A 123,558-nucleotide genomic window follows, 5' to 3' on the forward strand; every position below is an offset into this window, starting at 1 on the left:
GGAGTCAGGAGTGTTTAGTGAAAACTGGGCTGAACCCGCTTGGCTAAGGGCTGGGCTCCTGGCCAGAGGACAAGGACACCCTGGGGCCCCTGTGAGTGAGGAGTGACCCAGGGGCAGCTGCAGAGGGGGAGGTGGAGGAGGGAGGCAGGAGACGAAGGGCTCACATGTAGGATTTATAACGGTACAGGTGGATAGTGGGTGTCGAGAGTGACTGTGAGATACTGACAGCCGAGTCTGATTGAGCTGGGCCGTTGTCGTCCCTCCTGAGCTTTTCGTTATCAACTCCAGGAACGAATCCGATTTGATCAGGAGTTTTGCAGTGCTCTTTTCAAGGGTCTTCAGTGTTATTTCGGGCTGGCACGGCAGTTAGCGCTGCTGGTTTGCAGTCCTTGGCTTCGAATCGGGCCCGTGTGCAGTCTGCATGTCAAAGAGGCGACTGACTGAACACCGCTGGAGTGGGGGGGAGGGTGCAGTCAGGCGGCTGCCCCCTCCGGTGTGCGTCTTTTGACGAAAGAGAAAGGGAAAACCCAGCAGGGCGGGGGAGGTGCTTTAGGGAACAGGGATGAGGTCTTGCAGCCTGGGGTGCTACAGCCAGGGACAATGACATCATCTAAGATCTCCCCCCAGGATCCCCACAGATAAAGCTTCCCCTGCGAAGAGGGCAGTCTGAGCCGTCTGGAGGGGAGATTAAGCATCTTTCTGGGTGGATGAGGAGTTAGGGGCAGACAGTCCAAAGCCAGAGGCAGCTGCTTCTATGCCTGACCACAGATCAAAGGCAGGAGAGACAAGAAGGGGGTGTGTGTCTGTATCTGCCCCGTCTCTCGGTACACCGACTGTACAACCCAGCAGCTCTCCCAGCTGCCTCCACCCCCTACACCGGCTCTCCCAGCTGCCTCCACCAGTTCGACTGCCCTGCTGCCGATCAATTCAACAGCGTGAACAGCCGCTCACTGGCGGGATGAGCCAGTCTGCCCACAAACCAGTCCCACCTGCTGGTGCCCAAGGCCCAGCTGCAGCAGGGGCTGCCCACACCTGGGCCTGCGGACCCCAGCTTTTGGTTTAAATCAAACTGAAGTTGGAGACCCGACCTCGCCCACACCACAGTGAATGGAAGAGGCACCTGCAGCACTCAGAAACTGAAAGCGATTCCCCTCCTTTAATTGGCCTAATTGGAATTGGACCTACTGCCGATTAGGTCAATTTAAGGGTTCAATTCAGCTGGAATGTAATGTGTGGGGCTTCAGAAGTAGGGTTGGGAACCCCTGGGGTGTACTGTTGTGTTGGGGCCTGCTCTGTCCTGTGCTTCGTGGTATGCCCAGGCTCTGTTTTAATAAAGCCACGCTCTGTCCACAAGTCTCCAGCTGCTTGCGGCTGTTATGACTGCTGTCTTTGTCCAGCGTCACAATCGTCAGTGAGTGTCCCTCCCCCTCTGAGTGTTGCTGCTGTCCCACTGGCGCCCCCTACAGGATGACTCCCAGCACCACCAGCGTAGCATCTACAACACCACCAACACTGTCATGCAGGAACACATCGGAGACCAGCTTTCTGCTCGTTTTTCATACTTTTATTGTCTTTTTCATCAAAGCATTTATTAAACAGCGTTTCTGAGGGATACAAGAGGACCCGCTAGTTTTGAAATCCTCACCAGCTGAAAGCTCAAGTTCCAAGAAACCGTCACTCACCCCGTTAGGGAAAGAAGAAAAACAAACGAAAATTAAATGAAGAGAGAAAGAGGACGTTCACTTTTTCACCTCTTCGGACTCTTTACTTCAGTCTGTCTAATGTTACACACCCATCAAAAACAAATGCTTGCGCTTAACACTGGGGACAAAGAGCAAAGGTTAAGGGTCACGAGGCGCACGAGGGGGAGCAGGACAGGCTGTTTCCAGAATTCACACCGTTTCGCTTGATTCCACGGATGCTAAGCTCGACCGAGGGGGCTGGAGGCATTAAGCGCAGGGATTCCAGCACCTCGTACCGGGGAGAAATGTATCTGTATTCGGTTCAATTTGTTTCCTTCATTCTGGCGAGAAAGAAGAGTGGAATCACACAGTGACGGGGAACGGCTCCTGGGTTCTCCGATCAGCCCCAGGACGGGGCTGTTACAGGCTGGGGCGACGGCCCTGGTCCAATCGGAATTGCCTGCCCCCCGGTGCTGTCAGGACCCGGGTCTCCAGGTGCCAAAGCTCTGACTGAGCCCAGTCTGTGCGTGTGTGTGCGTGTGTGTGCCTGTCTGTCTGTGTGTGCAAGAGTGTGCGTGTGTGTAAGAGTGTGTGTGCCTGTGTGCGTGTTAGAGTGTGCGCGACCCCTGACCCCCCCCCAGGGCCCCCCTTCACGTGAGGATGGTGTCGTCGATCTCCTCGTTGGCGTCCGGCTGGCCGGCGATCTTCCTCAGGGACCGGCGGCAGCACTCGTTAAGCAGCTCGTTGCTGGCGGAGTCCAGGATGGCCGAGACGTTCTGGGGGCAGGAGAGGGGAGGTCAGGTCAGGTCAGGTCGGGCCGAGCCGGGCCGGGCCGGGTCAGGGGCGGGGAGGGTCGTACCTGCAGCAGCCCGTCGCCCTGCCGCAGCCTCAGCAGGCTGACGATGGTGTGCTCGCTCTGCGCCCGCACGCCCGTGTTCTTGTCCTTGGTGTTGTCCAGCAGCGCCTTCAGCAGCGGCTTGACCATGGGGGGCTCCAGCGCGGGGCTGGCGGGGTCCCGGCACACCCACCACAGCACGCGCTCGGCCGCCAGCCGGACCTCGCTGGACGAGTTCTGCAGGCACTGCCCGCGCCGGGAGAGAGAGAGAGAGAGAGACGGTCAACTCACCCGGACCACCGACAGGCCCCTTCGGGGAAACAAAAAGCCCCCCCGACCACCAGCCGGACCCCGAGCGTCTGTCACCTTGACGAAGTGCGTGGTGATCCTGGGAGACACGCTGGCGCCCCCCTCGGTGTCCACCTGGTGCTTCATCAGGAAGCCCATGGCTCTGATCCCGCTGGTCGCTATGGGAATCTGTCGGGGCGGGGGGAGGAAGAGGAGAGCAGGGAGAAAGATCAGCCCCCCGGGTCACTCAGCCTGGCCCTGGTGTCCAGGACTGGGAACCACATCATCCTGAAACCTGGTCCACAGGTTCCCCCTTCTCTCAACGACAGGCCTGTTTCCTCCTAATCCTCCCTGTCCCTTTGTGGGTTTCGACCTCACTCCTCTCTTCACCTCTCTCGACTCCGCCTCCCCCTGCTCCCGTTCTCCTCCTGTGCTGGATAATCTCTGCTGACTCCCCTGTCTCTCTCTCCCACCCGAAGATGGCTCCACAGCCTAAACGTTTCCTTTCTTCTCTTTCCAGCTGGGAATCACCGTCTACTCGTTCCTCTGCGGCCACCCCGCTTAGCTGACCCCGGGCAGAAAAGACCGTCAAGGCAGGTTGTGCCCCGTGCGCCCCTCTCTCACCCGGTCCGCGGTGGCGTTGGCCATGATGGTGTCCAGCGCCGCCGACCGGTACTCCTCGCCGCACAGACGGGCCGCGTCGGCCTTCACCGCCACCGAGAGCGCCATGCTGCGCCCGTGACGCACCATCCAGTCCACCCCGGACACGTCCGCTGCAGGGGCGAGGGGCAGGGTTAGAGCGCCCTCTACAGCAGGGCTGCCAGGGCTGCAGGCGGGAGCAGGCCCCCAGCTGCAGCTCGAACGAGACCAGGGTATTGACCGACTTTTAAATGTTTTCTCTTGTGACCTCTGGTTCGAGCTTTGTTGTTCATTCTGGAGAAATCCATTCGGTCAGGCTCTGTGAGAATTTCGAATAGTTGTGTTCCAGAATAGAAAGGTTCAGTTCCTCCAGCCTGTCAGTGTGGGACACTCCCTTCAGACTGAAGAGACTCAGTTCCTCCAGCCTGTCAGTGTGGGACACTCCCTTCAGACTGAAGAGACTCAGTTCCTCCAGCCTGTCAGTGTGGGACACTCCCTTCAGACTGAAGAGACTCAGTTCCTCCAGCCTGTCAGTGTGGGACACTCCCTTCAGACTGAAGAGACTCAGTTCCTCCAGCCTGTCAGTGTGGGACACTCCCTTCAGACTGAAGAGACTCAGTTCCTCCAGCCTGTCAGTGTGGGACACTCCCTTCAGACTGAAGAGACTCAGTTCCTCCAGCCTGTCAGTGTGGGACACTCCCTTCAGACTGAAGAGACTCAGTTCCTCCAGCCTGTCAGTGGGACACACCCTTCAGACTGAAGAGACTCAGTTCCCCCAGCCTGTCAGTGTGGGTCACTGTGGGACATGGGGGGTCAGGCTGGGATGGTGAAGCTGGGTGTCGGGAGTGCTGGCTCACCCAGGAGGTGCTGCTGGAGGACCGTCCTCAGCTCCTCGTCAGACAGGAAGGCACACAGCTCTCCCACGCAGCCTGCCGAGGACATGCGCGTCGCATCCTGCACAGCAGACACACGCAGGCGCCAACGTCAATCTGTAGCCCTCACGCCCCCATCTTTCTCCCTGTCCCCCCTCCCAGCCCCCCCGGAAAAACCTACAAAATCAAGACTTAAAGACGGGTGAAACCTGGGAGTGAAGCAGACTTTAATGAATTAATTAGCGAGTGCTGATTCAGGAACAGTGTCTCCCTCCACCCCCCGCCACCGCCGCTGCGCTCTCACCTCGTCGTGTCCCAACATGCTGAGCAGCGTGGTGGTGATGTTCTTCCTGATCGTGGGGTCCACCTTCCCGCCCGCGCCCTGGATCACAAACCTCAGGGCCTGGAGCATGGTCTCCCTGAGGAGGGAGGAGACGCAGGGTCACACCGAGCCGGAATCTGAGCCTCTGCCCCGCCCGCTGCCCTTCGGCGACCCTCACCTGACCCCGGAGTCGTCTGCGTTGCGGATGGCCGAGAGCTGCTCGCTGAAGAGGGGGTCCACCTTGCTGTGGATGGTGACCAGGCGGCCCAGCGCCTCGGCGGCCCGCAGGCGCACGGCGCGACTCGAGTCCTGCAGGGCCTTCAGGAAGGTGGTCTGGAGCTGGGGCAGGAAGGGCTTCAGGGCGATCCCCACCTGGGGGAGCGCGGGGGAGAGAGCGTGAGGCGGGAGGCCGAGGCCGCCAAGAGGGAGCCCCCCCCCCAAGACGGCGGGCCTGCGCAGGGCCTGACCTTGGCCAGCAGCAGGGTCAGCGTCTCCAGCAGGGCCGTCTTGACGTTCCAGCTGAAGCGGTCTCCCAGGATGCGGATGAGCGGGCCGGTGATGTTGACCACGGAGGGGCGCAGCGCGTCGGCCGAGGTCAGGCGGATCACGAGGCCCAGGGCCCGCGCCGCCTCCTCCTTCTGCTCGGGGGCGCCGTTGAGCACGCCCTCCCGCAGCACGGGCAGGATGCACGTCACGCCCTGCGCGCCACACGGGAGCAGAGGACACGCGTGAGAGCGGCACGAACCCCCCACGCGCTGCACATACCCCACCCCAGAAACGCACAAGGCCCCTCACCTTTTTGGGCAGGCAGAAGCCGGGCAGGTGTTGACCTTTGACCTCGCCGGAGACCAGCCGCAGGTCACGGTGCAGGTCGTCGATCAGGGCGAGCTGGCTGGCCGCGTCCAGCTTCTGCAGACAGGGGGGCAGGCGAGAGTCAGGTCTGGGCGACACGGAGACGTCCCCCTGCCCCCCCACCCCCTCAATCCCGCTCCCCCCCCGCTCACCTTGGTGATGGCGTTGATGGTGTCCCAGCTCTGGGTCAGGACCTCGGGGTTGTCGTCGCTGAGCAGCCGCAGCAGGCCGGACAGCAGGGCGCGGGTGTGCGCGGCGTGCTCGTGGCGCGTGCGGGAGAAGTACCCGTTGAGGATGGTGACCGAGGCCTGGCGCAGGCCCGGATCGCCGCCGCGGCTGGCCTCCAGCAGCTCCTCCACCACGATGCGCTGGCCGGCCTCGTCCTCCACGGACAGCAGCACCGTCAGGCAGCTGGTCAGCTCCTGGGGGAGGGTGGGCGCAGCGTTAAAACACCCCGCGTCGGTGCTCAGCGCCGGGTCCGGCCTGGACCTGGGGCGGCTGTCGGGCTCACCTGCTGGCCCTCGTCGCTGGCCAGTTTGTCCCTCAGTGATGACATCAGGGCAGGCAGGATGACGCCCAGGTGGCGCGTGAGGGCATCGCCGGCCACGGCGGACAGGAACGCCAGGACCCGCGTGTTCACAGGGGGCGCTGTGAGCTGGGGGGGGGGGGAGAGAGGAGATGTAGGGGTGTTGCTCTGAGCAGATCCCCAGGGAACGAGGAAGACCAGACCTGTCTGCGTCCCAGTGGGACGGGGTCTCACCTTCGGCACCAGGTAAGGCAGCACCGAGCGACTCTTCACAGCCATCACCTGCTTCAGGCCGTCCAGCGCGAACTCTGCGGTCTCCTCGTCCTCCTGCGAACACGCACAGGCACACGGGAGCTGGTGAGCACCCGCCGGCAGGGAGAGCCTGCGGAGGCCGGGACGTCGGCGGGGCCGGGGGCCGGGGTCTCACCAGCTGGTGCAGCAGGTCAGGCAGGATGTCGTCCAGCGCCTGGTGCCCGATGGTGGCGTGCAGCTGCTCGAAGGTCTGCGCCGCGGCCTCCCGCACCTCCTCCAGCGGGTCGCACAGCGCTCGCCGCACCGTGGGCACCAGCGACTCCGAGAACACCAGCACCTGCGCACACACACAGACCGCCATCACGCCGTCTGCTGCAGGACACACACGGGGCAGGGCCCTGACGCCACACTGGACACTGGACACACACAGGGCAGGGCCCTGATGCCACACTGGACACTGGACACACACAGGGCAGGGCCCTGACGCTACACTGGACACTGGACACACACACAGGGCAGGGCCCTGACGCCACACTGGACACTGGACACACACACAGGGCAGGGCCCTGACGCCACACTGGACACTGGACACACACACAGGGCAGGGCCCTGACGCCACACTGGACACACACACAGGGCAGGGCAGGGCCCTGACGCCACACTGGACACACACACAGGGCAGGGCAGGGCCCTGACGCCACACTGGACACACACACAGGGCAGGGCAGGGCCCTGACGCCACACTGGACACACACACAGGGCAGGGCAGGGCCCTGACGCCACACTGGACACACACACAGGGCAGGGCCCTGACGCCACACTGGACACACACACAGGGCAGGGCCCTGACGCCACACTGGACACAGGACACACACAGGGCAGGGCCCTGACGCCACACTGGACACACACACAGGGCAGGGCAGGGCCCTGACGCCACACTGGACACACACACGCAGGGCAGGGCCCTGACGCCACACTGGACACACGCAGGGCAGGGGTAGTGACTGGCTCTGCTTTTGCAGGTCCGAGCCCCAGTCTTGTCACTAGGTGACTGTGCCCGGGATCTCCCCAGGGGGACTCTGGGGGTCACTCAGCCGCACCCCTGCGGCCTCATGCTGCTGGAAACGCCGCTAGTGGGGGGGTGGGTGGGGGTGGGCTGGAAGGCACGTGGGGTCTCCAGGCTGACTCACGGCGGAGGACGGGGATCAGGCAGGGAAGGGGTAACAACGGCCACCCGCCGAGCAAGGGTCTGGGGTCCGCTCACCGCGTCCTTGCTGGTGGACTTCATGATCTCGCTCAGCCCGATGCACACGCCCTGCCGCTCGTCGCTCTTGTCCGAGCGCAGCCCCTCCTCCAGGATCGGGATGATCTCCGGCAGGATCTTCTCCCCCAGCTTCCGCACCAGGTCGCCCAGCGTCCGCGCCGCGATCTGGGGGAGGGCAGGGCCGGAGGTCCACATCGGTCAAGAGCCGAGACAACGAAAGGGGGACGGAGGGCATGCATGTCACATCGGCGGAGGAAGATGGGGAACCGGAGAGAAATGGGGACGGGAAGAGGGGCGACAGAGGCACAGGGGTCAGAGGTCAGGGGTCAGGGGTCAGTACCGTCCTCTTGTCGGCGCAGGTGCTGGCCAGGAAGCCCAGCAGCAGGGTGAAGAGGGTGGGCAGGATCTCGCGCAGCGTGCGCGGCGTGTTGGACACCACGATCTTCCACACGTGCAGAGAGGCCTGGCGCACCACCAGCTGCGTGTCCGAGCGCCCCATGTACAGACCCGCCAGCACACGGTTCCGCCGCTCCGTGCCCAGCGCGCTGATGATCGCCTGCCGGGGACAGGGAGGAACAAACACGCTCTGATGCCCGCCGAGAAACGGGGGCACGGCGGGGTCATCCCGGCACCGGTATCCTCATATCGGGCACCTTGTTGGACTGCGCGGTGCCGAAGTTGTCGTCCTCGGAGGCGGTTTCCGTGGTCATCTTCCCCGTCACCCCCGAGATGTGGAACAGCAGGTCGCCGAGCAGCTGCACCGAGCTGAACCTGCGACCGAGGGAGAGGGCATGGCGTCACGGCCGTGTCGGGTCGCGGGCGCGAGGCCGGCGGGGCCCCGGGACGGCGCGGGGCGCGGGCGCTACCTGATCCTCCACATGTCGTCGAACAGGCCCTGCTCCAGCTCGGGCAGCAGCAGGGCGATCGCCGTCTCCGCGTACTGGCTGATGATCCGCTGCCCCGCGCGCAGCGCCGTGTCGCGCACGTACTCGTTCTCGTCCGCCAGGGCCTGGGGCAGGAAGAGCGGCAGCCGTTAACGGAGAGGAAGAGGAGGAGGAGGAGGAGGAGGGAGCGGCAGGAGGGGACGGTACCTTCAGGATGCAGGGGATGATGGGTCCCACGTACGGTGTGAATTTCTCGCCGAAGGTGAGCGGCAGGTAGATGAACATCATGATGTAGCCGTCCCGCACGTGCGACGCGATGTCCACCTTACTGGCCGTCTGGACAACGTCCGGCATCAGCTTGTCCAGCTTCTCCACTCCCAGGCCGGCCATCACCTCCGCCAGGCCTGAGAGGACAGAGCGGTCAACACAGGGGCCCGGGGTGGCGGGGAGGGACAAGGAGGAGTGAGTGCGGAGAATGGGCAGGGTGGTCACCTTGGGCAGCGCCGGAGCGGTCAACAGAGCTCTGCTCGGACGCCAGCGTCTCCATCAGCCAGGGCAGCAGGTCCTCAAAACAGGATTCGCCCATGCCCTTCACCATGGCACCCAGGGCCTTGGCAGACACAGTCCGCACCTGGGGGGAGACAGCATGACTCTGGGCTATGCTGGACACACACACACAGGGCAGGGCCCTGACGCCACACTGGACACTGGACACACACACAGGGCAGGGCCCTGACACCACACTGGACACTGGACACACACAGGGCAGGGCCCTGACGCCACACTGGACACTGGACACACACAGAGGGCAGGGCCCTGACGCCACACTGGACACTGGACACACACACAGAGGGCAGGGCCCTGACGCCACACTGGACACTGGACACACACACAGAGGGCAGGGCCCTGACGCCACACTGGACACACACACAGGGCAGGGCCCTGACGCCACACTGGACACTGGACACACACACAGAGGGCAGGGCCCTGACGCCACACTGGACACTGGACACACACACAGAGGGCAGGGCCCTGACGCCACACTGGACACTGGACACACACACAGAGGGCAGGGCCCTGACGCCACACTGGACACTGGACACACACACAGGGCACAGCCCTGACGCCACACTGGACACTGGACACACACAGAGGGCAGGGCCCTGACGCCACACTGGACACTGGACACACACACACAGAGGGCAGGGCCCTGACACCACACTGGACACTGGACACACACACAGAGGGCAGGGCCCTGACACCACACTGGACACTGGACACACACACAGAGGGCAGGGCCCTGACACCACACTGGACACTGGACACACACACAGGGCAGGGCCCTGACACTAGACAGAACACACAATACTGAAATACACGCAAACACAGGAGCAGCTCGGCACCATCCCGCACACTGACCTCAGGCACAGGGTCGAGCAGCGAGGCCTTGAGCCCTGGAATGACGCTGGGCAGATAGGGAGAGAGATCCTGCAAGACAGTACAGAGGAGCACAGTCAGACTACCCCGGCGCTGCTTTCCGATCCACACCGGGGTCCCCTGGGTGCTGTAGGCTGGTGGGCAGAGGCCGACACCAGGAGGATACTGGCTCAGAAGATCCCCAGAAGAGTTCTGTGTTTAAAACACCGCGCGGCGCCGGGCTCCAAAACCCAGCACCTCGGCCCGACAGATTCCAGGCCCACTGGGGTTGCCCGCAGCGGCCCGGGCCCCCAGCTCCCAGCAGGCCACCCACCTTCTGGTCGGTGAGGGAGTACATGTTGCCGATGATCTGCGCCGCCATCTTGCGCGTGTCGGTGGAGCGGTCCTGGAAGGCGCGCTGCACGATGGGCATGATGAGCGCCAGCGAGGGCGCGTCGATGAAGTGCACGAACTTGGTGTCCAGCAGCGTCTGCAGGCACACGTGCGTCTTGCGCGAGGGGTCAGTCAGGGCGTCCAGCAGGATGGGCGTGATCGCTGGGGGAGGCAGAAAAAAAACCGGCCAGAAGCCTCTCGTGAACCGGGGAGCCGAGACATCGGGCGCGTCAAATCACAAACGGATCGCACGCCTCGCCCTCTCGGCCCACCCATGGCTGCTCAGCGACTTCCATTCCGTCATCAGCCAGGCTGAGGGAGCTGAATCCCTCTAGGCTCGCTGGTCAAGAGAACAGGAGACTCCTTTTACACAAAGGGTGGGGGGAGTGGGGAACAGGCTGCCCAGCCATGTTGCTGGATCCAATAACCTGATTTCTTTCTACAAATGGCTGCATGAGATCCTCAAAGTAATGCACTACTAACTACTGAAGGGGCCAGATGGCCTCTTGTTCTTACTGTTTTCATTTATAAACCCTAAGATCACTTAATTACTTAATGAAAGAAGCATTAACGCAGTCGTTTACTGCGTTAGCTACAATGCACTATGGTTTCAGGGGCAGCGCTTGGCTGTGTCGTCACTAGCGGATGAGCTTCTTTAAGGCACAGGGTGGAGTTAGCGAACTGAACCCCGAAAACCCCGGGGCTGAGTAACAGGCGCCCCAGGAATCATGCAGCTGAGACCCCCTGCGGCTCCCGCGCTGGCCAGCGGGCCGTGCGGCCGGCGGCCCCTCACCCAGGATCTCGGGGTTCCGGATGACGGAGCCGATCTGGCGCAGAGCCTGCTGGCCGGCCTTCTGGACCTTGACGTGCGAGTCGGTCAGGACCTCCGTCAGCTTGGGCACGATGCTGGGCAGGCAGGAGGACAGCTGCTTGGGGGCGCAGTAGGCCATGGCGCCCAGCAGCTCCACAGAGCCTGGCGCGGGAGAGGGAGAAGGCGAGTGAAAAAGGTTTTACCCCCCCGTCTCTATGCTCCAGCTGATGTATGCGACTCCCACCCACACAAACACGCACACCGCAAAGCAACGGCCACACACACACACGTGTGCACACACGCACGGACACCCACCTGCCTTGGTCCGCCAGGACTCCTCCTCCAGGGCCACCAGCAGGGAGGGCAGCACCAGCTTCACCCCGTGGGCACTGAGGTTCCTCATCACCGCCTTGGCACAGTCGTCTGCCGCCTGCGAGAGGGGGACACACTCAGGTCAATCTCTCCGCCAGGCCACGTGCACAGAGGGGCACGGGGGGGGGGTTGGGGGGTCACTGACCTCGCGGACGTACTGGTTGCCGTCCCCAAAGCACAGCAGCAGGTGGGGCAGGACGTGGACGACGTAGGGCTCGAACAGCTTCCCCAGCATGTTGCACAGCATCTCAAACGCAAACAGGGAACCTGGGGCAGCAAGAGGCACAGTCACACGCTGCACGATCCGAACAGGGCGAGCCGCAGACAGGGGCGCCGAGCGGCAGGCAGGGCGAGCCGCAGGCAGGGGCGCCGAGCGGCAGGCAGGGCGAGCCGCAGGCAGGGGCGCCGAGCGGCAAGCAGGGCGAGCCGCAGACAGGAGCGCCGAGCGGCAGGCAGGAGCGCCGAGCGGCAGGCAGGCAGGGCGAGCCGCAGACAGGAGCGCAGAGCGGCAGGCAGGGGTGTTGAGCCGCAGGCAGGTTGAGCAAGTGGCAGACAGGAGTGCCGAGCGGCAGGCAGGGCGAGCCGAGCGGCAGGCAGGGCAAGTGGCAGACAGGTGCTCCATTAGACAGGCAGGGCGAGCCGCAGACAGGAGCGCCGAGCGGCAGACAGGTGCTCCACTACGACAGGCAGGGCGAGCCGCAGGCAGGCAGGGCAAGTGGCAGACAGGTGCTCCATTAGACAGGCAGGGCGAGCCACAGACAGGAGCGCCGAGCGGCAGACAGGTGCTCCACTACGACAGGCAGGGGTGTCGAGCCGCAGACAGGAGTACCGAGCGGCAGACAGGTGCTCCACTACGACAGGCAGGGGTGTCGAGCCGCAGACAGGAGTACCGAGCGGCAGACAGGTGCTCCACTACGACAGGCAGGGCAAGTGGCAGACAGGTGCTCCACTACGACAGACAGGGTGAGCCGCAGACAGGAGCGCCGAGCGGCAGACAGGAGCGCCGAGCGGCAGACAGGTGCTCCACTACGACAGGCAGGGCGAGCCAAGCAGCAGGTGAACACACACAGACAGGGGCCCGCACACACAGGCCCGGCGGCGCACACACTGACCCTCTCTGCGGCGGAAGTTCTTCTTGTCCTGGATGGCGTCGGTCAGCGTGGTCATGATGTCCTGCTGCTTGAGCGACAGGATGCCCAGCCCCTTGACCAGCCCGGCCAGGCCGTACGCCGCCCCCTTCCTCTCCGCGTACTTGTCGCTCTCCAGCAGCAGCTGCAGCAGCTTGTGCACCATCCCGCCCGCGTCCTCCTTGATGGCCGGCACCAGCGGGGGCAGGCAGCTGGCCACCGACTCCTGGACCTGCGAGACGGGGGGGGACAGGGAGAGGCATGTCGCTCGAGCCCGGGACAGGGGCACAGGGGGAGGCAGGAGAGCCGAGGAGAAGGCCTACCTGCTGCGAGGGGGTGGACAGCGCGGCGACCAGCTTGGCCACGATGGGCTTGACCTTGGGGTCGCTCTTGTCCAGGTGCTTGGCCAGAGAGCCCATGAGGATGACCACGCTCTGCCGCACGGCGTCGTAGCTGGCGTCCTGCGGCGCGCTCTTCAGGAACTCCTCGAACACGGGCAGCAGGGAGCTGACATTGTCCTGCAGGAGAGCACCGGGCCGTCAGAGAGCGGTCACCCCGCCTCACACCCCCACCTTCCTGGCAGCCCGCACGAAGCAGTGGGACGGGCGAGATCAAGTGAGAGAGGCGGCTCTTGCCAGCAGCCATATCACCCTGCAGCTCACCACCGACAGCCCCCAGAAGCCCAGCAGGGTGAGTCTGGCCAGTACCTGGAGGGGAGACTCCTGGGAAAGCTAAGGGTGCTGCTGGAAGAGGTGTTAGTGCGGCCACCAGGGGGCGCTCACCCTGCGGTCTGTGTGGGTCCTAATGCCCCAGTATAGTGACGGGGACACTGTACTGTAATCAAGGTGCCAACCTTTGGATGAGATGTAAAACCGAGGTCCTGACTCTCTGTGGTCATTAAAAATCCCAGGGCGTTTCTCGAAAAGAGTAGGGGTGTAACCCCGGCGTCCTGGCCAAATTTCCCACTGGCCTTTACCAATCATGGCCTCCTAATAATCCCCATCTCTGAACTGGCTTCATTACTCTGCTCTCCTCCCCACTGAGAGCTGGTGTGTGGGGAGAGGACTGGCGCATCATCCAGGTGGGGCTGCACACTGGTGCTGGTGGAGGGGATCCCCATGACCCATGAAGCGCTCCGAGTGGAGTGTCAGAAAAGCGCTATCGAAGTGTGAGGAATTCTTCTCCTCCACAACCCTTCCCGGTTCTCCCGGTGAGCCGCAGTGGCCAGCGCAGTACCTTGCCGTGCGTGTTGAGGGCGGAGAGCGCGGCGTCCAGCATGCTGCGGCGCACTTCGGGGTGCCGGTCGTTCAGGGCGTCCGGGACGAAGAAGAGGAAAAGAGGGGTGACCTGGGAGCTGTCCAGGTACTGGGAGAGCTTGTTCAGGGCCAGGGCTATGCCACACCTGCCGAGAGAGGGGAAGGGAAGGAGTGTGAGGGACATGGAGTGGAGGGGGGGGGGGGGGGGGGTCTTCTCTCCCGAATTACACCCGGCTGGTCCTCACCTGGCCTCCCACTGGTCAGGCGGAGCCTCAGAGATGACACGGCCCAGGGCGTCTAACACAGGAGGAGGTCTCTGTAGAAGAAAAACACAGATAAAGCTGCCCCTGCTGGTGCATCACTGCGCCATACGGGTGCATCCTGCTGGAAACACACTGCCCCCTGCTGGTGCATCCTGCTGGAAACACACTGCCCCCTGCTGGTGCACCACTTACCCCTTCTGGAAACACACTGCCCCCTGCTGGTGCATCCTGCTGGAAACACACTGCCCCCTGCTGGTGCATCCTGCTGGAAACACACTGCCCCCTGCTGGTGCACCACTTACCCCTTCTGGAAACACACTGCCCCCTGCTGGTGCACCACTAACCCCTGCTGGAAACACACTGCCCGTGCTGGTACATCACAGCCTTCTGTAGATGTATCACTGCATTCCACTGGAAACACACTAACCCGTGCTGGTGCACCACTAACCCCTGCTGGTGCATCCTGCTGGAAACACACTGCCCCCTGCTGGGGCACCACTGCCCCCTGCTGGTGTATAACTGCCTTCTGTAGCTGTACCACTGCATTCCACTGGAAACACACTGCCCCTGCTGGTGTATAACTGCCTTCTGTAGCTGTACCACTGCATTCCACTGGAAACACACTGCCCCTGCTGGTGTATAACTGCCTTCTGTAGATGTACCACTGCATTCCACTGGAAAATACACTAACCCCTGCTGGTGAACCACTAACCCTCCTGGAAACACCCCGGCCCCTGCAGGTATATAACTGTCTTTTGTGGGTGAACCACGTTGCAGGCTCCACTGGAAACACTGCCCCCTGCTGGGGATAATACACTCTACTCAGCAACACTGGTACCTTCAAGAACTAAACACAACTACTACACAACACAAGCTTGGAATCAGGGAAGAGCCTCCAGCCTCTTCCCGCCAGAACCGCGCACGCATACCCCTGACAGCCGGACCGGGTGACCGGCGACCCGCCCCCCCCCCGTGCGCGGCGCGGCAGGCGGCGGACTCACGTAGAGCTTCTCCTGGTACAGGTCGACGAGCCGCGCCATGACCTGCGGCGCCTGCTCGCGGTACTGGCACACCGCGCTGGACAGGGCCTCCGCCCCCGCGGCGCGCACGGCGCCCTCGGCGTGCGTCACGTCCCCGATCAGCAGCGGGCACAGGCCCGGCACCAGCTCCAGGCACAGGGACTGCCACAGCCGGCCGGCGAGCGCCCGGCCCTCCTCCTCCACGTCGAAGCGCGCCACCCACAGCCTCTGCAGCAGCCGCAGCCCGCCGGCCTCCGCGCCGTCGGTGGGCAGGACCAGCTCCAGCTCCAGCAGGCCCTGGGGGGCGAGGGGGGGGGCGGGGGGGTCAGAGTGCGCAGCGGGCGCTGCAGCGGAACCGGAGGGGTGGCGGCGGGTCTCACCCTGAGCGCGGCGTCCCTCACGGCGAAGCAGGGCGACAGCAGCGCCTGCAGCAGCACGTCGATCTCCTCCTGCTCCGCCACCGCGCAGCCACGCCCCCCGCCCGCGCTGGCGCACACCGCCGTCAGGCACCGCGACGCCAGCACCTGCGGGCACACGGCACGCGTCACTCGGGGCGCACACTCACTCCGGGAGAGAGAGAGACTCGGGGCGCACACTCCGGGAGAGAGAGAGACTCGGGGCGCACACTCCAGGAGAGAGAGAGGGAGATGGGGAGACTCGGGGCGCATACTCAGGGAGAGAGAGAGAGAGATGGGGAGACTCGGGGCGCACTCTCAGGGAGAGAGAGAGAGAGATGGGGAGACTCGGGGCGCACACTCAGGGAGAGAGAGAGACTCGGGGCGCACACTCAGGGAGAGAGAGAGAGAGAGATGGGGAGACTCAGGGCGCACACTGAGGGAGAGAGAGAGAGAGAGATGGGGAGACTCTGGGCGCACACTCAGGGGGAGAGAGAGAGAGAGATGGGGAGACTCTGGGCGCACACTCAGGGAGAGAGAGAGAGAGAGATGGGGAGACTCAGGGCGCACACTGAGGGAGAGAGAGAGAGAGAGATGGGGAGACTCTGGGCGCACACTCAGGGGGAGAGAGAGAGAGAGATGGGGAGACTCTGGGCGCACACTCAGGGAGAGAGAGAGAGAGAGATGGGGAGACTCGGGGCGCACACTGAGGGAGAGAGAGAGAGAGAGATGGGGAGACTCGGGGCGCACACTGAGGGAGAGAGAGAGAGAGAGATGGGGAGACTCTGGGCGCACACTCAGGGGGAGAGAGAGAGAGAGATGGGGAGACTCTGGGCGCACACTCAGGGGGAGAGAGAGAGAGAGATGGGGAGACTCGGGGCGCACACTCAGGAGAGAGAGAGAGAGAGAGAGAGAGAGAGAGAGAGAGAGAGATGGGGAGACTCTGGGCGCACACTCAGGGGGAGAGGGAGACGGGGAGACAGCCGTGCGCTGGGGCGCTGGATCCGTACCTGCAGCCGGGGGGCGCCTGTCCCAATCAGCCTGGTGAGGAGCAGCAGCATGCTGACGCGGGGCAGGAGCTCCGGCCCGCTCTGTGCAACGGGGGGACAGGAGAGCAGCTCGTCAACACGCGCCCCGAGAGACAGCGCGGGCCGGGGTGACGGGGAACCGCAGTCCCCATTTCTCAGAGCGGGCAGTAAATATCCACGACAAAATAAACCGACTGACGGTATCGCTGAACTTGACAAACTGAACGAAACACAAAACCGGGAACTTTGTGAAAGTACTGTGAGTGTGAGGTCGTTGCAAACCCCTGGTCTTGAGGCAGGTGAGAGACTTTACCGGGTGGTAGGAGGGAAAACAGTTAGTGACTGGGATGACTGGGGTCCTGGAGAATGGACCTGGCCTTCTTCAGACATCTAGCGGAGTCCAGACATCCTGGACGTCTGGTAGCTCACAGCCGGCAGTGAGCTGTGCTGACTGCACCACCCTCTGCGGGACTTTGCGATCATGGGCGGAGCAGCTCCCACACCAGGCAGTGATGCAGCCAGTCAGGATGCTCTCAATAGCGCACCTGCAGAAGCTGGCCTGGATACGTGACGGCATGCCGAACGCGACGCCAACGAGCCGAATCACAGAACATGGCGCGGCGCAGACCTGGAGATGTCAACTGCTTTGGGATGTCAATTGGGGGTTTTACATATTACCGTGTGCATGTTACTGTCACCGTGGTTTTGAAATGCGCTCATTCGTGCCGATTCTTTCTAACGGTGCGGTGTGGCGTGGCGTGGCTAAGGATCTGCGCCTGTGGCTGGGAGGTTGCCGGTTCAAATCCCGCGGCCGGCAGAGGAATCCCATTCCGTTGGGCCCCTGAGCAAGGCCCTTCACCCCAGCTGCTCCAGGAGTGCTGTAAAATGGCTGACCCTGCGCTCTGACCCCCAGCTTCTCTCCCTGTCTGTGTGTCTCATGGAGAGCGAGCTGGGGTCTGTGAAAAGACGAATTGTATCTGGCCAACAATGTGATGTCAACCCCGCTGTGGCTACCTCGTCCATCAGCAGCTCGGGGGCGGCGCCGGCGGAGCGCAGCTGGGCGTGCTCGTTGATGACCTGCAGCGCCTGCACCAGCAGGGCCTCCGCCTCCTCGCCGTCGTTGGGCGTGTCCGTCAGCACGGCGCGCAGGAACGGGAAGCAGAAGGAGAAGGCCGGGGCGGAGAGCGGCTGGACGCCTGCGCGGCGAGAGCACAAGAACACGGCGTTACAGCGCCGCCACGGCAGCAGGCATATCACTCTGCTGGCAGCCCCACTGGAGCCCAGCAGGGTGAGCCTGGCCAGTACCTGGAGGGGAGACTCCTGGGAAAGCTGAGGCTGCTGCTGGAAGAGGTGTTAGTGGGGCCAGCAGGGGGCGCTCACCCTGCGGTCTGTGTGGGTCCTGATGCCCCAGTATAGTGACGGGGACACTATACTGTAAACGGGCGCTGTCCTTCAGATGAGATGTAAAACCGAGGTCCTGACTCTCTGGGGTCATTAAAAATCCCAGGGTGTTTCTCGAAAAGAGTAGGGGTGTAACCCGAGCAAATTTCCCATTGGCCCTTACCAGTCATGGCCTCCTGCTGGTGTATAACTGCCTTCTGTAGCTGTACCACTGCGTTCCACTGGGAACACACTGCCCCCTGCTGGTGCACCACTGAGAGCTGAGAGCTGGTGTGTGGGGAGAGTTCTGGCGCATCATCCAGGTGGGGATCCCCATTACCTGTCAAGGTGCTGGTGGAGGGGGATCCCCATTACCTGTCAAGCGCTTTGAGTGGAGTGTCCAGAAAAGCGCTATAGAAGTGTAGGGAATTATTACTATCACTGTGCCTGCGCCGGGGGGCGGCGGGCCTCACCGTGCTCGGGCCTGCCCTCGCGGTGCGGCACGGTGTGGGCGTGCAGCAGCTCCACGGCGCGGCGGGTGGCGGCGCCCAGCTCCTCCTGGCCCCACGCCTCGTCCAGCTGGCACGCCGGCTTCAGCAGCCGCAGGGTGACGTGTCCCACCAGCAGGCCTGCCGGCCCAGCGAGAGAGGACGCACGGGTTAGAGACGCTGGGAGAGACACAACGCACACTGGCCGGATATCTGACCGGCAAAGAGACAGCAAACAGCAACAGAGCCTGACGAAGTACAGGCTCACTGACCACAGCCTGGTCACAGACTCTGGACACAGGCAGACCGGGCTGCCCAGAGGACAGGCTCACTGACCACAGCCTGGACACAGAATCTGGACACAGGCAGACCGGGCTGCCCAGAGAGGACAGGCTCAGTGACCACAGCCTGGACACAGAATCTGGACACAGGCAGACCGGGCTGCCCAGAGGACAGGCTCAGTGACCACAGCCTGGACACAGACTCTGGACACAGGCAGACCGGGCTGCCCAGAGGACAGGCTCACTGACCACAGCCTGGACACAGACTCTGGACACAGGCAGACCGGGCTGCCCAGAGGACAGGCTCACTGACCACAGCCTGGACACAGACTCTGGACACAGGCAGACCGGGCTGCCCAGAGAGGACAGGCTCAGTGACCACAGCCTGGACACAGAATCTGGACACAGGCAGACCGGGCTGCCCAGAGAGGACAGGCTCACTGACCACAGCCTGGTCACAGACTCTGGACACAGGCAGACCGGGCTGCCCAGAGAGGACAGGCTCACTGACCACAGCCTGGACACAGACTCTGGACACAGGCAGACCGGGCTGCCCAGAGAGGACAGGCTCAGTGACCACAGCCTGGACACAGAATCTGGACACAGGCAGACCGGGCTGCCCAGAGAGGACAGGCTCAGTGACCACAGCCTGGACACAGAATCTGGACACAGGCAGACCTGGCTGCCCAGAGAGGACAGGCTCAGTGACCACAGCCTGGACACAGAATCTGGACACAGGCAGACCTGGCTGCCCAGAGAGGACAGGCTCAGTGACCACAGCCTGGACACAGAATCTGGACACAGGCAGACCTGGCTGCCCAGAGAGGACAGGCTCAGTGACCACAGCCTGGACACAGAATCTGGATACAGGCAGACCTGGCTGCCCAGAGAGGACAGGCTCAGTGACCACAGCCTGGACACAGAATCTGGACACAGGCAGACCGGGCTGCTCAGAGGACAGGCTCAGTGACCACAGCCTGGACACAGACTCTGGACACAGGCAGACCGGGCTGCCCAGAGGACAGGCTCACTGACCACAGCCTGGACACAGAATCTGGACACAGGCAGACCTGGCTGCCCAGAGAGGACAGGCTCAGTGACCACAGCCTGGACACAGAATCTGGACACAGGCAGACCGGGCTGCCCAGAGAGGACAGGCTCAGTGACCACAGCCTGGACACAGAATCTGGACACAGGCAGACCGGGCTGCCCAGAGGACAGGCTCAGTGACCACAGCCTGGACACAGAATCTGGACACAGGCAGACCGGGCTGCCCAGAGGACAGGCTCAGTGACCACAGCCTGGTCACAGACTCTGGACACAGGCAGACCGGGCTGCCCAGAGGACAGGCTCAGTGACCACAGCCTGGACACAGAATCTGGACACAGGCAGACCGGGCTGCCCAGAGGACAGGCTCAGTGACCACAGCCTGGACACAGAATCTGGACACAGGCAGACCTGGCTGCCCAGAGGACAGGCTCAGTGACCACAGCCTGGACACAGAATCTGGACACAGGCAGACCTGGCTGCCCAGAGAGGACAGGCTCAGTGACCACAGCCTGGACACAGAATCTGGACACAGGCAGACCTGGCTGCCCATAGAGGACAGGCTCACTGACCACAGCCTGGACACAGAATCTGGACACAGGCAGACCTGGCTGCCCAGAGAGGACAGGCTCAGTGACCACAGCCTGGACACAGAATCTGGACACAGGCAGACCTGGCTGCCCAGAGAGGACAGGCTCAGTGACCACAGCCTGGACACAGAATCTGGACACAGGCAGACCTGGCTGCCCAGAGAGGACAGGCTGTGCTCCCACTGCCAGCAGGGAGAAATAGAGACAGAGGTGCACTTCCTACTGCACTGTGACAGATACTCTGGGATTAGAGAAACATTCTTCCCGAAATTCAGAAATCTAATCCCAGAGTTCCCACACCTGCCAGAATCACAGCGGGTCCCAATCCTACTGGGAGAGGGAGGAGGGAACTCAGTTGAACTGGCAGCCCAGTGTGTGATCTCCTGTCACAGCCTGAGGAACAGTAAGCTTGTCTCTCAGTAATGCTCCACATGTCTGAATATCTAATTGTCCTATGACGTGTCTTTATTGTAAATGTCTGCAGAGGGGGGCGGAGTCTTACCCAGGCCGCGCAGCTCGGCCGGCAGCAGGACCTGCCCCAGCTCCAGGAAGGGCCCTCGGAGGTGCGGAGCGGCCAGCGGGGAGGGCAGCAGAGGGAGGACCTGCTGCAGCACGGCGGGCAGCTGCTGACACAGGCCGGGGGGCTTCCTGCTCACCAGCGCCCCCAGCAGGCCAAGCGAGTACTGCAGCTCCCGGTCCAGCTGAGACGCAGAGAGAGACGGGGAGAGGTTGCAAGGATGGACTGTCCAGTGCTGGACAACACGCACCTTTCAAACCCAACCCGCTGCTCCCCCCAGTTAACGGAGGGGGGCGAGGGGGGGAGCCCACCTGCTGCAGCCTGCGGCGGACAGAGGCCTCCTTCTCCAGCTGCGCCGCCACCATCTCCTTCTGCTTGCTGCTGAGCTGCACCTCCTCCTTGATGCCCTTCTTCCTCTTCATCTCCTGCGGACAGACAGGTGGGGGTCAGAGCCGCCATAGCCGCGCGGAGGGACGGGGAGGGACGGGGGGGACGGCCCTCACCTCCTTCAGCTCCAGCTCGATGATCTGCTCCTTGAAGGAGTAGGCCTTGTTCTCCCGCTTCAGGTTGCCTTTCTTGGCGCTGTCCTGCTGGGCACTGCGGAGAGGGCACAGGTTGGGCCAGTCAGCAGCTGGACAGCCAAGGGAACGCACTAACACCACCACCACTGCGGTCAGCAGCTGGACAGCCAAGGGAACGCACCAACACCACCACCACTGTGGCCAGCAGCTGGATAACTGGGGGCACATAGTAATGACCACAACCCTCTGGTCATCAGCTGGACAACCAAGGGAACACAGTAATGACCACAACACTGCAGTCAGTAGCTGGACAGCTGGGGACACACAGTAATGACCACAAGCCTCTGGTCATCAGCTGGACAACCAAGGGAACACAGTAACAGCTACAACACTGCGGTCTGCAACACTCTGGCCAGCAGTTGGACAGCTGGGGGCACACAGTAACGATCACAACCCTCTGGTCATCAGCTGGACAACCAAGGGAACACAGTAACAGCTACAACACTGCAGTCAGCAGCCGGACAGCTTGGGGCACACAGTAATGACCACAACACTGCGGCCAGCAGCTGGACAGCCAAGGAAGTACAGTAATGACCACAACACTGCGGCCAGCAGCCGGACAGCCGGGGGACAGTCAGGACCTCGATGCGGACGCGGCGGTGTACCTCTGGATGATGCTCTTGTCGTACAGCTCCCCCTCGGGCGTCTGCATGATGGCGTACTCCTCCCGCGTCACGTGCAGCAGCGCCGGCGCCTCCAGCCCCGCCAGGATCCGCCCGACCACGCGCGGGAGCAGCTGGCCCGGGGACAGCGCCGCGAGCGAGCCCGCCGCGTTCAGCGCCGCCTGCGGGGACACCGGACCGGACAGCTCACAAACACACCCGGACACCGGACACCGGACACCGGACAGCTCGCTAACACGCCCGGACACCGGACACCGGACACCGGACACCGGACACCGGACACCGGACAGCTCGCAAACACGCCCGGACACCGGACACCGGACCGGGACTGGACGCGGGCAAAGAAATGTGAAAGTGTCCGAGGATCCGATATCCCCATGGAGACTGTCGGCGGACCGAATCCTGACTGGGAAACGGGCTCAGGAAGAGACGTCACAACGAGCCGGCGAAAACCGGACCGCGGATCCGGCCGGAGTGGGAACGGCGGCGGTCAGAGGCGCCGGCGATCCTGACCTGGTCGGAGATGTCCCGATCCAGAATGCGCGGGAGGATCTCGTCCACGTGGCTGTCCACAAACTCGGCGGCGCTGATCTTCATCCGGGACAGGACGGCCGGCCAGAGGTCCCGCTGCGCGGCCTCTGGAGGGGGGCGGGAGAGGAGGGGGCGCGCGTCAGGACGGGGCCAGGCCGCGGGGGGGGGGGGGCCCGGGAGCCGAGCCGAGCCGAGCCGAGCCGAGCCGAGGGGGAGGGGCGGACACTCACCGATGGAGGGGTGGTGCGCCACCACGATGACCTCCGCCGCCAGGTTCTCGGCCTCCGCGGGGTCCGCCTCCAACCCCGGCACGGCTGTGATGACGCACAGCGCCTCCTTCAGGACGCGCGGGGGGGTGTAGGTGCGGCCGAGCTCGGACAGCTCCCCCGCCTCCGTCACCAGGGCCTCCGGGGGCAAAACCTACGGGGAGGAGGAGCAACCTGTGACCTGGTCGACACCGGCCACCCCCACCCCTGTCGCCATCCCCCTCCGATCATGCAGCTGCTGACTGCTCTGCTCTCGGCTGAACCTGCTCTCGCGTTCCAGCATGGGGGTCGAGCAAAACGAAAGATCTGAACGCAGGTGGAACTGCGGTTAAAGCCGAGATTGAGAGATTTCTTTACCCAAAGGGGTGCGGGAGGGTGGAACAAGCTACCCATCCACGTGGTTGGAGCCGATACCCTGGCTTCTCGGAAGCTGGGGCACCAGGATTAGATCCTGGGATGAATTAGCCACTAACTGCCGAACAGGCTTGGTGGGCTGAACAGCCTGTTGTTTCTTAGCTGACTTTCAGACCCTCTCAGCTCTGCCACAGTGCCCCTCGGGGGAGGGCACGCCTACCGGAGCCCCGGTCAGACCTGCAGGCTCACCGCAGGCCACAGGACCCTCCGGCGCTCGGCCTGGTGCCACGACACCAGTGCCCCTCCCTGCCCTCTCCTCTCTCACCTTGTGCGAGCTGAGCACCGCCTTCAGCTCTCCCAGCAGGCCGTGGGCGAGCTGCGCGCCCCCCAGAGAGCCCAGCAGCCTGCGCACGGTCTGCTGCGCCTGCCTGCGCACGCGCCAGCCCCGCGACATCAGCACGGACACCAGGGCACGGTGATACATCCTGCCAGAGAGGGAGGGAGAGGGGTGAGACTGGCACAGAGAGAGAGAGGGAGGGAGAGGGGTGAGACTGGCGCAGAGAGAGAGAGAGAGAGAGGGAGGGAGAGGGGTGAGACTGGTGCAGAGAGAGAGAGGGAGGGAGAGGGAGAGGGGTGAGACTGGCGCAGAGAGAGAGAGAGGGAGAGGGGTGAGACTGGCGCAGAGAGAGAGAGAGGGAGAGGGGTGAGACTGGCGCAGAGAGAGAGGGAGAGGGGTGAGACTGGCGCAGAGAGAGAGAGAGGGGTGAGACTGGCGCAGAGAGAGAGAGGGAGAGGGAGAGGGGTGAGACTGGCGCAGAGAGAGAGAGAGAGAGGGAGGGAGAGGGAGAGGGGTGAGACTGGCGCAGAGAGAGAGAGAGAGGGAGAGGGGTGAGACTGGCGCAGAGAGGGAGAGGGAGGGAGAGGGTGAGACTGGCGCAGGGACAGAACGAAGTGGAGTGATGAGAAAGTTTTGAGGGCAGCAGAGACTGAGGGAGAGAGAGACTCACTGCGCTCTGTGGTCGGTGAGCCGGTGGGGATGATCCAGGAAAAGTCGTTCACACAGCTGGAGCACAGTGCACAGAGCTGTGGGGGGGGGAGAGAGAGAGTCACACACAGCTGGAGCACAGTGCACAGAGCTGGGGGGAGAGAGAGTTACACAGCTGGAGCACAGTGCACAGAGCTGTGGGGGGGGAGAGAGAGAGTCACACGCAGCTGGAGCACAGTGCACAGAGCTGTGGGGGGGGAGAGAGAGAGTCACACACAGCTGGAGCACAGTGCACAGAGCTGGGGGGGAGAGAGAGTCACACAGCTGGAGCACAGTGCACAGAGCTGGGAGGGAGAGAGAGTTACACACAGCTGGAGCACAGTGCACAGAGCTGGGGGGAGAGAGAGAGTCACACAGCTGGAGCACAGTGCACAGAGCTGGGAGGGAGAGAGTCACACAGCTGGAGCACAGTGCACAGAGCTGGGGGGAGAGAGAGTTACACACAGCTGGAGCACAGTGCACAGAGCTGTGGGGGGGAAGAGAGAGTCACACACAGCTGGAGCACAGTGCACAGAGCTGGGGGGGAGAGAGAGTTACACACAGCTGGAGCACAGTGCACAGAGCTGGGGGGAGAGAGAGTCACACAGCTGGAGCACAGTGCACAGAGCTGGGGGGGAGAGAGAGTTACACACAGCTGGAGCACAGTGCACAGAGCTGGGGGGAGAGAGAGTCACACACAGCTGGAGCACAGTGCACAGAGCTGGGAGGGAGAGAGAGTTACACACAGCTGGAGCACAGTGCACAGAGCTGGGGGGAGAGAGAGAGTCACACAGCTGGAGCACAGTGCACAGAGCTGGGAGGGAGAGAGTCACACAGCTGGAGCACAGTGCACAGAGCTGGGGGGAGAGAGAGTTACACACAGCTGGAGCACAGTGCACAGAGCTGGGGGGGGAAGAGAGAGTCACACACAGCTGGAGCACAGTGCACAGAGCTGGGGGGAGAGAGAGTTACACACAGCTGGAGCACAGTGCACAGAGCTGGGAGGGAGAGAGTCACACAGCTGGAGCACAGTGCACAGAGCTGGGGGGAGAGAGAGTTACACACAGCTGGAGCACAGTGCACAGAGCTGTGGGGGGGGGAGAGAGTCACACACAGCTGGAGCACAGTGCACAGAGCTGTTGGGGGGGAGAGAGTTACACACAGCTGGAGCACAGTGCACAGAGCTGGGAGGGAGAGAGTCACACAGCTGGAGCACAGTGCACAGAGCTGGGGGGAGAGAGAGTTACACACAGCTGGAGCACAGTGCACAGAGCTGGGGGGGGGAAGAGAGAGTCACACACAGCTGGAGCACAGTGCACAGAGCTGGGGGGAGAGAGAGTTACACACAGCTGGAGCACAGTGCACAGAGCTGGGAGGGAGAGAGTCACACAGCTGGAGCACAGTGCACAGAGCTGGGGGGAGAGAGAGTCACACAGCTGGAGCACAGTGCACAGAGCTGGGGGGGAGAGAGAGTTACACACAGCTGGAGCACAGTGCAAAGAGCTGGGGGGAGAGAGAGAGTCACACACAGCTGGAGCACAGTGCACAGAGCTGGGGGGAGAGAGAGTCACACAGCTGGAGCACAGTGCACAGAGCTGGGGGGGAGAGAGAGTTACACACAGCTGGAGCACAGTGCACAGAGCTGGGGGGAGAGAGAGAGTTACACACAGCTGGAGCACAGTGCACAGAGCTGGGGGGAGAGAGAGTCACACAGCTGGAGCACAGTGCACAGAGCTGTTGGGGGAGAGAGAGTCACACACAGCTGGAGCACAGTGCACAGAGCTGGGGGGAGAGAGAGAGTCACACACAGCTGGAGCACAGTGCACAGAGCTGTGGGGAGAGAGAGAGTTACACACAGCTGGAGCACAGTGCACAGAGCTGGGGGGGAGAGAGAGTTACACACAGCTGGAGCACAGTGCACAGAGCTGTGGGGGGGGGAGAGAGTCACACACAGCTGGAGCACAGTGCACAGAGCTGTTGGGGGGGAGAGAGTCACACACAGCTGGAGCACAGTGCACAGAGCTGGGGGGAGAGAGAGTTACACACAGCTGGAGCACAGTGCACAGAGCTGGGGGGAGAGAGAGTTACACACAGCTGGAGCACAGTGCACAGAGCTGTGGGGGGGAGAGAGAGTCACACACAGCTGGAGCACAGTGCACAGAGCTGGGGGGAGAGAGAGTCACACAGCTGGAGCACAGTGCACAGAGCTGTTGGGGGGAGAGAGAGAGTCACACACAGCTGGAGCACAGTGCACAGAGCTGGGGGGAGAGAGAGAGTCACACACAGCTGGAGCACAGTGCACAGAGCTGGGGGGAGAGAGAGTCACACACAGCTGGAGCACAGTGCACAGAGCTGTTGGGGGGAGAGAGAGAGTCACACACAGCTGGAGCACAGTGCACAGAGCTGGGGGGGAGAGAGAGTTACACACAGCTGGAGCACAGTGCACAGAGCTGGGGGGAGAGAGAGAGTTACACACAAATGTCTCCACAGGGAAGGGGCTTGAACCCAGGGTCCCCAGAATGAGAGCAGATTTGCATCCGCATCAAGGTGTGTAAAACCCTGTCACACACGGCGAGAGCGCATGGCACAGTCGGGGGCTCACCCTCCTCCGGGGCCTGGGACAGGAACTTCTCCGCCGTGAACAGCTGCGTCTTCTCGTCCAGCACCAGCGGCCAGAACCCCGCCAGCCTCCCCTCTGGACCGCGCCCCGGGCCGACAAGAGAGACAGAGGTCAGATCAGACGGCACCGTCCAGCACCACGGGCGGGCCGCCACGGTCAAGGAACACATCTGCAGTTGTGGCAGTCGGACAGCAGAAAAACGGCGCAGGACGGAGGAGGAGGGGCGTGTCCTCACCCGTCAGCGTGTCCAGCAGGCAGAGGCGGCTCAGCAGGACCGCGGCCGCCACGGCCTCGCAGAGCAGGGCCTGCTGGGTAGGCTGGGCGGCGGCCTTCTCCACCGTCTGGGTCAGCAGGGGCAGCAGCTCCACGGCCTGGGGCAGCGTGTCTCCTGGGCAGACGGACAGGCAACGTATTTTAACGAGTCTTCTCCTCCTGGGAAGACTGTAGCGCCTCTTTATTTTAATGATATATTTTAATGAGTCTTCTCCAGGGAAGACTAGCGCTACTTTATTTTAATTATGTATTTTTAACAAGTCTTTTCTTCCTGGGAAGACTGTAGTGCTTCTTAATTTTAACAATGTATTTTAACGAGTCTCCTCTTCGCTACAGAAACTACAAGAGGCTTGAAATCGGACAGAGGTCCTCGGACCGTACGGACCCCCTGCCCGGCCCACTGACCTTTGAAGGCTCCCAGCATGCCCTGCAGGTAGGCGTGGCGGACGGGCGAGGTGCTGGTCTTCAGGGTGAAGGCCTTCTTCAGCCAGGCCAGCAGCGCCGCCGGCACCTCCACGCTGAGGCGGCCCGCCCACTGCGACAGCACGCCCACCGCATGGACCAGGGTGCCCTCGTGCACTGGGGAGAGGGACGGGGTGTCAGAGATACCCCCGCTCCGGGCTGCGGTGCCCGGGGGACAACGGACCGGCGCGGCGTCTCCTACCTTCCTGCTGCAGGAAGGGGATGAAGAGCTCCACCACTCTGGTGCTGAGGGCCTGGCTGGAGCCGCCCGAGGCGGCGTGGTGACTGAGACTGCCGATGCCTGCAGGGAGAGGGCGGACACGTGCTCAGAGACCCGGGAATCGGCAGACCGGGACCCTCCCCGCCCCCAGAACCCCAACCGGTGTGCCCCGCTCCGCGGCAGCCCAGCGCCGAAGTGGGCGCACACACCCGCGGCGACAGGCACAGGAGCGCGCGCGCAGGGCTGCCCCGCCGGGTCCCGAGAGGGGCGCCAACGCCCCCGGCCACGCAGGGCTGATGGGAAAGAGAGGCGCAGGTTGAACAGGCGGGCTACCTGACAGGACGCTGATCTTCTGCGCCACCACCGTCAGCTTGCCCTCCGACCCTGCAAGAGAACAGCGAGCCATGAGCACGTGCCGATGCGCGACTCCCGGGTCCTCCGGACTGGGGCGCCTCCAGGTTTCACTGCAGCTCAGCTCTTCAATGCGCCTGTTACTGCAGGATTAGGACTGAACAGCCCTGATCTAACCGTACGAGAATTAAAACATGCAGGGGGAGAGCACCCAGCCCAGCCCCAGTTCAGTACAGCGCTGGGACTAACAAGGCGCTCCTCCCATTTCTGCACAGTGCTTTGTGTGAGCGGAAGGGAAGGCTACACCTCCAGCCCTCGGGCCCAGTTTCCTGGGACGCGACCGGCGCCGTCCGCAGCTGTCAGAGTCCCCTGGACTCCGGGGAAGCGTCATCGCGGTGTGAGCTCGCGCGCGGGCACCACCCACCTCCCAAGATGCTGAAGAGCTGGGTCAGCAGGTCCTGCACGGCGGACGGGTCGCTGCACTGATGGGCCAGGTTCCGCAGCGCCACCACCGCCTGCCCCATCAGGGCTGGGTTATTGGCCTTCAGCTGGCCTGCAACACAGCAAGAGTGGGACAGCTCAGCCCCCAGCTCTGCCTCCAGGAGCACAGCAAGAGTGAGATAGCTCAGCTCCACCCTCAGGAGCACAGCAAGAGTGAGACAGCTCCGCCCCACCCTCAGGAGCACAGCAAGAGTGAGACAGCTCCGCCCCACCCTCAGGAGCACAGCAAGAGTGAGACAGCTCTGCCCTGCCCAACAGGAGCACAGCAAGAGTGAGATAGCTCAGCCCTGCCCTCAGGAGCACAGCAAGAGTGAGACAGCTCAGCCCCCAGCTCTGCCTCCAGGAGCACAGCAAGAGTGAGACAGCTCCGCCCCACCCTCAGGAGCACAGCAAGAGTGAGATAGCTCAGCCCCAGCCTCAGGAGCACAGCAAGAGTGAGACAGCTCAGCCCCACCCTCAGGAGCACAGCAAGAGTGAGACAGCTCAGCCCCACCCTCAGGAGCACAGCAAGAGTGAGACAGCTCAGCCCCACCCTCAGGAGCACAGCAAGAGTGAGACAGCTCAGCCCCCAGCCTCAGGAGCACAGCAAGAGTGAGACAGCTCAGCTCCTCTGGCCTGGAGCACAGCAAGAGTGAGACAGCTCAGCTCCTCTGGCCTGGAGCACAGCAAGAGTGAGACAGCTCAGCTCCTCTGGCCTGGAGCACAGGGCACCGAGCACATCCAGCCCTGGCACTCAAACTGGCAGAAGGAGCAGACATTTTACGCAAATGACGCTGTTGGCCTGCTCTGTGAAACAGACAACGAGCGATCGGCTGGTCGGTCGGTGGACTTACTGGCCAGGCCTTTACCGATGTCCATGGCATACTGGCTGAGGTCAAGGGTCACGGAGGACAGCAGGCTGGAAATCGCTGTTCGGAAAGAGAAGATCACCCTGGTCACACAAAGCAGAGACTACCTTATTAAGACTAGCCTACTTCTTGCTAAACAGTAAACTGCACGCTTATCCACATACAGCAGTGGGACTTCAAGACTTATTGATAAGAGAACCTCCTTGCCAAGTAGAGAAAGTCCTCTCGCCCGAGAAATCCCCTCCACCGCCACAGCTGGAGCAGCCCAGACTGCTGGACCCAGAGCCGCGGTACGAAAACGCAGACAGGGTCCGAAGTGTCGGGTCCCGCGTTCACTGCTCTGCTCGGGCCGCTAGCAGCGGGAGTGCGACCCCTCACCCTCGACCCCTGACCCCTGACCCCTCGCCCGCAACTCACTCTCCATGGCGTTCTCCGGGCTGCGCAGGAGGGACTTCTGCAGGGCGGGCAGCAGCAGCTCCTTGAACTCGGCGTGGCTGACGTGGCGAAGCACGGGGGCGCACCTCTCCTGCAGGCCACAGGGCGACAGCACCCTCCGGTTAGCGGCTTCGCCCCGAGCTTTCGGGTTCTGTCACGCCTCCGACCCCCACCCCACCCCTCCTCCTGGCCGACTCCCCAGCGGCGAATCAAACGCCCGACACTGTGCACGACACAACCTGGTCTCATCTCGGTTCTGGCTCACAGCCCGCCCCAGCCCCCCGCTGAAACGGTTCCCAATTCGACCCGCTTCAGGATGCGCTCACCAGGATGTGGTTCTGAGGCTTGGACTTGCTCATCAGGACCGTCTTCACATAAAGGTCCAGCAGGCCGCTCTGGAGAGAGGACAAGACAGGTTAGCAGCAGGACCCAGAATCCATCTCAACTTGCTGCACAGACTTCCTGTGTGCGGGCGTCACTCTGACCTTGTGCTTGTCCACAGTGGCCATGTCTCTCTGGGTGGAGCAGAAGTCCACACACACCCCCAGCAGGCCCAGGGAGCTCTGGTGCTGGTCCAGACTCAGCAAGGTGGACAGGTACTGATCTGCCAGGCCCGGGTTCTGGAGAAAGAATGACCAGGGACGTTGAGAGCACAGACGGACAGTGTGGCCTGCGGCCCGAGCGATGTGGGGAACCCCAGCTCTGCTCCCCTCAGAGGTCCAGGCTGCTGAAGCTGCCTGTTTCAAGACTGTGGATGATAACAGACTACGCGCCACAATGAAATAGGTTTACTAGATAAAGTGTTTACCTTTAGTGTGATACTTGCTCTGCTAAACTACTGTGCCCAGAAACCAAACACCAGATCCCACCCCTCTCACCCCTCGGCCCCCACCCCTCACCAACGGGTCCACCCCTCGGCCCCCACCCCTCGGCCCCCACCCCTCACCAACGGGTCCACCCCTCGGCCCCCACCCCTCACCAGCGGGTCCACCCCTCGGCCCCCACCCCTCACCAACGGGTCCACCCCTCGGCCCCCACCCCTCACCAACGGGTCCACCCCTCACCAACGGGTCCACCCCTCGGCCCCCACCCCTCACCAATGGGTCCACCCCTCGGGCCCCACCCCTCACCAACGGGCCCCGCCCCCTCACCTGTGTCCACAGCAGATGCAGGCTCTTCAGGGCCGACGCGACAGTGTTCCTGCGTGCTCCTCCCAGCACCTCGGACAGCAGCAGACTCTGCACCTCCACCTGGCAAAAACAGAGCCGTCAGCACAGCCCAGCGATGAGCATGACTCCCTGCCTGTGCCGGCTCATGGGCAGAAAACACCAGGCGTTTCAGACAACACTAGTTACTAATCCTCGCCTTAATCCAGCTCTCCCTCAAGAAAGCCCAGGAAACGTGCTCATAAGCGCACAACCTGCTGAGAGCTACTAGGAAAAAGACACTCAGGACAAGGGAACATGGAGAATCGTAGCTTTTATGTGCTGCATTTGTTTCAGGGACATCTTAATTGTCTTGACTAATTGGAAAGATCACTACCCACAATTATCTTCTCCAAACCTAGACGTTTTACAACACATTTTAGCGTCTTAAGTGTAAGTAAAGGCACATTTCCCAGAGTATATAAGGAGACAATACCCACATTCAGTAATTCTCCAGCTCCTCTGACCTCAGTTCTCAGAAAAATGCACTTCTTTCTGCTGTGGTCTTGCAGAACTACTTGATTCTTTCACACGCAGTCCGATTTATCCCTGCGCCTTCTCTACTGCCCAGTAAAACCCGGAACGGCTCAGCGTGCTGCGCATGAGGAGTCTGGCCCATCCGGCTGTGCAGACTCACCAGCTTCTTCCAGGTGGGGCCCTCTCGGCTGTCGGGGGAGGGGAAGACGGCGCGCACCAGCAGGCAGGTCCAGGACAGGGCCAGCGAGGCCGCTGGGGCCGAGCTCTTGCTGCGGGGAGGGGGAGGGGAGAGGGTGTGAGGCCAGGGCTGGGGACGTCACTGATAACCCAGCCCAGTCAGCTACAGTCACGGCCAGCGATCAGCAGGCCTAGCCGGTGAGGGAGCCGCCAGGCCACGGAGCTGGGCAGGGGCCTGCCTGCCTGCCCCACAGCCCAGCCAACACCGGCACCCGCGGGGGCTCACCTGGGCATGCCCGTCTTGCTGATCACGCCGCAGGTCTGCAGGCTGTGCAGGAGGTTGGCTGCCGTGGCGCTGGGCTGAGACTCTGCCAGCCGCCGGATCGCACAGTGCAGAGCCCTGCAGGACGTCGCGTCCCTGCACAGAGGACAGAGGCGGGAGAGAGACAGGGTTAAACTGCAGGAACAGACAGAGGGACAGGGTTATACTGCAGGAGCAGACAGAGGACAGAGGGACAGGGTTATACTGCAGGAGCAGACAGAGGGACAGGGTTATACTGCAGGAGCAGACAGAAGACAGAGGGACAGGGTTATACTGCAGGAGCAGACAGAGGACAGAGGGACAGGATTATACTGCAGGAGCAGACAGAGGGACAGGATTATACTGCAGGAGCAGACAGAGGGACAGGGTTATACTGCAGGAGCAGACAGAGGACAGAGGGACAGGGTTATACTGCAGGAGCAGACAGAGGACAGAGGGACAGGGTTATACTGCAGGAGCAGACAGAGGGACAGGATTATACCGCAGGAGCAGACAGAGGACAGAGGGACAGGATTATACTGCAGGAGCAGACAGAGGACAGAGGGACAGGATTATACTGCAGGAGCAGACAGAGGGACAGGATTATACTGCAGGAGCAGACAGAGGGACAGAGGGGAAAAGACACTATTAAAACTGCAGGAACAGACAGTGGACAAAGAGTCAGAAGGGGAACAGAAAAACAAAGTTTATAAAGAAAGAGGAGGCCATGTGGCTGTCTGGAGAGGGAGAAGGACAGGGCTCAGTCCACAGCGCTGCTGACCTGTAGCGGTGAAGAGTCAGACAGAAGAGTCGGCACAGCCCCTTCACCGCCGACTCCGGGAGCTCTGGGGGGAGAGAGAGGCCGTCACGACCGCCCTGCTGCCACCCACAAGGGGCAGCGGAGAGCACTGCAATTTACTGCCACTGGCGTGCATCACGTATATTATTATTATTATTATTATTATTATTATTATTATTATTATTATTCGTATGAGCTTAACACGCAGAAGTTACACAGTTCTATTGTCACAGTCAGGTGCCTCAGCCAGTCGTGGCTGGCATCACCCAAATCGGTCAAGTTGCCGGGGCACCTGAGGCGAGGGCAGGAGTACAGGATGTGGTCGGCCGTCTGCGCCCTGCCGTCGCCGCATTGGCAAGTTGGGGCCTCAGTGAGACCCCACTTGTGTAGGGTGGCCCGGAAACGGCCATGTCCGGTTCTTAGTCGGCTCAGCTTGACCAAGGCTTGTCTGGGTAGGTCATTTCCAGGGGGTTTGTGAGATACTTTGTCGATAAACTGTTCCAGCCTGTGGTTGTTATTATTCCACACGTCTTGGCACTTTTTGTTAGCCCAATTGGTGCCATTGTCGTTGTCTGCTTCTTTCAGGAGGCGCCTCATTGTGTTGGAAGGTGAGTGCCGGTTTTCTAGTGGGAGGATCGTGGTGTTCCGGTTGCAGATGGCATCGTATATAATGAATATCATGGTTTAACATCAAGCAGACACGGGGAGCAATTTAGCTCAGGAAATCGGCTCATTCGAAAGCTGCTGACGTGCACGCAGTACGGCCTCACCTTTCCCCATCATGCATTGCTCCAGCTCTCCCAGAATCTCTCTCCTCTCTCTCACGCTGGCCGTCGTCACCTTCACTGCAAACTTCTTCAAGGTCTCCGCAACCTGGGCGCCATGGGAGCGAGAGTGTTAACACTGCGCTGCCCCCTAGGGGACAGTCAGCAACCTGGGCGCTGTGCCATCAGAGAGACAGTTAACAGCACAGCACTGCGCTGCCCCCTACAGGACACTCAGCAACCTGGGCGCTGTGCCATCAGAGAGACAGTTAACAGCACAGCACTGCGCTGCCCCCTACAGGACACTCAGCAACCTGGGCGCTGTGCCATCAGAGAGACAGTTAACAGCACAGCACTGCGCTGCCCCCTACAGGACACTCAGCAACCTGGGCACTGTGCCATCAGAGAGAGAGTTAACAGCACAGCACAGCACTGCGCTGCGCTGCGCTGCCCCCTACAGGACACTCAGCAACTTGGACACTGTGCCATCAGAGACAGTTAACAGCACAGGACTGCCCCCCGCAGGCCCCTCCACGCCTGGGCGCCGTGGCGGTCCAGTCAGAGCGGGCGGGCGCCCTGACAGAGAGCACTGCGCACTTCATCGTCTCCGGGCGGTCTGACCGAGGGCGCATGCGAGCGCAGTGCTGTTTTGTCTTGGCGATAAAAAAGCCCATTTGTAAACGACAAAAGGCGAAACTTATAATCGCCGGGGCGCTGGTTTAGGTGCCTGTAGCAGACGTAATGCAAGTCTAAAACCAGTTAACATATTAACATTCTGAAAACAAACGGAGTGGGTCTGCGAGTCTGTCGGTCCGCCCCGTTAACGGAGGAACAGCACAGTCCAGAAACATCCGAATCTGAACACCAGCAGAGCGGAAGGAACCGGGAACCAGACCCTGGACATCTGTGGATCTCGGCCCCTAGCTAAAATCTACTCGTGGCTGTGGATGCCTTCTGCTTAAGTGGATTCATTTAAAAAGTGTTTCTACGGGTTTTAACGAAAGGCGGGGAACACAAAGCCTTCACTTCCGTCCGGCACCAGATAGGCCGGTTCTGCGAGCTCTGCCGAGTCCGTGTCTGTCAGCATTTCTGAAAGTGGGTTCGCACTTTTTTGTCCATTAACGGACTTCAGTGATTCATTACTGATCACGCAGAGGAGAAAGACAATCGATGGTCAATAATATACAGTATATACATAAAACTTCGGCTCTGGAGTTGGCGCATCAGAGTGCAAACTTTGACCAGGAAGGTCTGCCACGGTATTCTTTTCCCTTTGCAGATTTAAAATGTTGGGGGGTAGCGGTTAGTCACTCCCTTGCTATAAGTACCACCGCTTGCGGACCGGTCTCGTCTCTCTCCGTCGCCCTCTCCTCCGATTTAGAGCATCGCTCGTTCCGGCTAGTCTGGCTCTGCGGCGGAACACGACTGCACGACCCGATCCGAACCAAGCGCAGCCGAAACACCGACACTGTAAAAACACATTTTGTACAATTCAAACACACTCAGACCTGCGTGTCCGCCGCCATCTTGCCGGTCTCGATCCAGGAAGGAATTGGCAAGCAACCACTTCCGGGTTATCTCGCTGTAACCCACGTGGAGTTATTAGCCGTGCTCGCTGTTTCTGATGGGATGTGGGTCAACTTGCCTTCTCCCGCTTTGTTACAAATGTAAACCGACCTTATTTTCTTTTGTTTTGACAGTATTTTACTCCTCTATATTATATTTTAAACCTGTTGTTTCATCTTATTCAGGTTTGTCCGCTGTCGGTAAGTGTCAAAACAAAAACAGACCCGAAAGTACAGTACACAAAAAGTTGTATTGCATTATACACATTATAAATATATTGCAAAAATCCCCAGCATATATTGTACAAAAAACAATTGGAAACAGGAAAAAAAACGTATGTAAGAGTTTTATGTTTAGTCCAAAAACAGGTCAGTGTTGCCCCTGCCCAGACACACAGTGGATGAGTTGTACAGTCTTTGGCAGAAGGCAGGAATGACCTCCTGTAGCGCTCCCTGTCGCACCATGGTTGGATCAGCCTATTGCTGAGCGTGCTCTTCATTATCACAAGCATGTCATGGGGGTGGGAGACGTTGTCCATGATGGCCATTCATTTGGACACCATTCTCCTCTCAGCCACTACCTCCAGGGTGTCTAGATCAGACCCAATGACAGGACTGGCTCTTTTGATAAGCTTGTTCAGCCTGTTAGCATCCCCTGCTCTAATCCCAGAGCCCCAGCACACCACTTCGTAGAAAATGGTACTCGCTACAACCGACTGATAGAACATATGGAGCATCTTACTACACACATTGAAGGACCTGAGCCTCCTCAAGAAGTAGAGTTTATGTAGATGGTCTCAGTGTTCTTAGTCCATTCCAGTCTATCGTTGATGTGCACACCCAGGTACCTGTATGAGTCAGCTATCTCCATGCCACTCCATTGGATGCAGACCGGAGTAGGTTGGACCCTCTTCCTCCTGGGCATATGGGCTTATACAACCGACTCTTACCAGTAAAACCGGGCTAGAGACTCCTTTCCAGCTTATGCATTGCTAACAAAGCTGTAAGGCCAAACAGTTGCTCACGTCTGCTGTGAATTTAGATATGCAAATCAGCACAGCAGCTGCGCACCCCTGATTTAGATGGTTCTGCTTGTCGGTGCTGAGAAATGGTGAGGACCTAATAATATTAATTCTCCTAATTCTTCACACCAGGCAAGAGCTTTCTCAGAACACCAAAACCCACTATAACCTGGTTTCCACTCGAGAAACTCTGCTGCACAGGATGGTTCATGCCCTGCAAGCCCTATTGTGAATGTAGGGATTGCAGGACAGTTATCAGGTCTGTGTCACACTACCACAGGGGTTCCCAGCTCAACCCCTTTAACCTAAATTATGTGCCTCAGACCCCCCCTTGAGATTTTAACTAAATCAGACTTTTCAATAAATGAAGATAAATGCTACAGCAACCCTCTTAACAAGCTTCTTTTCACTTTGTAAAATATTACTATTACTACTGTTCTTTTTTTTTTATTACATTCTTATACTATTGAATTTGACATTGACGTGTCCATCACAACCTCGCCCACCCCTAGACTACAAGAACAGGTTCCTATTGATTATCTGCTTCTCCAGAGAAAACACTGTTTTGGATTGAAGTCTCCAGGAACAGTGGCAGAGGGCACACATCAGGATCTTCACACAATGAAGCCAGAAAACAGGCATCTTCTCTCCACAGTGCATCCTGCTGCCCCTCCCCACCTCTTTAACCAGTATTCATTTACCCCAGTGACTCCCAGTGTTCAGGGCAGCCCAACGGCACAGCAGTTAGCACTGTGGGGACCCTGGGATCAGTTCCAGAACTGGGGTGCCATCTGCATGGAGCTTGCATGGTCCCCATGTTCATAGGGGTGTCCCCCCAGTCCACATACTAGTAGGTGACTGGCGCTCACCTACTAGTGGTCCAGCCTCCTGGCCAGGGTGGCTCCAGCATCGCACATGGTGCTTGAGGGCACAGGCTCCAGCTCCCCTGCTACCCTGACTTGGGAGGTTAGGAAATGGATGGACCAACTCCAGGAGTCTCCTGGAGACTTATTGCAGGCACACTTTACTATATTTGGGCCTTTCCCTTAAATTTCTACCCATTTCATTTCAGTTGCAAATTGCCGTGAACCCCACCTCATTCAGAATGGAAACCTCATAGCACCCCCCTGATGAATTAACTCAAGGCGTCCATCCCTCCTGGAGAGGCGGGGTCAGACCACCCTTGAGCCATCAGTTTAGAGCATGCAGGCTGCGATCAAATTAACTTTTTGGTTTAATCAGGAATGGATGAGCATCACTTGCCAACATACATTTCAAACCATTGCTGAGCTACTGAATCAATGATCCAGTAGTGTTAAGACCTATCATGTGGCCTAAACTTTCGACTCGACCTTTGTTTGGTCCATGATTCAACCTGGTTTTTACCACCCGAGAAGCACTGACGCACAGAACAGTTCATGCCCTTTGCAGCCTTTGAATGGTGATGCAGATGCCTACTTGTACCGAATCAGTGTCCTGCTTCAGTTGTCAGAAGTTTAGGAACAGATCACGGGCAGAACTGGTTCAATGCTGGAACCAGGGTTCCCACCCTGTCCCAGAACCGAAACCGCAGGAAGGATCCGAGTGTGTCAATAACACAGGACATGAGACAGCGGTAGAGTCTTTCGTTTTTATTTTGCTGTTCTTGCTGCAACAGCAGGGCCAGGGCGGGGGTCTAGTCGAACAGCCCGAAGCCCATGTCCTCATCGGACTCCTCCGACTCCTCCTTCACCTCCTCCTTGACAGCCGCCGGGGCAGCCGCAGCGCTCTCAGCTGCCACAGGGGCGGCGGTGGCGGCAGCGAAGGCAGAGGGGTCGGCCAGGAACTCCTTCACCTGTGCAGGGAGGGGGGACAGAGAAGAGAGACGGGGTCACACCCAGGAACTTCGCTCCAGCAGAGCTGCGGAGAACCCGCCTCGGTAACCATAACCCCCCAAATCCAGCCTCTGCAGTCCAGTGCTGAAATATGTCCCTACATTCTACATCCTCATTTCACCCAATTCCAGGAAAGACGGGAAGAGCCGGAATGTGGGACGGCAGGATCCAACCTGAGGGGAATCCCATCCTCTCCTGCCTGCCTGACCTCCAAACCCAACTGCCTTGCCCATCCCTAAAGCCTAAGGAAACGCACGATCCTCCGAACCGACACGGACAGAGCCGGAGGATCCGAGTGTCCGAGACCAAGCATCCCTGCCAGCCCTGGAGTGCAGGCGGACAGGGATAGTAGGAAACGAGCTGATGTGCGCAGGGGGAACGACAGCAGGGCACCACGCGGCCGGGCTGTAACAGATCCTGCGGACCACCTTACGTCAACACCCACTTCCCCAGTGTCGCCGACACGGACTACGCGGTACGGCGACTTGTACCGAAGACTTCGCTTCCCCAAGACAGTGCTCGGAAGGGGCAAGCGATGGGCGCAGAACGTACCTTGTCAGCCAAGGGGAAGGAGTAGTCCGTCTCCACGGCGATGGCGAGGACCCTCTTGTAGCCGTTGATGATGGAGTGGGGGATGGATGCCACCGTGGGGTAGCCGATCTGCAGGCACACGCTGGCCACGTTCCTCACGCCCTGCGGAAGAGGCACGCGGTCAGCACCGGCGCCGAGCCACAGCGCCCCCCTGTAGCCCACTGGGCCGGCCGCGCCAGCGAAGAGCCCCCCCCCTCACCTCCAGGAAGCGCTGCTGCAGGGCGTCCTCGGTGATGTCCAGCACCTCGGGGCTGTACACGCTGCCGTTGTCGTACACCTGCTGGATGATCAGCCCGAAGGAGAAGGGCGAGATGTTCAGCATGTTGAGCAGGGTGGCCTCGCTGGCACCCACCTTGTCTCCCGTCTTGATCAGCTGCACGTCGCTCTGGAGGGGAGACAGATCGGAGAGACGCGTCAGCACCTTCGCCGCGCCCTGCTCCCCGGGCTTCAGGAAAGCGCCGAGCCTCCGCCCCGCGCAAGTCATCTCAGGGGTTCTGTCCTCCAACAGATCTGGATCTGGAATTCCTGGATCAAGACCAGCCTGCTCCGGTCCAGCTTCACTGATGCTCTGTCAAGGAAAGCCTTTCCTCGGATTTGTCAGGAGAAATTTATTTTACTCGCTTCTCAGCTCAAAACCCACCTTTTAACCAAGGACTATCTCTGATTCCCCTACATTCTTTCTGCATCAACCTGTATGTTTTCTTTTACCTTTTATTATACTTTACTTTTCACCTTATCACTAGGTACAGCATCCTTGGGCTGGAAAGGTGCTTTATAAATAAAAACACAATTATCACTGTTCATTCAGCATCCCCCCTTCTCCAGTGCCAAAGGCTCCATTCAGGCCTGTTGCACACCTTGCCCATAGCGAACATCACCATGTTCACAAGTGTGCTGAAAACACGCTCACCACCAACCCCTGGGGCTGGAACTTAATCAGGAGGCTGCAGCTTACAGTTAAGAGGACAAGTTACTGTCCATTACAGTTTTCACTGTAGTAAATCCACATGCCTCCCAAGAATGAAGCACTATTGTATACAACACAAGACCATCTCTAAATCCCTGTAATCACAGCAACTGTAAGCTTATGCCTGCACTTTCTGTGGAACACAGCAGGGACTTGAAGCACTGATGACCTCGCATCCATAAAGAGGGGTTTAAAATGCTTCTTGTAGCAACAATAAATCCTTGTTATTCTGACAATGCGCAGACAGCAGGTAGCCTAGGAATTATTAAAATAAACAATTTTTTCAGAAAGGCAAGCATAGAAGGTCATCCAGTTGCTGGATGAGGGGGGCTGTGAGAATTGTAACTTATCTGGCTAAAAAGAGCTCAGCCAGGCACAACCGACAGAGAGAAGAGAAACCCTTTCTTCCTCTCATGCTTTTGTGCCTGGACTTCAGCTGAACTACAGGCCCGGTGTCCTGGAGAGAGAGGGGCTCCCTCACGAGTTCGAGCGGTTATTAGCACTGCAGGGGTACAGGAAGCTGCAGCTCAGAGCCCTGTGAGCCCGCCCTCGTGTCTCACCAGGATCTCAATGGTTCCTCTGGAGATCTTGGTGGTGATGCCCAGGGCCTGGAAGAAGGAGGTTTTCTCGGGTCCCAGTCCGGTGTTCTGGGCCGGAACGGTCACATCGCAGGGGGCGATGGCTCCAGCTCGGGCCGCGGCCGGCACCTGACCGGAGACGCCAAGAACAAGGTTAACGAGCTACCGGCACGCCGAGGGAGGCCGAGCCGGAACGGCGGGCGGCGAGTGTCCGAGACCAAGCGTCCCTGCCGGCCCTGGAGTGCAGGCGGACAGGGATAGTAGGAAACGAGCTGATGTGCGCAGGGGGAACGACAGCAGGGCACCGCGCGGCCGGGCTGTAACAGATCCTGCTCCCGACGCGGGCAGGCCGCGCGACCTTGCGCTCACCTTATTGGCCAGCAGCATGTCCCGGATCTCCGTCAGGTCCTCCTTGGTGAACACGAACCCCACGTTCCCGCGGATGTGCGGCAGCAGCCTGCGGACACACGAGACGTCTCACCGACGTGCTTCCGCTTGTCCCTCACCCGAAACACCCAACCACAGCACTGCCACGCTGGCGCGGCACCAGGGCCAGGCGGAGCTCATCCCGCTGGCGAGCTGGGCCATACGCGGGGAACGTCCCGGGGTTTGGGCCGGTGGGAAGGATCTGGCCAGATGGCAGCTGTTCGATCATTCCTACCATCTCACAAACGCCTCCCCAGCTCCGTTTGGGAGCAGGCAAGGAGCCCAGGTCTGGTTCTCTTTCAAGGGGAGCAGCAGCCCTACTGCTGTATTTCAGGGTCAGAAAGAACCAGCCACTGATGAGAGCATTTCAAACCCCATCACAAAATAGACTCAATCTCCAGGTCTGCACAGCGCCGTGTTCTGCAATTCAGAACAAGGCAACAAAACTTCCAGTGAGGTGTTGCAGCCCTGTGACACTAAACAAGCAGGCTGGTGAATACATCTCTTTTAATCCAATAGAAATATCGAACTCAATTTAGAGATGGTTTGGGCAAAGATGACTTACTCTGCATACAGATCACGTGAGAACATTTCTGCAGTGAAATGTCTGCTGCACTTATTTGCTTTACAGTGACTAGAGAGCAGGAAGGGCCACTTCACATCGCAGTTCTTTTGAACTCTCGCCCGCGGTGAGACCAGGGGCTTTCAACAACATGCCGACTCGCAGTACTTTCCCCAGGTTCATGATATTGTGCTCAAATTCAAAATCTGGATCTTTCTATAATGTCAGTGAATCTGTTACAGAGATAACAACCGGTCTGGGAAATCGGGACTGTGGTTCCCCTTTAAGCCTGATCAGGTGCAGTCCGGTCTCTCACCCTCACACCGGAGACGGGACCGGACCACTCACTTCTCCAGGGAGGGGTTGTTCTCCAGGTGCCCACGGATGGCCTTGCGCATCATGGTGTTCTTGCCCATCAGCACCACGGCCTTCCCCCGCAGGGACAGGCGGATGGTCTGCATCTGCTTGGAGCCCACATTGTCGGCGCCCACGATGAAGCACTTGGGGTAGTCATCCAGCAGTTGCTGCAGGGGACAGGGAGAGCCCAGGGCATCCTGTGTGAGTCCGGACTCTTCCCCCAGGCCAGTACAGCAAGAGCCTAGCCCCCGCTGCGGAGGAGCCCCACCCTGACCCTAACCACCCACCTGGGGCAGGTCTGCAGACCACTACAGGCTTGCCACACACAGTACAGTGGAAAAGCTTACTGCCGTGTGTCCATGGACACTGGAAGTCTTACTCACTGATCTCTTGGGACACAGCACAGCAGACAGCACATTACAAACAACGTGAAGACGTGCATCACGTCTGAGGCAGGCAGGACAAGCCGGAAGAGCTTTCCGACTCAGGGGTGCTGATGCTCAGTCCCAGCAAACTCTAATGCAGCTCAGTGCCCCTCCATCTGGTTCCCAGGATCTGCCAGCTGCCCAGCACCCCAGAGGAAAGCCCTGCGCCTGCAGAGACCCCATTACTGCCCCCCATCAGTGGGGAAAACCACCCTGTGCCACACCAACAGTCAGTCAGCCTGCCCACTCGGTGTGTGGAGGAGCCCAGAGGGTTTGTGGGAGCTGGGCTCCTGTACAGCACTGAACCAGACCAAACCCTAACCCACCCCCCATACCCACAGCCCGGAGAGGAGAGAGGCGACTTACGATGATTTTCATGAAGTAGTTGGACTTCCACGTAGCCCTGTCTTCCCTGGGCATCTTGGCTGTGCTCTCAGGGATTGCCAAACGACTGGTTTAAAGACAAGGTGTCAACTGGACAGGGAGAGAGAGGAGAGCACAGAGCGTCAGACACGGCAGAAACACCAAGCTGCGGCTCAGCTCAATCTGAAAACCACACTTTTACCTTACCACGATATACGACAGTCTGTAATAAATTAATGATATTAATATATATTAATAGCACGCTAAACTAACGCCTCACAGAGGAGCTAAAAAAGGCAAACATCACACAAAATTACCAGACTTTAAATATCTCTATTATGACCACCGTTACAAGTAGGTACTTCAAAAGCCGAGTTATTTTCAGCGGTTTATGACACCGCAGAGAAAAGGACTTTTTCTAAAGTCAGTAACGCTTCTTGGACGCCCGGAGAGCAAGCGGGCCGCTACTGTCGGCATCATCTTGTTACAACAAAAACTAACCGCCTCAGACACGCAGCTCAACCACATGCCCGCTGCGACTGCACACTGAGTGATTACACGCAGATCGCGGCCCGACTGCTCGCTGAAACGAGGCGCCACGGAAGGCGCACATGGCGACCCGAGCCCGAGGCGGCATGACGCCGCACAGGCCGCGTCCGCGCCCGCCGCCTGGACCGAGGGACAGGGGCAGCCCTGCAGCGCAACGAGCGCTCAAGAGCGCACACACCACGAAAAACGATCGATCAAAACCCCTTTTTATCCACGTCGAAGCCGCGCGAACGCGACCGGCCATTACCTCACGCTCAGGACTCCGTGAAAGAAAGAGGAAACTACGTTCAGGAGCAACGGCTTTATACCAGAACCGCCAGCCAATGGAAACCGGGGAAAGAGGAGGTGCAGGCAAGATGATTGGCTGATCGTCACGTCAATCACTCGCAAAGCCTCCGGTACGGGAGACGGCGAAGAAGCGGGGGGAAATGACGTTGCGACCCGACCAGGAAATCGTCATGCCTAATGACCGTGCGATTTTGTAGTCTTTTGTTCGCTATCTTATAAAACAGAAACTCACCGTTGCTGAACTTCATTCAAAACTTGAAAAAGAACAAGGCAAAAATCACCTTGTTGGCTACACAAATGTACATTTATTGTGTTTTATAATTGATTTATAATTATATCTGGCAGTCTATTGTTTTGTTGTGTTCATTTATCTCTTCTGGATATATTTTCTTTTTTGTTATAAATAAAAGTGTGGAAAAATAGTCTTTGCGAGCCTTAAACAAAGGCTTATCAAATTTAGAATAATAATTCCCAACACTTCTATAGCGCTTTTCTGGACACCACCAGTGTGCAGCCCCACCTGGATGATGCGACGGCAGCCATAGTGCGCCAGAGCGCTCACCACACACCAGCTCTCAGTGGGGAGGAGAGCAGAGTGATGAAGCCAGTTCATAGAGGGGGATTATTAGGAGGCCATTGTTATGACCTTAAAAAGACATCTATGGTCCCACCAAAAGTCGCAACACAAAAGAACGCCCGAGAGATCGGACTTCCCCAAGAAAACAAATCAACTTTATGATACCAAAAAACCCAGGGAGGCAGGGGTGCACATCTGTATTCCAACTGGGAGGGGAAAGACCGAAAGAAAAACAAAACCCCGACAAACCGACTAAAAAAACAACTAGATAAGATAGAACTGGAAAAAAAAGGTGGTTGTGCCTAACAATGCGGCCATACAAAAAAAATCCTTCCGCGTCCTACTCACATCTACCCTTTCAAATGTTTCTGCTTCATTTGCTTTATATCTTAATTGGCAGCACCAGGAGAAAACAATTAGGGAACAAAAAACAGCTCTCCAACTGAGGACCATAACAGCCATGACTGCTAAAGGCTAGGGAGAGATTTGGCCAGGACACTAGGGTAACACCCCTACTCTTTTCGAGAAATGCCCTGGGATTTTTAAATGACTAGGACATCAGTTTTACATCTCATCCGATGGACAGCTCTTTTTTTACAGTACAGTGTCCTTGTCACTATACTGGGGCATTAGGACCCACACAGACCGCAGGGTGAGCACCCCCTACTGGCCCCACTAACACCTCTTCCAGCAGCAGCCTTAGTTTTTCCCAGGGGTCTCCCCTCCAGGTACTGACCAGGCTCACACCTGCTGAGCTTCAGTGGGGCTGCCAGCTGCAGCATGAATAAGCTGCTGGCTTTATACGTTTCTTACCATTATCTACTCTGTTTCTTTCTTTTACTGATAAGTTTAAATCATCTTGCTGCTCATCTAAATTTTTTAGATAAGCAGCATACACACATTTTTCATGAATCTGGAGGGAAGTACTTGATTCACTCAGTTAGAGAGCAAGGCAGCTGAACAGGTGAGAACTGAGCAGAAGTGACAGAGGACTCAGCAGAGCTGCAGCCAGTCTGACCACAAGTTAAGTGTTACTCCTACTATCCCCCCCATTTATCCTCGAACCTCTCGTTTAATCCAACTCACTTGTTTCTGGACATAAGCCAGCGTATTGGTTCGGCAACATGACTTGGAAGCTTGTTCCACACTCCCACCACCCTTTGTGTAAAGTGCCTCTTGTTCTTAGCTTTTAAGTGAACTTTACAGTTTCCACCTCTGCCCTCTGGTTTGTTTCCATGTTCATTCTGAGATTCTTCTGTTGGGAACACAGATCAGCCCAGAGGCTAGGGAGTTGACAACACGTACAAGCGAATAAGGAAATATTTTCTGGACGTAGCCAGGAGGTACACCGCTCAGTCTAATGCACTGGCAAAGTGATCATCTCAATGGAGGTGAATCATGGGGATAAACCAGCACAGGAAATACTTTAACCCTCTTCCCCAGCAGTACTGACCTGGTGGCACCCAGGGTTGATGGTGTAGCATGAAGCAAACACACACAACGGCACTGATCTCATTCTTTCATGGCAGTAAGAGCACATGTACACCTGCTGGTTCTGCATCTTCAAGACCAGGGCTTTACAACAGGCTGAAAATCTGCATCATCCTTTCTAGACAGACGCTTGTTAACAGCAGCCTCTCCTGCAGTAAATCCCGGGGGACCGGGAAGCAATTTCCACGGCAGAGTAGATTTGCATTAAAAGAGAAGAAAAAGAGACACCAAAAAGTACCAAAAGGTTTTTATTTTATTGGCATAATATCACATGAAAGTAAATGCTTTAGCCATTTGATTCACAGACAAAAAAAAAAAGATTGTTACATGTCATCTGCAGGGCAGAACAAAATACAACAGAACTAAGACCAAAAAACCTCTAAAGAAAGAAAGTAGTTGCTTCAACAGTTCCCTTTGGTTAACTAGTGACATGACTTGATATGACGGAGATGGGAACACCGATTAGACTGAACAGCCACTGTGGGGGAGAAGGAGAAGCCTACAGGAAGAAAAGGGGGCTCTTACCCCCAGGTACCCCTCACTGTGCCCTCTTTAGGGCAGCAGCGACCAACCACACCCACACGCACAGCGGCAGGACCCAAAGACACTTGATCTCAGCCAATAAGATCACAGGTCAGGGGGCAGGCCCACCCCTGTGACCCAGTGACTTCACAACGGCTAAACCCATGAGCTTGGGCCCAGGCTGGCAGGCAGCCTGACCAGCGAACTGAAGCACTTGGCACATCTGAAAAAAACAAGGCTGTTGAAGGTTTGGCACAGGCACCAAATGTTGAGAAAAGGCAAAATCCAAGTGATCTTTACAGCACATAATATGCCCTTTGGCACAAACGTTTCATCATTTCAATTTCGACCACTTCAGTGGCAAAGACAGTAGAGGCTATTTGGGCAAGCGCAAAAGTGGATTACGATATCAACCGCTTGTTTTAAGAAATAAATGATTTCATACATGCGGAAAGGTAACAGGGCTCAATGCGCCTTCTCTAGTTGTTCTCAAATGTACATTCACAAATCTTGCGTGCTGTGCAAACCTGGCTGACCAAGAGCAATACAAGCACAGACTTGACGCAACCTGTCGATGAGTCCGACTTTTGAAGAGGTGTGGACTTAAGGAGTATAGTCGCTGCACAGCACCCTTCCTCTGAGTGTGCCGTCATCCAGTGTCTCTAAACTACTGTCTGCAACTGCCTCTCGACTCCCAACACACCCCTCCCTCTCACTGGATACATTGCATAAACCTGTTTTCACACATCCCGCTGCTGAAAGAACTAAAACATTCTGACCAAAGGCAAAATAAAATAAAACACCTGATTAAAATGATTTAAGACTCGCCGTAAAAAACAGAAATTAATGGAATCTGACAAACGGGGTTTTTTACGGCACAGAGAATAATTCTGAAGCAAGTCGAAGACGCGAGCCCAAGACGCGCACAGCAGTTCCGCGATTATTCCGTGACCCCAGAGGCGCAAGGACACGCGCGAGGCGTCTCCAAGGCAACCGCCCCTCCCACAGGCCGGGGGTCAGCCTCCAGCTTCGCCGCACGACGGAGGTTTGGACGTGCACAACGGGTCCGAAAGCGCGGCGCTACACAGCCCTGCTGCAGCAACACGGCACGTGCATCCGCCCCAGGCCCTGCTGCGCCGGGGACTGCAGTGTTAGTGTGTGCTCTGCTTTGTGCCTGGTGTTGTGCCACACAAGGCTGCATAATTTAATACAGCAGGGATCCACCGTTTTATCAAAAATGTACAAGATATAAAAGTAATACCACAAAGATTTAAAACACTTCTGTATGAAATCTGTGATTTACAGCAGTTAAGAACACTGTACATATGCCCTAGAGAAAGAGAACAGAGCAAATATAAGTTCAGAGTTTTTACCTAAGATTAAACTTTTAAAAAAATATTCATGTTATTATTGCTGCTGTTAACAAGAGCAGAGTGATAAGCGCTCACAGCCAAGAACTAACCATACAAAGTTAATCCACTTTTATATATACTGTATGATAAAAAAATAAAAATTCACATTCGGGTTTCAACCACACAGTTCTCTGAAGTTTAAACTTTAGCGGAGATTGAAGAGGATAAAAATGACATTAGACCCGCTGTATGAAAAAAGATTAAAAACAACATTTGCATGAGCAGTAGTCTCTGCGCAGCTCTGTTAGTATTGAGAACCAGATTCAGAGCTATTTCCGGTGTGCTTCTGTAGAGACAGAGCTTAATGGGGCTGGGGATAGATGCATCTTTCCTTTGGACAATGTGTATATAAATTTATATAGAATTTGTATCTATTCCCGATATTCTTCTCTGTTTTTCTTAAATATGAAAAAATTTCCATAGGAAAGCTTTACAAAAATATTATCCTGATATATTAATATACCAAGCTGTAAAATGCACCTTTAGTTTTTCCCCCCAAAAGAAGGAAGAACAGAGCCATCTGAAGAAAGTGCAGAGTGATACTGACTTCATACCAACACTGCTGTGGCCTAAATAGCAACAGGAAGTTTCCACCTGGACTGCAAAAATACATCTCATTACAAAACCTGCATCTCCTCAGTGCCAGTGAGACATCACACAGATATTGAATTGTACAATACTGGAGACCCGTGAATAGCTCTGCATCTCAGGAAAAGAGAGTAACGATATCAGTTCAGCGTTTACTGCCATATAAAAGGGACACTGTGGAACTGGCTCGGCGATAGGGCTGCACAGACGGATAGCGGAGGGCACCGCCGTTCGCCAGGGAACACTTTGCCCTCGCCTCTGTGTGCTTCACGCCCGGGCTAAAGAGCCCGACAGCGAAGATCCTACCTTCTGTTTCTCACAGGCAGTCTGGAAGAGCCTTACCAGCAGTTTGATTTCCGACTTCTGCCCTTGAAGGACAGAGCAGCGTCCCAGCGCGGGCAGGAGTACAGGAGGGAGGCAGGGTGTGGAAAACCAGCTGCCCAATAACTTCGAGGGCAGGGTGCATGAATGGTAACGACTGGGGAAATAACTGAACACCCCCCCACGCCCCCCTCAAAGATGGCTTAGAAAGCAGTCGGGTATGACTCGCTAGAAAACCATCGATATATATGTAGATTTAGAAATATATATATATATGTAGATTTTGAACAGCGCAGCCACGCCCACAATGAGACACGTCGGGGCTGAGACTCAGGGGAGCTGAGCCGGGGCGGCAGCTGCGCAGACACAGCCGAGACAGCGCCCTGAGGTGGTCCTTCTCTCTTGAAAGGCGCTATATATATACATACAGTGAGCCGATCGATCTAGTTCTGCACAGCCGCCTGTCAGCAGAGAGCAGTAAAGCTGCAAGCAGCACCCCTGAGTTTTACTGGCGAACACCGCTGGGCTACTCTCCACGGAGCACCTCAGTATTTTTTCTCCCAAGAGAAACGACTCGTGTTTATTATCTGAAGGATAGATGAAAATAAAAAAAACAAAATCAAACCCAAAAATCAGTTTCCCCAAGGCCACGCTCGATAGGTCTCAGCTGGCTGCCCGCAGGGGAATCGCAGCGCCCCCTGCACGCAGGCGCAGCAACACCAGCTGAAGGGAAGAGAGTGGGGCAGAACGGAGGGGTATGGATTTGAACCGGGGGAACAAAAACAAACCCGACCAGACCTGCAGACGCCCCGCCCCGCCCCCTACCAGCCCTTACCCCGCCCCCAACCCCGCCCACTCCCCACCTCCACAATCAACCTACCCCACCCCCTACCTAGCCCTTGCCCCGCCTCCACAATCACCCCGCCCCCACCATGCCCAGCCCCGCCTCCAGGGGGCTCCTAGCTGAAGAGCTTGACGAAGCAGTGCTGGCAGTAGGGCTTGTCGTTCTGCTCCTTGAAGGTGCCCTTGTTGAGCTGCTTCAGGCAGAAGGCGCAGACGAAGTGCTCGGGGTGGAACTTCTTGCCCATGGCGGTGATGCAGCGGCCGGTGATGGGCTTCTGGCAGCCGGAGCAGAGCGAGCCGCGGCGCTCGTGGTAGTGCACCTCGCAGTAGGGCTGCCCGTCGTGCTCGAAGAAGCTGCCGTTCACGAAGGGCGTGAAGCACTCCTGCCGGCGCACGCGGGGGGAGAGCGAGGGAACACAAAAACGGGAGGAGCGTCAGGCGGGAGGGTCGGTTTCTCTGCTTTCAATCTTGAGGCAACAGGGGCCCCCCCAACCCCCCACGACGGCAGGCTGGGCCCCGCGTGTGGCCCGCGGTCGCTGGAGCCCCCCGCAGTGCGCCCTACCGGACCGGCACCGGGCCAGACGCCCCCGCTGGGTCCCCCGGCCGCCACGCCGGCTCACCCTCGCCCCCGACTCACCCGGCAGACGAAGCACTCGGGGTGCCAGAGCGCGTTCAGCGCGGAGATGTAGTTCTCCAGGATGGCGCGGGCGCAGCCGCCACACTTGGGCGCGAACATGTCGAAGTAGTCCTTGCGGCAGTAGGCCTTCCCGTCCTTCTCGTGGAAGCCTGCGGACACGGACACACACGCGCGGGGCGGCGCGCGCGGGATTAATTGCTCATTAAGCTGCAGCGTGCAGCGGCTGATGGGAGCGCTGCCCTGGGCTAGGACAGGCTGCCTGATCGATTCCTCAGCTGAACTGTGAGCTTCAACTTCAACTGTCCGAGTAAGGGGAACGGCAACGCTATTTCTATTATGAGGAGTTAGAAAGAATCGGCACTGATGAGTGCATTTCAAACCGCGATAAAAGAAAGATTCGCACACAGTAACACGTAAAACCTCCATTTACACATCACAAAAGACTGATGAAAACATTTCCAGGGATGCACAGTGCCAAAACTTCCAGTGAGGTGTTGTGGCTCTACTTCACTGTATACCAGCAGCTTTGTGAATACAGCTCTTTGAATCTAATAGCAATATTGCTTTTGATTTCAACACGGTTTTGTTGACAGATACTACTTCCTTAACTCTGCCTGCTGTAATAACCGGTCTGAGAAACTAGATTCTTCTGATCTAATCAAATTACCAAACATACCCAGATGCTTGAAAGCATTCAGGTATACAGGGACAGCTATGCAGTATGTAGCCTTGCATCATGATGCAAGGGTTCCGCAGTTCCTCTTTAACAGCTGCATGACAAGCACTTCGGGATCTGGGGGGGCTGCTGGGGCACGAACGAGCCACACTGATGATGGCAGGCTCCCTTTGCGTCAGATCTGAGCAGCTCGGGTCTCTAATTCTTCGCCGAGCCTCAGAAATGAGACTTGGATTAAAGCAGGCAGGGAGCAGAGACGAGACGAGACTCCAGGGCCATTTCCGAGCTAGAAGAAGGGGGGTAATTACCTTCCGGGCCGAAGAAGGACCCGCACTGCGCACAGAAGAAATGCTCGGGGTGCCACGTCCGGTCCAGGGCCGTCACCACTTTCTGTAAAAGCAACATGAGCCGGGCGAGTCAGCTGCATGGACCGGCCTCCAGCACAGCACGACACCAGCACAGCACTGTCCACCAGTACCAGCACAGCACTGTCCACCAGCACTACACCAGTACCAGCACAGCACTATCCACCAGCACAGCACGACACCAGTACCAGCACAGCATGACACCAGCACGACACCAGTACCAGCACAGCACGACACCAGCACCAGCACTGTCCACCAGAACCAGCACCAGCACTGTCCACCAGAACCAGCACTGTCCACCAGAACCAGCACAGCACTGTCCACCAGAACCAGCATAGCACGACACCAGTACCAGCACAGCACTGTCCACCAGCACGACACCAGCACCAGCACTGTCCACCAGTACCGGCATCACACAGGATTTACAGACAAAAGCCATTCCAAATACTTAACTCAAATAGTTTTCACATAAGCTGTCAGCAGGAAAGTTGACGAGACATTCAGATTCTTCTGATCTAATCAAATTACCAAACATACCCAGATGCTTGAAAGCATTCAGGTATACAGGGACAGCTATGCAGTATGAACCCTTGCATCATGATCCCTTTGGAGCGTAGAACATGGCCTCAGCCTGGTCATGCTTTCTGTTCCCCACCCCTGTGTTCCAGGACCTTTTTCAATTCCTGGAAGGTATTTTAACTGCAATACCAGAATGTGTCTGCAGGGGGCAGCAGACTCCAGCAAGGAGCCTGCCACCCTCTGTGAGCTCGCCTTGGGGGTGGAGGCAGTGGAATGCTGGGATTAGGTCATGTTTTCCAACGTCCTGCACTCACAAATCCCAGAAGAATTAAAACAATAGGGTTGTTTTCTTGTTACATTTTGCCCCCATCCCTTCGACTGTGCCTCTACTTTCTCAGTGATGACGGGAGTCTACATTGTTGTGTAAAGACATCAGAAGGCCCTTCCCCCTGTACGAGACAGCCGAGCTCCATCAGAACCAGCCCTGCTGTGGGGTTAAAGTCCAGCCAGCTTTAGGAGGGTCAGAGCAGGTCAAGCCCTGTGCCTCTGCTGCCTCACAGGGTCCGAGATCGACACGCCCAGCCCACACACCGGGAGAGGGAGGACAGCTGGACCAGCCCTGGGCTGCCCCCCTCTCAGTTTGGAAAGGGAAGTCAAAGAAACCTGCGAGGGTGTTAGAGAGCCCACCCTGTCTTACCCCACCCGCAGCTGCAGTCCGGCTCCTGTCCTTTAGAGAGAGTCTATAGGAGTGTGCGTGGGTGGGTGGAATCAGGCACATAGCCACACAGATAGATACCACACAGTGTGTATGGGTGGGATCAGGGATACCCCCCCAGTGTGTGTGTGGGGGAAAATCAGGGATATACCCCCCCAGTGTGTGTGTGTGTGTGTGTGTGTGTGTGTGTGTGGGGGAAAATCAGGGATATACCCCCCCAGTGTGTGTGTGTGTGGGGTGGGATCAGGGATACCCCCCCAGTGTGTGTGTGTCTGTGTGTGTGTGTGGTGGGGGGAGGGGGGGAATCAGGGATATACCCCCCCAGTGTGTGTGTGTGTGGGGGGGAAATCAGAGATATACCCCCCCAGTGTGTGTGTGTGGGGGGGAATCAGAGATATACCCCCCCAGTGTGTGTGTGTGGGGGGGAATCAGAGATATACCCCCCCAGTGTGTGTGTGTGGGGGGGAATCAGAGATATACCCCCCCAGTGTGTGTGTGTGTGTGGGGGATGATCAGGGCTGTATCCCCACAGGTCCGGCCACACTCACGTCCAGGATGGGCCCGTTGCAGTAGTAGCAGCGGGGGGAGAAGAGGCTGTGGTAGTCCTTCTCGCAGTAGGGCAGCCCGTCGCGCTCGAAGAAGTTGCGCGAGCCGATCTCCTCCTGGCAGTGGGTGCAGACGAAGTGCTCAGGGTGCCAGGTCCTGCCCATGGCCGTCACCACCTGCAGCGCGGACCGGGAGGAGAGGAGAGGAGACGGGGGGGTCACGCAAAACGCCGAAATTTAACGGACGTGGTCAGTCTCAGTTCTTACCATTTTTAAGTGCGTGTGTGAATGGACCGCCGATTTACTGAATGGCCAGCAGCTGGTGCGAGCAAGACTGTTTCACCCAAGCGCGCGAACCCCAGTTCAACAGTATAAACTGAGGACAAACGTCGCACTGTGCTGAAGCGCAGCAGCGCTAATTAGAAATCTTTGCAAATTTACAGGTAAGCAGGCAAAAAGGTAATTTAAGACGTGCAAAACAGATGTACTTTTCACTGGGCAGTGAAACCGCACTGAACAGTATTTCCATCTGGCGTAGGTTTTTGTTCGCACAAATCAGTTCACCTATTCAAAGACGAAATATATTTTTCCCTCTCATTTAATTTTCCTCAGTACTATCAAGCTGGCTTTTGCTGGCAGGCTGGCAGTTCAAGTGTCATCTCATGTGTAAAAGCAGACATTGATTTCAGTTGAAAAGTATGGGAGCAGGTTCTTTCCAGTTTCAAAGGTGAATGTCGCACTATAGTGAAACTCGGCAGGGCTGATTATAACTAACATCACAACATCACTTATACAATATACAATTTCTTGCGTTAGGAATGTGTCTTTTCACAGACCCCAGCTTGCTCTCCATGAGACACACAGACAGGGAGAGAGAAGCTGGGGGTCAGAGTGCAGGGTCAGCCATTTATACGGCGCCCCTGGAGCAGTTAGGTTTAAGGTCCTTGCTCAGGAGCCCGACGGAGCAGGATTCCTCTGCTAGCTGCGGGATACAAACCAGCAACCTCCCAGCCACAGGCACAGATCCTGAGCCACAGAGCCGTCGCTTTGAAAATCTTTGTAAATTTAGGTTTCGGTAATGTGCTGCTCCACTCCAGAAGCGCGGCGCGGGTACCCACAGAGAGACGGAGGTCCGGCCAGAGACGCCCACACGCACCTGCCCGGCGATGGGCTTCTTACAGGCCCCGCAGACGCCCTTGGCAACAGTCTGCACGCCCAGCCGATTGAGGTCCGACTGCAGGCTCCCCAGCATGTTGTCCAGCTTGTTCCCTGGCTTGGGGGCACCGGTGGGCGACACCCCTCCACCCTTTCCCTGGGCCATGATCTGCAAGCAAAGAGGGGGGAGTCAGACAGAGGGCAGGAGGAGCCGAGCCCCGGGGTCCAGAGGGAGCCACTGGCGAGCTCCCCAAACCCCATTACCAGCTTCACGAGTCCACACCCCCCCCGGGTTCAAGTCTTCAACCCTCCGAGCTCATCGCCTAGAAAACCTGCACGCCCCAGGACAGAAGAGAAAAAACAGGGGCTCATCAATCATGACCCCCCCAGTGCAGATTAGTGAGAGCACATGAACCCCCCTCACCCTCCCTGGAGACCCCCACACAACAGCCCACGGCACTATCCCCACCTCCCCCAGCACCCCACCACTTCAAGCTCTGAAAGGACCAATCTATTCAATTGAGGGGGTCACATTGCCCCCCGAGCCAAACCCAACAGGCACAGGGCAAGCAGCATCAGGCAAGGCAGGATAACAACCCCGTTGCAGGGGGCAAATACAAATACAGGGGGCAGGTTAAGAGACACCAAACAACCTGGACAGCACAGCGTACCTGTGGGCAGTGTGGGGAAAGAGAAAAGCAGAGCTCAGCTATTTCACCAGGCTTCACCTGAACAATATTAAACTTAAGAACACTATCCTATTAAACAGTTCGTAGAAACAGAACAATCTCTTAACTGTGCATCACAATAAAAATGAGCAGTGACATGGGGTCTGTATTTCATATCACCTCCCATCTATAGATTTGCAGGTTTCAAACAGAAACCCCACTGCACCCTTCCTGAACCTGCACCGCACCTACCAAAGACAAGGCACCACCTGCAGGGGATGCTAAAAAGATCAAAATCGCTTTCCCCCCCAAAAAGCTGATCACAGGAAATTCTGCTGAAGCCGTTAAACCCTCCTCCTCTACAATAGCTACAATAGTTTCTGGCTTTATGAGGTCTGTACTACATTGATGAACAGGGGGGGAAAAAAGACAACTTTGCTCATTTTCAACATCCAACCGTGCAAATGTAAGAAAATTAAGTTTGCAATGTGTTAAAGTGTCCATCGTTATACTTTAACAATACGGTGTGTGAGATGCACACAGGCCATTCACTTTGTAGTTAGATTAATTTTAATCACTCGCGTACTCACACACTCTAGAGCTAAAGTCAGGCAAGTACATTGTAAATAAAAGTGATCTGAGGAAATTCCGTGGCAACAGCCGTTTTGTGCACAACACCCTCGGCGTGAGCTTCACAAGCAGACTACAAGGAACGCGGGGGTCCGGAGAGCAGCCGCATGCTTAGAAAGAGGGGAGTCCTGCCTTCTCGCTCGCGGGCGGGCTGGGCGGAGGGCGCGAGGCGAGGTGGGGGGCGTGCCGGCCGACAGGAGGCGAGGCGAGGGCCTGGGAACACAAGGTCAAGTCAAGGTCACGCGACCCCGGAGATCACTCAACATGACACAGGCTGACCCGACGGGGAACAGGACTTCCTCGTGGGCCAGTCACTGCCCGACGGGTCCTAGCTGAGCTCCATCTATCCGGAGGAGGACCCTGAACTGGCACTAAACTGGCTCTGAGCCCTCGCAGCTCCGTGCGGGAGCGCGGTACCTAGCGCACAGGGGCCAGGCGCTCCCCAGCGCCGGAAGGCAGTAAGACAGAAACACACAAGCAGACAACGGAGACCGGCAGAGGACGGGGCTCCATGCCTGCATGGGAGGGAAGAGGGGGTCCTCGTCGGTCTGGCACGCTATGGACACCAGGTCTTTGGGTGCAGGGGGGCCGGGGGGCCTGGCGGGCTGGGGGGGGCAGGGAGGGGCGACGGGCATGGAGAAGGGGGGCTCTGCGGGCTGCGGGGGGTACAGGCGGGCGGCGAAGGTGGGCGGCGCTCGCAGGTCCTGGTATTCGTCCAAGGGGGCGTCCCAGCGCAGGGGGAAAGGCGGAGGCGGGGGAGGGGGCGGGGGCAGGGGCAGGGGCAGGGGCGGAGGGGACTGCTTCGCCGGGACAATCTTTCTGGGCTCCTCGGGCCGAGGGGGGGGGCGTTTCGGGGTCGGGGGGGACTGAACGACCTTCCTCTGGGGGGTGGGCGACTCTGGAGGGATTATAATCTGAAGAAGAGAAGACAGGAGAGATCAGAAGACGCAGAGAGAGATGCAGGTAAACCGAAGGCAAGAAGGAGAGAAATCCAGCCGTGTCAATATCACGACATTTTAAATTTAACCGTCAAGATTTCCAAACATCATAAACGCCGATTTCAACATTCATAAATCTTTAATAGCAGAAGTAAAACGGCACTTCCAGGTCACATATTGATCATGAAAATCCTCGGTGGCCTTCTTGTGCAGACGGGAGACCTAATGCTGACGTCTGAGCTGACCGCCATGCGCCCTCTACCTTGTCCACCTCGGGCTCCGCGCCGTCCTCTCGCGAGCGGGCGGGTTTGGACATGACGATCACGCCCTCGGTCAGCCAGTCGTCCTGCCGTGAGCGCCAGCGCTCCTGCCGCCCGATGCCCAGCTTGCCCTGCAGCTCCTCGATGAGCCGGTCCTGGGAGCTGCTCTTGTGGAAGATGACCGGCCCCAGCATGCGGCGCGGTTGCCCCTCGCGATACATGGGGTGCACGTTGGTGGTCTCCTTCGTGCGCTTGATGACCGACTTGATCTGGACGACAGCGGGCCACAGGGCGGGACTCAGGACACGAGCTCAGCGGGCACGCGGACACACGCCACTCCATGCCTCGGGCTCAACCCACGCCAGGGCTCCACGCCATGCACAGCGGGCTTCTGGGAACGCGTTCGGACGGAGCAAAAACGAGAGCCACCGAGAAGCCAATTTCATTTTCTTCGTATAGAAGCCGTTTCGCCTGGAGCTTCACGCTCTGCCTCTGCCGCTAACTGCCATTGTAAGGGCAATGCCGAGACAGTTCCTGCTCCTGGGTGTTTCTCGCTGGCCGAATTTATCCACAGGAGCTGAGACTACAAGTCGATCTCTGGGAAAAAAATGCAGCTGTACGTCAGGATTTTCCAACACTTGCCAGCGTCAAGAAGGTGATCAGGTAACTAGGATCTCTTGTATCGTAGTTACAATGGACTAGGTGGAATCCAGAGAAGATCGGAATATTTCATACCAAGAACTCCTTGGTTCCCACAAGAAGACCGCAGCTCTGGAGAGGCGCCCAGGCCCGGTCACAGGCTACAGCCAGGCCCTCTCCACTCAAACAGGATCGAGAGAATTCTGACTGCTGGAGCGCACAATTGTCGCAATTGCAAGTGTTTTGGACAGACTAGCGTTTGCATCATCCCAGACTGATACTCGCGGCCTGTCAAGTTTGTACTTAATAATGTTAACACTCGCTGAACGTGCTCTAGCAAGTGCTCGGCCCAAAACAACTTTCAGTCGCCTGTCGGGGGTGGGAGAAATTCGCAGGCTGCAGGATTTCTGAATGCGCCCTTCAAGCTTTTCCATGTACAAGTGCAATATGGACATACTGACATGTACATGTAAATAAGTTAAATATACTACCCTCTCCCAGGAAAAGCTGTTGTGCAAAGTCAACCACACACTGCTTTCCCACTGACTGGTCAGCAGCTGGCAACAGAGAGAACGAGCAGCATCCAGCGATGACCGGCGTTCTGCCCCGGCCCCTCGACTGTGTAGGATCGGATATCCTGAGAGCTGGGGTCACGCTGCGCTGTTAGTCACGTCCGAGAGCCGGACAGGCAGTGCATGCTGGGATTCCACCCAAACACGCTCTGTAACGAGAGCGGCGCCTCTCCGGGGTCAGGGTCACGAAAACCGGCTACGTGTTAAGATACTTCGGAGTGGATGCAACAGTCAGGCAACAGCAGCACAGGCAACAGCTCAAACGGGTTAAGATCTCGGCTCCTGGCTGCCACAAGCCATGCGGGGCGCCGCCTGCCTGGCCGGACGCGGAGATCCGTTCCACCGCGGGCGGCTCCAGCGGCGGCAGGTCTAGGGGGCTGCCGGGGGTCCCCACAGCCTCGGGCTCCCCCTGGGGCGGCGTAGTGCATTTCCCTTCCGCACTCCTGGGGCTCCCTCCTGCTGGCGTCTCGGGGTGGGGTGCGGTGTGATCCACTCTTTCCTCTCCTTTTCCCCCCTGTTCCCGGAGGTGCAAAGTGTCCGGGAGCACCTCCCGCCTGTCCACAGCCACGATGCGCTCCTCGACCACCTCCTGCGCCGCCTCCGCCCTGTCCTCCCCTGCCCCCGCCCCCAGCGCGCAGCTCATGTCCCACAGCTTGTCCAGGGCCTCGTCCAGCGAGGGCTCCACCGACGCCGGATCTCCGCCGCCGCCGACCCACGGGCGAGACTCCAGCCTCCCCCCCGGAGACTCCCCCACGACCCGCGGCTCCTTCTTCTTCGCGGGACCTGGGATCGCGGCAGGGGGCGCCGGCGAGACCGAGGTCAGGCGCTGCGCCTCCGTTTCCGAGAGAACCACCAGCGACTGCAGCTGGGAAGCGAGCACGGAGGGCGAGACGTCGACGATCGCCTCCTGGCTGGCACGGCGGGTTTCGGGCGCTGGGAACGGGGACTGCTGGGCAGCCGCCGCCGCCGCCACAGCAGGCGAGCCTGACTGGGAGACGCGGGAGGCCAGCGAGGGTGCCCCAGAATGGGGGGCGCCACCAGCCCCCTCCTCGTCAATGTGCAGGGGCTCCAGGGGACTGGGCGTCCGCAGTGGGGGGGAGTCGCGGGCGGCGGCAGGGGGAGAAGGGGCCACGAACGGCACTCTGGGAGAAGGGGAGGCTGGGACGGGGGCAGGAGCGGAGGGGCTGGCCAGGGTGTCGACCAGCAGGAGGGCGAGATGGTTGTGAAACGCTTCCGAATTGAGGGACCCCAGCGAGCTCGGCTGGGCACGGCAACGACGGGCGAGAGGGAGAAGAGAGTCGCAGAAGGAAAGAAAGAAAAGAAAAAAAAAAACAACACACAAAACGGTTGAGAGAAATCAGAAAGGAAAACAGAGCTCACCCCTCAGGTGTTTACAGAATTGTCCTAAAAAAGGCAAAATGCAGATCTGTCAGCCTTCAGCTTGGTTAAGTTGTGTCAATCAGGAATAGCGATTCAAAACCAAAAAGCCATATTACTGGTCAACACGCCTCTCCGCTGCGCTGCGCTCCTGTCCACAGCCACTGATGTGATGAAATAAAAGATTGCTCAACGCGATGGCACGGAGCCCTGCTGTTACAGAGACTTCACGCAACTTCCACATAGCTAGGCTACCAGTCCTGTCTGCACACTCGAACACGTGCAGAGACGCACTGTGATTTGAGTTAACAGGGTCCTGGAGAGCCCCAACCAGTCACTGCTAAAATCACCCCTCCCTAGCGATTTTCACTGTAATCAATTAACCAGGTCATTCGATGAATGAAATCACTAGGGCTCAACAGGGACTCAAAACTTGAGTACCTGCAAGCATTCAGGCAGCAGAGTTTGGAATTTCACATAACAGAACTGAAGACTCGCTCAAATTCATCGGTAATTTTCAGGTTTTGCGACCACCTGGTTTTGAACAGCTGCAGCCCTACACGGCTCACAGGTGCTCTTAAAGGGGAACTGCAGTCCCAATTTCCGAGATTGGTTATTAAATCTCAGTAAAAAAAATTCATTTACTTTATAGAATTATTTAACAAATGTTGAATTAAGCACAAAATCGTGAACTTTGTGAAAGTACCGCAAGTCTTGTCACGTAACGACAGCAAGAGTTTGCGCAAATTGTGACATGATGCAGCCCTTCCTGCTCAGTAGTCACGGTAATGACTTGTGTATTGTGATGTGCGAGGGAATAAGGACAGGCTGGGCAGCGGTCAACGTGGTCTGCATGCAGAGTTAACAAGTGAGCAGAGTGTCGGCACTACCCTCTCGAAGTCAAGAGCAATATTGTAACTGGATTAAGAGATGTATTCACAAGCCTGCTTGTTTACAGTGTAATAAGGCCACAACACGTCACCGGAAGTTTTGTGGCCTCATTCTGAATTGCTGCGCATGGAAATTGAATCTATTTTGTGATTAATAGGAGGTTTTACAAGATACTGTGCACACTTTACTTTTATTGTTGTCTGAAATACCTTCATCAATGCTGATTCTTTCTAACTACAGAATATAAAATAGCATCGCAGCTCTCCCTATAATTAGGCAAGCGATTAATCCAACGATGTCCTTCCGAGTCCAGCTGGAATGTACGCTCCAGGACTCTGTGGCTCTTCAGGACCAAAACTTTCCCGTGCCCAAGTCCAGAATGATTCATGAACCTGCAGGCGCCCTGAGAGAAACCAGGACTCCCAGGGCGCAGCAACGCGATCAGTTTCTGGTTTGTACAGCTGCCCAAGAACTGATTTAAAACAGGGGTCTCCCTCGCTGGTCCTGGAGAGCCACAACCCAATTAGTCTTACAGTCTCCACCCATTTCCAAAGACTGGCAACACCAGGAAACTACTACAGCTGTGTGCTCAATTAAGAGAAATCTAGTCTTTGAGGGCAGAAGAATACTTCGATTTTTGTGCTAAATCACTTAATCGCTTGACTTAATCAATCTCCTGGACAATCAAAAACAATGGAAACGTTCCCCATCTTTAGAGCCTTGTGATTTAATGGTCGATCAGCGGTCCTCTGCCACCCCTCACTAGGCACGGCAAGAAAACCCCACCACCAGCAGGTGGCGCTCTATCTGCCCTCTCGCCCCTCAGCGAGCCCGCCACTCTTCCGCGGAATCGGAAAGGCACTGAGCCGCTGGCCGGCCCAGCCTGTCCAGGGTTCACCGATACACCTACACGAGCCACGGCCAACACCCTGCCCCTCCAGGAGGCCTCCTGACGATGTGCAGGAAACGCCGGCAAAAGCAGAACTTTGTCTTGAGGAAGGAGCTCAGGTTTTTGCACCATGAGTCACATACCCTCAGAGAAAGCCACGATCAAGGCAACATCCTCCCGCTGCTGTCAGACCTAAAAGCCATGAACAATGTAAAAAAAACCCTGAGCCCATTTGGTCAGCGAGAAGGAAAGGGAAGTGTTGCAACATGACTCCACGGATATTTTCTACGCCCGTTTCCCCACCCCTCCAAGAAAACAAGAATAACGTTGTGGGCAGCACCCCCCCCACCAGCAGAACTGCAAAAACATATCTGGAGGGACACTGGAGGGACACAGGAGCCATTAACAAAGGGTTTGTGGACAACCTTAACGCTGAGGGCCCCTGGTTCTGAGCTAACAGTGATTGCTCTTCTCGTGCAGATGTTGTTCACGGTAGTTCTTACTACAACAGACACCTGTATATGGAGGACAGTCAACAGCAGCTCCCAATGAAATGCCAGAGAACCTGGGTTTCTGATGGTATCGGTGTCCCGATTCCACACAGACGCCAAGGCCCCAGCCTCTACCCAGCAGCACTAGAGGCAGGGAGGGCTGTGAGCGGCCGTGGGGGCCGCGCTCCGTCACCAACAGCACGGGCCGGCGGACGGCTCTGCACCTTGAAGTCGGACAGCGAAGCCATGAGCTCGTCCAGCTCGCGCGTGGCCGAGGACGCGGAGATGCGCGTGGGCGTGTCCCTCTCCTCCTCTACCTCGTGGTGCGCCAGCATGCGGACAGGCCTGCGGGGGGGGGACACAAACGCACACAGTGTCAGGGCAGCGGCTGCTGCAGGGAGCGCACACCCTAAGGGCTCCCCAACAGACACAAATGGTGCCCACAGTGCATGGTTATAGCGCCCCCTGTGGTGTACCGACATCATTGCCCACGACAATGTTGCACCATGTGGTACCCATGAGCCCATTACCTTACAAACCAAATTCCACCACTCCACAGGGCTTTCAAATTCCTCTCCTTCAAACAGGCCCCACCAGCTATGAAAGTGCCTCATGGGTAACTACAGCTCCACTGGAGAGCAAAGTCAGGCAGACTATCCTCTGCCCTTTGAGGACCTGAGGCAGGGAGGCCCTAGAATTCAAGGCTGGAGAGACAGAGTGCTGATAACCCAGCTGGCCAACTAGAATTCCAGCCATCGAGCCAACAACCCGAAGGATAAGTCCATAAAGAGGGGAAGTGAGCTTATCTCTGTTGCTTATCCACCTCAAAAACTAACGTCGCCAATAAGAGATCACTTTATTGGCCGTATACAATTTCTTGCATTAGGAATTTGTCTTTTTACATACCCCAGCTTGCTCTCCATGAGACACACAGACAGGGAGAGAAGCTGGGGGTCAGAGCGCAGGGTCAGTCATTTATACAGCACCCCTGGAGCAGCTGGGGTTAAGGGCCTTGCTCAGGGGCCCAACGTAGTAGGATTCCTCTGCCGGCCGTGGGATTTGAACCGGCAGCCTCCCAGCCACAGGCACAGATCCTTAGCCACAGCACCACTGCTCTGCCCACAGGAGAAGAGCTCACAGCTGTGCATCAGCCAAGAGCCGTCAATCGTCCGGCCATGTGATAAAGAAATCAACTAGTCAGACCCACACAAGCTCCAGCTGGGAAGCCAGCACGCACTCAGAGCGGCCAGGGCACGACAGTGACACCCACACCCTGCAGGACAGAGACACAGGCTCCTTTCTCAGCGATAGGCGGTTGATTGGAAGGGTCTGCGGGGGCGGAGTGTGTGCTTACGTGGGCGTGGGGACAGAACTCTCCAGCTCGTCCAGCAGGCTCTCCACGCTGGGCCGCACGTCCTCGATGCCCCGCCCGCCGGTGCGCTTGGGTTTCTCCTTGCCAGGGGGGGCCGCCTTCTCCCCGGCGGAGCCCCCGTTCTCCTGCACGGCGAAGTGCGAGGTGCCGCACGACGGCGCGGGGGCCGCCGGGTCCTCTGCAGGGAGAGAGGGGGGGACACGTCGCAAGGTGAGCAGGCCTCGTCGGACTGGGACTCCCCACCCATGGGTTGGCTAACCCTAACCCAGCAGGGGGCAACTACGAGTCGCACAGCGCAGGGTTGTGTGCAGTCATTGCTTATGGGCAAGAGTTCAGTCACAAGGTGGTATAATACCAAGTGCAAAGTTCACTCCCTGGGGAATCAAACAGATATACAGGTACATATAACCACCTTGTGCTTCAGTGTTAATAATGAATTTCATTATTGTTTGTTGCTTTTATTTAAAACGTCTTCCATTTGTGGTCATTTACACAGCCGGGTATAAACTGGAGCACTACAGGTGAAGCACTGTCCTGTCTGGGGTTTGAACCCACAACCCTCCAGTCTAGTGTGCAGAGCCCTCACCACTCCTGCACACTGCTGCCAACGGTGTCTACACTCTCTGTGTGAAAACCCCTTCGCTTCACTCAACCTTTACACTTTCAAAATCGCAGAGAACACCTCTGGCAGCGCACACAAATGAGTCAGGCCTTACTGGGATAAAACCATTCATAGAACTCTTAAGGTGGAGTCTGCTTGCCCGGTCTTTACAGAGCTCTCCACCCCCTCCCTGCACTGAAGGACACAGCCCAGCTCCTCTTATTCGCCCACGTGGACTAATCTGGCGCAGCTGCTGATGAGGAAATAACTGTGGGCTTCAGGGCTGCAGCCTTGCACCTTCATTCCAGTCCCACCCTGTCAGCCTGCTGCTGATTAATCCTCTCCGTCTGGGCATGACAGCAGCACATGAGGTAATGACTGCATGAGGTCGCGCAGATCCCTGGCCCAGACAAACAGGAGATGCAGGCATACAAACACGATCCCCCACACCATGGGAGGGGCCTCAACAGAGTACCATTGCTGTCTTGGGGTTCTTGTGCACAGCACACAGATGAGACTCTTACTCTGTGAAATTCAGTCCAGTACACTGACACAGCCCAGTCACAGGGCTCTAGACTCTTGTAGTCCCTGTGGAGTCCAGTACACTGACACAGCCCAGTCACAGGGCTCTAGACTCTTGTAGTGGAGTCCAGTACACTGACACAGCCCAGTCACAGGGCTCTAGACTCTTGTAGTGGAGTCCAGGACACTGACACAGCCCAGTCACGGGGCTCTAGACTCTTGTAGTCCCTGTGGAGTCCAGTACACTGAAACAGCCCAGTCACAGGGCTCTAGACTCTTGTAGGGGAGTCCAGAACACTGACACAGCCCAGTCACAGGGCACTAGACTCTTCTAGTCCCTGTGGAGTCCAGTACACTGACACAGCCCAGTCACAGGGCTCTAGACTCTTCTAGTCCCTGTGGAGTCCAGTACACTGACACAGCCCAGTCACAGGGCTCTAGACTCTTGTAGTGGAGTCCAGTACACTGACACAGCCCAGTCACAGGGCTCTAGACTCTTCTAGTCCCTGTGGAGTCCAGTACACCGACACAGCCCAGTCACAGGGCTCTAGACTCTTCTAGTCCCTGTGGAGTCCAGTACACTGAAACAGCCCAGTCACAGGCCTCTAGACTCTTCTTGACCCTGTGGAGTCCAGTACACTGACACAGCCCAGTCACAGGGCTCTAGACTCTTCTAGTGGAGTCCAGTACATTGACACAGCCCAGTCACAGGGCTCTAGACTCTTGTAGGGGAGTCCAGTACATTGACACAGCCCAGTCACAGGGCTCTAGACTCTTGTAGGGGAGTCCAGTACACTGACACAGCCCAGTCACAGGGCTCTAGACTCTTGTAGGGGAGTCCAGTACACTGACACAGCCCAGTCACAGGGCTCTAGACTCTTCTAGTGGAGTCCAGTACACTGACACAGCCCAGTCACAGGCTCTAGACTCTTCTAGTCCCTGTGGAGTCCAGTACACTGACACAGCCCAGTCACAGGCTCTAGACTCTTCTAGTCCCTGTGGAGTCCAGTACACTGACACAGCCCAGTCACAGGGCTCTAGACTCTTGTAGTGGAGTCCAGTACACTGACACAGCCCAGTCAGAGGGCTCTAGACTCTTCTAGTCCCTGTGGAGTCCAGTACACTGACACAGCCCAGTCACAGGCCTCTAGACTCTTCTTGACCCTGTGGAGTCCAGTACACTGACACAGCCCAGTCACAGGGCTCTAGACTCTTCTAGTGGAGTCCAGTACATTGACACAGCCCAGTCACAGGGCTCTAGACTCTTGTAGGGGAGTCCAGTACACTGACACAGCCCAGTCACAGGGCTCTAGACTCTTGTAGGGGAGTCCAGTACACTGACACAGCCCAGTCACAGGGCTCTAGACTCTTGTAGGGGAGTCCAGTACACTGACACAGCCCAGTCACAGGGCTCTAGACTCTTGTAGGGGAGTCCAGTACATTGACACAGCCCAGTCACAGGGCTCTAGACTCTTGTAGGGGAGTCCAGTACACTGACACAGCCCAGTCACAGGGCTCTAGACTCTTCTTGTCCCTGTGGAGTCCAGTACACTGACACAGCCCAGTCACAGGGCTCTAGACTCTTCTAGTGGTTAGAGACTACTTTTAAAAGGTGCTATATGAATTATTACTATTACTACAAGTGCCAGAGGAGACTAGAACATGTTGATCAGACTGCTGTTCCGAGTGGTTCCCAAGTGAACCTTTCACATGCAGCAGGACCAGGGGGCTCTGGTGGCTCCTTGTGCTTCTGAGTCCACAACTTGCAGCCCCCATCACACACACACACCCCCTCTCCATGTGGCGCTCCCAGCCCCTGTTGCCCAGACAGCGAGGCCACAGACTTCCTTTATCTCGGCCCCGAATGCCTGTCTTATCTCTGACGCGAGGCTGTGACTGCAGCTCCAGCATGTTTCTTCTCCGATAGCCCAGCGTCGGCTCTCTGCAAATTCACCACCTCACCTTCGCAACGTCTCACCCTCACACCCAGACCACGGGCTGCTCATTTAGATCTCCAAGTTAACCGTTACCTCCTCAGCCCCTCAATTACAGCAGAGCGAATTCAGTTCTACAGGAAAGGCAGTCTGGAGCCAGTCCCTAAGACCTGGACTCCCTTTTCTGAGTGTTTTGAAAACAGATCTATCCCCACTTGTTTTACGCATCCACTCCTTTTTTCATCACTTCCATCAAAGGCTTTGACTCTCTTCGTAACTTAAGAAAAACAAGCCAGACTTCTTAAATAAAATCCTCAAGAAGAACAGTCAGCTACCTCTAAACCCTGGTGAACAAGCAAGAGCGAATATCAGCAACCTGTAGAGGAAACACCAGCAGGGCCAGAGAGCCCTACTCACGATTTTCTCAGGCTCTTAATAACCAAGCAAATTCAGGCATGTAGCAGTTTAAATAAAGAGAGGGGGTAAACCATCAAATCCAGGCATGTAGCAGTTTAAATAAAGAGAGATGGTAAACCATCAAATTCAGGGATGTACCAGTTTAAATAAAGAGAGATAGTAAACCATCAAATTCAGGCATGTACCAGTTTAAATAAAGAGAGGTGGTAAACCATCAAATTCAGGCATGTATCTGTTTAAATAAAGAGAGGTGGTAAACCATCAATACCGAGTCAGTCCATATATATCCTCTTTTAAACGAGCTGGTGGTTTGGAAAAGAACTCTGAAATGATCCGTAGGTTATTGTTTTGTTGTGTCAAACAGGTTCCCAGGATGCTTTCTGGTTTTAAAGCGGACTGCTCCTGCCCCTGTGGCTCACACACCGTCTCTGCTGCTGGGATCAAGGATCAAGCTGTTACATTCTTGAGCTCAGTTTTACGGCGTTTCGTGAGGAGCTTGTGGCAAAAGGCCAGGCTCCTCTCCTGCCAGGCAGAGCCCAGGAGGGCCTGCGTGCAGAACCAAGGTCACATGAGCCCAGCTCGCGCCGAGAGCACTATCACAGGACCCTGGGACCGGCCACACACCCACTCAATCACAATCACACCCTCCCGAGCCCAAACCAGGAGACAGAAGCGCCTCGTGTGAGCCAGCATCGCCCCAAGCACTGCGGCAGTCCAGCGGTCCAGAGGAGACGAGGACAGCAGACTGGAATCCATCAGCAGAAGAAGGCTGCACTTATCCGTCTGTCTCCCAGAAGGCAAACGGACACGGAGGGAGCTCCTAACGTCACGTTTGTGTGCGAGTGAGACACAGGAAAGGAAGGGGAGAGAGAGTTCCGGTGTTATCGCACTGAGATTGCGGGGCACAAGATGAGCGAGTCAGATCGCCCTGTGGGGACATCCCCAAAGTCAAATGCCTCTTCTCTGGAAGATGTGTTGGGGGGGGGGGGGGTCTGTCTTCACCCCGTGTGGAGTGTCACTTGAGTGGAGTTTGGAGAAAGTCAATATGAACAGACAGAGTCAAGGGGAAGTCCCCACAGAGACGTGAAGAGGGAGGCGTGTGTATTTAAGAGCGAGAGATTTTCCCAGGCAGCGGGGATTAACCCGAACTCGCAGGTCCCAACACGGCCCCGACCACGTCCTCGTCAGCCGCTGTTGCAATCGCGGGATTGCGTCTGCGGCTCCGGGCTGTCCCGGGACAGCTTCAGAACAGACGGATGACACACAGGCGTTCCTCCGGGCAACCAGGACGGAGGGGTGGAGGTTTCGAAAACCAGTCTAGCCCAGCGTCGGCACAGGAAGAAAAGAGGAATAAGTCCGCGGACAGAGATCCGTGGACTCCTGAGGCACAGGCGTGATGGGGAGACGGACGGAGAGGGTCTGCAGGTCGGGGAAAAGTCACAGACGGCACTTTCCGCCTCCCCCTCCAGGTGGCAAGAGATCCACAAGGTCTGTCAGGGGATCGACCGGAACGCGTAGCAAAAGACGAAGCTGCCAGGCGGCTCCTGGGCCTCATCCTCTCCCCTGCCGCCCTCTGCTGAGCCCGCGGAGCTCCCTCGTCTCTGAAGCTCTCACTGCTGCGGGGGGCGTTTCGCCGCCCCTGGGCTCCCTGGAGGGGCTCCTGATCTCCAGAAGCGACAAAATGAAGTCAAAGGTCTCGTTTACAAACGAGAGAGGTGTGAGAAGAGGGGGAGCCCATCTGCCCCCCCCCCCGACAGCAGTTCACTCCTGGAGCAGGGGCTTTGACGATAAAAGCCACAGACGTGAAGGGGCCACTTCTCACTGCTCCCCCTCTCTGAGTCCTAAACAAGTCAAGCCCTAACCCCCCCGCCCCCCCCACACTGCGTTACCCATGGTGGCGAAGGAGGGCGTGCTGTGCTGCACGGCGTTGAGCTCCAGGAGCAGCCGGTCCAGCTCGGAGAGGTTGCTGCCCAGGGAGGAGCTCATGGCTGCGGCCGAGGAGTCAGTAGTCTTCTGCTTATTGGGGAAACTGCAGGCAGGGAGAGAGGAGAGAGGAGAGAGGAGAGAGGAGGGGAAGAGGGGGGTGAGGAAGTGGAGAGCAGGCACAGGCACTGCCCGGAGTCTCTCAGGACTCAATTACATCCCACATTAGAGCAATTTGGTGTATTACCACAAGCATATTAAACTTTGATTAGGGCCCCATTAGCTGCATCAGTACAGAGCATCGGACCACAACCATGAGCAGGAGAGCGCTTCTGTACTGGTGACACATCTGCAGCTGTCTGGAGATATTTTATCTACTGCAGACCTGTTCTCAGGACAAACCAAGAGAACGGCCATGCATATGACACAGGATACCATATACTCTCTAAACATTTAAACCTGAAGGGGCCTTTTATAATTCAATCTACACAAGGAATGAAGAAATTACAGATTACAGATGCAACTGTGTTTCTTTAAAGGTATACACAATCTTCTGTAAACATTGCCCTTGATTAGATTTAGAAACAGCTCCATCTGCATGGATGGCAAAATCCTCCTGCGCTGACAACAGTTTTCTGTTAAAATCCCACCACGTCTGAGGCAGGCTGACGTCTTTCATGCTCCCAGGTGACCCTCCTTACCTGTAGACGTGGTCTTCCTCGCTGTGGAGAGGCGGGGAACTGGCGCTGTCCCGAGACGCCGGGGGCACACTCTTCACTGTGCTGATGGTCTGTGGGGACACAGGAGAGAGTCAGAGGGGGACGGGGCGCAGTGAGGTCAGGGCTGAGTACAGGGCACAACGCCTTCCTCCAGGCCACTGCAGTGTGCCCCTCACAAGTTCTGGTCCGGCCCCAGCGGGCAGCTCTGAGCTCCTGACCTGCGCAGCCCAGACAAGCCCCAGTCAAACCCTCTGCGCCGAAAGGCCAGGCCCCTCGCCACTGGGAGGCCTGGCGAGTGATGTCACTGCGACGGCGCCCTGTCACACTGCAGGAGGGAACACCACAGACACACGTCCGGATTTGTACACAAAACATTCACACAGAGAAAAATCAACAACCCTGTTCCAACAAAAAACAGAGGAGCTGTCCGGTTTTCCAATGGAACCTCCCCACCTGTGTAACCAACATCAGCATCTGCATCAGGCCCTGCATGAAGGCCGACGCCAAGCAACCAGATAAAGCGTCTGCTGTGCCTCCGAGGGCACGCCCTGGGCATCGGTGGAGCCCCACAGAGCGCAGGGCTCCACAGAGCGCAGGGATGTTTAAATAAAATCGACTGACCTGCGGCGGGGAGTAGCGGGAGGGGGGAGGCGGCGCGGACCAGCCGTCGAGAGGGTCGAGCACGGCCCCGTTGAGCGCCTCGGCCGAGGGCGGGGGGGGCACGGGCGGGGCGACGTCCTGGTAGGTGTGCCCGCCGGTCGGGTAGGAGTAAGGCGTCTCCTCGGGCAGGAACACGGGCCGCTTGGAGATGTGCGAGGTCGTGGACTCGAGGTCGGCGAGCAGAGCGTCTGTCGGGAGAGGAGGAGGAGGAGGAGGAGGAGATGGTGAGTCTCTCCAGAGGCCGGACCGCCCAGCGACAGGACCCCCAGCCACAGAGCCCTCCAGCTGAGCGCTCGCTTAGCCCATCAGACTCAGACAGGCTGACCTGTTCCCAGACCAGATTAGAGCTCCCTACCAAAATCTCAAGATTTGTTTCCTTCCAGGATTAGCGTTGCAGACGTCTGTCTCACACACACACACACACACTTCCACCCCTGGAGATCCCGCACAGGAGCCCAGTCGCAGGCAGAACCAAGCACGGATCAGATTCCCAAGCTCCGAGCACGCACACACACACGCCTTGCAATGACAACAAGCCTCCTATTCTCTTTAATAAGACACCAGCTGGCAGGAAAGCATTTAGCTACAGAGCCCCTAGTTTATGGAATAGTCTGCCAGCCCATATGCGGGATGCCGAGTCAATCTCAGGATTTAAATCCAGACTGAAGACCTATTACTTCAGCCTAGCCTGCCCACACCTGACATCATAGCCTGCTGCAACCATGGCTGCTGGGGCTGCTGTCCATGCCATTGTGTGTCTCTGTGTTGGCCCACCAGGTAGATACATCTGCTCTGACCCAACTATCCTACTCTCCTCCCCACATGTCCGGATGGTGCCCGGGCTGCATCACTGCCATGGATCCAAGAGGGACACAGCGAATACAGCATTCTTTAGGAGGATTTGCTGGTCTACAGAGAACTGTATGGAGTGCTGGCACACAGAAGTATAAGATGAAAGACTTATTACTCCACATTTAGCACTTTTTCAGTATGTTATAATGATAGCATGCCCAAAGGGGTTGGGCAGCTAGTTGAACTTGGACCCCCAGAGGTTTCTTTTCTCCTTACAGAGGGGTTTTTGGTTCTTCTCCTCCGTTGTCTTTTTCCCTTTCTGGAGTGTCCTGTACTGTCACACGGCTCTGGTTAAGTGACTCGGGGCAACCTTGTTGTGAAAGGCGCTATATAAAAATAAATTGAATTCTCTCCCAGGGCAATGAAACTCCCGGTGCTCAAGAGTTTGAGCCACTTCGGGTCTTACAGGCTGCTGGCATTTCTGAATCACCTGCCGATTGTTTTACACAAGCCTGCACGCTTATTTCCCAGACGTGCAAAGGTTTCCTCGCACTCCAGTGACATGCACCAGATCTGCTTCCTGCACCGATCTCGCGCCCTGGGGTGCTGGAGCCCTGGCAGAGACCCAGGGCAGAGGCCCGCCCTCGCTTACACACAGACACACACAAGACACCGCAGAACAGGTCATAGCTTGAGGACAGGAATTCTTACAGGAGGGGCCGACAACCTGCCTCTTCCCCTGTCGCTGCACAGCTCACCAGCGCCGCGCCGCGCCGCGCCCCCCCCCAACCCCCCATTTCCTGCTCAACTCCGTGGTTACCATCTCTGGAACAACACAAACAGACAGCTCTCTGCCAGTCCACAGATTACTGCCCAGAGCCTGCCCACGCCCAGCTCCTTCGGTATTTAACACAGCTCTGCTCTTCTGCGCGAGCGTGCCGACTCCTTTGAGCCCCAGGAACGCAGCACGAGGGCTTTAAAGACGCGTCTGAAACGCCGGAGCCACCCTCCCCTGCCAGCCAGCGCTCGCTCTCGGCTTGCTGCAGGCCCGAGGGCAGCGCGGTCAGGTGTCGCAGCCGGGACCGAGGACAGAGCTGTGCCCAGCGGGTCTGCCCCAGGCCTCCCTCTGCGCTGCCAGGCCGGGTCAGCCCTGGGGACCTAACTTAAGCCCAGCGCAGGGAACCCAAAACCCCACAACAGCTCTCGGAGCAGCCCCACGATAACCAGGCATGCAAGGATGAGATTAGCATCACTCTCATGCACATGACACCGATAGATGTGTAGATGCAGCACACAGGGAAATTCCGCCATCAAAACGATCTGATTGAAAGACAAGCTACACCACAGTGCTACTCTGAACCCGTGCGTGCACGCGCCTAGCAGTGTCTACTAACACGCTACAGCCCAGCAGGGTCGCACGCGTGTGGAACTTCAAGCTCCTTTTCTACGGGCAGCCCTGCTGTGAGCTTCGAATCGACCGTCTGCAGGAGTGGGAGAGAAACAGCAGTGCTCAGCAGCTCGGCCGATTCTCCCCTGTACCACCAACAGCACTCAAACACAGACCCACAGACGGACCTCCCTCTTCACAGCACCAGTATCAAAGGACGAAGAGACCCTCTATCCAGAGGGCTGGCTGGCTGGCTGGCTGTGGCCCTTGAATCCAGCTGCAGGCTCAGTTCTTTCGGATCAGGGAAAACGATTCCCGATTCAACAGCAGGAATTCCGTTACAGATTGTAAAAGGTCCGAGTGCGGCCGCGAGTGTCGAACAAGACGCAATTAAAATGACTGCCAGCCATTTACAATTTAAATAAAGGCTTTAATGAAGACATAAAAAAAAAATGCCGCGTTGAATTTTTGCCCTCCCATTTGAGGGCCTCATCCCCAAAAAACTTGCCGTGCACAGAAGGAAAAAGAAGAGGATGCAAGAGCCCAGTCCCTGCAGAGACCTCAGCCCCCTGTGCCCGGGCGATGCCAGGGGCCACGAGCCAGCCTGCCATCAGGCTGACGAGACTCCGACAGCACAGGGACAACTCATTACACGACACCAGTCCGTCGCCCAGCAACGACCCCGGCCCCAGTACCCCCCCAGTCCAGAAAAGGGCCGCTGCGTGGGACAGCCCCCAGGCACAGCCACGCGAGAGGAACTCGTACCCCACTAACAGCCCCCCGGGCTGCTCAGCGCAAGCCGAGCGCAGCCCCCAGGACAGAGTCGTATTCCGAGGGGACGGGCTGAAAACCAGCCTGTCCGCCGACCGCCTGTCCGAGCCCTGCGCCAGGCGGCACTCCTCACTGCTGCTGCTCTGACACAATATTGAGTTTCAAACTGGGGATAACTGACATTAAATGAAAGCTCTGTGTCTCCACTTTCACATGCATTTGGTTTAAACCTAGTAATATGCGCCGTTTCGGGGATATGAATTGACCCACTTTGTCTATTCAAAAATATTGGACACACATTATTACTATATAGGCAGGCAAGATGCAGATCTTTCTAACTGGGGCATTAAATAAAAGTCTTGAGTCTCTGCTTCCAAGTGCATTTAGTTTTACGCTTGCAGTAAGCACCGTTTCGGAGATATGAATGAAAATATGCCATCCATTTTGTCAAAATTCAAAAATATTGGATGTATTGTATATATTGGCCGACAATATACAGACTTCCAGCCTGCTTTCCGCCCCAGGGACTGGGCTGGGTTCAGGCGCCCCTAAATCTGGAATCCGTCTGCCAGGTGATACCCCAAAACACAGCAAAGCACAGCAGTGGAATAGCCCAGGAGCACAACATCAGAAATCGGGACTGGGGGTTATCCGAGACAAGACGGGAGGCTCGTGGCACAGATTCCTGGGATACTGTCCTGGCCAGCGCCCCGGGACTGTTCCAGGAGGAGACCAAAAGGGATCCTGGGATGCAGGAATGACTGAGCACCTCAATTCGCCTGCGAGTGTCTGTCCCTGCACAGGGAAGCTGCCCGACCGCAGGCAAAGCAGAGCCTGTTTCAGGATGGAAACCACGTCCCCCCTCGTCTTCAAAACGGCCTGGGTTCTGTACCCCCCCCCCGACATTAGGAGCGACTTCTTCCCCACGGAAAACGTCCAGGCGACCTGGAGCATGGGGGCTGTCAGAGCTCGGAGAGGAGTCCTTCTCAGCAGCAGCCCAACAAGGAGGCGCTGGGGACACCGCTGAGAACAAACACCTAGAACTGCGACACAGCTGATGCCATACAAGCACACTGCCTCATACAGGCAGCCCAATGTGGCACTTCAAAATCAAACAGCTTCAACTCGGGGAAACAAGAAATCAAGTTAGGTGCTCGAGTGATTAATTGTGAGCAACTACGACCATGTGAAGGTCCAAACGCTTCTTTCTGCAATTGTGCTGAAGACGCTGAAAGCAAACACAGCGCTGTGAAGCCGTCAGCGAGTGAAAAGTGAGGACTGCACTTGACGCAGCCGTCGGTAAAGCTGCTGGAGATGAAGGGCAGCGATGTGGAGGTCTGGGAGTGCACACACACACACACGTCAAAACAACCTGCTCTCGAAACGAGCAGAAATAAAGCAGCACTTTTAGGTTTTACAAGGCTTCTATTGAAACCAGAGGAAAAAAGCCCCGCTTGGGCATCTCTAGTCACGACTTTTCACCAGGTCTCAACGAGAAACAAGTTTAAAGACAAGACGAGTGCGATACTTTAAAAAACAAGAATTGGTAACCAGAGGCAAAACACCCTGTCAGAAAGCACCCATCATTTTTCAATTTAAATCAACAATTTAAAGACCTTGCTGACCAGCAGCGCGAGGGGGAGAGAGAGAGGAGAGAGGAGCCCAGTTCGGCGTGCCCTGAAGGGGGCTGAGCTCCAGTCCAGGAGCAGTGCTCCTCCGGCCAGCTCCGATACAGAACTGCTCGGTACTTACAGTCCGCCGGGGTCCTGCGATCTGTCACACCGCGCGTCGGCAGGCGTTGTGTGTGTGTGTGCGCGGGCAGCCCAGAGCCGAGCACTGTCAACTCATCCAGATGACTAACGTGTAAAAACCCCAGCTCTCCTGTTACGCCACCAGGGGAGGGGCCCAGGAGTTTAGCAACAGGCAGAATGAGGAGCAGGAGGAGGAGTCCCGCTTCGATTAACCCTCACACTTCTCTCTCCTCCCCTCCTCCTGTCCGCTTCCCCTCGCTCCGCAACCAAAAGACGAGACGCCGGGTTCTGGTGCCGCCCAGCGCCAGTCCGCCCCAGGCCTCTCCCAGAAGCCCCTGCGGCTCAAGGCTGCTTCAGGAGGAAATGAAGACGGACGCCAGACCCCGAGAAGTGTACCTGCCCTGCCTCTGGCTCTTCCCCAGCAGGCGCTCCCTCTAGAAGCCGGGGAGCTTGAGGTTATCCGAGCCCCACGTGCGCGTGGAAAGGAATTCAAAACAAGGCCCGACAGAGCCGCCGCGAGCAGTAGGACAGACCGGGGGCTTGTCAGGGCTTGTCGGAGCACAGAGGACGAGGTCAAGCAAAACCAAGACAAACAAAAAAAGGGGGTGGGAAACAGAAACAATTTGTTTTATCTACACAGTGCTGCCACTGGAACACAACGCTTCACACACTGTCTTCTGAAGACTTTGAGCCTCCCGACAGAAGTCTTGTCCGTCTTCCCACACTGAGCTACAAACTATCCACAAAGAGGAGGTCTCACCTACAAGCGCTGCCGATGCATATCTGCGGCTCTATTTCTGGTGCTCGCCTACAGCGAAGGTGTAATACCGTCTGCGGTAGAACAACAGGAAGTGAGCTCTCCCTGCAGGCCGAGCCCCAGGTCCTCTTTCCCAGGCTCCTCTCTGTGCACACTGCAGCCTGGGCGCTCTCCCCCAGCTCTGCTCCCAGATGCATACACAGCTACACGGCGCCCCCCGTTCATACTGGGACACCCCACACAGCAGGGCGCCCCCCGTTCATACACAGCACACCTCCCTGTTCACACTGGACACCTCCCACAGCACAACCCCCCCTTCGCACTGGACACCCCCAGCGCACCCTCCATTCACACTGGACACCCCCCAGCGAACCCTCCATTCACACTGGACACCCCACAGCGCACCCCCCAGTTCATACTGGACACCCCCAGCGCACCCTCCATTCACACTGGACACCCCACAGCGCACCCCCCTTCACACTGCACCCCCACCCCACAGCGCACCCCCCTTCACACTGCACCCCCTCCCCACAGCGCACCCCCCTTCACACTGCACCCCCTCCCCACAGCGCACCCCCCTTCACACTGCACCCCCACCCCACAGCGCACCCCCCTTCACACTGCACCCCCTCCCCACAGCGCACCCCCCTTCACACTGGACACCCCCAGCGCACCCCCCTTCACACTGGACCCCCTCCCCACAGCACACCCCCCTTCACGCTGGACCCCCTCCCCACAGCACACCCCCTTCACACTGGACCCCCTCCCCACAGCGCACCCCCCTTCACACTGAACCCATTCCTCAACTCTGGGATCATGCTTCCGTTTTGCTTGTACATCACTTGGGTACTTGAACCCTTCCCCAACCTGCTGACTTCACTCGTGCAGAGTGTTTGAAAGCCCCCAGAGACTGCAGATTGTGCGATCGAAAAGGTCCTGGAGGCTCTGTAACACCCCATGTCAAAAAACACCCACAGAATACCTGAAACGAACGTAAACACAAACATTTAAACTCGAGAACTCCAGTTAGGACGTGACACAGACGCCTGGACCCGGAGCTGAAGATGCAGCGCCCAGTGTTTCCACCAGGAAGCTGCCCCACTGTGTACCCACATGGCTCCACTGTGCGAGCAGACTCCTTCCAGGGCAGCGTTGAGCAATCAGACCATCCCTGTAAACACCGCACAAGCAGGCACGCAAATCCTCACGCTCTCCGCCTTGCTCAAGCACTGCAGGGGGGAAGGAACTCTGAAACCTGAAACCATTTCTCTCCGCTGTTCGCAGCTAATACGCAGATTTCTCAGATAGCGCAGGACAGCAGCTTCCGTTCTGCAAAAGCCCCAGCCTCTCGCTGAAGCTGGGCACGTCTGCTGTGACTCCCCACTCAGCACATCAAACAAGGTTTTGGCCTGGCACACGCCAGTACAAACAAGTTAAAGTTTAACAAACTGCAGGGACTGGTCTACAGATCAGCCTGGCGAACTGTTAACTCCCCGATGACTGCCGGTGCAAGTGAACTTGAAGAGACAGTAATGAAACTCCCAGCCTCAGGGGTCGGCCCCTCGGCCCAAGCCCTGCAGCTCACACAGGAAAACCCGGAGAGGATCAGACTGCTGTGCACTGGGAATGCGATTTCCACCCCTGCAGTCGGCCATACAGCAACGTTAGCCAGCTTTGACATTTGTGAAACACTGCAACTAGCGATGTTTGTGCCGTTGGACATCCCCACATTCTCATGGTCCAGCGCACTGCTTAAATAAACCACCAAGACCCTGGTCATGAAACCTGCCATTTCAGTTTCAAAATGAAAATCAAACTTAATCAAAAAGCCTTTTTGAACAGGTCTGTGGTTACCGGTTTTGAGAACTGCATATTTAGCATGTGCAGGGGCTTACTGATCTGACTGACAGCACAAACAGGTCGGTCTTTCCACAGATCATGTTGTTTTTAAAATTATCCAGCCTTGTAACCTCTGTGGCAGAGTCAGTTTTCTTTCGGTAATGCCCTCCTCTGCCTACGGAGAGGGTGTGCCTCCATGCTGCGCTCAGGGCCATGGGCACAGCACCTCCTGCTGGCCAGTGGGGGTATAGTCACACCAAAGCCAAAAAAAACTGACTCTCTGGAGAGGAGCTGGCAGGACTCTTGAACTCATCTCGGGTGACAATTCTATTGACAGTTCGCTCGATTTACCCCGACTGCGACAAACGGCACGCCTGAAAAGTTTCTTGTATTCGACCTTTCCCTCCTGCACCGCAGTGTGTTCAGGCGCCGTGAGCACCATCCTGAAGCTGCAGGTAGCTTGAGGAAGGTGCTCCACTTTCCTCCTACTGATATGTTTCCGGTGGACAGGGACAGGGACAGGGACAGGGACAGGGACAGGGACAGGGACAGGGACAGGGACAGCCATCCCGTCTGCCCAGTGCCCTTGGGATGGGCTTCCCAGAGGTCCTACACTCCTAACCAGGATCGATCAGGGGCAGACAAAGGAGGCGGCATGGCCCTGCAGGACCGGGACTGTCCAGAGTGAGAGCTGCTCGCCCCTCTCGTGAGCAGGACAGCACCCGACCCACCAGACACTCCTCCCTGGCGAAACAGAAGATGGAAATAAGGCTCAGCGACGCAGCTCAGCGCTCTCAGCAGGACAGCAGCCTCTCTCTGCAGGGAAAAGAGCTACTGTCTCTTCTCTCTGCAAACGAAACATTGCTTCTCCCCTGGAGAGAACAGCATTTCATTAGCTGACCTCTGGGACAGTGAGGCCCTATCAGGTGTCCCCCCCCACGCACAGGCCCCCCGGGGGCCGGAGCGCCAGACGGGACTCATTAGGATCCACAAGCCCGGAGCGCCCCAGCATGCTCCCGGAAACGAGGAGCCTTTGAAGAGGAGCCCGGCGTCTCCTAATTAATCCCAGCACCTGAGTGCGCCGGGCTTCGCAAATCGCAAAGAGGGGGAGCGTCCAGGGCCAGCGATCGAGGCCGCCCACCCCCCATCTCGCCTGCAGGGGGCGTGCGTGCGCCGGCTCCCAGCCTGTCCCGCCCACCCCCTACACGGACCGAGCTCGGGCAGAGACCCCCTCACATTAGTCTCCCGCACGTGTGCCGCTGTTGGCCCACAAAGGGATTTTTAACAGCACGTGCAATTAAACCTGCAGGTGCAATTAAAGTCTAATCAGCCACTAAGAAATTAAGTTAAAGAACGATGACTACTCTGCAATTCTCTTAAACCCGAAGCCCTTTGGGTGCAGGAAAAATCTGTTCCCTCAGTTTGTGTACTGCATTGTTTTCAGCAGGTCTAGACTACACTGTTTGCTCAGGAAAGCTCACAAGCCCTGCTTGTGTTCAGATGTTTTGGATATAATGGCAGCTGCTAAGAAAGCAGAGTTAGATGTTCGCTCCCTTCAGCCCTTTGGAAGGGATGAATACGCACTTGTTCAACATAAACACTACGAGCCTGAGGCCAGAGAACTCGGCATGGGAAAGCAGGGGCAGGGATCACACTAAAAAAAAAGACATGAGTAATAAATTAATATTACTGGCATTAAAAAAAAAGTATCAATGGCACTCAAAATAGAGCTAACTTCTCACCTTCTCCGAAAGGTTGTGACCTCTGGCCTAGCCTCGCACTGAAACAGCAGTTGACCACTGATCTTTCACAAGGGTGGCAGTGCTTTGGCCACACAGTGGCGCACTAGTTGGGTGCGATGAAGGCCAGATCTGGGCACACAGCCGGGACAGAAGTGCGACATCACTGGACAAAGTGAATAGCAGTGAATGGAAATGAATCACGATGAGATCGGTGCTGCTCACGCTCTGCAAGCTGATAAAGACACCGGGCGAGAGGATGATGGGATCAGCGCAGGAGACCCCCTCCCCGTGCGCCACGCCAGCGCCGGGAACTGGAGGGCCGGGACAGCGCGTTGGTCCTGCAGCCCAGCACTGCCCGAGCCCCACGTGCCAGCCCCACGTGCGGGTCGCGTCAAGGAAAGGAGGGGCCGGGACAGATATTCCGCAACGTCGCCGACCGTGTTGTCGGGATTTTTACGCGGGCAGCTCTCCGGCAAACAACAAAGGCGCCCACTGTTCCTCTACACGGGACGCTCCGCCTGTGCCTCGGGGCTGCCCCCTTCTGGCCTTCAAGTCCAGCTGCGTTTCTCCCGCGGGGCGGCCAGCGCACAGAAAGGATTTCCTGCTCTACAAACAGACCTCTCTGACTGTCCGCCAAGAGGGAGTGTCCGTGCGCACACAGAACTGGGCCACAGCCCTGCAGAGACGACACTGGGTACCTTCCTCGCCGTTATCTAGCACACAATCACAGAAGCGACCCCCGTTTTAAACACAGTCATCATTATTCCAATTGTGGGAATCGGGGGGGAGGGGTGGGGAAAACAGCTTTGCAATGCGAATATCCCTGCGGGGCAGAAATAAAACTACTGATACTGAGGTGCAAGATCCAGATTTACAGGTCGTTTTTTTAAACGGAGGACATTTTAAAAAAAAACGCTGCACTCTCGCGTGAAGCTCTGCAGGCTGCCCTGAAGGTGGCGGCATTGAGCTGAGGGGGGAAAAGAGACCCGTGACGGAGCAGCAGACAGAGCGAGCACTGGTGTGGCGCTACAGCTGGACTAAAGCTGCTATCAGCAATGCTCAGTCTGTGTGTGTGTTGGGGGGGAGGTTCAGAGCTGCAGGGCCTGGGAGGACAAGGCTCAGATGCCAAGCCGGTGCAGCTCTAACAGCGCAGGGGCTGAGCTGCTGCTGCTCCAACGCGCAGCGCGGGGACCGAGCCCGATGACACTGCCCGGGACTTGAGCAGGCCGGCCCCCTCTATCCTCAGCGACCTCCTGTGTACTTGCAGCTGGTCAGCCTTGCGGGGAGTAAGCCTTGGGTGTTAAATATTAACCAGATCTGCCTTCCGCTCATCAGCGGGCCTACGGTGTGGAAAACCTGAAAAAGGAGCGAGATTCCCTGCACTGGGGTTCGATTCCCAGGCTGAAAACGGTGCACACCGCCCCTTTCCCAAAAAGGCAGTTGAGTTTTTTCAGGAACGCTCTCGAGCTCCGAGGCGGCGGGGTGCGGGCCCCACCTGGGAAGACGGCAGCCTGTGCCGCCGGCACATTCCTGAGCTCTATCTGTGCATCTCGCCCGTCCTCCGCCCCGCCAGCCCGCAACGAAACCCCTCTCCGCTCCCGTCAGGGAAGCTCCCTGGGAATTCCTGGCATGCCGGAGCCTGCCGCCCTCGCAGGCGGAGACAGAAGGATGGGAGGCATGGAGAGAGAGGTGGGGGGTGGGGACCGGGAGGGATGCTGCTCAGCAGGGGGCTCACGAGAGGCGGAGGGACTGCAATGGAAAAAGGGACGGAGAAGCGGAGAAGCGCAGGGGCAGGCCGAAGCCTTCAGCCTGACCTCACAAACGGAGACAGGACACTTCCCAGCTCTCATTCCTACACCCTCAAAGGAAAGAGGGTAACGGCAGATACAGTCCGACAGGTATCCATGTCATCTAGTTAACTGCTCGCTGCCTACTTTTAAAACAATTCCCAGCCATCCCACCTCCCCCTGACGTTTATATAGCCTGCACTGGGCAGAGCCTCGTGCTTCTCTACAGCCGACTATCTGGTGTCAGGTGTTCATCTGCGCTTGAGGAATCCCACAGGATCGCCACTTGAGGTTCTAGCGAAGAATCGATCCATTTACTGGGAGGGCTGCTTGCAGTCATAGACCGGAATTCAGAGCTTTCCTCCTCGCAGATCAGCGCATCCCCAAGAGCGGGGTCAAAGCAAGAGGGGGGCGGCAGGCCGCAGCCCTTCAGAAACATACCCCCCAAAAAAAGACCGGAGTCGACGGGACCAGCCAGCAGCTCGGGAAAAGCCTGTGATCCCGGCATGGGTCTCGCCTCCCACGGAAACACTGCCGGTGTTTCTTCGGACAACTGGCTGACCGACAAACCACCAGCCTGAGCACAGCCCAACAGGCCGGCACCAGGACTCCCTGGCCACCTGACTGACTGACAGGGGATCCACTTGATCACCATCAGCTGCTCAGAAATGGTCACCACTGCCTCCCCCACTGACTCCCCACCTGCAGACGGGCAGCAGCTGTAATTTGGAAAACGTTAAATAATAATAATAATAATAATAATAATAAACTTTATTTTATATAGCGCCTTTAAAGGTGGCTTCTCAAAGCGCTTTACAGGATGACAATAACAATAAATAAGAAGACTACAACAATAAATAAGAAGAATACACAAGATAAAACACAATTATAATTACAACAATACAACAATAACAATAGAGGAGACCGTGGAAGGTGGTACTAAGAGCAGAGGGGTGAAGAATGGAACCAGTTAAGTAAAGGCTTTTCTGAAGAAGGTTTTGAGTCTGGATTGAAGGAGTTTAGAGAAGGTGACTCTCTGATATCCTTGGGCAAAGAGTTCCAGAACTTGGGGGCATAGCAGGAGAAGGCCCTGTCGCCCATAGACTGTAGACGGGCTTGGGGGACAGTAAGGAGGGCAGAATTTGAAGAGCGGAGGTTGCGAGGTGGGGAGTACGGCGATAATAGTTCAGACAGGTGCTGAGGTGCCAAGCCATGCAGAGCCTTATAGGTGAGCAGGAGGATTTTAAAGTCTACGCGGAATTTGACCGGAAGCCACTGCAAGGACTCCAGGATAGGAGTAATGTGAACACTTGCACTAGACCTGGTCAGGATTCTGGCTGCTGAATTTTGGACGTACTGCAGTTTGTTCAGAGCAGATTTAGATACCCCAGCGAGTAGAGCATTGCAGTAATCAATTCGAGAGAATACAAATATGTTGATCAGCTTTTCAGCCACAGTTAATGATAGCATAGGGCGTAGTCTTGCGATATTTCTAAGGTGAAAAAAGATGTTCTGACAGTATGCTGTACATGTGGGTCAAATGTTAAGCCAGAATCGAATATAACCCCAAGGTTTTTCAATTTTGATTGAAGCTGAAGTACAGAGCCATCTACAGATAGGGATACAGGACTGGCTTTACGAACTTGATGGGGGGTGCCAATAAGCATGACTTCAGTCTTGTCACAGTTAAGATGAAGGAAGCTTTGGGTCATCCAAATTTTTATGTCAGAGATGCAATTAGATAGAATAGAGACAGCCACATCAGTGTCAGGTTTGGTATGGATGTATATTTGAGTATCGTCAGCGTAAAAATTAAAGCTGAGGCCATGTGATCTTAAAAGCTGACCAAGTGGGAACATGTAAATGCTGAAGAGCAAGGGGCCCAGTATTGAGCCCTGGGGGACACCAGACTTGACAAGACCAATTTCAGACCTGTACCCATTGACTAGGTAATACTCCTGGGGAACAAAACTCATGTTATTGCTAACAAACTGAACAAGAGCCGACTCAGCTGCGTGAGCTACATTTACACAAGCCCTCTCTGGGCCTCATGGAGGGAGCACGGAGCGAGAGCGCTGACAGAGGAAGAGGAGTCTGCACACAGCAACACCCTCGACACCCGGGGAGGCACCAGCTCTGCGTTTCCCATTGCGAGGCAGGGAGCAGAGGATGTGGAAACACTGTGGTGACCACCAGCCCCCCCCCCGCCGTGTAATCTGGCCTCTCTCCCTCCCCGGCTCTGCGGTACTGCTCAGTGCCCACACTCCCTTCAGAGGAAACCCTCTCCACAGACGCACAGCCTCCTGAGCCCCGGCGGCTCTGTAGGCTCCCACACTGATATTTGAAACCACCCCACTGAGGTTAGAATGCTGTATATCACACACACACACCAGGAGCAGTGGACCTGCAGGGCCACGAAAACGAGGAAGAAAGAAAACGGGCAGAAGCATTTTGGAACCCCTCACAGCAGCGTTTCCTCTCCAGCTCGCTGAAGACTCCCCCCCTCCTCCCCAGGCCAGTAACACTAACCCTGGGACTGGCACGGCAGGGCTGACCAGCCAGCCAGAGTATATTTATCTCAGCCGGCAGGGGAGGGGGGGGAGGTGGGATGAGTGAGGGGCAAGATGACAAGGCTCAGGTTTAAACGCCGCACTAAATATATCCCACCAGCCCTGTATCAGCGATTCCGCTGTACTACAACAACCTTCCCTCCGGGCTGGGGAAGGACACCCTGACCGGCTCACAGCTCTGCTGCAGACCGAGACTGGACAGTCTCCAGGACACCCTGACCGGGTCACAGCTCTGCTGCAGACCGAGACTGGACAGTCCCCAGGACACCCTGACCGGCTCACAGCTCTGCTGCAGACAGACTGGACAGTCCCCAGGACACCCTGACCGGGTCAGAGCTCTGCTGCAGACCGAGACTGGACAGTCCCCAGGACACCCTGACCGGGTCTGAGCTCTGCTGCAGACCGAGACTGGACAGTCCCCAGGACACCCTGACCGGGTCTGAGCTCTGCTGCAGACCGAGACTGGACAGTCCACAGGACACCCTGACCGGGTCACAGCTCTGCTGCAGACCGAGACTGGACAGTCCCCAGACACCCTGACCGGGTCACAGCTCTGCTGCAGACAGACTGGACAGTCCCCAGGACACCCTGACCGGGTCACAGCTCTGCTGCAGACAGACTGGACAGTCCCCAAGACACCCTGACCGGGTCACAGCTCTGCTGCAGACAGACTGGACAGTCCCCAAGACACCCTGACCGGGTCACAGCTCTGCTGCAGACAGACTGGACTGTCCCCAGGACACCCTGACCGGGTCAGAGCTCTGCTGCAGACCGAGGACAAGGCTGGACAGGGATAACCACTGCCAGCCCAGGGGCCGCCGAGGCAGTGCCACTGTCTGCCCCCCTGAGAGAGAGCCTCACGGAAAGGAGAACGCTGGGCGATCTGTGCCTGCCAACGAGCCCGGACAGCGCCAACGAGCGGACGCGAACAGGAGAGGGGCTCCTGTCAGCAGGGTCCCAGCCTGTCCTGCTCACTGGGCACCGGGCCAGACGCACAGCCTCTCCTCCCGGGGGAGTGCACTCGGCCCAGACCCACCTGTGACACAGGTTTAACACACCCCGCCTGCCCGCCGCCCACAGCGCCCAGCCCACCTCACCCCACCCCATAGAGGCTCTGAAGCTCGGGGGGCTTCGAGAACGTACAAAGCTACACCATGCTGTGTTTTCAGACGCGAGATCAAATGCATTTACAAATATTCAGATAGTGAAGACTTAGTTTTGCCACTGCAGCAAGGAGATAGACGCCTGCTGTACACACCAGTTACCACTTACCACCCATCCAGCTCAGTCACACCTCAGCCAGATCAACACTGCCCCCCCCACCCCACCCCAGGCCCGGGGGGTCCCCAGGAGGTGGGCTGGACCATATAAAATTTCTTGCGCAAATCCAGCCCCGTCTTCCACTTGCACAGATTGATAACGGACAATCACCATCATTTCGGAAAGGTTTTTATTGCATACAAAGTTTTACAATTGTGAGAACGTTTCTTTTTTGAGATGTCGTTACCGAAATTAAGTATATTTTGTAAAAAAAATAAATAAATTTCTTGTATTAGGAATTTGTCTTTTCACATACCCCAGCTTGCTCTCCATGAGACACACAGACAGGGAGAGAAGCTAGGGGTCAGAGCGCAGGATCAGCCATTTAGCCCCTGGAGCAGTTGGGGTTAAGGGCCTTGCTCAGGGGCCCAACGGAGTGGGATTCCTTTGCTAACTGCAGGATTTGAACCGGCAACCTCCCAGCCACAGGCACAGATCCTGAGCCACAGAACCACCACTCCACCAACCCTACCAGTGACGCATCTGCCCTGAAGTCCAGAGCCTTTGACAGCTAAAGCTGAGCTCACCGCCCCGGGGGGGTCTCTGGAGGGCAATCGAGCAGCCATGATGTCCTCTTACATCAATATCGGGCCGAGCCAGAGCTGTGGTCCCCGGAGACCATCGAGCGCCTGATAATCTGGCCCGGTGCCCTGCTTATCGGAGAGCAAGCGGCCCCGAGCTCTCACTCTCCCAGGATCGAGAGAGAGCCCGGCGCCAACTTCCGCAGGCAAGGGACTGGACCAGGCGTTCCTCGAAATGCTCCAGTGAAAACCCTCTTTGGAAACAAGTCCTGCAGTTCCCCCCCAAGCTGAAGCCTCAAGCAGGATGCCTCGGTACCAGCACAACCCTGAGCCACTGCAGGGGGAAGCAACAAATTAACTGTACACACATCGTGCACAAATTAAAAGGAAGATACAACACTTGACTCTTTCAGCACTTGGCTTTCTACAGAATTAAAGAATACTTTCCTGCGCTGGCTTTCAGCCCATCAGTCTCTCTCACGTTTCACCAGCCCGGAGGGTGAGACCAGCAGGCCCCTGGAGAGCCCAGGGCAAGCAGCTTCAGAAACAGCCTGAAACAAGACGCCGCCTTTTGCCTGGAACTGTCCTTCTGGGGCCCATGCATCTAGCCAGTGTACGAGCTTCTCGCGAATCAATCCATAGATCTCACCCATACGCTCCGCTCAGAACAGCGCAGAGGCAGGACCAGCCACCCAACTAGCAAACCAGGAAATGGATAACACTCTCACTCTCCTGGATGTGAAACAAAACATCATGAGGCCGGAGCTCATCTTCCCGGCACGCAGGCATGAGGACCGGTCTGGTCCAGGCCCGGCCCGGCCCAGTCCAGCCCAGTGCAGAGATCACACCTCCCTGCCGCCTCCACCACCTCGCATCCCGGGAGTAAATCCCTCCGAGAAAGCCGATACTCCAGATGGGAAGCCACCCTTCGCAGGCTCCCAGGGGTGCTGTCATGACCGAATGACCGTGGACGTCCAGACTCCCAGAGTATCGGGGGCCACGCCAGCACAGATCACATCCTACCCGACGCGTTGCGGAAGAAAACCAAACGACCTCGTTCGGCATTTCCGCAGGGGCGGCGGGGGGCTGTGGGCTGCGTGCACGGGCGACCCCCTCCCGCGAGAGAGGGGCCACGGGCTGGGTCACCCGCCAGCCCGTGGGGCCCCTCCTGCCGAGCGAGAGCCGACTCCTCCCTCCATCAGCCCACACAGACCCCTAGGAACAAGGGCAGGAGGAGCATCGGCTGCTTTTCCGAACGCGCACGTCACGGCAGGAAATTTCTTGGTTTCTCCGAAGGACTCGACTCCGGCCCTAAACACCGCCAAATCCCCGAGCTCCTGCCATCCTGCGGACATGCCGCACGGAGACGGCGACAAACTCGCACCCGACGAGCTTCACTGCCAACAGGGACGCCCATCGACGTTCACCACAAAAGCATCGTGGGAGAGACTCCCTCCCTGTCCCTCGGGGTGGGCTGCAGCTCCCTCCCCCAGGAGGACGAGGAGAGGCTCCGACTGTGGCAGGAGTGGGAATCCTGGGAGTGGACCTCTTGTTTTAGGGAGGAACGCCTGTCTAGTACCAGAGAGCAGCCTGTACTTCACTCTCACTCATGAGCAAGAAGCAGCCGAACATTCGCCCCCCCAGCTCATGACACTTAAACACTATGCTAAAGGATTACAGCAAATTAAATACAAATATTGAATATATTAATCCTGATGTATAAAAAAGTTTTTACTTTACATTTTAAGATGGGGGAGGGGGTTGTATTTGAGCTTCTGCAGAATATTCAGGCTCCAATCACTTGGCTGACTTGCCTGGTTTAGAGGAGTCCACACTTCAGAGGCGGGGTTAGGGTAGGGTCTTTAAACAGAAGAAAGTCCTTCTGGAATGTGCCTGCGTGTGTGCGTCTCTGTGGCTCCCTCTGCGCGTGTGGCCTGCTCTGCGGAGGAAAGCCACCCCCAGCCCCTCACATGACCGCAGGCCGAAGGCTGAACAGAAGGAGGAGAGCCGAGCTCGGCCTCCCCGAGCACGGAACTTCCAGCCGAAGATCTCGCCTGTCCCAGAAACCCCGCACAGCCGTCTGCGGCGGTATCCCGCGATCTCTTGGCGCAGTCCCGAACACCTCATGTTTCAAAGGGGAACTTAATAGAAAATAAGGAACAAGTAACGTTGTCTTTTCTCTCTTCTCTTTTCAGCATGGAATAAACCAATTACTTCAGGTGGGGAGCTGCGTCGGCATGCGTAGGCTGCAAAGGAACAAGTAAGAGGTTTATTCCATGCTTGAAAAAAGAAGAAGAAAGAAAACACAACGTTTCGGCCGTGGAGCCTTCTTCCGGTGTGTGGAAGAAACCTTTGAAACCCATTACTTGTTCCTCTGCAGACTACGCATGCTGACGCAGCTCCCCACCTGAACTATTTCATAGAAAATAATACTTTCGACAGAAGACTGAACTGGCTGCTCCTGTAGCTTATTCAGAAAGCTGCTGGCTTGCACTAGCCCAGATAACGCAACATGTACAAACAGCTGTCTCCTGTCAAACCAACCATGCCGGAGGCTATAAACACAAAGAGCTCCACCTGGCCCTTCTAGTCCACTTGGTTGCTGGTAACTCACTGTTTGTTTTAAGAAGGACAGATAAGATCCAGGGAGATGAAAGAAAAAAAATTCTGCTTCAAAAAGGCAGGGCATGTTTATCTCAGACACTGCCCCATCCCCCCCGGGAAAGTGTCCAGACTAACCTTTAACCCATTCCTGGCAGGTTTCAGCCTACGAACGGGCCGCACTGGATTGCCAAATGGTTTTTTAAAAAACGGCCTTTTACGGCAGCGAAACTCTAAGAGTCTCAGCCCCCCCTGCCCGCCGGCCAGAGGGCAGGAATCGGAGCGGTCAGGCCCTGCGCCAGCGCAGAGGGGACGTTCTCGAGGCGCTGGCGAGGCCCGACTACGACAGGCCGGGGCCAGCAAACTGGGCTCCGCTGAGCGACACCCCACTCTCCAGAGAGTTGAAACACCTGGAGAGAGAGTGACAGCAGCACCACAGCGCATTCATTAATTGCTTACATTTATATAGCGCTTTTCTGGACACTCCACTCAAAGCGCTTTACAGGTAATGGGGATCCCCTCCACCACCACCAGTGTGCAGCCCCACCTGGATGATGCGACGGCAGCCATAGTGCGCCAGAACACATCAGCTCTCAGTGGGGAGGAAAGCAGAGTAATGAAGCCAATTAAAGTCAGCCGAGGGCCATAGGGAGATCTACACCGAGCCCTGAACGCCCACAAGCTCGGAGACGCAGGCCCGAGACTGGCACCATGCGGCGGCCTTGGCGCCTGTGTGTGCAGCAGAGCAGGGGAGCACAGACTCCCCCCCAGACTGCCAGGCTGTACAGAAAGACAGTGCTGTAGCACCCCGAGCAGCTCCACACGGCCAGGGGCCCCCGATCAGAGACCTGGCGGGGCCACATGCTGAGCTGGGCGGTCCCAGAGCAGCCGGGCCCGGTCGCAGTAGGAAGCACTTCAACAGCGCCCACGGCTTCTGGGGTGCCAGCCACCTCAAGGGTCTGTGCTCCCCCGGCTCGTCGGCCCCGGTGTCGCGCAGAAGGGGCGAGCGGCTCGGATACCGAGGGTCCGGGAGGACGCAGGTGCAGCGTGCACCCCCCAGAACACGGGGAAGGGGGGGGGGGCAGGTCTAGAAGAAACAAGAGCCTATGGTTTTAAAACGCACATGAAAACGGTCTCGGGGGTTGCAGTGTGCGTGCGAGAGAGCAGGAGAGAGACCCGAGAGCTCCAGGAAGCCGACTTGCGTCCAACGGCCTCAACAATGGGACTCCAGTGGAATTCCCGCCCAGAACAACCGGGGCGACATTCCAGAGCCGAGGCAGGAAGAGGGCCGCGGAGGGCATCCTGTGTTCTGCCCCAGCGCGCGGTTTCCTGCCTCCAGCAGGCCCACGCCAGCACCAGAACACCTTCCCGCAGAGAGAAACGCTCATATGGACGAGGATCGGCAGATCTGCCCCCCCCCCCCTGATATTCAGTCTATACAGTGCATTCCAGTCCACACAGCGTGCTCTTCCTTAGAGGAAGCTGCAGGATGGAGCGACCTCACTTTCCCCCAGCCCGCTTCCTGATCCCGAATCCCTTTCCTCGGGTGGAGCCGCCCATTCCCGGGAATCAGTGCCAGGGTGTCCCTCTCCCCCCTTCCCCCTCCTGCTGCACAGCCAGCTCCCCCCCAGCAAACACAGGGCCTGCAAGCCGGCTTCTGGGGCTTTTCACGGGAGGCTCAGCGAGACGAAACCGCATCGGCAAGCTTCTCTTTTACTGAAGGAACCACTCGAGTAACATGGCCGCCTCTCTGATGAAGACAGGCCTTGGGAAGCAGCTTGCGGTTTGTTTACTCGCTGGTGTGTCGGACGGGGAGGGAGGGCGGCTCTTTGAAGAGGTCCGCGCCGCCGTCCGCACGAGACGACGGGATTATCCGCCTGGAGAACTGTTTTATATCTCCCCCCCCCCCCCACCGCAGAGGAATGTTCTGACAGTTCCCGAGCCCTGTAACCCAACCCCGGGCTGATCGCGGAGCCGCCGAGCGCAGGCGGGATGAAAGGAGCGATTGTGCGCCGACCCCCCCCGGGGCCATGAGCGGGCCGGGCGGGGGGGAGCTGTGTGAGGCGGCGCTCAGCCCGGGGCTCGGCTCCCCCGCTCTCGCCCAGCCCGGAGGGAGCCGGAGCGTCACTGATCACCGAGCACAGACACACGCCGCCACAGCCACGCAGAACCGACAGAGAGCCCATTCCTGAAGCGCCCCCCCCAGGACGCCCAGCCCCTGGGGACCAGGCAGTCCTGCCCCAGGTACAGAAATAGCCCCATCGCCCAGCCGGGAGCGGAGACTGAGCTTTCCCGCACTCTGACCCCCCCCAGCTCACAAACCGGTTGGATCTCCCCTTGAGTTTCTAGCGCAGCCCTGATCACACCACCTGCTGCCCCCCCCCAATTACCCAAGAGCCTCTAACCTGCCGATTCTTCTCTCTGAGTGACCGTGAACAAAGGAATCACACGGACGCTGCTGAGGAGAGTCCATGAATGCAACGAAGACAGGGCCCACCCTGGGCCCCCCCGCCTAGAAGGCATGACTGAGCAGATCCCCCCCCATGAGCATGCCGAGTCACTGCTTGCTCACGGACTGCTTCCATCCCATCCGGGCGGAGCAGTGGCGCTGTGGCTCAGGATCTGTGCCTGTGGCTGGGAGGTTGCCGGTTCAAATCCCGCGGCTGGCAGAGGAATCCTACTCTGTTGGGCCCCTGAGCAAGGCCCTTAACCCCAGCTGCTCCAGGGGCGCTGTACAATGGCTGACCCTGCACTCTGACCCCCAGCTTCTCTCCCTGGCTGTGTCTCATGGAGAGGAAGCTGGGGTCTGCAAAAAGACAAATTCCTAATACAAGAAATTGTATCTGGCCAATAAAGTGATCTGATCTTGTCTTATCATCCAGGAAACGAGAAAACGTTGTTTTCTTTTAAACGGAAGAAAAAACAGGAAGGAAGGGCCCAAAGAAAACAACAAAAAAAAAACAGCAGCACAGATCACTTCCACCTGTCGCCATCGCTGCGGCCAGCACAGGGCCGCTGCAGGGGGCAGGGGAGAGTGCTCATAGCTACCGGGCTTCAGAAACTGCTCATTCACTGGAACCACAGACTCGGATCTTCACAACAGGGCCCCTCCAGAAGGACACTCCACAGACGATGAGAGAACGAGTCTCCGAGGGCCGCATTCCTGCAGGACTGACAGGTCCCTCCCAGCCGCTCTCGCTTCGAGATCGAGCGGGGCTCGGGCACAGCGGCCCCACCGCGCAGCGGAACGGGGGAGCAGTGAGAAACCGCCTCACCGTCTCCATCGAGGGTGAATTTCCGAGGGGCCGGGAGGATGGTGCCAGCTCACAGTGGGATGCAGCCCGGACACAGGGGTTAACGACTCCTGCTCTCGCAAACGACCGCCCTGGCCTGTTAACGACCGAGCAGTCAGGACGGCTCATCTAGCGATCCACCCATTTTCTAACCACGTCTTCCCAAACAGGGGAGCAGGAGCCTATCCTGGGACATAAAGGCATGAAGGTGCTGTATGATCTTGACGGGACACCAGTCCATCACAGGGCATACAGACACACAAACACACACACAGTCACACCAGCGTCAATTTTCTCAGAAGCCAATCAATCTTTGCATGAACACATGGAGAACATACAAACTCCACACAGACAGCACCTCAGGTCCCAGGTCCTCAAGCCTCGAACCCAGGGCTCCTGTACTACAAGGCAGCAATGCTGACTGCTGTGACACTGCGCAGCCCATTGCCAACTACAGCATAACAACTGGGAGGAGCACCCCCTGCTGGTCCACCACCGCCACTGGGAGCAGGAACCTGGTCCTCTGGGCCTCACCCTCACCTCCCTGGCTGTGCCCTGCTCCCTCCTGACCAGAGCCCTTTAAGCACGGCAAGGCTGCACCCTCGGGTGCCTCTCTGGGGCGGACAGGAAAGGAGCCCGGCAGGACCTCAGAGTCCGAGAGATCCCACTGGACCCCCCTCATGTTCTGGTGCATTAGGATTCAAGATTTCCACATAGAACAAGTGTACTGGAATCCTCACTCTTTCAGCTGGACCCAGTAGCATGGACAATACATTTAGACAATAGACGTTATAATACAGCCAAGACAGGACATAATGCAAACAGTGCAGTACCTTCAAGTGCAGGAGCTAATCTGAGCTGTTTAAGATGCAGACTTCGGGGGAAGAAACTGGTTTTGAATCTGTTGGTCATTGTTCTGATACAGCGACCTTCTGATATACCAGAACCCAGGGGTGGAAACGGATCGTGGCCAGGGTGAACTGCGTCCCGAAGCATAGCTCGGGCCCGGCTGTGGCAGCGGTTGAGATATATTTTCTGCGCGGACCCCACAGCCCTCTGTATGGCTTTTCTGTCCTGTACTGCGGCTCCACACCTTGATACCAGCGGTCAGGACACTTGCAGTCGTATTGCGGTAAAAACTGGTGAGCGCTGTCTTGCTCACCCCCCACTTCCTTTACCGTCTCAGGAAGTGAAGGCGCTGGAGGCTGAGGTGACACTAAACGCGAAAAGAGTTCAGTTTTCATGCAGTTATTTTTAGAGGCCCTGCATCCAGAACGATGACACACAAGCGCGAGAGTGATCGTGACTGTCACCCCACCTGGCGGGGTTATTTTTACAGCGGCCCCACGAGGTCGCCGAGCTCCGCCCCGACGCCCGCGATTTTGCTCTCTCAAATTCCCGCCGCGGGGCGCTCGAGACAGAAGGCCGTCGGGGCCACGGCGTCTCTCTGCCCCGGATCCCACCGCAGAGATGGCACACAGATGAAGACAGGAAGGAAGACACCGCAGAGGCGGGCAGGCGCGCCACAGACACCCCTGCGCCCTGCCGCGGCCTCAGACCTCGGTCAGGAGACCACAGCTGAGGTACGGCCCCGGGCCGAGGAGGCCCCCCCCATACCCTCCGCCGGCCAGCCCTCCAGTGTGGCCCCGCGCCATCAGCAGGGGCCCCACACGGCCCTCGGCTCCCAACCTGAGAACTGGCCTCTGTGGAGCCACATTCACTGCTATGTCAGCGGCTCTTTCTTTTCTCATTTTGGAAATGGACCGACCGCGTTGGGGAGCCTTAGCAGGCACGGTGAAATGCAGGAATGGAGCATACTGCCCTGGGGCCCCCCCAGGCAGGCTCAGGGGACGGCCCCTCAGCGCACCCCAGTGCACCGCTGCCAGTCACTCCTCGTGCCCCTGCGCCGCCTGGCCAATTCTCTCCCCGGCCGCCTCCCTTACACAGCCCACCCCCGCCGCCTCAGCGCTCAGCCCGGTCCGAAATACGCCAGCAGGTTGTCCGGTCGTCGATTCCCACACAGACCCGCCGGGAAAAGAGCTTGACGGCGGCTCTACACAGCGAGTCTGACCGGTGCGACTAACCGTGCACCGGACCAAAAAGAAATCCCCCTCTCTCTCTCTTCGTTTGGGGTCATGACCTTTGCACCATCACCATGACCAGGCCGCGCACAGCAGATGCGGTGAGCAGAGGTGAAAGGTCAGCCACTCCGTTCACCTCCAAGAGAGGAGAAGAGTGCAGAGGCTCACTCGGAACAACATCGCACCACTGCCCCACGTGACAAAAAGTAACAAACCAAATGATTCAGTTTAACAGCTACTAGCAAGGCCCAGAGCTGACAGAAATAACAGCCCAGAGACTAAAATACACCCCCCGGCCCCGAAAGAACAAACGTTCTTCACAGCAGAGTTTTCAAGCACAGACTCTCAGAGCTTCAGCCCTGGAGGAAAACAAGAGGTGGGATCAGTTCACCATTAAACTTCAAACGAGCTCACAATCCTATGGTGAACACGTCTCATCAGCATGAAGAAAGTGAAGACTATGGCTGGTTCTGTTTTCCCTGCACTACAAGGGCCCCTTCAATTGCATTACCGGATCCTAATTAGGAGAATGAGGAATGTTCGCTGCCCTCCGGGTAATCGGAGCTGTGACCGGACTGCAGATTTTAAAACGCTGTACTCAAACTATTAGCCAACTCTTTGTGAGTTGAGTATTAAACTGCAAAACATATTTCAGTTTTCAAATCTACCTATTGTGTCAGAATTGCTCTTAGAGGTGCTACAATTCTGCAGCCTTTGTGAACCTCTATTTAAGCCACGATGGGTCGAATTCGTGAAACCTTTACAGCAGGCTGCCATCTGCACCAAGAAGAGACAAACCCATGCGTCACTTGTGTGGCAAAACAGAGGTTAAAAAAAAAACTGTGCATGTCTTTTCAGAATCCGAGTTCAGTACCCCGAAAGATCGGAAAGTCCCACATTGTCACCTCGTAAGGCAGCAGCAGCGCCGACGCTGGCAGCGCCACCTAGTGTTTGCACAGCCAACGCCAAGTCCGGCCCCCCCTGCCGCCTGGCCGCACGCCGCCGGACCGCGACACGACGGGCACACACCCCCCCGCAGGTCATGTCACCCCTCCGACGCCGAGGCAGCAGCCGCGGAGACGGTCTGGCCACCCCCCCGGCCCACACAGCCTCCTTTTCCCCTCACGGCCCGGTGCCCACACAGCTGGTCACGCACCAGCCAAGAGGGCGAGCGGGAATCCCGACGCACAGCATCCCAATCCACTCCAGGTTTTCGCCAGCTGCAGCCTCCTGATCCATTCTCCTGTGCAAAACCCACACGGACAGCAGACGGCAATTAAACCAATTATAGAGCGCTCAGCACCAATCAGAAAAGGCCGAGATGAACCCCACTGTTACTGACCAACTTTGCTTACAGATGATCCCACCTCGAACACATGGCCCAGGGGTCTTGCGCTCGGTGCCAGATGGCTCACTAAGGAAGCCATGATTGCAAGTAAGAGCACCTCTCTGATACAGATTTTCATTCATTACTTGACAAGTCAAAATTGCTTTGCAACCCAGATGACCCTCTGAAATGTTTTAAAAAAAAACTCCGAAGGATGGAGCCATCAAGGGCTGCTTCACAAGATCAAAGCCCTGAAGAGGAGTTTGTAATTTCCCAGCAGAGAGGACAGCTGAAGGCTGTCTCCCCTGCCACGCAGACTGTCCTGGCCCACACAGGAGCTTCAAAGACCATTTATTTTTGGCGTTCCCAGCACCCTCTCCTCACCAGATCTCTCCTCAAGAGCTCAGGGCAGTAGCTCAGAACCACAGGCTGTTGTAATGGCGGCTCTCACCGCGTCAGTAGCGCGCTGTTCAACGTGACAGTTCGACACGCTCCACCGTGAGAACTTCTGCATCTTTTACACCACGCACGCTAAATTACCATATATGTGCAAGGTCAGAGATCGGATTTAAAAATAACACTAAAAATAAACACTTCCTTTTTCTGCGCACTGAAGAGGCCTGGTTCACCGCAGGCAGAGAGCAGTGCCTGTGTGATGAGATCGGGGACACAGCTGGTGCTCTCCCTGGGGGTCGGGGCTCGGGCACCCAGTGGGTATTTCACAGCCGATGGCTAACTGGTCACCTTCCGGGACAGGGAGGGCACCTCCAGCCAGAGGGATGTGCAGGAGAGAGTTGCACCTCATTTCGTTAGCTCACGGCATCTGCTGCCATGCCACAAAAGGGCACTTCTGTTTTTTGGGCTGTTTTTTTTTTTCGCCAACCCTGCCCACCATGGCAACATCCAAAGGGGGGAGGAGAGAGCTGGGTAATTTTTCACGATCTCTGATGCCGGCTGAGCAGCACTGTAGAAGCCACAGTCACCCTGTCAGTCTTTTGTAAAGGCCTCCCTTTACAAAAAGCACATGGACTCCCAAATCCCTCCAGGAACGCAGGCCCGGGCCAGACCTCGGAACAGACTGAAATAGCCGGATAACCTTGGGGAACAGAGTCCAGGACACTGCCTGCTGCTTCCTCAGCAAGTCCGGACAGAATAGTGCCTCCCTGCTAAAAATAATGAGGCTTCTCCGAAAAACAAACCGGAGCAGAGGACAGCCGCGCCCTTCCAGAGCGGCTCCCCACAGAGTCGAATTTCGGCCGCCGCCTGAACCGACAGCGCGGAGCGCCGCGGAGACGCGGGGCAACGGCAAAGCGAAAGCTATCCCACTTGTCAAACACGACCTTTGGAAGTGTTGGGAAACTGGGATTGGTGGGGGGGGGGGTCACTCTGACACAGCAGGGCGCGGGTTTCGAGTGACGCCGCGGACAGACGGCAACGCCGGAAACGAGAGAAAAGTCACTTCCTGTAGGTGCGATTCCAGCGACCTTCGAGCGCGACACCAGTCACGGTTCCCAGGAAGCACTGGATGAAGCCGCAGGGATATTTAACCACAGGCAACACATGCAGCCAGTCTCCAGCAAGGGTCAAGAGTCCAGGCAGTCAAGGATCACAGATTACCCCACTGAACGGGCAGCTAGAGGAACCCCAGAACCTCAGGGCATACAAAGCGTGCCCGTCTGCTGCCAGGAGCTCAGCCTCTAAACAGGAATCCCTAAGCCCTACGAAACACCCGTGGAGCGGACAGCTAAAACTTCAACAGCCAATGGGAGCGAGGAGAGACTGCGGGCAAAGCCCCCCACCTGCCCTCTCCCAGGAGGGCGAGAGCAGCTCTGCTCGGGGGTCCCGTCTCCTTCGGGCACCATCATGTGCACCAACTCTGCCTGAACGCTTTCTCGCAGCCTGAATTAGACCGACCACGTCACACCGACGCTTTGAAGAGACCTGGCGGTGGAATGCGAGGGAGGCGGCAGTGCGCTCCCACCCAGACAGCTGGCCAGATGTGTCGGAGCACAGGAATTCCCCTCCTCACCCACCCTGCCTTGTTCCACCACCACCAGCTGGGGCTGAGCGCCGCAGAGGAACGCGCTCAAGACTGACCCACGGCGCAAAACAGGGGGCTGGGAGGCGAGGGGAGGGCAACAGAGTCCCGCCAAATTAAAATGAGCAGCCGCAGTGTGTGTGTGTGTGTGTTCCAACGCCACCTCACGAAGCCGCTTGGTGTTGTGCACTGTGCAAGGCCTGTGCCAACGTGCTGGGAGTGTGTACAATTGTGCGCCTGTGCATCTACATCAGGGAAGGGAACTACTCAAGGATATCCCACTTCCTCTGGATCCTGCACTTCTCCGCGCCCCCTGCACAGGAACAGGCCCTGCAGGCCGAGGTCCGTGGGCTCTGCCAGGCTCATGGGCTCCTTCCTGGGGCAGAGTGGGCCCCATTTCCCCCAGCAGTCCCAGAGAGGAGCAGGCCGCCATTTCAAAACCCACCTGCCGCCTGCCAGCGACGCGGCGGAGCAGGAAGGGTCCCGGGACGTGCGGGACGACGCCATGGCCACGGCGGCGCCGGGACCGCCACACAGAACGGGCCGCGGGCCCGGACCCTGCAGCACAACCGGGAGCTGGACAGAACAGACAGGCAGCCCCCAGTCCGGAGCACAACGAGCACGTCCACCTCTTATCGACCGCGGGACCGCCGGACTGACACGTGCTCCACCTTCCAAGGAGCAGGAGGCCTCTATCCTGGTCACCCGGACACTTCCCCGAACTGACCAGCCAGGCACGGACTTCACCCAGAGAGCGCTCATGACCAAAGGATAACAGTCCTACAGCTCTGGAAAGGACCAGGGTACTAAGACAGCACTGTCCAGCCCTGGAGGAACACTGGCTGACAACATGCTGATGTCGCAGAGCAGAGTGAACTGAATACGTCCAGATCGATGGCCGTTGTGTACTGCTTTAATGGGACATATACTTCACCCCATTTGTATGTTAAGCAAAACATAGCTGTAACTATACTTAACTGTACTTCAGGGCATTGCTCTAGAGCAGCTCTTCAATTCAATCATTGATTCCTTCACTCACTCATCTCAGTCTCCGCCGAGCGGCTCCCCCGCTAGGGCGCCCCGCCGAGCCAGAGACACCGAGCGGCTCCCCCGCTAGGGAGCGCCGCCGAGCCAGAGACACCGAGCCGCTCCCCCGCTAGGGAGCGCCGCCGAGCCAGAGACACCGAGCCGCTCCCCCGCTAGGGAGCGCCGCAGAGCCAGAGACACCGAGCCGCTCCCCCGCTAGGGAGCGCCGCAGAGCCAGAGACACCGAGCCGCTCCCCCGCTAGGGCGCCCCGCCGAGCCAGAGACACCGAGCCGCTCCTCCGCTAGGGAGCGCCGCCGAGCCAGAGACACCCGATTAAGAATTGCTATGTACATGTACGGCAATAATAAACTCCTCTACTCCCCCGCTAGGGCGCGCCGCCGAGCCAGAGACAACACAACTGTCAAGCAAGCAAAATGACAGTGTCCTAACTGTGTGAATTAAGTGAATCAAGAGTTACCATCCCCACATGTCCCAGCCCGATCGCTTCGCCCCGCCAGCTCTGGGACCCTTATCACTGACGTCAGGGGTCCGAGCCTCGTCAGCGCCAGCCCCCTCTCCTGCGGGCACACTTCCTGACCACACCACAAACACCCTCTGCCCGCATGTTCAAACCTCACCGTGCAGCAGACTTGTTTTAAATGGCCTTCGATTCATAACCTATTTCTTTCCTTTATTCATTTCGCTGTGCAGTTTTCCTGCTCACTGTAGTTTTTCTACCCTACTGCACTGCACATCCGCCACAGCTAACAGCAATGCCTCAGACTCAACACACATCTGCACTTTTTGCACGATCTAGAAGGCCTTTTCTCTCACTACTACATATTTATTGTCCCATAACATATTTATTAGGTTTGTAATGTACTGTCTACATTGCACAGTAGATCAGCCCAATTAAGAATTGCCATGTACATGTACGGCAATAATAAACTCCTCTACTCTCTGCTCCTATGTATCATTTATGTGAAGGGTCATGAAAATGAAATGGACTGAATGGCGCTATAATAATCATTTGATTGAATGATTGCCGCCGGAGATGTGGATCTCAGCTGCAGTCAATCTCAGCTGACAGATTGAGCTACTCTTGCAGGATCTGGGTTTTGAACCAACGCCCCAGTCTTCCTCTCCGCCAGCAGCCTCCGGCTACAAATACTTCAGCCGTGCCGTAGAGACTTAAAACACGTCTCATCTCCACGGGGGACGGCAAAAAAAGTTTCATTCCGACCGTATTTTCTCACACGGTGTCGTTTGAGAACAGACTGAAGTGTGTACAGCTAGTCTTTGCTGTAACGGCAGGTAGTTCAACAGTTCGTGTCTCAACACGTTGAAAACTTTTTGAAGCAATATCTTGGCTGAAGTACAGCACAGACACACGCACCCTTCTCCGGGGACCTGCGAGAAATGAAATCGGGCCTCGCCAGAGCGATCAAAACCGTTTTTAAGTCTTTCAAGTCGGGACACGCTGTAAAATAAATAAATCAAATCCCCCATGCAGTGAGTCAGCCGTACCCTCGGCTAAATCTGCGCCCAGTCAAATCTCTGTACATCGGGGTTTTTTTACCACGCAGCTCAACAAACTCCGCAAATAATTCAGCTTCTTTTGGGCAGAACCAGTGAGCCGACTGACTCTTGTCCGACCCGGTTCCGAAACTGCAAAAAACACTCCAGCCTCAGAAAGTCGACGAGAGTCTGAAAAAGTAGGAACTCGGACAAAAACACACACACACACCGGCTCCAGCCAGCTGAAGTTTTACCCACCCTGGTTCCCTACAAGAAAAGGAAACCCGGAGCCGGTCGCCTGAACGGAGAGCAGCCCGGCCACTGAGTCCCCGCGGCGGCTGGCGAGACCCGGCCACCCCGCCGGCCCCTCGCCTGTCTGCGGGTCAGCTCGCAGCGCTCTGCCCGCCGGACCCTCCCGGGCTGCCCAGCCACTCGAAACCCAGGCCTGCCCAGCGGCCTGCCGCTGCCTCTCCCCCGCACAAGCCCGGCCAGGAGGGGAGCACGCCAGAGCCGAGCCGAGCCCGGCCGGCCAGCCGCCCAGCGCCGGTCACCCCCCGGATCCCTCCCCGGGCAGCGAGTACGACCGGCCACCGCCGGAGCCCCCCAGCCGCGCCGGCACAAGCGCAGACTCACCGAGGTCGTCCATGGTTCCGAGTCTGGGTTCGGCGCCGTCAGGCGGACGGGTGCTGTGCTGTGCTTTGCTGTTCTGATCCGGGAGGGGGGGGGGAAGAGGCAGACGCCGACGTGAAGCTGTTCCAGCTGATGCCCCGCGTTGCTCGCCTGCGCGGAACCGCAAGAACTTTTCTAAGTCTGGGGAGGGGGAACGCGCTGCGCGGCCCCGCGGATAGCTAGGCAGAGGGGGGGTCGTGGGCGCGCACTCGCACCGGCGCGGCGTGCCCGCGCTGCCCAGGCTCCTGGAGGTGCCGAATTTGGAGAGGCGAGCTTGTAATGGCGAGAGCGCAGCTGCAGACTGGCGGAAAAACTTTACCAGAGACCTCTAGTGGAGGGGAGAGGGAATTCCACGTTTCTAGAAGCAGAGATTCCCTCTCGTATCAATATTCTGGGAATGCCGAGTGCTAATGTAATAACCCCCGTCTGGTCATTACCTTGTCGCGGTAAAGGGGCGTGCGTATCTCAGGCTATGAGCTATACCGCGAAGGGCTACTCAAGACGGGACGCTCATGGCAGAGAGATTAGACTAAATAGGGTCCACTGGAGACGGTATTGGGAATCCACTCCGGTATTTCGCCAAGAAAACCCTATGGCGGCAGAGGTTAAGAGGGATAGATAGCATTACCGTAGTAATGAATATGAATTGGTAAGAGCGCAGAAAAGTTGTTGACAGACAGGCCTGGCACGCTGAAGCATATGAGGTGACGAAGAGTCGAACTGGACTGAACGACTGAACACACACAATGTCATAACAGACGTTTAAGAGCCCCTCAAAGCAGACGCGACAGAGTGAGGAATTTCTTTATCCCACGTTCAATGAAACTACTCGGCAAATGAGTTCAGAGTTCAGCAGTACCGGCTCCTGGGCAAGGGCAGTTAGCGGTCGTGTGACAATGAAGGGGTGTTGAGCAGCTACAGGGGGTGATCGTGGGGAGTGAACGTACAGCCTATGGTATCCTGGGGGGGGGTTCCTGTAGATCTAGGTATGGGTTGACGTCTTTTAGGTAATGTTATCTTCATTCCTAGCGGAATGTTTATATCTACTGTTTGCATATTCTTGCAAGTCTCTCTGTGTGTAAAACATAGCGGCGAGGAGGGAAAACAAAGTCCTGAGAATTCGGGCAGGAAAGTATTATCGAATCGTACAATGATGATGATGATGATGATGATGAAGTCAACGTAGGTTCACTAACACGCCGTGGACAGTCGCCCCTGTCGCGCACAGCGTCCGTTTGTGTTTGCGACGCTATTGCGCTTATGTTTTGGGGTTTCTCAGTTAGGTATTTCTGCCGTTCTCTCTCAGTTCCAAGACACGCACACAAAAAAGCAGACGTTTGTGAAGCCCGTCCGTCCCAGCCTCTGGCCCGTCTTCCACAAGCGAGCATGATTTACCGCCTGCAAATGGATATTTTGCGACCCGGGTGGGGGGATCGTTTTCTTCAGCTGCGCTCCGAAATAGAACCGCAGAAATTAAAACTCCTTCAGCGCTAACGACTCCGTGTCCGGAGGAAGAGGGCAAAGACGAACTCAAGGCGGGGGGAGTTATTTTCTGTGAACTCTCAGGTGCTTCCCCAATTCGCCCCGGAGGCTCCCAAAGGACCTCAATCCGCAAGCGTGTCAGCTCTGCTACCACAGAGCGGTCCCCCCACCCCCCGCCACCGCCGTGTTGAAATCGGACACGAGGATGGCGCTGAAGCAAAACGCCAAGCACAAAACAGAGCACACACAAACACCCATTCAACCCTGAGCACACGGTCAGGCAGAGGCATGATATTAATACCAGAGGAGGGGAAACTGACCCACCACAGTTTCTCTGCTTTCTGACTGGAGCCCGAACCAGGCACACACAGCCCCACGAGGACTGCTCAGTCCCACGCAGCTGGTAAAAACTGGTTCATCCTATCCCAGCCAGCAACAGACGCAAGGCTCATTTTCAGTCACAAAAAGACTTGATTCCGATACGTCCAATCGTTCCTACTTGTATATTCTCCTGATGGCCTTTGTCCCGTTGCTGCTTGGCAAACTGACAGCGACTTCAGCGGCCAAAACTAAAGGAGAATCGCTATAGGTTCCCATTGCAATTCCCGGCATATCCTGCAGGGGATGCGTCTTTACGAGGATCAGAAGGGGAGACTACACCCAGGAACTTCAGGACCATGGGGAGGGGGAATGAGAAACCTTTAGCTGAGCTGGCCTGTTTGGTTTATATATATGTACAAATGCATTTGGCTGAACTACAGAATAGAAGGCACTGATTAGTAGAGGGAAGAGCTGACTTCAAATCAGTGAGCGTGACCTTGTGTTGGAGACAATGTCGCAGGGCAAAAGCAGAGGAGGAGCCGGGCAGGGGTCCAGGCAGTCGGATGCAGTCGGGCTCGTCTGGGACAGCCCCTCTCGCTCGCTCGCTCTCAGCAGGATAACGTTTCCAGAGCTCCATTCTCGGGACGCAGCTCCCCGCAGAAACGCCTCCCCCAATCCCGCTGCGTCTCACCCGGGATCCGGGCACGGGAACCACCAGCTTCGCAACTCAAATGTCCGCCGAGCTGCTGAGCTCTGGTCTTGGACAAATGGCCCAAGGCAAACTGAACTGGGGGCTGGGGAGGGGGCTGTCGAACCGGCCTCCGCCAGCAGCTTTTCAAACCCGCGCCGAGCCCACGGGGAAGGAAGAGGGCTTTGCGCCCCCAGAGAGGTGGGAAAACACACACGTCCGCAGACTACAGCTCGGCAACCTGCACCCGAACTGGGACGTCCAGGACAGTGACCGCTGCCCGCCAATCGCAAGAGAGACCCTCTTCTACCTCACTGGACCCTGGCCCTCCACGACTCCGTTCCCCCGTTTGCTCTGACTCATCCTTAGTCCCGTGTTCCTCGGGAGCAGAGCAGAACAGCACGGAATGGGAGCTTCCGGGCGGGAATGGGAACGTGCGCCGCTGAAGCAGGTGAATCCGAGAGCCGAGTGCACTCTGGGGTCGGGCTGTGGGCCACGGTTTCATACAGCTGCCATTCTGCGCTTCCCCCCCGTTATCCACACCACAGCGCGCCTCTTCCCGGTCACTTCCTGTTTATATCAAGGGCATTATGGGATTCCCCATGGATCACTGCTGCTAACCCCCCTCCCCACCATGGTAGGGGCCTCTTTGGACAGGAGTGAAAATGCAGAAAGACAGTCAAAATGAACGCCACAATCTGCACAGGAGCATTCAACGGATCTAAAGCTATAATAACAGAGCAAGGTTGGCTTCCTTTACATCATTTTCTGATGAGATATGAAGAGATCTTCTATCATCGGGACACAGAGAAAGGTTTAAAGCCTGATTTGTTTAACGTTTCTGGCAAAAGTCTTGGTGTTAAATGGACAAATGTGTCATTAAGATTTCACACTCTAAAAACAGGCACTAATGCATAATACATAAAGGTATTAATACAGCATACGGCTGCAATAAATTAAGACTCCTACCCCCCCCAACCCCCTCCCCAGTCCACTAAGACCGCATGGAGGGTGGCAAATGCCCCGCAGGCCACCTGCCAGAAACGCAACTTATTTCCTGCTCGGGACGAACGTTCGGTTCGAAAGAATCCACAAGGGCCCTGCAGGAGCGCGGGGTTCCCTGCCCAGAGACAGAGGGACAGGGCGCCCTCCCCCCACCGAGCCGCAGGCCGCAGCGGGCTGGGGCGGCTCAGAACTCCTCCGCCCGGAGCTTCCTCTCCTCCTGCTCGGTCAGCGGCTGGCGGGCCAAGAGCTTCTCGTGCAGCCTGTGGTGCTTCCCGATGCCCAGCTTGGGCAGGCCGCGGTTCAGGCCCTCCAGCAGGACGCAGGCCTTGCACAGCCGCTGGCTGGAGATGTACCCGCAGCGGGCGCAGGTGCCCTGCACCGGCATCCTCACGTCCTCCTTCACGGACAGGTTCTCGCCCGAGTGGATGACGTCCACGATGGCGCTGGGCCGCACCGACTCCAGGTCCTTCAGGAAGGCGCGGGCGTGGCCGCGGTAGGCGTTGGGCGAGTACACGCACTCGGTGGAGAAGTAGTCGAGCTTCTTGAAGTAGGCGTAGAGCACGATCTCCTTCTCGTAGGCGTACTTGAGGGGCTTGCAGCGCGGGATGGCGCCCTCGCTGCCCGTCGTGATGGCCGTGCAGCGGCGCAGGCGGGCGATGTCGCCGCGCAGGAAGTTCATCAGGACGGTCTCCGCCACGTCATCCGCGTTGTGTCCTGGAGGGGGGGACAGGGGTCAGGCAGGCAGCTGAAACAGCCCTAGCAAGGCTCCCAGGCAGCAAACAGATCCTCACCATCCCAGATCTCCTCTGCAGCCTGACACCGCACGGCCCAGTTATTTCTGTTAATTGGCCCTACTTATTATTTACAATCTAAATAAACCCTCACCTGACAGCCTCATTTCCTTCTAAGCCTCTGTATTAATTTGCAAGTTTTGACTTCACACCACCTGAGTGTCATCTCCCGCCTCCTCTCCACTCCCGGCTCTTGTCCTCCCCTGCTTTATCAGCTGCTGACTTTCCTCTCTCTCTCACACTTGAAGAAGGCTCCACAGCTGAAACACTGTTTCTTTGCAGCCTACACATGCTGATGCATCTAACTACATGAACTACCTCAATCTAAATCCAGTCTACACAGCGTTTTTCCTCCACATCTACCATGACTCAACTAACCAACTGATCCTTAAACTTGCAGCCGACACACTTTCGTTAGGGATGCACCATCTCCTGACGCCAGTGACTCTCCACACTCTCTCTCGAACCAGCAGACTGACAATGTCCCGAGCCCCAATTCTGCAGGGCTGGTACTCGACCCGAGCGACCTCAGCCCCCACCCCCACCTCTCACACCACATTTTCCTATCTCTGCAGCGCTGGTAAGGCAAAGCTGAAGGTTTTGCCAGCAGCCATATCACCCTGCAACTCAACACCAGCAGCCCACTGAAGCCCAGCAGGGTGAGCCTCGCCAGTACCTGGAGGGGAGACTCCTGGGAAAGCTAAGGCTGCTGCTGGAAGAGGTGTTAGTGGGGCCATTAGGGAGCACTTATCCTGCTGTCTGTGTGGGTCCTAATGCCCCAGTATAGTGACAGGAACACTATACTATAAAAAAGGTGTAGTCTTTTGGATGAGACGTTAAACCGAGGTCCTGACTCTCTGTGGTCATTAAAAATCCCAGGGTGTTTCTCGAAAAGAGTAGGGGTGTTGCCCCGGCATCTTGGCCAAATTTCCCCCTGGCCTTTACCAGTCATGGCCTCCTAATAATCCCCATCTCTGAACTGGCTTCATCACTCTGCTCTCCTCCCCACTGAGGGCTGGAGTGTGGGGAGAGGACTGGCGCATCACCCAGGTGGGGGCTGCACACTGGTGGTGGTGGAGGGGATCCCCATTACCTGTGAGGCACTTTGAGTAGAGTGCCTAGAAAAGCGCTATATGTGTAAGGAATTATCAATTATTATTATTTCTACTACTATTTGCTGACGTGGCTTTTGCATGAAGAGCAAGAGCTTCCAGGCCGCGCTGAAACCTTGAGTTCTTCCATTTCTACTGCCTCCTGGTGACCCTATTCTGCAAATCTGGCGTCAAGGGACAAACCATTGAATTTACCAATCATGGCCTCCTAATAATCCCCCTCTATGAATTGGCTTCATTACTCTGCTCCCCTCCCTACTAATAGCTGGTGTGTGGTGAGCATTCTGGTGCACTATGACTTCCATTGCATCACCCAGGTGGGGCTGCACATTGGTGGTGGTGGAGGGGATTCCCCATTACCTGTAAAGCGCTTTGAGTGGAGTGTCCAGAAAAGCGCTATATAAGTGTAAGAAATTGTTATTATTAAAAACCCAGCCCACCTGTGCAGATCTTGTCCACTCCGAGCATCATGGCTCCCCTGTCGAGGGCCTGCCGGCGGAAGACCCCGCAGAAGGTGCAGTTGTTCTTCAGCCCCACCTGCTTCACGATGGCGTCCATGGTCCAGCCGTACAGCTCCTCGTAGGACACGATCTTGAGGGGCAGGTCGTACTGCTGCTGGTTCCTCTTCACCGTCTCCAGGGAGTCGTCGCGGTAACCGGTGATGCCCTCGTCCACCGACAGCAGGATGAGGTTGAGGCCGTAGCCGTGGCGCTCGTTCAGCACCTTCAGGACGTGCGCCAGGACGGTGGAGTCCTTGCCCCCCGACGCCCCGATGCCGACGGTCTCCCCGGGGCGGAAGAGCCGGGCCGAGGCGATGGTCTGGTGCACCTCCTCCTCGAACGCCCAGAAGAAGCAGGGGCGGCACAGCGAGTGGCCCGTCTTCGGGCGCCTGAGGACCGCCGAGCTCTTCTGGCAGTGGCTGCAGGGAACGGGCATGGTGGAGGCTGGACCAGCTGCAGAGCAAGCGGGCAAAAAAAAACATGAACAAGTAACCCGTCAGTATTTCTTAAGCGACCCTGTTGTTTAATTCACTGAGGCTGCTGATCCTGTGTCACAAATGTCTGCTTAATGAAGCATCCCAGGGTCACTACAGGACCGTCCCATCCTGGTCCTGCAGGGCTCCTGGCTCTTCGCTCCAGCCGGGCTCTTGGTTTCATAGGTGTGTGCAGAAACACGGTCCAACCATCTGCTTGACGTTAGTCTCTCCTGAAACTGAGTCCTCAGCCTGGAGAAATAGCCCATGTGTACTACTTCCAAGAAATGTTGCTCCAGAACTCCTGTCTCAGAGACCACCCCTGTACTGGACTCTCCATTAATAATGAGCTGACAGGTGGGAACAGCATGGTCAGTGCTTTGCCTTTCGTCGAAAAAAACCTCAATAACTATTTCATTTGTAAGAGACTCAGCGTCCTTTAGTTCTGAAGTAACACCTGAATAATAAATAAATGAATTAATAAATACATTCCTTACACTTCTATAGCGCTTTTCCCGACACTCCACTCAAAGTGCTTTACAGATAATGGGGAATCCCCTCCCACCTTATATTCTTCCTAAACACCGATTACAAGCACTCTCTGTAATATATAGACCTAATGATTTAATTCAACACTGTCAGGACTTCTGAAACCCGTCTCCTGGCAAAGGAGTTTTCTACTTCTCAAGATGGGATCAGGTGGAAATGAATTTAAAACGAGCAGTTTCATGAAGAGCTCAATAAGCATAATTAGGGGATCTCGAATCAAAAGCAAACGAGACAGGGATTCTCAAGTACCAACTTTGAAAGTCTGATATCAAGGCTGAAATTATATATTACAATTGCAATTAAAACTGCACAGTTTTAATCGACATTAACTGGTGTATTGTAAATCTTTAAAAAAACAACAGAACTTTTACTTTCAACATATATATATCGAGGATACTTTTATATTACAGCGAACGTAATACATTCTTTTAAGGTTATTATTTAAAAAAACGTTTGTTTTTAACTCTGCGGGATACGCCAAGCTACCAACAATACCTGAGAAGGTGACTTCTTCAAGAAGGATCACGATATGAAAAATCACACACTGAACTTCACAACAAATCCAGCAGCTCTCCCCACATCACAACTCCGAGCCACAGGACGCCGCCATCTTGGAGTAGTACTACTGCCCAAGTCAACTTCCTCTTCCGGAGCAAAAGTCACGTGTAATTACACGGCTATTCATTCGCTAAAACAGGCGCTTTTATCGGAGTGTCTTACAAATTAGAACATTTTTATTAAATAAGGACTAAATAAGAAAAACAAAATGGAAGTCCATCTGAAACAAAATGGGAATATCTCAAACGTCCCGTTACCTCGGGTTCCAAGTTTACACTCAATAAGAGCAATTAGCAACGTGCCATATATAACTAGTCTGAGAGCAACAGACATGAATGTGAGGGTATGTGATACATGCTTAAGTATTACATAAAATTAAAATCCTTATATATAAAACATAGTTGCATACAAAGTAGTTTACATTTTAAGGTGTGTGTGTGTGGGGGGGGGGGTTGTATTTGAGTTGTTGCACAAAAGCGTACTCGGGGTTTAGTCATTCGGTTTACTAGTGGGTTTGGGGAGGGTTCTTCCTCTTTCCCTCCAACGAGTGATATCTGTTTATACACAGCAATGCTCCTGTCGTCCTTATCGCGTTCGTTTTTCATTTACACAGAACACACTTATTGCTTTCCGCATGTCGGGACATCACTGCACGGTCTTGTATGGGCAAGACCTCCCCGTCCTGCAAACGGGAGCGCCTCCAATCACAGCACATCGCTTCTCATGTTGTGTTCAATCACAGCAGAGGGTTTTAACCGCACCCACACACCTTCCCCTACCCCAATTGGGGCGTCTGTATTCAGGAATCGGGGCGGGACAGGAAATGACGCACTGGCACTGGTTGCTTGTGACGTCACTGCACTGTCCTGTATTGACAGGCGGCGAATAAATAAACACTGTATTTATGAAGTCAATGAAGGCTGCCGGTGCATTTCATGTTAAGCGTAATTGATGGTTAAGGTATGTTAAACTTACGATCTTTTACTGTTGGATACTTCTTTAGTCACTTCGTGATTGCTTCTATTATATATATATCCATATATAACAGCACATTTGTTGCATAACTCTACCCCTGACCTTACCGTTCACCTGTGGGCAGCAGATGTCTCTACTCGAAGGTTTGAGAGTGACCGTTAGCAGTTAACGTTAGCAATATCGTAAATGCGTCACCAGCGATACTATTTCTTATATAGTTTAAGCAGGGAGCTGCGCAGTCTGCAAAGGAACAAGTAAAGTTTTACTCCCTGCTGAAAAGAGAAGAAAAGAAAAGTCTTTTTCCTGTTGAAAGGACAAGAGACGGCGTTTCGGCTGTGGAGTCTTCTTCAGGTGTGAGCTACACCTTCTTCAGGGGTGAAGAAGGCTCCACAGCCGAAATGCTGTCTCTTGTCCTTTCAACAGGGATAAGACTCCCAGTTCCTTTGCAGCCTGTGGATGCTGACGCAGCTCCCCACTTGAACTTGTCCGCACTCTGGCTGCCATCGCATCATTCCCTGGAGGGGATCCCCGTTACCTGTAAAGCGCTTTGAGCGAAGTGTCCAGAAAAGTGCTATTTAAGTGTAAGCAATTATTATTCTGAAGTAATCATCTGGTCAGAATGGAGTGGTAGGTGTCTCTGGGACATCCCTGTCGAGCTGTTCCTCCTGCTGCCCCAGCGTGTTTGCTGCTGGGAGGGGTTTTGAAAGGTGCTCTTCACTGGTTTGCGCTGTTCCTGCTTTGTCCTGCAGATGGCGCTCCTGTCCCTGTTGCCCGCGGCGACAGGCGGCGGGGCCGGCCCGCGGTCTCGGCGCTGCTGGAGGCTCTGCTCGTCCGCGGCGGGGGCGGCGGCCAGCCCGGATTTCGTTCCCGCCAGCGGCCCCCTCTCCTCCGCCGAGCTGGAGCGGCTGCAGGACTTCGTGTCCCGCTCCAGGCGGCTCTTCCTGATCACCGGCGCCGGCCTCTCCACGGAGTCCGGCATCCCGGACTACCGCTCGGAGGGCGTCGGGCTGTACGCGCGGACGGGGCGCCGCCCGGTCCAGCACGCCGAGTTCCTGAAGAGCCCCCGGGCCCGGCAGCGGTACTGGGCGCGGAACTTCGTGGGCTGGCCCCAGTTCTCCGGCCGCCAGCCCAACGCGGCACACCTGGCTCTGCGCAGCTGGGAGGCGCTGGGGAGGCTCCACTGGCTGGTGACGCAGAACGTGGATGCCCTGCACTCCAAGGCCGGACAGCGGCGGCTCACGGAGCTGCACGGCTGCTCCCACAGGTACGGCAGAGCAGGAGGGAGAGAGGGGAACCGGCAGGGGGAGCCTGTCCCAGCATGCAATGGGCAAAGGGCAGGGTACACCCTGGACAGGACTCCAGTCCGTCACAGGGCACACACAGACACACACTCACACCAGGGCCAGTTTCCCCAAGGCCAGTTAATCAACCAGCATGTCTTTGGACTGTGGGAGGAAACCCAGGTGAACATGGGGAGACCATGCAGGCTCCATGCAGACAGCACCCCAACAGTGAACCCAGGGCCCCGGCCCCCCGAGGCAGCAGTGCTCACCCCGCAGTCCTGGGGCTAAATAATAACCTTAACCCACCTGGCTGCGCACACCCCATGAAGCAGATTCCTAAACCTGACCCTGCTGCGATGTTACAGATGCGTTTGATCGCTAGTGGCTAGGGACAGAACATCCCTGTTTTCACCGTCCAGATTCGTCCCCGTGTGAAGTGCTGGCCGGAGGTTTCTCGAGCCGACCCGGGGAACGGGAGTCGCTGAGCCCTGGCGTTCCAGCCTCCTCGTTATGCAATTAGAGCCTCGTGGAGGCTGACAGTGGAATTCAGCCTCTCCAGCGCCTCCACAGCTGGGAACGGGTTGTGAGCCTCGTCTCTGGCCCGCAGGGTGGTGTGCCTGGGCTGTGGGCAGCCGTCGCCGCGGGAGGCCCTGCAGGCCCGCCTGCGCGCCCTGAACCCGGGCTGGGCCGCCGAGGCGGGGGGCGTGGCGCCGGACGGCGACGTGCTCCTGACGGACGAGCAGGTGCGGCACTTCCGCGTGGCGCCGTGCGAGGCCTGCGGCGGCGTGCTCAAGCCCGCCGTCACCTTCTTCGGGGACACCGTGGACCGGGCCACCGTGAGCTTCGTCCATCAGAGGCTGGGGGAGGCGGACGCGCTGCTGGTGGCCGGCTCGTCACTGCAGGTAGAGGCGCCGCGGCGCGTGGCTCGGTCCAGCCGGCTAGCTGTGGGCAGAGGGAGCTGGCTGTGCTGCAGTGTTGCAGAGTTGCAGAGCATGAACAGATATAAGAATATAGGAAGCAAAGGAACAAGTAATAATAATAATCATAATTCCTCACACTTCTATAGCTCTTTTCTGGACACTCCACTCAAGCACTTTCCAGGTAATGGGGATCCCCTCCACCAGCACCAGTGTGCAGCCCCACCTGGATGATGCACCAGAACACTCCCCACACACCAGCTCTCAGTGGGGAGGAGAGCAGAGTGATGAAGCCAGTTCAGAGATGGGGATTATTAGGAGGCCATGACTACTCTTTTCAAGAAACGCCCTGGGATTTTTAATGATCACAGAGAGTCAGGACCTCGGTTTTATGTCTCACCAAAGGACAGCGCTCGTTTACAGTCTAGTGTCCCCCGTCACTATACTGGGGCATTAGGACCCACACAGACCGCAGGGTGAGCGCCCCCTGCTGGCCCCACTAACACCTCTTCCAGCAGCAACCTTAGTTTTTCTCAGGAGTCTCCTCTCCAGGTACTGACCAGGCTCACCCTGCTGAGCTTCAGTGGGGCTGCAGGTTGTGAGTTGCAGAGTGATATGGCTGCTGGCGAAGACTGGGTTAGGCGGACGCGCTGCTGGTGGCCGGCTCGTCGCTGCAGGTAGAGTCGCCGCGGCGCGTGGCTCGGTCCAGCCGGCTGCCCGCTGTGGGCAGAGGGAGCTGGCTGTTAATAGGTTTATTCCAAAAAAGGGAGAAAGAAAACGCAACGTTGTTTTCTTTCTCCCTTTTTTTCAGCGTGGAATAAACCCATTACTTGTTCCTTTGCAGCCTAGGCATGCTGACGCATCTCCCCACCTGAACTAAGAATATAGGAAGTCTACATACATTTCTCCAATATGTTGACCCTTCCTTTAAAATGTGGTCAGTATGTCTGGTGCACGCTTCGCACTCCCTTGGATCCAGAAGTATCCTGAGTCTGGGTGCATTCGGGCTCGAAGGCGACCCTTAATCTGTTACGTTGTGTTTGAAATACAGTCCAGCCTGGTACCTGCAGGCAGCGGTCAGTCTCCCCACACTCCTCTCTCCTCCCGCAGGTGTACTCTGGGTACAGGTTCCTCCTGGCGGCCAGCGAACGCAAGCTGCCCATCGCCATCCTCAACATCGGCCCCACCAGGGCTGACCGCCTGGCCAGCGTGAGGGTCAGCGCGCGCTGCGGGGAGGTGCTGCCCAGCATCCTGCCCCTCTGAGGGGGGGGGGGGACCAAGGAGGCACATCTGGCGGACAACCCCCTGGACTGCCTGTGGGGAAAACTCAGGGACGCAGGGGATGCTGGGAGATACACACATTCTGGAGCTCCTTTGCCCTCCCTTGTCTGTAAGAACGGGTACAGAGCTGCCTGCTTCACAGAATGCAAACCAGCATGGTGCCATCCCCTGGGTTGCACATGGGCAAAATGTGGCCACACTGCGCAAGATCTGGCGTCGCTGCAGAAGACAAGGGGGCAGCAGGTGGCCACCCTGCCGATCCGGTTAATAGAAACTTAACGCCTGCGGACACTTCCGGAGTCGAGGGGTTTGTCGCCCAGCTGACTCGGCATCCACAGTTTGTTCTACCAAGCTCTAATAAAGCACTTTGTCATTTTTTTGTCAGCTCTCGTCAGTGCAGCAGGATAACTATCTTTCCCCACTGTTCCTCAGTGTTTCTCAAACTGTTCACATTTTAAGTACTACAGATCTGTTTGTTTGGTTTTTTTTGCTCAGTTATAGGTAATGCCATGTGTACACTGCAAACAGAAACACCCTGTTTCTGTCCTTGCAGTGCGGGCAGAGGGGAGAAACGCTGCATGCACACACACACGTGAGCCACAGCTCCTGGCCAGATTCTTTACAGAACACACAGAGATACTGACAGAGCAGGGGACTCCTGCCTCTGAAACACATCAACCCAAACTTGCAACTGTGCGTAAAAAGATTGACAGATTCTGCACAGTCCTCCCTGCTTCAGACTTACTTCATTTAAGCCTCGTCTGCCATTACAAATGAAAAGCACAAGTCTGTTTCCTTCCACGCAGCCACTGAGCGATGATCAGAGTTTAATCAGGTATTATTTTGTCATATGATTTTTTTTTTCTTATAAGCAGATTTAGAGTTGCCCCTAAGGAAGACAGGACGCATGATTAGAAGATCGGTCTTTGGTTTAATAATAAAATACAATTATGAAAACATTCCACTACATACATTTATGCTAATACATTGCAAAATGTTTAGGATTCTTATTGGATCCTGCTCAAACATTTTTAAGTTTATAAGTTTGATGTACAGTATCACAACAAGCCTTCCAGTATTTGGCATTCTTTTTACAACAGTTTGCTGAAATATACTTTATATGGAAACATTTGCTTTGGTATCTTTGCATAGATGGTAAATTGAAATATGTGCTTTGGTATACATTGTCTTCTATTCCAGTAGGAGTTATCAGTTGTCCTGGGTATCTGTTGTTTTATTGTGCTGCCTGTGTGCTGTCCCAGATAGGGGTGGAGGAGAGGTGTGTAGGGGCGCCTGCAGGCAGGGGGGTGTGGGGGTGTAGGGGTGCTGGCAGGTGGGGGGGTGTAGGAGTGTAGGGGCGCTGGCAGGTGGGGGGGTGTAGGAGTGTAGGGGCGCCTGCAGGCAGAGGGGATTGTGTTCGGGTTTAGGGGCACCTGCAGGCGGGGGGAGGGTGAGGAGTGTGGGGATGTAGGGGCGCCTGCAGGCAGGGGAGTGTGGGGGGGTGTAGGTTTGTAGGGGCGCTGGCAGGCAGGGGAGGTCTTGCAGAAGGAGCCGGGGGGCTGCGCTGGGTCCCGGGGGTCAGGGTGATCCCGGGGGGGTGGTGAACCCAGAGCCGTCGCTGCAGCTGCTGCCCGGGGAGTCGGCGGGGGGGGCCCCCGGAGCCGGGCTCTGGGCGCTCCTGAACTTGGACAGCAGCGCCGTGTTGAAGGCAGAGGCAGGGGAGCTCTCCTGGCCCCCGGCCAGCCGGCTCCTACGGGGGGTGCAGATCGGGGTGCCTCCCGGAGACCTGATTCAGAACACACCTTTCACCCTTCACCCTTCACCCTTCACCCTCCACCCTCCACCCTCCACCCTCCACCCCTCAATCTTCACAAGATCAACCTTCTCAAAGAACAGTTAATTGCTTCAGATCGGAGCCAGTGGCCTAGTGCTCATCTCCTGTCGCACACATCTCAAGGAGAACCACACGAGAGAGAAAACTCTCATGCTTTCAAACTGCTTCCTCTTCACTGGCCTCGTGTCATTTCACACAACGGCTGACAGAAGACTATTCAGACCGTCATGCTCGCTGGGGAGTTTATTAGCTGCGCAAAAATTGCATCGAGCCTCTTATTAAAGATGCACAACTTCCAGGCACCCACCACCCTTTTGACTAAAGAAGTGTTTTTCCACTTCTGTCCCAAAGGAATTCCCCTCAATTTTCCAGCTGTCATCGCTGTGACCTTGTTTCACTACTGAGTGTGAAGGAGTCCCCTTAGGAAAAGGTCATCCCACACTTTTCCAGCCGGAGGCTCCCACACGCACCCGAGACGCTCTGGAGCTCCGAGGGCCGTTCTGGAATGTGTGCGTGCAAGAGTGGGCGTCGCCGTGCCCCTACCTCTCGATGCCCGTCGCCTTCAGCCTCTTCAGGGGGTTACAGGCGAGAATCGCGGTGCGGATGTCGGCGTGGGGGTCACCCAGATCTGGCGGGGCCGGCGGATCCACACAGCTGTTTCGGCCAGAGGGGAGGAGTGGACAGTCAGCAGCACCACTGGGCCTTCTGGGTGCAGGCAGGGGAAAGGATCAGTCTAGGAAAATGTGGGATACAGCTTCCCTGGAGTGCAAATCGGTGGTCTTCCCCAGTGGTGGGGTGCCTCTTACTGGGGGAAGAGTCTTCTGTTTAAGGGGGAACTGCATCACCATTTTTATATTTCTCATGTTAAAACAGTATTGAAAACATGCTTCGTACAGTTAAGAAATATTGCAAAACTAAGGCAGTTTCTCTCCACTCAAAGACACAGAGAAATGAATACATGCTCTTGTATACAGCAGGTCAGACTACTGCGATGCCCTACTATCAGGGTGCTCTGGACTTCAAAATCCTTCTACATATTAGGCTCTCAGAGGTCAGGCACCTGTCTATCTAATGGAACTGATTAATGTTTACCATCTACGTCGCCCGCTTAGATCACAGAATGCAGGTCTTCTTCATATTCCACGCATTAATAAAAAAACAGTTGGCGGTAAAGTCTTTAGCTACAGAGCCCCTAGTTTATGGAAAAGTCTGCCAGCCCATATGCGGGATGCTGAGTCAATCTCAGGATTTAAATCCAGACTGAAGACCTATTACTTCAGCCTAGCCTGCCCACACCTGACATCATAGCCTGCTGCAACCATGGCTGCTGGGGCTGCTGTCCATGCCATTGTGTGTCTCTGTGTTGGCCCACCAGGTAGATACATCTGATCTCTCCCAACTATCCTACTCTCCTCCCCACATGTCCGGATGGCGCCCGGGCTGGGTACCATCTGAGTTGGATGCTGCATCACTGCCATGGATCCAAGAGGGACATCGTGGATACAGCTATCGTTTAGGAGGATTTCGCTGGTCTACAGAGATCTTCATGGAGTACTGACATACAGAAGACATGATGGATGGATGGATTAATACCCTCATTCATTTATTCCTTTTTTAATTGTATAATGTTAGCATGCCCAAAGGGGTTGGGCAGCCAGTTGACCTTGGACCCCTGGAGGTTTTCTTTTCTCCTTACTAAGGAGTTTTTGGTTCCTCTCCTCCGTTGACTTATGGTCTTTTCTGTTCTGCGTTCACAACATTTATGGTCACTTGCTTTGTTAAGCACCTGGGTGCTTGTTGTTTAAGGGGCTATATAAAAATAAACTGAATTGAATATTTTGGGGTTAGAAAGAATCAGCACTGATGAGTGCATTTCAAACCACGGTAACACGGGAAACCTCCAATTTACACCACTTGTGGAGAGACCCCCTTTTATTGGGTAGTGTGGCCATAACCTCATCTTTCCATAACCAGTAAGCGTCTCAACGAGGTTCCCATCGTAACCTAATCCCGCTGTGCTCACTGCTTCACCACCTTGGGGGCTCTGTGGAAAGGCCCCGTGGAAAAGGGCAACCTTCGCTGCCTCAGGAAGTGCTTTTATAGGGAGTCACCAGGTACAGCCAATTCTGTAATTTCCCTGTGACCATCCAGAAGTCCTGGGGCTCTCCTGAATACGATCACTCACCCCTTCTTCCAATCGCAGCTTCGCTACACCACGGAATAGATCAAATGGACCTCAGTGCTATACATCCGTCCTTCATATGAGACGTAAAACCGAGGTCCTGACTGTCTGTGGTCATTATAAATCCCAGGGCGTTTCTCGAAAAGAGTAGGGGTGTAACCCCGGCGTCCTGGCCAAATTTACCCCTAGCCTTTACCACTCATGGCCTCCTAATAATCCCCCTCTTGGCTTCATCACTCTGCTCTCCTACCCACTGAGAGCTGGTGTGTGGGGAGTGTACTGGCGCACTATGGTTGCCGTTGCATCATCCAGGTGGGGCTGCACACTGCTGGTGGTGGAGGGGATCCCCATTACCTGTAAAGCGCTTTGAGTGGAGTGTCCAGAAAAGCACTATATAAGTGTAAGCAATTATTATTATTATATAAGTGTAAGGAATTATGATTAATAGAGCCCTTCAGCCTTAATAAAGCCAGGAACCAGCCCAGGACTGATTTCACAGAGTGGGTGGAGAGCGTTTGCCCTTAACATGAGCTTCCTAGGGGAGGACCAGGGTCACAGCACCCTCACCTCCTGCCTGGCCGGTTGAGCCTGGAGAGGCCGTAGCTGTCCAGCAGGTCGGGGGTCGCGGCCACCTGAAACTCGCCCTGCAAGAGAGAGAGCGCATCGGTCACAGGCTCCGTTCAACCACGTCCATGTTTCCTCTTCCTGTGTCTGGCTGGTCCGCCAACAGCAGCTCGACCGATCCTCTCCACTGCAACGCTGCAGCGACCCTCCTAACAAATAATGAAGGAGCTGGCTGGAGCAGATCTGTGCATCAGGGTGGGCAGTGGGGGAAGGAAGTACTCACGGCTCACTGCTCTGGAAAACACCCATGAAAAGCTACAGCCTCACACTCTGATACATAAGGAAGCACATTGCTGCCATTAAGGGGAAAAAACAAATTCGCCCCCTTATCTCGTAATTACGAGATAAATTATCACGAGATTGTTGTGGGAAATTCTTCATCAGAGGAGCAGGACTCAGTCTTGTGCAGATTCAGTTTTATTGAGCTCAATAAGTCCAACAATGCGCGCCGGGTCTGCCCCACAGAACAGACACACTGCAAGGGTTTCCCAGCTCTTACATACAGTCAGAAGAAAGTTTGTTTCACAATCTGAGTGCTTGTCCTGTTCTTTGATACAGCACACCTGAAGAAGGCTCCACGGCCGAAACGTTGTGTTCTCTTTCTTCTTTTTTTCCAGCATGGAATAAACTCATTACTTGTTCCTTTGCAGCCTACGCATGCTGACGCAGCTCCCCACCTGAACTACTGTTCTTTGATATGTAATTACCCCTTGTCCTACCCTGTCTTGCTCTAGGTTCTATCCTTTGATCTGCTTTATCCTGTTTGTGGGTGTTGTTCCTGTCTTTTATTATGTAGCGTTAAGCCACTGGGGCTGCTAAAACAAGTCAGCTCTATGGCACCTTAGTGTAACTTTTGTATGAGGCTAAATTTACAGACCCCATCAACACCTCTCACAATCCGCTTAAGTGGTGGTACTTTGATGCTGGATAAGTGAGATATATACATGTCCCACTTCAGAGATAGCAATGCTTACGTCAGTGTATGTACAGCCTGTTACGTTGTGCACTGAACGCATACAGACGCTACGGTGAACTTGGCTGGCACCTTTGGTTTAATGATTGTGTCCAGCGCTGCAGAATTTGTACAGATTTCGACTGGGGCTTAGCCATAATGAAATCGTGCAATTTTTAGCAAATATGAACAGAATCATTACAAGCACGAGGACCAGTTTTGTGGGATTTAGAGATCAAAGCAATGACGGCTCCGTTATGAACAGTTACGTGTGCAATCGCTTCCACTGCTTAAACCTGCAAGTCCGCACGTAGCGATATAGGTATTGTAACGCACACGGCCGACATTACAGGTTGTGCGAGCCGGCTTGCCAGCGCGGTGACGTCACCGCCCTTCCCTGTGGATAGCAGGGACCTCAGCCGCCAGGCTGGGGGGGAGAGCTCCCTTTAGCTCAGCCGGCTGGGTCCCGGTTGAGTGACGCCGGAGGCCCGGGTTCGAGTCCCCAGCGGTGGGGGGCCAACCAGAGGAGGGAGCAGCGAGGGCGCATGCCTCTGAGAACCCGAAAGCGCTACAGTATGAAAGGAATAAATTCAAGGTTTATTCCCTGCTTCACAGCCAAAATGTTGTGTTTCTTATCATTTCTATTCAGCATGGAATAATAATAATAATAATAACAAAAAGAATACACAAGATAAAACACAATTACAATATACAGAGGAGACCGTGGATGGTGCTACTAAGAAAAGCAGAGGGGTGAAGAATGGAACAGTTCAGTAAAGGTTTTGAGTCTGGATTTGAAGGAGTTTAGAGGAGGTGACTCTCTGATATCCTTGGGGAGAGAGTTCCAGAGCTTGGGGGCTTAACAGGAGAAGGCCCTGTCACCCATACAATGTAGAATAAATCTTTAACATGTTCCTTTGCAGCCTACGCATGGTGATGTAGCTACCTACTTGCTTTAGGTATTATACGACAATTGTGCTATCGCGTGAGCACATCAAGTATGTGAGAATTACTCAGTCATAATTACGAGATAATCATTGTATCTCATAATTACGAGATATGGGTGAGGATTTTTTTTTTCCTTGGTGGCAGCAATGCACATCCGTAGATACGACCTCAACTTCATCAACCAAAAATCCGGAGTGGGCTCTCACCACCCTCAGCTCAAACTTACAGTACAGTCACCCCTGCAGGACTCCGATGGGCGTTCCTTTAAAAACTGATTTAAAGACGCCGAAGGCCCAGCTCCAAGGAGACAGAGCCTGTAGGTCCATCAGCTCACAACTGCTGCTGCTCTGCAGCTCCCCCACTGTGCTGCACAAATATGCAATACTGCACTTGCAATGTGCTTCATCCCCTGTGTTCCCAGTGTTCCCAGCGCATGAATTCCCTCAACACTAAACAGACTACTAAACACAGCCTGGAAGCAGGTAACCTGGGATACCCCTGAGTCACGTCTGCTGTGCAGTATCTAACACCCCTGTACGTCTCCTTCAGTACGACAGTCAAGCCCAGGGTTCGACTCACCCTCCTGACGTTGGCCTGATCCCTCAGGGGAGTCTGGGCCCCGGGCTGTGGGGTGCTGGGGGGCAGGGGGGGCGCAGGAGGAGGGGGTGGGGGACACACCGCCGGAGCCCCCCCATCCTGCATCTTCCGCTTCCTGTCCTGCAGCCGCCGGGAGGTCCTCCGGGCCGCGTGCTTGGCCTCTGCGCGAGACGAGGGGGACAGGCTGAGAGTCGGGCCGCTGCGCCGCTGGGCTCTCACCTCGCCGCGGCGCCGCTGCGGGCCGGGCCGGCGCCGTCACCTTGGGCGTAGAGCTGCACCTTCTCCATCTCCTCCCGCAGCCGCGCCACGTGCTGCCGCAGCTCCTGCCCGCCCACGGCGTTACAGCGGTTCATCTGGCCCTCCACCGCCGAGAAGAACTTGGCCTGCCATGTGGAGAGAGCAGGCGGTCAGCCCCGAGCCCTTGACCTCTGACCTCACCCCTAAACACCCCTACCCCCCTGACGCCTTCACCTCTGACCTCACCCCAAAACACCCCCACCCTCCTGACCCCTTCACCTCTGACCTCACCCCAAGACACCCCTCACCCTCCTGACCCCTTAACCTCTGACCTCACCCCAAAAACACCCCCCCACCCTCCTGACGCCTTCACCTCTGACCTCACCTCTAAACACCTCCCAACCTCCTGACCCCTTCACCTCTGACCTCACCTCTAAACACCCCCACCCCCCTGACGCCTTCACCTCTGACCTCACCCAAAAACACCCCCACCCTCCTGACCCCTTCACCTCTGACCTCACCTCTAAACACCCCCACCCCCCTGACGCCTTCACCTCTGACCTCACCCCAAAACACCCCCACCCTCCTGACCCCTTCACCTCTGACCTCACCTCTAAACACCCCCACCCTCCCAAAACCCCTTCACCTCTGACCTCACCCCAAAACACCCCCACCCTCCTGACGCCTTCACCTCTGACCTCACCCCAAGACACACCCCACCCTCCTGACCCCTTCACCTCTGACCTCACCCCAAAACACCCCCACCCTCCCGAAACCCCTTCACCTCTGACCTCACCCCAAGACACACCCCACCCTCCTGACCCCTTCACCTCTGACCTCACCCCAAAACACCCCCCACCCTCCCAAAACCCCTTCAACTCTGACCTCACCCCAAAACTCCCCCCACCCTCCTGACCCCTTCACCTCTGACCTCACCCCAAAACTCCCCCCACCCTCCTGACCCCTTCACCTCTGACCTCACCCCAAAACACCCCCCACCCTCCTGACCCCTTCACCTCTGACCTCACCCCAAAACACCCCCCACCCTCCTGACCTCTTCACCTCTGACCTCATCCCAAAACACCCCCGACCCTTTCACCTCTGACCTCACCTCAAAATACCCCCCACAACCCTGACAATTCACCTATGACCTCACCTCAAAGCTTTGAGTGGAGTGTCCAGAAATGAGCTATATAAGTGTAGGGAATTATTTTATCTTTGGAGACTTTGTATTGACTCTCAGTGTATAATCCAGTACAGTGTACTTTTTGTCGACTACATCAACACTCCCCTCACAAGAAACTAAGCTGGGGGTGAGTGACTGTTGTAAAGATGCCATTTGCGTTAGGAACGTAGACACACAACGCACGCACACGGCGGCCCCCAGCCCCGCCCATGACGTGCACACGCACGCACACGGCGGCGCCCCGCCCCGCCCATGACGTGCACACGCACGCACACGGCGGCGCCCCGCCCCGCCCATGACGCGCACACGCACGCACGCACCCTGATGGCAGTGCCCACGGCGCCGCGCTCCAGCTCCGCCTGCTTCCTGCGGCGCACGACGCGCTCGCACAGCTCGGGCTGGCGCTCCATGGTGAGGAAGAGGTCGCGCAGGGCGCGCTCCGTGTAGGACAAGCCCTGCTCCTCGAACTCGTCCTCCGACAGCAGCTGGCAGAAGGTCATGACCATCGGGCTCTCTCTGTCGAACTCCTCCATGCTTTCCATCGGGGGCCTGCGGAGAGACGTGCATCTTTCTTTCAGTTTATCACAGATTCTTCTCGCACGAAAAGAAACAAAAAAACATAACAATAAATCCATGTGCGTGTCGTAAGGCGCTCTGCCAAGAGGGATATCCGCTAAGCAGACAAATAAAGTAACGATCCTGCTCAACATTTAAAATCTGACAGCTTCAATTTACTTTTAAAATTACCCCAGTATAAGCCCTCGGCTGTGATTCCTGCCCGACTCCTGGACAGTACTTTCACTCCAGTTGTACCCTCGCTCCACTCGGCTGCTCTCCTGAGTTTCTAACCCAGCCTCATGCGCTCACGGCACCTGCGATGTCTAGTTCAAGTCTAAAAATCAAAGAGCTTTATTGGCCCGGCCGGTTGATGCTGCAGACTCGCTGGTGTAAAAGGGCGCGTTGCAGAGCGCCTCGAGAGCATGAGAATGATCCTGCTCACCGCGGCGCAATCATTTCGATTCAAGACGCTTTATTGGCATGAGCAATGAGTAAATCAGTATTGCCAAAGCATTGACAATTAACTACATCTACAGATATTTACAATATAGACACATCGTAAGACATGTACATACAAACATATGGAGCATTACTGGGAGACAGGCTCACTGCTCCTCAGGCTGTGACAGGAGATCACACACTGGGCTGCCAGTTCAACTGAGTTCCCTACTCCCTCTCCCAGTAAGATTGGGACCCGTTGTGATTCTGGCAGGTGTGGGAACTCTGGGATTAGATTTCTGAATTTAGAGAAGAATGTTTCTCTAATCCCAGAGTATCTGTCACAGTGCAGTAGGAAGTGCACCTCTGTCTCTATTTCTCCCTGCTGGCAGTGGGAGCACAGCCTGTCCTATCTGGGCAGCCAGGTCTGCCTGTGTCGCCCAGTTCCTATGGCCAGGCTGTGGTCTGACCAAAAAAGGTACGAGGGCAGGTGAGGCTCGGGCGTTGAAAGGCGGTTTCCCGGCGCAGCCTCTCGCACTGTGTGTACCGATGATGCACAAAACGAAATGCGTTCGGCTTCTCTAAGCGAGAGTATAGTATAGTAAAATACTTATTTCCAGTAATTCAAGTCGGAGCGGACTACTTCCCAAAGCTGTTTTAATTGTATTAAGCAGTTTAGAATCTGTTTCCGTTATATTGTTTACCGGTAAATCAATGCAATTAAAAAAAGATGGACAGTCAGTAATTATTTGCATGTACTTACCGTTACGCCTTATATTTGATCTGATGGGGGGGAAACGCAACCAAATTAAAGTTTCAAAAGTTCACTAGTTTTTAAAAACACGCACTGACCACCTCCCGCTTCCCGCAAATCAAATTTAAACCGGAAGCGCTCTCTGGCCAATCCGAGAGCGGGGGAGGACACGTGATCTAGCGCTGCGATCACGTGGGGGCTGACGTCACTGGTTAACTCTCCCACGCGTGTGGCGCTGTGCTGCTGTTTGGGCTGAAAGTCGAGAAAGTTCAGGAGAGGACTTGCGGGTGAGTTTTTTTTTAAACCGAGCGGGACCAGATTTATTTTCGGCTGCATTCGGCCCCGGTGCATGCTTTAGTTATTTTTTGAGGGCCCGCTCTGCGGTGCATGGGGCAGCACTACTTTTAACCACACCACGAGTGGAAGCGCGGCGGCGAGTGGGATCCTGGGAGGTGTAGTCCACACTCGGGGACCGTGTGTCTGCGAGGGGCTTGTTTGGTTGTGTTCAGGCACATGGCTCTGCAGAGTTTTGGGGACGAGGCGAGCAAGGCGGGTCCGACCGATCCCGAATGGCAGCACGTGCTCTGTGGGAGATGCCGCGAAGTCGGGCTGCTCTGCTCGTGGGGCTCGAGTCGGCATTTCCCGTCGGTGGGTTTCGCTTGCAAAGCTGCAGCAAGCGCGGCGCTGAAGTTTTTTCGCCCCGCTGAAGTTCTGCCTCCCCTGGGACGGGGGGTGTGTTAAAATGCGGAGGCTGGTTGTGTTGTTAAGCGGCTACTTCTGCATTTCAACCCCTCTGTGTTGCCGTCTGTGGACAAGCGCAGAAGGGGTTTAAATGAAGGGGATTTTCCGCCGTGGAGCGCGGATTTTGTGGTAGTGGGTTCCGACAACGAAGTTGCAAAATCAGATTATAAAAAAAATAGATATCCTTGAGACTTGTAAGCGAACGACAAGAAAGTTCATTAGGTGCATGATTTTATCTGTGGGCGCCTGAAGAAACGCGAACAGAGATGGGTTGTTGTTGTTGTTTTATTTTGGGGCTGAAATGAACCAGTTCTCGCTGATTCACGCCGTGTGGTCGTGAATCGTGGTTCCACGCGTGAAGAAAACGGGAAGGGGGGAACCCGGAGCGCGGGCACTGAGGTTGCGCGGCTCGCTCGGTGATGGGCACGGGCGCTCGGTTCCCCCCCATGTAGTCCCGGAGTTTGAGGAGCGGGAGTGTGGCTGATTAGGGAAGCCCTGGTGTGTGTCTGTGTGTCTGTGACCTGGGGTGGGAAACTGCTGCTGTATCACTCAGCCTGCTCCAGCCTGGACCAATAGGTGTCCCGGTCGCTATAGCGAAAGAGAATCTAGCTGCTGATCTAGCCTGGAACAGGATAAGAGACTAACAAGAGTCCTGCCCCCCTCCCCCAGCAGGGCGCAGGAAGTTGTGACCACAGTGTGTTGTTTGGCAGGAAGTGAAGATGGATCCCAGCATGCTCGGCAGGGGCGATACCTGCCCGAAGACGGGGGACCCCCCTCGCTGGTGGGGCGCGCTTGGGCCGGCGCAGAGTGGGAGCGGCCACGCGTGCGAGGACTGCGACCGGGCCTTCCCGACCGCGGCCGAGCTGCGGGGCCACCAGCAGGGGGCGCACGCGCTGCGCAAGCCCCACCGCTGCGCCGCCTGCGGCCGGGCCTTCGCCCTGCGGTCCAGCCTGCAGCTCCACGAGCGGGCGCACTGCGGCGGCCCCCTGCCCCCCCCGCCGCCCCCCGCCGTCCTGCCCTGCCCCTGCCCGCGCCGCGCCTGGGCGCTGCGGCGCCACCGCCGCCGGGAGAGGCGGTGGCGGCGGCGCCGGCGGGACCCGCGCGCCCCGGCGGACGAGGGGCCCTACGCCTGCGCCCGCTGCGGCCGGGCCTTCGGGCACAAGGCCGTGCTGCTCTTCCACCAGCAGGGCGGCTGCGGCGCCCCCCTGGCGGCCCCCTCCCCTCCGCCCGCCGGGCCCCTGCACAGCTGCGGCCTCTGCGCCCGGGCCTTCCAGACGCCCGCCGGCCTGTCGGCCCACCTGCGGCGCTTCCACCCGGCCGAGCGGGCGCGGCGCCAGGCCTACTGCTGCCCCTCCTGCAAGCGCGCCTTCCAGTTCTCCTCCAGCTTCGTCCACCACAAGTGCGGCCGGGCCGACGCGGGCCTGCAGCTGCTGGCCTGCCAGCTGTGCCCGGAGGTCTTCCTCGCGCCCGGCGGCCTGCGGGAGCACATCATCCTCAGCCACGGGCCGGCGCAGGGGGGCGAGGGGCCGCCGGCGGGCGACGGGAAGCAGGGGCCCGAGGAGGAGGAGGAGGAGGAAGAGGTACCGGCGCCAGGCCCGAAGGCCAAGGGCTTCCCCTGCCGCTCCTGCGACAAAGTCTTCGCGCTGCCCTCCGCGCTCTGCGCGCACAGGAAGCTGCACCAGAGGAAGACGGCGGCGGCGGCGGCGGGCCGGGAGAGGAAGAGGAAGATGAGCG

At 56.8% G+C, this 123,558-nt stretch overlaps 6 protein-coding genes across 12 annotated transcripts; 1 reads left to right on the forward strand and 5 right to left on the reverse strand.

Annotated features, from left to right (window-relative positions):
- Window positions 1-2,238: 2,238 nt before the first annotated feature.
- On the reverse strand, window positions 2,239-35,196 carry gcn1 (GCN1 activator of EIF2AK4). Its single transcript, XM_069181963.1, has 57 exons — window positions 35,120-35,196; window positions 33,618-33,720; window positions 32,830-32,893; window positions 32,034-32,165; window positions 31,731-31,839; window positions 31,040-31,138; window positions 30,374-30,508; window positions 30,215-30,283; window positions 29,871-29,979; window positions 29,439-29,513; window positions 28,529-28,657; window positions 28,087-28,137; window positions 27,736-27,834; window positions 27,477-27,650; window positions 27,034-27,186; window positions 26,781-26,873; window positions 24,162-24,237; window positions 23,480-23,639; window positions 22,765-22,954; window positions 22,517-22,641; window positions 21,986-22,164; window positions 21,303-21,396; window positions 21,111-21,224; window positions 20,785-20,983; window positions 18,350-18,505; window positions 17,511-17,692; window positions 16,479-16,559; window positions 15,454-15,597; window positions 15,056-15,370; window positions 14,037-14,107; window positions 13,772-13,937; window positions 12,859-13,053; window positions 12,521-12,767; window positions 11,554-11,675; window positions 11,352-11,466; window positions 11,019-11,198; window positions 10,167-10,387; window positions 9,836-9,904; window positions 8,909-9,047; window positions 8,624-8,820; window positions 8,399-8,541; window positions 8,186-8,303; window positions 7,873-8,088; window positions 7,533-7,697; window positions 6,444-6,605; window positions 6,251-6,343; window positions 6,002-6,145; window positions 5,643-5,912; window positions 5,434-5,547; window positions 5,106-5,336; window positions 4,817-5,010; window positions 4,621-4,735; window positions 4,302-4,398; window positions 3,430-3,578; window positions 2,884-2,994; window positions 2,542-2,763; window positions 2,239-2,458 (listed from the first exon to the last, which is right to left on the reverse strand). The coding sequence occupies exons 1-57, from the start codon at window positions 35,135-35,137 to the stop codon at window positions 2,333-2,335; spliced, it is 8,019 nt and encodes a 2,672-aa protein (XP_069038064.1). The 5' UTR covers window positions 35,138-35,196; the 3' UTR covers window positions 2,239-2,332.
- Window positions 35,197-37,814: 2,618 nt separating this feature from the next.
- On the reverse strand, window positions 37,815-43,241 carry rplp0 (ribosomal protein, large, P0). Its single transcript, XM_006640098.3, has 8 exons — window positions 43,138-43,241; window positions 42,345-42,452; window positions 41,545-41,720; window positions 40,578-40,665; window positions 40,191-40,337; window positions 38,863-39,048; window positions 38,625-38,765; window positions 37,815-38,032 (listed from the first exon to the last, which is right to left on the reverse strand). The coding sequence occupies exons 2-8, from the start codon at window positions 42,396-42,398 to the stop codon at window positions 37,874-37,876; spliced, it is 951 nt and encodes a 316-aa protein (XP_006640161.2). The 5' UTR covers window positions 42,399-42,452; window positions 43,138-43,241; the 3' UTR covers window positions 37,815-37,873.
- Window positions 43,242-45,477: 2,236 nt separating this feature from the next.
- pxnb (paxillin b) lies at window positions 45,478-100,557 on the reverse strand. 4 transcript variants are annotated; one of them, XM_069181964.1, is made up of 14 exons: window positions 98,803-99,180; window positions 69,009-69,235; window positions 68,370-68,458; window positions 67,635-67,774; window positions 62,254-62,449; window positions 61,124-61,244; window positions 57,568-58,512; window positions 56,043-56,309; window positions 54,975-55,055; window positions 53,546-53,713; window positions 52,393-52,566; window positions 50,554-50,635; window positions 49,570-49,718; window positions 45,478-49,315 (listed from the first exon to the last, which is right to left on the reverse strand). In XM_069181964.1, exons 1-14 carry the CDS (start codon window positions 98,813-98,815, stop codon window positions 49,049-49,051), a joined length of 2,919 nt encoding a protein of 972 aa, XP_069038065.1. In that variant the 5' UTR covers window positions 98,816-99,180; the 3' UTR covers window positions 45,478-49,048. The 4 variants fall into 4 exon arrangements, with proteins under 4 accessions (XP_069038065.1, XP_069038068.1, XP_069038067.1 ...); XM_069181967.1 differs by lacking the exon at window positions 98,803-99,180 and adding an exon at window positions 75,619-75,683; XM_069181966.1 differs by lacking the exon at window positions 98,803-99,180 and adding an exon at window positions 73,750-73,879.
- Window positions 100,558-102,040: 1,483 nt separating this feature from the next.
- ctu1 (cytosolic thiouridylase subunit 1 homolog (S. pombe)) lies at window positions 102,041-106,399 on the reverse strand. The gene is made up of 3 exons (XM_006640099.3): window positions 106,255-106,399; window positions 104,678-105,190; window positions 102,041-103,048 (listed from the first exon to the last, which is right to left on the reverse strand). Exons 2-3 carry the CDS (start codon window positions 105,171-105,173, stop codon window positions 102,519-102,521), a joined length of 1,026 nt encoding a protein of 341 aa, XP_006640162.1. The 5' UTR covers window positions 105,174-105,190; window positions 106,255-106,399; the 3' UTR covers window positions 102,041-102,518.
- Window positions 106,400-107,135: 736 nt separating this feature from the next.
- sirt4 (sirtuin 4) lies at window positions 107,136-111,150 on the forward strand. Its single transcript, XM_069182190.1, has 4 exons — window positions 107,136-107,277; window positions 108,042-108,556; window positions 109,183-109,477; window positions 110,603-111,150. The coding sequence occupies exons 1-4, from the start codon at window positions 107,269-107,271 to the stop codon at window positions 110,753-110,755; spliced, it is 972 nt and encodes a 323-aa protein (XP_069038291.1). The 5' UTR covers window positions 107,136-107,268; the 3' UTR covers window positions 110,756-111,150.
- Window positions 111,151-112,091: 941 nt separating this feature from the next.
- Window positions 112,092-121,227, reverse strand: LOC107079703 (uncharacterized). Of its 4 annotated transcripts, none has more exons than XM_069182188.1 (7): window positions 121,093-121,227; window positions 119,654-119,882; window positions 118,170-118,293; window positions 117,893-118,071; window positions 115,357-115,433; window positions 113,151-113,312; window positions 112,092-112,559 (listed from the first exon to the last, which is right to left on the reverse strand). In XM_069182188.1, exons 2-7 carry the CDS (start codon window positions 119,873-119,875, stop codon window positions 112,352-112,354), a joined length of 972 nt encoding a protein of 323 aa, XP_069038289.1. In that variant the 5' UTR covers window positions 119,876-119,882; window positions 121,093-121,227; the 3' UTR covers window positions 112,092-112,351. The 4 variants fall into 4 exon arrangements, with proteins under 4 accessions (XP_069038289.1, XP_069038290.1, XP_069038287.1 ...); XM_069182189.1 differs by lacking the exon at window positions 121,093-121,227 and adding an exon at window positions 120,081-120,525; XM_069182186.1 differs by lacking the exon at window positions 121,093-121,227 and having other exon boundaries at window positions 113,151-113,261; window positions 119,654-120,067.
- Between the last annotated feature and the right edge of the window lie 2,331 nt (window positions 121,228-123,558).

The sequence above is a fragment of the Lepisosteus oculatus genome, chromosome 22, assembly GCF_040954835.1.
Source record: "Lepisosteus oculatus isolate fLepOcu1 chromosome 22, fLepOcu1.hap2, whole genome shotgun sequence".
Taxonomy (NCBI): Eukaryota; Metazoa; Chordata; class Actinopteri; order Semionotiformes; family Lepisosteidae; genus Lepisosteus; species Lepisosteus oculatus.

What these genes read in the sequence shown, in the direction of transcription:
- gcn1 (XM_069181963.1), bottom strand. An exon ending in GAAGATCAGCGTCCTGTCAG is followed by an intron (nt 27,835 to 28,086) that starts GTAGCCCGCCTG and finishes CTCTCCCTGCAG; the next exon opens with GCATCGGCAGTCTCAGTCAC. An exon ending in GGCCGAGCTGCGCGGCCTGG is followed by an intron (nt 18,506 to 20,784) that starts GTAAGACTCCGC and finishes CTGGGCCGGCAG; the next exon opens with GCCTGCTGGTGGGACACGTC.
- rplp0 (XM_006640098.3), bottom strand. Translation starts at nt 42,398, where the DNA reads ATGCCCAGGGAAGACAGGGCTACGTGGAAGTCCAACTACTTCATGAAA. An exon ending in AACAACCCCTCCCTGGAGAA is followed by an intron (nt 40,666 to 41,544) that starts GTGAGTGGTCCG and finishes GTGTGTCCGCAG; the next exon opens with GCTGCTGCCGCACATCCGCG. An exon ending in ACATGCTGCTGGCCAATAAG is followed by an intron (nt 40,338 to 40,577) that starts GTGAGCGCAAGG and finishes GTCTCCGGTCAG; the next exon opens with GTGCCGGCCGCGGCCCGAGC.
- pxnb (XM_069181964.1), bottom strand. An exon ending in AGTTCTGTCCCCACGCCCAC is followed by an intron (nt 61,245 to 62,253) that starts GTAAGCACACAC and finishes CCCCCCCCGCAG; the next exon opens with GCCTGTCCGCATGCTGGCGC. An exon ending in GCCCGCCCGCGAGCGAGAAG is followed by an intron (nt 53,714 to 54,974) that starts GCAGGACTCCCC and finishes CTTTGCTTGCAG; the next exon opens with ATCATGGCCCAGGGAAAGGG.
- ctu1 (XM_006640099.3), bottom strand. Translation starts at nt 105,173, where the DNA reads ATGCCCGTTCCCTGCAGCCACTGCCAGAAGAGCTCGGCGGTCCTCAGG. An exon ending in AGTGGACAAGATCTGCACAG is followed by an intron (nt 103,049 to 104,677) that starts GTGGGCTGGGTT and finishes CCCCCCCTCCAG; the next exon opens with GACACAACGCGGATGACGTG.
- sirt4 (XM_069182190.1), top strand. An exon ending in CTGCACGGCTGCTCCCACAG is followed by an intron (nt 108,557 to 109,182) that starts GTACGGCAGAGC and finishes TCTGGCCCGCAG; the next exon opens with GGTGGTGTGCCTGGGCTGTG. An exon ending in TGGCCGGCTCGTCACTGCAG is followed by an intron (nt 109,478 to 110,602) that starts GTAGAGGCGCCG and finishes CTCCTCCCGCAG; the next exon opens with GTGTACTCTGGGTACAGGTT.
- LOC107079703 (XM_069182185.1), bottom strand. Translation starts at nt 120,043, where the DNA reads ATGTTGAGCAGGATCGTTACTTTATTTGTCTGCTTAGCGGATATCCCT. An exon ending in ATCAGGCCAACGTCAGGAGG is followed by an intron (nt 115,434 to 117,892) that starts GTGAGTCGAACC and finishes TCTCTCTTGCAG; the next exon opens with GGCGAGTTTCAGGTGGCCGC. An exon ending in AAGGCGACGGGCATCGAGAG is followed by an intron (nt 112,560 to 113,150) that starts GTAGGGGCACGG and finishes GTTCTGAATCAG; the next exon opens with GTCTCCGGGAGGCACCCCGA.